At 32.3% G+C, this 144,179-nt stretch overlaps 3 protein-coding genes across 4 annotated transcripts; all 3 read left to right on the forward strand.

Moving 5' to 3' along the window:
• Nucleotides 1–44,348: 44,348 nt before the first annotated feature.
• Nucleotides 44,349–46,664, forward strand: LOC119613903 (ubiquitin-40S ribosomal protein S27a). Its single transcript, XM_037969979.1, has 3 exons — nt 44,349–44,470; nt 45,689–46,026; nt 46,476–46,664. Exons 2-3 carry the CDS (start codon nt 45,706–45,708, stop codon nt 46,623–46,625), a joined length of 471 nt encoding a protein of 156 aa, XP_037825907.1. The 5' UTR covers nt 44,349–44,470; nt 45,689–45,705; the 3' UTR covers nt 46,626–46,664.
• On the forward strand, nt 44,382–45,600 carry LOC119613889 (ribosome biogenesis protein NSA2 homolog). 2 transcript variants are annotated; one of them, XM_037969961.1, is made up of 3 exons: nt 44,382–44,470; nt 44,551–44,577; nt 44,717–45,600. In XM_037969961.1, exon 3 carries the CDS (start codon nt 44,744–44,746, stop codon nt 45,521–45,523), a length of 780 nt encoding a protein of 259 aa, XP_037825889.1. In that variant the 5' UTR covers nt 44,382–44,470; nt 44,551–44,577; nt 44,717–44,743; the 3' UTR covers nt 45,524–45,600. The 2 variants fall into 2 exon arrangements, with proteins under 2 accessions (XP_037825889.1, XP_037825897.1); XM_037969969.1 differs by lacking the exon at nt 44,551–44,577 and having other exon boundaries at nt 44,418–44,470.
• Nucleotides 46,665–62,717: 16,053 nt separating the features above from the next.
• LOC119613878 (acylglycerol kinase, mitochondrial) lies at nt 62,718–112,231 on the forward strand. The gene is made up of 3 exons (XM_037969951.1): nt 62,718–62,945; nt 62,999–63,116; nt 111,124–112,231. The coding sequence occupies exons 1-3, from the start codon at nt 62,845–62,847 to the stop codon at nt 112,105–112,107; spliced, it is 1,203 nt and encodes a 400-aa protein (XP_037825879.1). The 5' UTR covers nt 62,718–62,844; the 3' UTR covers nt 112,108–112,231.
• The last annotated feature ends 31,948 nt before the right edge of the window (nt 112,232–144,179 follow it).

Below are 144,179 nucleotides of genomic sequence, written 5' to 3' on the forward strand. Positions count from 1 at the left end.
TAGTCGATATCAAATTATAGTGACCTGTTTTATATGACCCAATAAGTTCTTAATCATTTTGTAACGGGTTTCGATAACCCCGCCCCTGGTATGGATATAATAGGCAAAAAACCAAAAAATCCCAGTTTTGGGATTTTTTAAAACTTTTTTGGGAATTCCGGGATTTCTAATAAGAAAATTCGAAATTTTTATTTAATTTTGGATTTTGAGTAAAAAAATCTACCTAACTGTAAAATTTCATCAAAAAATATTCATAAATAAAATTTTTATTGCAATTTGAAAAATTTGTATCTTCGCAAAAACTGAATAAAAAACATTTTTTAATTTTTTTTAAAAAAAGTATTCCGCGAATTTTTTAATTTTCAAAAATTATATACAGTTTTGAAAAATAGACAAAATTACCTTTCCATTGATATATAACATGCCTACCTAATGTTTTTTAAGTGACAAATTAATTAGGGAAAACTCAACATCTTTTAGAAAATTTACCTAGCACTATTATTTTCATCCATAAGGTTAACTCTTAAATTTGTTACATATATGGATGAAAATAATAGTGCTAGGTAAATTTTCTAAAAGATGTTGAGTTTTCCCTAATTAATTTGTCACTTAAAAAACATTAGGTAGGCATGTTATATATCAATGGAAAGGTAATTTTGTCTATTTTTCAAAACTGTATATAATTTTTGAAAATTAAAAAATTCGCGGAATACTTTTTTTAAAAAAAATTAAAAAATGTTTTTTATTCAGTTTTTGCGAAGATACAAATTTTTCAAATTGCAATAAAAATTTTATTTATGAATATTTTTTGATGAAATTTTACAGTTAGGTAGATTTTTTTACTCAAAATCCAAAATTAAATAAAAATTTCGAATTTTCTTATTAGAAATCCCGAAATTCCCAAAAAAGTTTTAAAAAATCCCAAAAATGGGATTTTTTGGTTTTTTGCCTATTATATCCATACCAGGGGCGGGGTTATCGAAACCCGTTACAAAATGATTAAGAACTTATTGGGTCATATAAAACAGGTCACTATAATTTGATATCGACTATGCGATTTGAGAATTTTTGCTCAAAATTTAATTTTCCATAAAAAATAGGGTTTTTTTTGGATGGACCTGGTCCCCTCGGTATCAAAAATTTTTAGGTTTTGTTTCATTTATCGTATTTTATGTAAAGTCAGCTTTCCAAAAAGTATAAATTCTATATACATCTTCTTAGAAACTTTTTAGATAACTTAAAAAGAAAAAGATACTTTTTTCCCAAAAAAATGACAAAAAATCGCCTTTTTTTAATTTTTTAAATTTAAATGCCTATAACTTTGGACTCAGTCATGATTTTTACATAATTCTTTCACTGCTTGGTATATAAACTTGTTGTTAAGCAAATAAAAAAAAATGGCGAAAATCGGAAATATTTGGACCTGCTATTATCAAAAAAACTAAAGTAAGGACGGTAAAAATTTTAAAATTTTAATATTCAAATGCGAATATCTCCTAAACTATAAGAGATAATTTACTGCTACGACGACATTTTTTATAGTGCTCGATGAGGAGATTCTATATACGAAATTGTTTTTAAATCGGAACTCAAATGAAGAAATAGGATCGTTTTAAAAATTTAACATAGCCGAGGTGTCCTAATTTGAGGACCCCCCGCCGGGCCCCTGGTTGGCCTATAAGGTCCAAATTCAAAATCTAAACTCGACAACACCTCCTCTTTGTGCATACCAAATTTCATTAAAATCGGATTAACCGTTTAGAAGTTACCGAATTATTTCCCTCTTTTTTTTTTCCTATACCACTGTGTGTCGTTTACTACATTGAACAATACCTCCCCTTATACTTTGCTATAAAATTGTACATATTAATGTCTGTTAATAATTCTAGTTCTACTTCTGTTATTTTCAACATTGCATCCCATGAAAGACCAGGAGTAGTATAGTATTGACAGGGATCTAGGTTATAAATACTTTTGCAAACTTTACGAAAGTTTTCAAGAATATCACATAACAAAAGAACATCTACTTTCAGATATAAAAATAAATAGTCCAATATAGTTTTACAATTAAATGTATTCCATATTTTTTGAGCATGACCATAATCATCCAAACTACATGATTGATTTGTTAGTTTGTTAAAAAACAATGAAGGAGACGGTAATTGCGTTTCTTTTAGGCGATTAACTGAGTTTATATAATCGTACGGAAAAACACCTTTGCGTTTCATTAAATTGAATTCGATATCATTTTCATAAATGGATTTTACAATTATTAAATCACACTCAGACAGGTATACACCTAGTTTCTCTAAACTTGATGGCATAAATCTAAATGAATCTAAGAATCTTAGTTCGATAGTATCTTTATCATTTACCAGAATTCTCTTAGATATTGATGTATATAATTCTTTATTTAGTGGAATTATATTTATATCACCTGGAACAGATGAAAGTTCTCTCACAAACAAATGAGAATCATATGCTGATAGATTATGGAAAAATATTGGAATGAATTGTGGAATTTGATATTACAAATTACATTTATTATGTGCAGGACCTCTATATTCACCAGTTAAATGACAATGATCGGCCACTCTATCTTCAACGGATAATAATATACTACAAATATGACAAGATCAAATTTGTCATATTTGTAGTAAATTATTATCCGTTGAAGATAGAGTGGCCGATCATTGTCATTTAACTGGTGAATATAGAGGTCCTGCACATAATAAATGTAATTTGGAATATCAAATTCCACAATTTGCCTTTTTTGTTGATTTGGTGTTAAGGAATTCATTGGTTTAACTTTACTTAAATAATTAGTAAATATACATAAAGTATCTTCAACTAAACTTTGAAAAAAATGTTTTGCCGAATCTTCACCACTATAAATCCTAAATATATTTAAACCAGAATCATATGAACATTTAATATAATAACTATAAGCATATGGAATGTGTTTTTGTACTGATTGCACTTTAGTTGAATTCTGAATATTTACTGATTCTAGAATACATTCAAAATCAGCGTAAACGACAAAAGGCACATCCATTTGCTTTTTAAAATGTTTAAACCTAAGTATATTGTTATCCAAATCAGGCATCTTAGTTGTTATTTTATTACATTCATCTTTATGGTTTACTAAAGATACTTCTTTGTGGAAATGGATTAGACATGTATTGCATACATATATCTGTCTTCTATGTTTTGTTAATTGACTTTTTATTAATCTAAAGTAAATAGAAAGAACAATCATAATTTTAATTAGTATACAATTTTTAATTATAAATCTATATAAATTTGCTCACCTTGATATGTTTTTAATCCAAACATAATGAAATTTTCCATGGTCCCCCAATAATAATAAATTGATGTGGTTAACCTTTTCTTCTTGAGTGAAGTAGTAGGGACCTACAATATTACTATCTTCTGATCCAAACACGTTTATATTTATCAGTGGATTATTCAGTTCGAACTCTTTTATTTTATTTACCGATAATGGAAAGTTTAAGTTCTTAAAATTTGGAATAATATTATTTTTCAAAATTATTATTTCATCTTTAATATTATTAATTTTATATGAGGAACACAAATTTGAATTGTTTTTGACTGGGTATAATGCTGATATAATTGCCCATTTAAAGCAGTACACATCATAATTTTGTATATTAATACATGCTTGTTTTTCTAATATTTTTGGTGGTAACGAAATGTATTGTGAACCCTTAATACATTTATACTGGTTAATATTTAATTCTAGGTGTAATATTTCTGTTAACGTCCACCCACTATCGCGTTCTTGAAATTCGCTAATTTTACTACACTGAAAATAATCCATGCCTAATATACACGAAAAATGTTGTACATTGTACGAAATGCTTCGTGGTTTCGCACCACGAAATTCTTTCGTAATATATACGAAATTGTACGAAATATTTTAGTAAAATGCAAAATAATTTTATATAATTTTAGAAGAAAAATTTGTTCATTTTACGATTTTTTTTAAAGACATAAATATTTTAGTTCTTTTAAAATAATTATTGTAAATTTAGAAAAAGATTGCGAATTAAAAAAAAACTAATTTTTTAAAAATTTTACAGGAAATTAGGCAGCTAATTTCCTATAAATTAAAAATTACGTTTAATTTAACTCCCTTAAAATTACGAAAATAACAAAAAAAAAAAAAATAATTTTTTTGTGAAATCAAAAATAATTCTTGTATATTACTAAATAATCTTGTTACGAAAAAAATTCGTTACTTTCGTTACTTGTTACGAAAAAAATTCGTTACTTTCGTTAAATATTACATGCCTTAACGAAATTATTTTTGTAAAAGAAAACAAAGTTTCTTAATATATACGAAAAAAGATATTACGACAGGTTTTCGTACTTTCGTAAAATTAGAAAAGGGGTTGATTAAACAATATTTCGTATTATACACGAAATTTTCGTATATATTACGAAAAAAGAAGTTACGAATTTTTTTTTCGTAAAGTTAAGCATGGATTATTTTCAGTGTAGTTATAATATCACAGTGATATAAATAAAGTTGATAAAGGTCTTCTACTGTTGCAGTTGAATTTACGATATTCATTTTTGTTTGATGCGATTTTATGTCTCTAGTATCATTTTCTTCTTTTATTAACATGTAATTGCAAAACAGTTCGCAATTGAATTTAATATTTGTATGTTTCTGTAACATATCTTTTAGCAAGTTAATAACTTTATTCCTTATTGTACTTAGGAAGTTTTCGGGAATTAAATTTTTTTTTATTTTCATTTTTAAACAAATATGTAGAAAATCGATTTTTAAAAGAAGAATTAATGCACGTTACATCATCATCGAATTGTTGAATGCAGTTGGATTTGTGAGCATTCGTACGTAAATGAATTGTCCACATTTTTTTCTGGATATGTAATTTACAATAATTACAATAAAGACTTTCTTCTTCTATATTTTTAATATGATATATTAAATGTATATGTTTTAAGAAATCTTTGTGAGATGAGAATTTAATATTACATGTTAAACACATAATTATAGAATGATGTAACTTTACATGTCTTTTTAAAGAGGAATTAAGATTGTACACTTGGATTGTGATTTTTCAAATATTTTTGATATATTTATGTATTGATGTTATTTTTAATGTGTTGTTGATGAATCCAGAATTAGAATGAATTATATTTTACAGTGAGGAAACTATTTATACTATAGAAATTTAATGTGTGGTATTCGAAAGTGCTTGGTTAAACTTTATTATTTTGTATATACTGTACTTAGGAAAATTAATAATGTAAGAAAATATATTATTAATATATTCAATAGTCAACTACGACCGAAACACTTTTCTATTTCACTTACTTTCTTTACATATAGTCATTGAAATATCTCATTTTTCATGAGTAGACTGTGCATAGAGAAACAAAACAAACAAAAAAACAAAGAATAAAAACTATTAAACTATTTTAGTAATACATAATTTAGATATCGTTCATAGTAATATCTCTCAACTGATTAATTTACTGGTTACCATTGTCTTTAACATTTTATTACAGAAATATTGTATCACTTTATTCATGAGAAGTCATTGACTGTAATTAAAGAAACAAGAAATCCAAAATAATAGTAATTATATTTAAAAGACAATACCTTCACTATTGATATGTACACATTTTTTAGTTTTGTTTGTTGTTCTCTCTCTCTCTCTCTCTCTCTCTCTCTCTCTCTCTTCATATTTAACTATTTTTGTTTCTCTATATGTAGTTATATTTTTCCTATTTATATAGAAACTAGGCGGATCAAATCTAATTTTTATGTTTGTAAATAGAAGAAAAATTAAATTAAACAAATTATTATTTAATACATTCAGAACTACAATCGAAACATTTTCACTCACTTTATTAGAAATTGAATAGGTAAATATAATCTTATTTAGAGTGCGTTGACTGTACTCGTAAAAACTAAACAAAAACTAAGAATAACGAAACAAACTAATGAATATAAATTAAATTCTTAAATAATATATAACTTTAGACAACTGATTACTTTATTGGTTACCATTATATATCATCTAACATTTTATTAATGAAATAATAATGTAAAACTTGAGACAATGTTCATGAGAAGTCATTGACTGTTTAAATTAATTAATTTAAATTAAATAAACAAGAAATCAAAAATAATAAATAAAAGCAATAATAATTACCCATTTTATAATTTTTTATGTAGCTGTCTCTCCTTTTTTTCATATTTAACTATTTTTGTTTCTCTATAGTTATTTTTTCCTATTTATAAACAACTCCGATCGAAACATCTATTTCACTCACTTTATTTGAAATTGGATAGGAAAGTATAATATAATTTTGCGTGCGTAGACTGTACTTGTAAAAACTAAATAACAAGAATAACATAATGGAAACAAACTAATGAATATAAATTAAATTCTATATTAATATATAATTTTAGACATTCTTTAGATTATCTTACAACTGCTTACCTTATCGATTACCATATCACATAACATTTTATTAAGCCATTTACTGTAATTGTGGAAACAATGAATAAAAAATAATACATAAAGTGAATAGCAATTATATTCAGAAGACAATACGTTCAGTATTGAAATTTTCTAATTTCTCTCTCTCTTTCTATATTTTTCAGTTTTATATAGGAATTGGGCGCAGCATATCTGATTACGTTACTATATTCTTATATATCTATATACATTTTTTATTTTTTAATAATATTAAAAAAAGAGGTTGACTGTACTTAAATAAATCAGAAAAGAATTCAATAAACAAATAAATAAACGAAGCAAGGGGAGGAGCGAAAACATCAATGTGTATTCTAGCTCCTCCCCTTTTCTCTCTCTCTCTCACTAACTGGTTACTAGACTGGTTACCAGAGGCTGAGCCGGTGGGTTAGGATTTCCATGGGAAAAAATATTCCCGAAGGTACACAAACATACTACTCTACCGAATCACATTATTCGCCGGTCTCTGGTAACACTTTAGGTCAGTGGTGGCCAGCGAAAGAGTGCTTAAAACGCAAATGTTTTAATTGAAAAAATAAAAGAGTACACAAATGTTACATTGTTCGCCGAACTCTGGGAAAACTTTAGGTTGATAATCATGCTGCACTTAAAGCATTAATATGTCGAAGGTGTATTCTTGCATAGTCGTGTTAATATGAGACCGTTTACAATAAGGCTATTACCAAAGAATAATAAGAAGTTGGACTATGACATTGTTTTACAACAATAACATTTCCTTCTCTTCAACACACTTGTGAGAACTCTATTCTCTCACAAAACTTCAAAACTTTTTCGCGAAAATACCGGGATAATAGGACTTGAACGACGTTTTTTCACAAACACATAACTATTTTTTAATTTTTTACACAATTTTATCGCATTTAACAATCCGAAATATTTTTATTTTTCACAAACTAAAAAAATATTTTTTTAATTTTTTTGACAATTAATTTTTGTGTGTTGAAATTAAAATTGTCAAAACAAAGTTGTATATTTTGGTATTGAAAATGAAAAAATTATTTAAAATAAACTTATTTTTTTGCAAAAAAAGAGATTTTAAGTCCGAAAAATATATTTATTAAATGCTTACTGATTAGATGTGGGCAAAATAAATTAAAAAATCTGCGAATGTAGAAATTTAAATATTATTTATTTTTCCTAAAATTTTATGTACGATTTTATGCAAGTATGTATGTTTGGAAAGTGTGGTGAAAGTGGTTGGAGCTCCAATACTAATACAAAAATTCTACCAATACATACTTAGAGTTAGGTACCGAATGACAACTCCTTTACGTACCAACTGACAAGCCCCAATTTCTTATTATTCTTTGGCTATTACCCAGGATCGTGCAATGTACACAAATGAGACATCTGGTGAATTCTCAAGATAAGGCTCGTATCTTGACCCCATAAAAGTAACAAGGAGTTATAGGTTGAGCTCCTATGGATTCCGTGGCCCTATCATTCTTGGAATAGTAAACAACAACGAATAGTAAAATGAATTGTACGTTATATATGGCATTTTTGACATGGCCTAATGTGAAAGCAACCGAGATAGATGATGTACTCCTAGAACACTCACGCAGACTATAAAAATTTTATGTATTCAAATATATGTATATTTCTTTGCACAAAATGAATTTATCTAGTAATTTGTTTTTGTTTCATTTGTTTACGTTTTTATAGAAACTCACCACAACAATCAAAAACAGCTATTAAAGTTGTTCATAAATATTTGAGCAATAATTCACACACATTGATTGTTTCCTTTTTTGAGTTTTATTTCTAATCAAAAAAATAATAATATTTCTAATCAAAAAAATAAATACTCAAATTGATTAGAATGATTTGAGCAATGATTTTATTCATAAAACAAAATGTACAAATTTGATTTATTTAAAAACAAATATATTGAGCAATCCCCCATTAGCATCCTTATGGGCGTTTTCATGAGGTCTACTAAGACTAAACAAATATAAACCCTTCTAACTTTTGTATTTTTTAAGATAATATGTCTGTTCATTAACAAAAAATTTTTACAAATTATCACAAATTGTTTTTGTATTTCAATACAAATTTCAAATATTTTTATGAAAATTAGTAACAACTTTTAGTTATTGAACAGACATAATTTAACAAAATTTTATACATGGTCTTCTATTATACAAAAGACGAAGTGTGTTGAAAATATTTTAAATCGGTTCATAATTTAACTTAGGTCCCATACAACCGGACCCCTAAATAAAGCTTTAGGGCTCATTATTTCGTTTTCGATTTTAGTATTTCTACAAAATCGGCAGATCTATAATTTATACTTATGACCGTCAAGCGTACTGCCGATTTTTTAATCGGTGGGCCTCGTTCGACCCTAGTCCCCATGTAAGGAATTTTTCAGCAAATTATTTAAAACTCCTTAAATCACTTATAAACACTAGTGTTGTGTTCAAATTGGGCATAAGTAAGTTATATGAAAACGTTAATCGAACCAAATTTCATAAGGATCGTTCCATATTTAATCCCAGTTCCCATATAACACACCTTTCTTAATTGTATCAATAAAGTGATAATCGGTAGACCATGCCAGACGGGATTTCTTACATCTTTAGTATAAGCGATTGTATATATGAGCAATGGTTCCAGGTACCTGTTTTATTTAAATAAAATAAGTATTCTCCAACTTGACTTTTTAACGCGATGAGGATCAACATACCGCATGACTGAAAGTTTGAGGCTAGCAAGATCTTTTATCGAAAATTTTCTGTTTTTTAATTCGACTTTTTAAATTTTTTAGTTTTATTTTTTAAATAAAATGTTTGACTTAAAAATATGAAATTGAAAATGAAATTTGACTGTTGACTAAAAGCGATTTGAATTAGTTTATAAATGTAAAATATTTTAAGTAAAACTAAACAAAATTTATCTAGAAAAGCAATTTGTATGAACGTACTGTTCGAATGAATGTTTGTAAGACATTAAGAGTTTATTTAAAATCAATGATCTTAATAGCTAAATACAAAAATCTTAAAACTAACTAGAACTATGATAAGACATCTTGTGCACATGTGTACTTTCAGTCTTATCAGTGTAATGTTTCTATCTTAGCATGGGATAATAACTGCATCAGTGATATAAATATATTTTATGCCTCATTATTAACTCTAACATATGGTTTATGCGTCACATAAACAACAGAATTAATGTGCATCTTAGAACTAAAGTTCTTATCACTGCTACGGCTTGTCCTAAAAACAAAGCGATAATACATATTTATTTGTAGTACAAACAAACGTATATAATATTTTTTATGACCTAACCCATGCACTTGAACTTATGATCTTTCTTATTTTACTTAAACAAAATTAAACATAAATAAATGCGTGTTCAATTCTGAACATTCTGCCGGGCCCGCAATGGCAATGGTGTAGAAAAATCTATCTTAACTACTTCTTTTTGTTTACAACATTTGTTCTTCAGAACTAGACCAATAAATATAAATATAATTATAATAATTAAAATTAGAGATGTGTGTCCAGATAACATGTGAAAATGAAGCCGTTTTAGATCGATTTTGGTATCCTTTATATTAAGCACTTCCTTCATTAGATGGTTGATATCTTTGGCGTTATTTATAATTGTAACATCAAACGGTTTTACCAACTTAGCTTCTATTTTGTCTGGATCTACACCCCATGTTGATACCTGAATATCTGAATTTACTTTAGATTCGAAGTGTCGAGAAGCTGACAGAGTTATTCCTTCATAAGTTGCTGTACATCCTTCTGCTAGTTTTAGTACACCTTTTGTTGGTAAATTAACCCAGCTTCGATTATTTGGACCACAATCTACTGTTAATACTAGACTGTCGAATACTGTAAATATCCACTGATTTTCTGTAGAAAGCTGCTTCCACACACTTTTCCTTGGGACAGCTTCAAATTTACATTCAGCATGCCGGGATTGTTTTAGCGCTGATACTTCACAAGACCGCTCTATGGCTGGCTTCCAGGGTATATTTCCAATACAGTTGTACTGACCTTGAAGACTCTTCTCACACATATTTAATTTTGATTGTGACATTAGGAAGTACATATTAGTTGCGAAGTTATACACTATGAACTCATCCTTTACTCTTGGCATAACGGCGCTATTGTTAACGTCCACAGGAAGTGTAATTATTTCGTATACCTCAGAATTATGTTTCTGTATTAAAGGTATTTCTATCTGAACCACTAGTCGATCATCAATTATAGTACCCTTCGCCTTCATTCCATGATATACTTCTTTTAGTTCAGTACTAGTTGCCTTTCCAGGAAGAACTAAATTATTTGGCAACACGTTTTCTATGTGTAATAGTTCTTTTTGTAGTTGGGATGGTGTAAGAAGGTCAGTATTTATATGACCGTGATTGATATCAATCAGCATATTTATTACAGAAGATTGTATCTTCTGACACTCATCAATCATTAAATTTAATTGGGTGGTCAATACGGAAAACAGCAATGTTAAACGCTCTTCACTCGTTTCATTTTTCGTTTGATCGTAGAATAACTTTAATTGGCCGTACATTTGTTTAAAGTTGTTATTGACATCTTCTGTTGTCTTTTTCAGCACATTTACTGTCGAATCAATAACGGAAGTTTGTTGTTTTATTAATTTATTTAAGTCATCTTGGTTACTGAAAATGTTTTTCATGTTTTCCTCCATCTGCTTTCGATCGTCTGCGTCCATCATTCCAAAGAGAATATGATAAATAGATCCTACGAACTCAAAGGGTGCTCTTTTCTTGCGGCTTTTATTTATTAGAAGTTCGTTATTTTGATCAAGTAACTTATATCTCCTTTCCATCACTGACATCACCATTTCACAGGAGTCCTTAAATAAATTTAATTTCGGACATTCTTCTCTTACTTTCCCCATCAGTTTACCAATCCTCTCCAGTTCTTGGTAATACAAGGATAAATCATAGTAAACTACTAGATTCCACTTCGAATTTATGGCGTTTAGTTGTCCAACCTTATCCAGATACAGTGCTGTATTTGCTGAAAGGTTGCTTATCGAGACTACGTTGTTCATGTTAATTGGTAGTGCTTTGACTGGGTTCATTATCATCAACATCATCAATATAAATTGTAACCAACATAGTTTTTTCTTTTCTGGCTTCGTCGTTGTTACACAGCTCATTGCTGGTGCTGAATTCTGTTCTTCTGTATCCGTAGATACTAATGGACACAATTTGCTAATAGGTCTTTTCAGCGAGCTATTTGCTAGTTTCAATGTTGCAACTCTTACTTTGCCATCTTTGCCGCTATGTACTTCTGTAATTCTCGCTAGCGGCCAACTTGCTGGATGAGTATTTTCATCCTTGATTAGTACTACTGTACCTTCTTTTAAATTCTCTGACGGAAAGTTCCATTTGTTCCTTTGCTGTAGCGTAGTCAAATACTCCTGTTTCCATCTGACCCAAAAGTCTTTTCTTAGTTTCTGAATTAGTTTCCATCTATTTAGCGAATTAATATTTGCTTCTTCAACTAGTTCGGCACAGGCATTCAGGGGACGTCCTATTAAAAAGTGTCCCGGAGTTGAAGCATCAAATTGACCTGGCTCATCATTGTTTAGAGCTACTAGAGGTCTGGAATTCAATACTTCTTCAATTTGAATTAAGAGAGTACTCATTTCCTCATATGTAAGTTTGGCTTCACCGATTGTCCTTTTTAAATGATATTTAACTGACTTGACGCCAGCTTCCCAAATACCTCCAAAGTGAGGAGCTGCCGGGGGAATAAAATGCCACTGAATTTTCTGCATCGCCAATATAGGAATAATAGACTCATTATTCCGAACAGCAGCTTTAAAATCTTTATCTAATTTTTTATTTGCGCCAACAAAGTTCGTTCCATTATCTGAATAAATATCCGAACTAACACCTCTCCTTCCAAAAAATCTCTTTAATGCTGCTAAGAATGCTTCTGACGTCAGATCGCTAACTGCTTCTAGATGGATCGCTTTTGTCGTCATGCACACAAACACAGCTATATATCCTTTATAGGATTTTTGCCCTCTGCCTTTCGAAAATTTCATTTGAATAGGGCCAGCATAGTCTATACCAACATGTTGAAATGGAGCTGATATCGTTACGCGTGATTTTGGAAGATTTCCCATTAGTTGCTTCGCCTGATCTTGGCTATACCGAATACATCTAGGACATCTTCGCAAACATTTCTTTATTGAATTTTTCATATCTAAGATCCAAAACCTACGCCTTAGTGCTGCTTCAACTATTCGGTTACCACCATGTAATGTTGAAATATGCGCCTTTTCTATCAACAACGATGTCAAATGGGACTTTCGCAATATTATAGGATGTTGTTGATTATATGGTAAATTTGAATTCTGCAATCTACCACCGACACGAATTATTCCATTCTTGTCTACAAAGGGATCAGCACCTTCCAAATTAACTCCCATCGCTTTTAATGCTTGCATGCTTTCGTTTGTAATACTCAGCAAGTTTCTTAAGCTGCTGCCCGACATTATGTTGGTACTGGGCTGATCTAATATTTTATCCACTAATTTCGTGAACAAAATCCTTTTATTACCAAATCTTTGGTTTAAAATCTCCCAGGCAGCTTCATAATTGTTTTCCGTTATCGGAAGGTTTTGTATAATTTTCAGAGCTTCTCCTCTGACGTGAGTTTTTAACCTCACTAGCTTCTCCACAGCTGGAAGTTTACTCATATGCACAAACCTGTTGAACATATTTTGGAACGAGCACCACTCTTCCATATCTCCACTAAATATTGGTATTTTTATTGTTTCCAATACCACCGCTTTTTTCTCTTCTTGCATTGTGGAAATTTTTATTAGTATTTCCTTTAATGCTTCTCCATATAGCTTGTCAATCAACTCCAGCTCTTCATCAATATCATCTTTTACGGAGTGATTGACCACTAATTCACGGTGGATTTGTTTTATATCCACCATGATTTTTTCCCAAGAGCTTTTTTTGTGCTCGAGTATTAGAATGTTTTCTGCTTCAATGTCAGATAAACATTCTTCTAATTTTTGAATTTCTCTACGAAATTGAATGAGCAAGTTGGACGTCACTTCCTCTTCTTTTCTTATGCCGGCTTCATCATGGGTTTTTACCTTCTCTTCTTTGGAAGTATTTTCTTCCTCTCCTGGAGCATTCTCTGGCTCTCTTGGAATATTCTCTGGCTCTCTTGGAGCATTCTCTGGCTCTCTTGGAGCATTCTCTAGCTCTCTTGGAGCTCTTTCTAACTCTTTTTTAGAGTTTTCCGCAAGGTTGGGTTTTAACTGATGCAACAATTCTTGCATCATAAATCTCACCTGCTCCATCACCTCATCTTTTATAGAAATCCTAATTGATTCTAATGATTTCTGATGGCTGGATTCCATTTGGCTTTCTTCTAAGTTTTCTGCTTTTTTGGGCGCCAATATAGCTTCTGCAGAAGTTTGGCCATACTTCTGCATCGCAGTTCTGCACAGTTTAATAAGATCAATCCCATTTTGGAAGAACTTATTATTAAAATAGTCCTCTGATGTCTCTCCAAGCTTATTGAGAACAGTGTCGTTCTCATAAAATTGTCTTTCTAAGCTATCGATGCGGTTTTGATATTGTGCAATTGATGCACTACGTATCTCTGTGCGTTCAATCTTCGCCAAAATTGCAGTCAACTGATCTGTGATCTGCTTTTGAGATTCGTATAAATTTTGTCTCTGAGCCATTTTTAATGTTTTTTTTTATTATTTTTTTTTTATTTAAGTCGACTTTTTCTTTTTAAATTTTTATTTATATTTTTTATTGTATATATATTTTTTTTAATCTTTTTGCGCTGGTTTTTTTTTATATCGAAGGACCATGTATGAACGTACTGTTCGAATGAATGTTTGTAAGACATTAAGAGTTTATTTAAAATCAATGATCTTAATAGCTAAATACAAAAATCTTAAAACTAACTAGAACTATGATAAGACATCTTGTGCACATGTGTACTTTCAGTCTTATCAGTGTAATGTTTCTATCTTAGCATGGGGTAATAACTGCATCAGTGATATAAATATATTTTATGCCTCATTATTAACTCTAACATATGGTTTATGCGTCACATAAACAACAGAATTAATGTGCATCTTAGAACTAAAGTTCTTATCACTGCTACGGCTTGTCCTAAAAACAAAGCGATAATACATATTTATTTGTAGTACAAACAAACGTATATAATATTTTTTATGACCTAACCCATGCACTTGAACTTATAATTTATGATCTTTCTTATTTTACTTAAACAAAATTAAACATAAATAAATGCGTGTTCAATTCTGAACACAATTCATATAAGTGATATAGAAAATTGTTTTAAAAATTTTAGTTTGTATAATGTTAAATATAAAATTTTGAAAATATTTTAATAGTTTTCTATTAAAAATATGTTTTATTCAAGTTTTTTTTAAAACTATTTTAGTAGTTCTTTTAATCTCTGGTTGAAACAATTTTGAACATTTGAATAAAAATACACAAAAATACAATCATTTTTAAGTGTGAATATTTTTCAAATACCCATTGCAGTTCTCTGGTATGTATGTGGACCAAAATTTTATCTAAATCATTGACGGTTACAACCGTTACTGCTGCCCAATCTGCTCTCAGGTCATTGGCTTTTCATACTTACATTCGCGCCCGGTTGTAGAAATCAGAGATACAAGCCGAGACGGCTCAAATCGGCGGCGGCTGGCCGCCGGTAATATTTTGAAAGCCGCGCCGCCGCCGACTTCTTTCGGCTCAAAAGCCAAGCCGGCTTAAACGTAGCCGCTGATAAAGATTAGATTCGCACATGTATTTCAGAACATAATTTCACCAATTTGAACGGAGTTGCCACTATTTTAAATTCTTATGGCAAATTGAAAAGAGTTGCCACACAATATTGTGCTAATATTAAAATAGTTAAAACTACTATAAATGTCCATTTTATGCAGAAAAAAACTTATATAGAGACAGGTTTCTATGTAACAGACTATTATACAAAGATTTTTCAATATAATAAACCTTATAAGGACAATTTCTAAAGAAAAAGTTAAATTGAGCCGACAATTTAGCCGCCGCCGATATTTTCTGTAATAAGCCGCCGCCGCCGACCCAAAATGGTTGCGCCGCCGCCGCCGATCAATTCGCATCGGCTTGTATCTCTGGTAGAAATGCCCTTAGGGAAGTTATGGTACTGTTTACCATTAGACTGTGTTGGGTGCCGGGGCACTGCAATGTGGTAATTGGTAGCGAACGAACTAGCTAAATTAGGTTCGATAAGTAGATGACAGGGGAAGGATTGTAAAACCATCCATTTGTAACTATTATATGATGGCACTCAAAAGAATCCGTGACATCATAAACCAGTCCTTAAATAGTACATTGAATTACAAAATTTTAATGGCCTTACGACCAACACTTGATATGATACTTATTGGACTGGATAGACACTGTCTAAGGATTCAGATAAGGATGCTAATAGGGGATTGCTCAATTAGGGCCTTTGTCAGCAAATGGGACAGTAATATACGAGGATGAGGAGAAATAGTCTACTAGGTTTTATCAAGGAAATTAGTCATTTGTTCGACTAGGTTTTATAAGGAGACTAATTTTCTCTTACTTTACTTCTTTAGGGAAATGACTGGTAAATCTTCTGGGTGGAAACCCCTTGAGAATCGGCCTGTTTTCATTCATCTCTCCTCTCTACTTATTTCCTTTCTTGTTTTTATTCTAGTTTTTTTCTTTATCTTAAGATCTTCACTCTCCATGAACGGAATCACAATGGACCTTATGGTTTCCCAGCGGGGATGCAGCTTTTTCTGGTGAATAACCCTTCTTAACCTAATTATTTACTTTATAAATTCTTTGTCAATTTTCTATCCTTTAAAAATGTAAATTTTTTTGGTAAAAATTCTTGTTCGGAAAATGAAAGGTCTGCTATACTAAAAAAGTTTTGAACAGGATGTCATGTGTATAACGCAAATCTCTCGGGGGAGTTTTCCCGTTTTTCCTACCGAGCGCGTCCCCGGGTGGCGGATAGGGGGTGGTGATGGACCATCTGTCCTCCCCCAGTTTTAGTTTGAATCAAGCTGAGGGAGGGCAGATTGTCCACCACCTGGGAATATTATATTCCCCGCAGACCAAAAACTGGAAAAAAACAACATGGAAAATAAAAATAAAAAGATGAAAGTTACGGTGCAGGGCCTAAATAACCCAGTACCGGCGGCAAATGTTGATCCGCTCGCGAGTCACGTGTCGTCGTCATCCTGCAATCGTGAGCAAAATACTACTACGGAGGTGGGTACCTTGGCCTCCGTGGCGGACAATGCGTCAAGTGTACAGCATGCCATTAGCAAAAAACATAGGGGTGAAAGAGAAGGATGTACTCGGAGAGCTCTAAGCTTCCTCAACCTTTAAATATAGGTGAGGGTTCCGACTCTGAATCCCCAGAAGATAATAACAACACCATTATAGCAAATCCCAAAATGGATGAAGTAGGGCAAATGGTGAAACAGGTGAGTGATAGCATAGCTAAACTACCTATCTGGAGCACAGAGGAGGAAGCTGAAAAAGATGCTTCAGGAAATCATAGTTAGTCAATCCAACGACACTCCAAAGGAAAAATCGGACTTTTTCACAAGATCTGAGGCAAAGAGGATCAGGTCTCCTGAAGAGTTGACAACTGAGAATAAACCTAAGAAGAAAAAGAGCTCCCCGTCTTCTAATACACAGTCGAAGCCAAGCTATACTTCACTCAAAGGAACCTCAAGTCAGAATCCTGAGAGTAAGGGTGACAACGGCAAGATAGATATCCCGAAGACGACCACGTCGGCGAAATAAACCTCGAAGGTAAGGGTATCACAAAAGAAACCCCGAAAAGCCAGGAAAGATAGGCTTGACAGTGGAAAAGGAAAAGAGCCGCCATCTTACGCCAATGTTGCCAAAAGAAGACACCTGGACGATCTCTGTTATGCAGTTTACGATGCCGGTAATCCGACAGGCAAAATTTCAATAGACCAACAGAGTAAGGTAGAAGATCTGGTGAACAATAAGATAGTGGACCACGCAATCGCTTCAAAGGGCAAACAACCAATAGAGAGCGTGAGCTGCGAGTTCAGAATGGGCGTGATGTTGATGAGGTTGGCATCTCACCAATGTGTGAGCACCCTAAAGAACTTGGTGGAAAGTATCCCTCCTCCCTGGGACGGCGCTAAGCTGGGACTGGCAAAGAGCGAGCTTCCGGTGCTCTTAAAGTCCACTGTCTACATAAAAGGATGGGGCAGTAAACTGGCTAATGAACGTATACTGGAAATTCTTGGTGGTCAAAATGCTGAGCTGGCCGTGGAAAAATGGGATGTCTTTTACAGGAAAGAAGAACCTGGGAACTTTATTTGTAATAGGTATCGACCAGAAACCTATGGCTAGTCTTGCCAAGAATAAAGGTAGGGCTTACTTCGCCTCTAAAGCTGTCATATTCAAAATTAAGAAGGTAAGATAAGGACACTAAAACACCTAAGACGGTACCCAAAGCATCATTAGCAAGTACTGGTAATTTTGAGGAGTCAAATCCTAAAAGCGAGGAGGAAATCACTCAATCGCCAGAAGACAGAACAGCAGTGCTGTCCAAAATTGGGAATGTGTCGATTAAAAAGACTGCTCTTCCTATGCCTGACGAAGACACCGCAGTGCCATCAATGGTACCCACTGCATCAATAGCCACTTCAGGTTACCCGGAGGAGTCAAATCCAACGAGCGGGGATGTGATCACTAGCTCGCTGGAAGACAGTTTAAATTGATGGCAATGATTGAGGTTATCCAAATAAACCTCCATCGGAGCGAGACAGCTACCAACGCTCTGATGGCTAAAATTAACACAGGTAAGATACATATAGTTTTAATCCAGGAACCTTGGACGATGCGCAACAAGGTTTCTGTATTAAATCACGTAAATTTCCAACTTTTCTACGCTGATACAGGGTCTCGACCGAGAACATGTATCTTATGTCACAAGAATTTATGTTTTCTCCTCTCAACAGGATTATCCACATCGGATACAACGGTACTGAAGCAAGGTCGTGGCAACATATACCTTGCATCTGTTTACCTGCCTTTCGATTCCCCGACACTACCACCAACGTCGGAGCTGATGAAACTGGTCGAAGAGGCACACAGGCAAAATAAGAAAATTGTAATAGGTTGTGATGCCAACTCCCACCATGTAGCTTGGGGTAGTACAAACACCAATCGCAGGGGACAAGCCCTCATGGATTTCCTTAATTCTAAAGACTTGATCACATCGAACTTAGGTAATAAAGCTACCTTCGTCAATAGAATCAGAGAAGAAGTATTAGATATAACTATATGTTCAGAAGAGCTTATAAACGAAATTCAGGATTGGAGAGTTTCGGACGAGCACTCCTTTTCTGATCATCGGTACATAAGATTCAAAATACTACGGCCGCCACCAAAGCCGATAAAGTTTCGGAATAAGTCTAAAACTAATTGGACAATGTTTGGTTCCTTACTAAAGAACCGTTTATGTCAGAACACTTTTCAATGTCGAAATAAAGAGGACATAGACGCCAAAGTAGAAATGCTCACAAGTGCCTTGGTTGAATCGTTCGAGGACAGCTGCCCTCTGCGAGAGCGGAGATCTGCCCAGGAGAAACCCTGGGTAACCGGGGAGATCCGGAACCTTGGTAAGACTCTTCCCAAACTATTTAACCGGGCACGGCGTAAAAAGACCGCAGTATACTGGGATGAGTATCGTAGTAAACTTGGTGAATATAAGAAAATAGTTCGTAAAGACAAACGAGACTCCTGGAAGCTATTCTGTGAACAGGTAGACAGCGTAAATGACGTATCGAAGATAAAAAATTCCTATCCAAAACTGATGTCCAACCAGAATCTATGGTCGATAATACGGGCAGGAGGCTGGAGGATATGGAGGAGACAATGAAACTCCTAATAGACTTTCATTTTCCACCCGGTATATCGAATAACATAGATGAACCGATATTGGAGGAAGGGGAGGCTAACACGGAAATTGTAATTACATCTGATATGGTAAAAGGGGCAATCAAGAGCTTCGCTCCCTATAAAGCTACAGGGCCGGATGGCATTTTCCCGGCACTCTTACAGATGGAGGCGGGACTGGTTTCCGTACATCTGTTTCAGATATTCACTGCATGCTTGAAATTCACATATACCCCCATTAAATGGCAGGATGCAAGGATCCTATAGGGTGACCCTGATGAGAGCAAGACGAAAAATCTCCTCAAAATGAGCAAGTCTGAAGTTAGTATGATGGTACGTATTCTGAGTGGACACACAGGACTACGAGCACATCTATGCAAAATTGGACGTACGGATTCAGACGAATGTAGAGCATGTGGAGAGGACATTGAAACTCTGGAGCACTTTCTTTGCCACTGCCAGGCATTCGTCGAAGTTAGATCCAAGTATCTTGGAAGTGATGTTATTCCGGAAATAACATTCCTGACTAACAGTGATTGGAAGATTCTTAGGAATTACGTTCAGGAAACTGAGTTTCTGAACACTGAAAAATAATTCTTCCAATTTTTTTTTATGATAAGGAGCGCACAACAGGCCCGATAATGGCCTAGGTGTATTTCTTCGGATTTGATGTAGTATACATCCTCCTATCGACCTACCTACCTACCTACCATAACGCAAATCTCAAAAGATTTAAAATAAATTTATTTAATAAATATTTTTTTTTCATTTTCATTTGTTCCAGAAGTTATAAAAAATTATCTTATTTTGTAAGTTTATAGAAAAATCGCCAAATTAGCCACACACAAACTTAATGTTTTTAATAAAACTCACCACACAACAAACAAAAACTGCTGTTACGGTTTGCTGTTTTTTAATAGGTTGTTTTCTTAACGGGTATGTTTTATTAACGGGTATTATATTTCGACTTTTTACGATTTATGAAAAGTCGATTTTTCGACTTTTTCGTTTTATGAAAGGTCGACTTTAAGAACTTTTCCAACTATTCGACTTTTTCTGAAAAGAAAAAAAACTGCTGTTTATTAGCAGTTTCAACCCAATTTATATTTTTCATAACTAGATATATTTATTGTGCTTCTCTCCTACCAAAATCATAAAATTTCGTTCCGGCACTCGTTTTAAATTAATTATGGCTATATTCTGTCCATAGAATAACAATTCTGTCTTACCATTAAATTTGCACAAAAAGCTAGTTTAAATTTATATTTAAATTGCCAATAGCATGATTTCACTTTGCACAATTATTGACGAAAATTCTCAATTTTATTTTTATTTTCCGTACACACAATTTTTTGACAATTGGAATATTTTACCAAAATAAAATGCATGTTGCTTTTGGTTTGTTGTAATTGTTGTAGGGACGAGGCAACCTTGTTAAATGATCTTTGGAAAAAAATATTTCAATGTAATTTCACAATCAAAACGTATATCATAACACATAAAGTCAAAAACGAATATAAAACAAGTGAGAGTGTTATATTCGGCTGTGCCGAATCTCATATACCCACCATCAAACCGTATGCCTTAAAAGGAATGCTCTCCTATAAACATCAGGGTGATATTACTCATCAAATTAACTGAAGAGGACCTTATATGAGAGATAGGGTTAATTGAATTTGTGTCGAATTCCATCGCTTTTCAGTATTCTGTATTTTTATGCCAGTAATGATCGTTTAAGTAATTTTTTGAAGGGCACCTTATATGGGGAGTAGGATCAATTATGGACCAATCCACATAAAGTTTGATAGAGAGATTTTTCCTTCATTGAAACTTTTGTGTATCGAATTTCATCACTATTCTCGTATTTTTAAGCCAGTAATGAGCGTTAAAGTCATTTTCTGAAGGGGACTTAAATGTGGGGTAGGGTCAATTATGGACCGATCAACATAAAATTTGGTAGGGAGATTTTGGATCATATGAATCTTATGTGTTTTATCACTATACTCGTATTTTTAAGCCAGTAATGAGCGTTAAGGTCATTTTTTAAAGGGGACCTTTAATGGACCGATTAACATAAATTTTGGTAGAGAGGTTTAGGATCATAAGAGACTTACTGATGTCAAATTTCATTGTTATACTAGTATTTTTAAGACAGTAATGAGCGTTAAACAAGTTTTCTGTGGTAGGGTCAATTATGGACCTATCCTCATAAAATTTGTTAGGGAGATTTTGGATCATATGAAACTTATTTATGTCGAATTTCATCGCTATACTCGTACTTTTGAAACAGATATGCCCATTAAGCTGTTTTTCGGGGGTCCACTTGTATGGGGGCTATCCGAAAACGTGGACCGATATTGCCTATTTTCAATACCAAACAAACCTTACCTAAAGAGAATATTTGTCGAAAAATTCAATCCTCTATCTCATTCCGTTCGGTCTCTATCGTGTTTTCAACAGACAGACGGACTGACAGACATGGCTAGATCGTCCTAGAATTTAATAAGGACCCAGAATATATATACTTTTGCGTTCCAATATTTCGATGTATTACAAACGGAATGACAAAATCAATATATCCCCCATCTTTTTGATGGTGGGTATAAAAATTGTATTTTCAATACCAAACAAACCTTACCTATAGAGAATATTTGTGGAAAATTCAATCCTCTATCTCATTCCGTTCGGTCTCTATCGTGTTTTCAACAGACAGACGGACTGACAGACATGGCTAGATCGTCCTAGAATTTAATAAGGACCCAGAATATATATACTTTTGCGTTCCAATATTTCGATATATTACAAACGGAATGACAAAATCAATATATCCCCCATCTTTTTTGATGGTGGGTATAAAAATTGTATAAGAAGAAAATTTCAATTCAAATGAAAATAAGTTACCATTGCATGTACATATTAAAAACACAATAAAAAAAATTTAACACAAGGGACAAGGGATTGACGCAAGGGACAATACCCTTAGTAAAATAATGAACGTTTAGATGGAGACTCAAAAGGCATGCAACATTATTAAATTAGTATTGCCATATTTATGATTCTTAAATGTTGTTACTATTATTTTGTTTAAAACTAAATATGTTTATTTTTATTTTTATTTTCAATACCAAACAAACCTTACCTATAGAGAATATTTGTGGAAAGTTTCAATCCTCTATCTCGTTCCGTTCTGTCTCTATCGTGCGTTCAACAGACAGACGGACGGACAGACATGGCTAGATCGTCTTAGAATTTAATAAGGACCCAGAATATATATACTTTTGTGGGCCAATATTTCGATGTGTTACAAACGGAATGACAAAATCAATATATCCCCCATATTTTTTGATGGTGATGGTTAAAAACACAATATAAACAAGTAAGAAAGTATAGTCGGGCGTGGCCGACCATATGATACCCTACACCAGTTATGAATATTAAATGTGATTTATTTTTCATAATAAAGCATTTATCTTCAATATTCCCTTGTTCCGATACATTTAAGCAATTTATGGATGAAAAACTAATTTTCTGGGGGCTAGGGGCAAATATGGACCAAGCCCTATAAAATTTTGTGAATATATTTATATTTACATAATATTTTATTGTACTGAATTTCATCGCGATATTTGTGTTTATAAGTTAATTTGGGACATTCAAGTAATTTTCTGATGGGGACTTTGTATGGGAGCTAGGGTCAGATGGGGCCCGATCTTTATGAAATTTGGCAGGGTCATCAAGACTTCTATAAAACTTAGTTGTGCCGTATTTTATCGATATATCTGTATATTTAACATAATTATGAGCTCAGAAGCCCTTTTCGGGGGGACCTGTTCTATGGGGGCTAGGTGAAATAATGGGCCGATTTAACGATTTTCAATAGGCTTCGTACTTGGGTCAAATAAAACGTGCGTGCCAAATTTCATCCAATTATCTTGAAAATTGCGACCTGTACCTTGCGCACAAGGTTTACATGGACAGCCAGCCAGACGGACGGACGGACATAGCTTAATCGACTCAGAAAACGATTCTAAGCCGATTGGTATACTTTAAGGTGGGTCTAGGACGAATTTTTTTTGTATGTTACAAACATCAGCACAAATCCAATATACCCTCCCACAGTGGGGCAGAATGGAAATTTTTTGGAAATAAATCTGGCATTTCTAAACGGCTGATCCGATCGGGATAAAATTTGTGGCGTGAGCGTAGCCAAGGAGTATTCGAGTTTAAGTTTTGAAGATGAACCCTGCAGATGCCCCAGGGACGGCGCTGTGGCGGCTCAAAGTAGGGTACCTACGACATGTAAAATTTTAAACTCGTGCCATTTTTTTGTTTTTCACCCAAATACAAAGATTTTTATATTTTGTGAAAGCGCTCGACGAGATCTTGAAAAAACATGCTTGGACATACTACTTATCTCTTATAATATCCGAGTTATAGGCATTTAAAAATTTAGTGATACAAAATTTACCATACCTTGGTCCGCCTTTTTTTGAATACCGGGCGTAATTTTGGACCAAATGAACTCAATTTTTTCTTGTTAGTTAGACAACAAAATTTCTAATAATATACAAAAAATTTCAGATCAATATTGTTTACAGATCCAAAAATATACGTTTTTTAATTTAAAAATTCAAAAAATTTTAGATTTTTGGCGTTTTTTTGCCAAAAATGTGTCTTAACTCTTTTATTAATAAAATAAAATTTTTATTAAGAACATATAACAATTTTATAGTTTTCTAAAAGGTATCTTTATGCAGAACGCTTTGGCGTAAAAAACTTGTCCTATTTTTTGAAAATGTTGCCACTGCGTCCTTCCGAATATGACCTATTTTTTATCAAAACTTCAACTTTGGGCGACATGTTCTAAAATCCCAAAGCTGGGATCAGAATATGTTTCAATATGTTTTCTATTTACTCCAAAAGTATTTTCCCAGCCCTGAAAGAAATGTGGACCCTATGGGCAAAAAAGTAAAAAATCCCATTTTTGGGATTTTCATTCCTATTTTTGGGAATTGCGGGATGCCCTTTGACCTTTTCAATTTTTTTTTTTGCATATTCTTATTTGAAATGACAAATTTAACAAGCGTTGAAAATTTCATTGAGTTTTGTTCATAAATAAAGATTTTGTCATATATTACATATTTGTTTAATTTCTAAAACTATGATTTATATCAAAATTTTAATAGGATCGCAGATAGCTACAACAATTTAGTCCATATTTATCCCTTAATATCATTTTTTAGTTAGATATGGAAATTCTCGACCCTTTACAAAAAATTTCAAGCCAATATCTCAATTACATTCAAAAATATGTTCATTTAAACCTGTGTCCTTTAATTTCATCTTTTTCATATTTTAGTATTATGTATGACAGAACATACATTTGGTGTTGAATAAAATATTTGGACAATTTTTAAAAATTATTTAGTTAATTATTTTATTATAATATTGTATATAAAATAAAAAAAATTATAATTTTATTATGAGCCACGCACAACAACACCTAAATCACCCCACACAAATTACCTTTCCCGCCCACCGAAATATAAAACACAATTTAATACAATATCATCAGTTAGTATAATAGCTTTTTTTATTTGAACTGTTTATCTTAAACATAATACAATTAATTCTTACAACCTACTTATATAGTTAATTCCTAACACTACTTATTTTCTATAAAATAATCTGTCATATCGGTATACATATCTAGAAGGTAATATAAGTCCTTTAAATCTTCCTTGTTTTGAGATGATCCATCTTTTTCGCATAGTTGAAAGAACAGGATCAGAAGATAGAAGTAAACTATTAAAAATATCTTCATTCTGTGATTGCCTGGAGCATTTTCTTGAGCTGAATAGTTGAACATGCTTAAAATCTCGATTCCTCGATTCCTGGGCTTCTTCTGTTAACTCTCCAAGTGGAAGAATATTCGATTCAATTATTATTTGACCATGACACAATACTTTGTGTACTGTTGGTGTTAGTTCCCTCCATGGATACAGAGATACAAGTAATTTAGAAATTTCAGATGTGTATTCCCCAAATCGATTTTCATTAATTTTATGTTTACTATTCAGTGCCATTAAAATAGTTTTAACTCTTCGAAGCAACTCCTTGTCGATTCCAGTTATTTTTGAAGTAATTTCAAAATCACGAAAAAACCTTCTCGACGTATTACCGTCATTTGTACTACCGCAACTTGAAAGTGGTTTGTCGATGTTTAATCCCATCTGAACTTTAAATTCTTCTTGGATTCTGCTTTTTTCCGCAGCTCTCAGTTCTTTCAATTCTTCATTATTTTTTGTTGATTTAGTAGGATAGTTTGTTTTTTTTTTCCTGGATCGCCTTGTATGATGGTAATATATTGTGTCCATTTTCATGCAGAGCTTTCCTTAATATTTGGTACTTATTTCGACTGAGACCCAGTTCCAACATAAGCGCTATTGCTTCCTCTTCAGTAAAATTTGATTATGATGTTGGAGTTGGTATACTTTCCACAATTCGCTTAAGTCGTTTTGGTGATGCATTAGGAAGAATAGTTGCAATATGTACGACATCCATATGTTGGTTTTCCTTTTTCAGCATTTCGTTAAATGTATCAGCAATTTCCTCATTTGAGATTGAAAAAAGTTTTTGTGTGACCCTCTTTTTTTTTTACCTTGAACATAAGTCTTCGTATGACTTGCAAGGCGCTCCTGTTGATGTGTTGTAAGTTGAGATTTCCGTAGTAGTTTCCATCCAACTACAAAATTTTAATCGAAATTTCTTTTGATTTCCATCCACAGACTTACTTTTTACATCAAAAAGTTTTAAAAAGTTTTCAATTTTTGATATGCCTGTTTTGTCTACTTTTCTACTATATGTAGTTTTTATATAATTTGAAATGCCTTCAATTCTTTCTGGCCCTTTTGAAGATACACTCCATAAAACGGAACACAACTCTTCGTACTTTAATGTAATCTTCATTGTAGATTTATTAAATATGGTACTTAAAATCTGAGAAGTTTACTTATATACCAATTTTTGTCATTTCCGATACAGGTATTTCAAAGTAAAAAATTACGAATTGTCTACCTATTAACATTTAGGACTATATTACTATAACCTGTAATTCAGTCATTGATATTTCTTATTAGTGAATGAATCGAAATTATCATTACCTGTATATTTTTACCTACATGATCATAAACGAAACAGAATGAAATGATCTGTCGAAAAAATTTAGGTAAAAAATAGTTATAAATTTTTGAAAATTTAAGCATAATAGGACCTTTCAATTATAAGGATAAGCAAACAAATAGAAAATAGGTAAATATAAGATTTAAATATGTGCTGTCATACTTAATACTAAAATATGAAAAAGATGAAATTAAAGGACACAGGTTTAAATGAACATATTTTTGAATGTAATTGAGATATTGGCTTGAAATTTTTTGTAAAGGGTCGAGAATTTCCATATCTAACTAAAAAATGATATTAAGGGATAAATATGGACTAAATTGTTGTAGCTATCTGCGATCCTATTAAAATTTTGATATAAATCATAGTTTTAGAAATTAAACAAATATGTAATATATGACAAAATCTTTATTTATGAACAAAACTCAATGAAATTTTCAACGCTTGTTAAATTTGTCATTTCAAATAAGAATATGCAAAAAAAATTGAAAAGGTCAAAGGGCATCCCGCAATTCCCAAAAATAGGAATGAAAATCCCAAAAATGGGATTTTTTACTTTTTTGCCCATAGGGTCCACATTTCTTTCAGGGCTGGGAAAATACTTTTGGAGTAAATAGAAAACATATTGAGGTTTCCAAAACTGCTTTCAGTTTTGTGATCCCAGCTTTGGGATTTTAGAACATGTCACCCAAAGTTGAAGTTTTGATAAAAAATAGGTCATATTCGGAAGGACGCAGTGGCAACATTTTCAAAAAATAGGACAAGTTTTTTACGCCAAAGCGTTCTGCGTAAAGATACCTTTTAGAAAACTATAAAATTGTTATATGTTCTTAATAAAAATTTTATTTTATTAATAAAAGAGTTAAGACACATTTTTGGCAAAAAAACGCCAAAAATCTAAAATTTTTTGAATTTTTAAATTAAAAAACGTATATTTTTGGATCTGTAAACGATATTGATCTGAAATTTTTTGTATATTATTGGAAATTTTGTTGTCTAACTAACAAGAAAAAATTGAGTCCATTTGGTCCAAAATTACGCCCGGTATTCAAAAAAAGGCGGACCAAGGTATGGTAAATTTTGTATCACTAAATTTTTAAATGCCTATAACTCGGATATTATAAGAGATAAGTAGTATGTCCAAGCATGTTTTTTTCAAGATCTCGTCGAGCGCTTTCACAAAATATAAAAATCTTTGTATTTGGGTGAAAAACAAAAAAATGGCACGAGTTTAAAAATTTTACATGTCGTAGGTACCCTACTTTGAGCCGCCACAGCGCCGTCCCTGGGGCATCTGCAGGGTTCATCTTCAAAACTTAAACTCGAATACTCCTTGGCTACGCTCACGCCAAATTTTATCCCGATCGGATCAGCGTTTAGAAATGCCAGATTTATTTCCAAAAAATTTCCATTCTGCCCCACTGTGCCTCCCCACTAAAGTGGTGTAGGGTATAAAAATTTAACACAAGGGACAAGGGATTGACGCAAGGGACAATACCCTTAGTAAAATAATGAACGTTTAGATGAAGACTCAAAAGGCATGCGACATTATTAAGTTAGTATTGCCATATTTATGATTCTTAAATGTTGTTTCTATTATTTTGTTTAGAATATCACTTGTCGTCAACTTAGTTTTTATAATTATTGAATGATCAAGTTAACATTTTTGTTTTAATATTATAAATGTCTAGTTTTTTCATTCAGAAATTAATATTCAATAAATAAAGATTTGTTGTTAAATTATTTTCACATAAAAACTATCAGAAGTGGGATTTAAAGAAAACTGCAAAGGAGAAATTTAACACGCCAAGAGCTTAAAACAGCATTAAGCCAATGCGGAATTGAGTTTCCGGAAAGTGCAACAATTGCTCAACTTCGCACATTGCTAAAAAAATCTAATTGCGATGGGGCGGCTAACAACTTCGATGAAGATTCTTTTAGCACAAGCCAATCTAATGATGATTTTAATCAAACATCAAATGTCGCTTCTCATCTTCAATTATCTCTACTTCAGCCTGCCACTACTTCAGTCCAAAACGTGGTTTCTAATCAATCTTCCGCAACTGTTCAATCTATAATTCATTCTGTTCAACCTGTGTTATATGAACAGTTTTCTGCTGCTACTAAAACCGCTGATGTACAATATGATGTTTCCGTCCAATCAACTGCCTCTATACAACCTACTATACCTGTTCAATCGTCTGTTTTGTACCAACCTTCTGTTTCGGTCCAACCTTCAGCATTTGTTCATTCAAATACTAATGTTCAACCCCCAATTTTTACCAGTGGTAGTGCATCCAGAAACTACTCAACATTCGCTGATCCACCAAGAAACTACTCAACATTCGCTGATCCACCAACTACCTCTAGTAACTTTAACAATTCGCTAGATAGCGCTATTAATCGGTTACAAAAACAGCGCGAATTGATGTTACTCCAGCGTGAGGTAGATATACTTAATAACGAAGTTAAATTGTCTTCCTCCGATTTTGCAACTATCGATTCTATGGTTATGAAGTTTTCTGGAGATGACTCTTATGATGTAAAGTGTTGGGTAAGTGATTTGGAAGATGCTTTTGTTTTACTCAATTGCACAGAACGCATGAAATTAATTTGTGCACGAAGATTGCTGTGCGGAACGGCGGCATTGTTTGCCAGATCATTGCTTTCGTTAAATTATGATGCTTTGAAAAACGCTCTAATAGATGAATTTAGGCAAACAAAGTCTATGCTTCAAATATACGAAGAATTGAAGGGAAGGAAGCTTGGTGCAAATGAGAGTATCCAACGCTATATGATTGAAATGAGAATGATAGCTGAAAAAGCGAATATTCCAGAAACAGATCTAGTTGATACAATCATTGCAGGCTTAAATGACAACAGCCCACTTATAAATATTTTGTATCAAGCTACTAATATGCAACAATTAAAAATCCAACTTGATCGCTATCAAAAGTTACGGAATAAACAGACCAGAAGCAACTTGGGAACTGAAAAGCTATCTAACAAAAATAATTCATCAAATAAGTTGAAGGACGCCAAAGCGGAAGTTCGTTGTTTCAACTGTTCCCAATTTGGCCATTTCAAAAACCAATGCTCAAAGCCTTTACGTGTAAAAGGTTCTTGTTTTAAATGTGGTGAATTGGGCCATTTGCATAATAATTGTCCAAAGAAAAATGCTGTTGTTGCTGTAGTAGGTGATTCTGAGGAAGAAAATCATGAAACTGGAACAGCTAACTTGACGACAGTAAATGCTTTACAAATGGTGAGTGTCGCTTTTGTAGATAAATTAGACAAACGCACTGATGTTAGTTCTAAAATTTGTTCTCTTCTTGATTCTGGTAGCCCGAGGAGTTTTATTAAGTGTTCAACTGTACCCTTTCCGATAAAAAAGATACCCAAACTTTCAAAGTATCGGGGAATAGGTAATAGTCAACTCAAAATTTTGGATGAAATAGTTTGTGAAATAAGTATTGACAATGAAAAAATTTGTCATAAATTTTATGTATTGCCTGATACTGATATATGTGTTCCATTATTAATTGGGAGAGATCTTTTATGTCGATTAAATATATTCCTTTGTAAACTGAAACGAACTTATACAAAATATGAGCTACTTGAAATAAATGATAAAAATAGTTTAGTTAATAATATTGAACATATTCGAAACAGTGCGTTTGTTAAATTTGATATTTGGAAAAATAGAACTAATGATGAAAAGGAGGGAATAAATAATGAAAGTTCAGATCACACTGTTACTGTTTTGTGTGATGAGTTATCTGTATCAAATCCTGTGGTAAATTTTGATAGTTATTTGATCGAAATTAAATCAATTGAATTAGTTGATAAGAATAGAAAAGAGTATCAAAATGTCATAATGGCATCTAATGAAATGACATATGCAGCATTTAGATCTGAGGATAATGTAGATATAGATCCACAATTGGGCGAAAAAAAATATAAAGGAACTTAGATCCGTAATTGAAAATTCATATTGTAATCCTCCTTCCACGTTGGAAATAATACCTTATAATTCTAAAATGAAAATAAATTTAACTGATGACACACCTTTTCATTTTCCACCTCGTAGGCTTTCATATGTTGAGAAAAATGAAATAGATAGTATAATTAATGACTTATTGGAAAAGAATATTATTCGACATAGTAATTCACCATATGCCTCTGCAACGGTATTGGTGAGGAAAAAGAATGGTGAAGGCAGATTATGTGTGGACTACAGATTTTTAAATAAAACAAGTAAGAGTGTTATATTCGGCTATGCCGAATCTTATATACCCACCATCAAACCTCGTTTGACTCGAATGAAACTTACTTATGTCTAATTTCATCTATATATTCGTATTTTTAGGCCAGTTATAAGCGTTAAAGTAATTTTCTGAAGGGGACATTATATGGGGGGGTAGGGTCAATTATGGGTCGATCCTCATAAAATTTGGTAGACAGAATTTGGTTCGTATAAAATTTATTTGTGTCGAATTTCATCGCTACACTCGTATTTTTAAGTCATTAATGAGCGTTGCAGTCATTTTCTGAAGGGGACCTTATATGGGGGGTAGGGTCAATCATGGACCGATCAACATAAAATTTTTTAGATAGATTTTGACTCGTATGAAAATTACTTATGTCGAATTTCATCTATATACTAGAATTTTTAAGCCAGTAATGAGCGTTAAAGTCATTTTCTGAAGGGGACCTTATATGGGGGGTAGGGTCAATTATGGACCGATCCTCATAAAATTTTGCACAGTGATTTTGGATCACAAGAAACTTACTTATGTCGAATTTCATCGCTATATTCGTATTTTTAAACATGTTATGGCTGTTAAAGCTGCTTTTCTAGGGGCCACTTGTATGGGGGCTATCCGAAAACGTGGACCGATATTGCCCATTTTCAATACCAAACAAACCTTACCTATAAGAAATACTTATGTGAAATTTCAAGCCTCTAGCTCTTTCCGTTCGGACTCTATCGTGCTTTCAACAGACAGACAGACAGACAGACAGACGGACGGACGGACAGACGGACAGACATGGCTAGATCGTCTTAGAATTTAATGAGGACCCAGAATATATATACTTTTGTGGGTCTCTGACCAATATTTCGATGTGTTACAAACGGAATGACAAAATCAATATACCCGCCATCTTTTTTGATGGTGGGTATAAAAACAGTTAGGGACAACTTTCCATTACCAATAATAGAAGATTGTTTTGATCATCTTGAAGGAAAAAAGTATTTTACAGCCTTAGATTTGAAAAATGGGTTTCATCAGGTAGAAATGCACGAAGATTCGATAAAATACTCTTCATTTGTGACACCTAGAGGACAATTTGAATATAAAAAAATGCCATTTGGCTTAAAAAATGCACCAGCATTTTTTCAACGTTTTATTAATGATATTTTGAAGGATTTTATAGCATCCGGAAAAATAGTTGTATATATGGATGACATAACAATAGCAACTTCTGATTTTGAAAGTCATTTGAAAATTTTAGAAGAGGTTCTAAAGCGTTTGTATTCAAAAGGTCTTGAGTTAAAGTTGAGTAAGTGTAAGTTTGGATACTCTGAAATACAATTTTTAGGATATATTGTAAATTCTAAGGGAATTCGTCCAAATAGTGATCACCTAGAAGCAATAAAAACATTTCCACAACCTCAGAATATTAAACAACTACAGCAATGTCTTGGGTTGTTTTCTTATTTTAGAAAATTTGTACCGAATTTTTCAACAATAGCTAAACCCTTGACATTATTATTAAGGAAAGGTGCTGAATATAATTTTGATAAAAGTTGTATTTGTGCATTTTCAACATTGAAGGAATTATTAATGGTTCCTCCAATTTTGTCAATTTACAACCCTAAAAGGGAGACAGAATTGCATACAGATGCTAGTAAGCTGGGATTTGGTGCTGTTCTTTTGCAAAAGCAAGATGATGGAAAATTCCATCCAATTGCATACTTTTCAAAAACATCATCTGAAACTGAATCGAAACTACACAGCTTTGAGTTGGAGACATTAGCCATTGTATATGCTCTGGAAAGGTTTAGAACACAACTTGGAGGTATACATTTTGTAATTGTTACTGATTGTAATGCTTTAACTCAGGCTATACAGAAAAAACAAGTTAATATGAGAATAGCAAAATGGGTGTTTTTATTTGAAAACTATAATTTTAGTGTAAGACATCGATCTGAAATTTCTATGGGTCATGTAGATGCATTAAGTCGTTGTTGTGTGATTGATTCAGAGGAGATTTATGAAACTGATTTGAATATTCAAATTACACAGAACAGAGATATGAAAATTAAGGAATTGAGAATTAAATTGGAAAATGGAACTGATGATCATTTTGATTTAGTTGATGGAATAGTTTTTAGAAAAGAGGCGGGGAATGATAGAAGACAAATGTATGTCCCAGTAGAAATGGAAAATAATATTATTCGAATTATTCATGAGAAAATAGGTCATTTAGGTGTAGACAAGACTGTTGAGAAACTTCGGCAAAATTATTGGTTTCCAAAACTAAGAAAGAAAGTGGTTAGCTATATTAAGAACTGTGCAAAATGTATAATCTATTCACCATCTAGTTGTTCTAATGAACACAATTTGTATTGTATCCCCAAAGAACCTATTCCTTTTCATACGATTCATGTTGATCATTTCGGCCCTCTGCCTTCCATTCGATCTGTTCGTAAACATGTTTTAGTTGTTATAGATGGATTCACTAAACATGTTAAATTGTACCCGGTCAAATCGGTAAGTTCAAAGGAAGTATGTATGTCGTTACAAAAGTATTTTGATAACTTTAGCAGACCAGTGCGTATAATTACAGATAGGGGTACTTGCTTTACATCTGTAGAATTTTCAGAATTCCTTTCCCAGAATAATATAAACCATGTGAAAATATCACTGGCTTCTCCACAAGCAAATGGTCAGGTTGAAAGGGTTAATAGAATTTTAAAGTCAATGCTAGCCAAATTGACGGAGCCGGTAACACACGCTGATTGGGTATCCAAACTAGTTAATGTTGAATACGCTCTTAATAACACCATTCATGCAACAACACGTAAATATCCGTCTGTATTGTTATTTGGAGTTAAACAAAGAGGAAGGATTGTAGACGAACTAACAGAATTTCTGGAGGAAAAGACAAATACTGAGGTTATTGACTTGGAAAAAACCCGTTTAGAAGCTTTAGCGAACATAGAAAAGTCTCAAAAGTACTGCCAAACCCATTTTTTTAAACATAGCATTCCTGCAAGAGAATTTCAAGTAGGAGATTTTGTAATTATGGAGAATTTTAGTTCAAACGCAGGTCAAAATAAAAAACTATTGGAAAAATATAAAGGTCCCTACATTATAAAGAAAAAGTTACCACATGATCTATATGTTATAACTGATATTGAACCTCATCAGATAACTCAAAAACCTTATAATAGTGTGGTTGAATCAAGACGATTACGGTTGTGGATAATGCCAAATAATGAAATTAGTTCTGTTATTCCTCATATAGAAAGCGACATTTAAGGTTACCTTATGATCGGGTCGATCAAATGTCAGGATGACCGAGTTGTTAGAATATCACTTGTCGTCAACTTAGTTTTTATAATTATTGAATGATCAAGTTAACATTTTTGTTTTAATATTATAAATGTCTATGTTTTTCATTCAGAAATTAATATTCAATAAATAAAGATTTGTTGTTAAATTATTTTCACATAAAATATGTTTATTTTTAAAATATTTCTTAATTAAATATTATGTTAAATACGTTTAACAAATATACTTTAATAATTTATATAAATGTTCACTGTTGTTCATTTTAAATTGGCCACACTCTGTAGTCATTTGCGTTCCTTTTACTCTTTGCTCTATTATTTACTTTTTCTTAAATTAAATGTAAATTCTTGCCAATCATAATTGTAAAGCCGCTACCTAAAATCATTGTAGCTTTGACCTTTGAAGAATAAACAAATGCAGTGGATAACTACAAAACAACGGTGACCCAAACAACAACAAACATTGTGAACAAAAATTGGTAACAAAACATAAAAACAAATAGGACCGTCTGTCCTCCTGTTTGACCATCTGTCATAGTTTGACTCAAGCTAAGAGAGGGCAGATTGTCTACCACCTGAGAATATTATATTCCCCGCGGACCAAAAAACTGAAAAAAAACAACATGGAAAATAACAAGTAAGAGTGTTATATTCGGCTATGCCGAATCTTATATACCCACCATCAAACCTCGTTTGACTCGAATGAAACTTACTTATGTCGAATTTCATCTATATACTCGTATATTTAGGCCAGTTATAAGCGTTAAAGTAATTTTCTGAAGGGGACCATATATAGGGGGGTAGGGTCAATCATGGACCGATCCTCATAAAATTTTTTAGATAGATTTTGACTCGTATGAAACTTACTTATGTCGAATTTCATCTATATACTAGTATTTTTAAGCCAGTAATGAGCGTTAAAGTCATTTTCCGAAGGGGAACTTATATGGGGGGTAGGGTCAGTTATGGACCGATCCTCATAAAATTTCGCATATTGATTTTGGATCATAAGAAACTTATTTATGTCGAATTTCATCACTATATTCGTATTTTTAAACAAGTTATGGCTGTTAAAGCTGCTTTTCGAGGGGCCACTTGTATGGGGGCTATCCGAAAACGTGGATATTGCCCATTTTCAATACCAAACAAACCTTACCTATAAGAAATATTTATGTGAAATTTCAACCCTCTAGCTCTTTCCATTCGGACTCTATCGTGCTTTCAACAGACAGACAGACAGACGGACGGACAGACGGACAGACATGGCTAGATTGTCTTAGAATTTAATGAGGACCCAGAATATATATACTTTTGTGAGTCTATGACCAATATTTCTATGTGTTACAAACGGAATGACAAAATCAATATACCCCCCATCTTTTTTGATGGTGGGTATAAAAATAAAAAGTTGAAAGTTACGGTGTAGGGCCTAAATAACCCAGTACCGGCGACAAGTGTTGATCCACTCGCGAGTCACGTGTCGTCGTCATTCTGCAATCGTGAGCAAAATACTACTACGGTGGTGGGTACCTTGGCAACGCCAAGATAGATATTCCGAAGACGATCACGTCGGCGAAATCAAACTCGAAGTTACGGGTATCTCAAAATAAGCCCCGAAAAGCGAGGAAAGAGAGGCTAGTGGAAAAGGAAAAGAGCCGCCATCTTATGCCAAAATTGCCAGAAGAACACCGGGACGATCTCTGCTATGCAGTTTACGATGCCGGTAATCCGACAGGCAAAATTCCAATAGTAGAAGATCTGGTGAACAATAAGATAGTGGACCATGTAATCGCATGTTCAGCATGGGCGTGATGTTGATGAGGTTGGCATCTCACCAATGTGTTAGCACCCTAAAGAACTTAGTGGAAAGTATCCCTCCTCCCTGGGACGGCGCTAAGCTGGGACTGACAAAGAAGAGCGAGCTTCCGGTTCTCTTAAAGTCCACTGTCTACATAAAAGGATGGGGCAGTAAACTGTCTAATGAACGTATACTGGAAATTCTTGGTGGTCAAAATGCTGAGCTGGCCGTGGAAAAATGGGATGTCTTTTACAGGAAAGAAGAACCTGAGGGAACTTTATTTGTAATAGGTATCGACCAGAAATCTATGGCTTACTTCGCCTCTAAAGCTGTCATATTCAAAATTAAGAAGGTGCCGATTGGAAGGGCTGTTACAACAAGCCTCGAAAAGGACACTAAAAGAAGACATAGACGCCAAAGTAGAAATGCTCACAAGTGCCTTGGTTGAATCGTTCGAGGACAGCTGCCCTCTGCGGAAGCGAAGATCTGCCCAGGAGAAACCCCGGGTAACCGGGGAGATCCGGAACCTTGGTAAGACTCTTCGCAAACTATTTAACCGGGCACGGCGTAAAAAGACCGCAGTATACAGGGATGAGTATCGTAGTAAACTTGGTGAATATAAGAAAATTTTTCGTAAAGCCAAACGAGACTCCTGGAAACTTTTCTGTGAACAGGTAGATAGCGTAAATGACGTATCGAAGATAAAAAAAATTCCTATCCGAAACTCATGTCCAACCGGAATCTATGGTTGATGATACGGGCAGGAGGCTGGAGGATATGGAGGAGACAATGAAACTCCTAATGGACTCTCATTTCCCACCTGGTATATCGAATAACATAGATGAACCGATATCGGAGGAAGGGGAGGCTAACACGGAAATTGTAATTACATCTGATATGGTTAAAGGGGCAATCAAGAGCTTCGCTTCCTATAAAGCTGCAGGGCCGGATGGCATTTTCCCGGCACTCTTACAGATGGAGGCGGGACTGGTTTCTGTACATCTGTCTCAGATATTTACTGCATGCTTGAAATTCACATATACCCCCATTAAATGGCAGGATGCAAGGGTAATATTTATACCTAAACCAGGGAAACCTAGCTATTTGACATCTAAGTCTTATCGACCGATAAGTCTTACTTCATTTCTACTTAAAACCTTGGAACGGATAGTCTATAATATGATTAAAAGCAGTATACCCGACCAAAAAAAATTAAAGTAGCATGCAGGGACGAACGGTGGAAACCGCTTTAAACGAAGTTGTCCACTACATAGGTGCATCCTTTGATAGCAAACTATATACACTGGCGGTATGTATTGACATCGAAGGCGCCATCAATAACGTGCACACTGATACTCTTATCCAATCCCTAAACCAGTTTTATGTTGACCGGGTGCTCCGTAACTGGATGAACCACATGCTAAGGAACGGATAGATAAGCTGCGAGATGTACGATATAACTATCAGGAAAAAGGTATTTCGCGGTATATCACAGGGTGGCATTTTGTCACCTTTACTCTGGGTTACCACGATTAGTAGCCTCCTAAGGACCCTAACCGAGAAAGAACTTAGACCTGTCTGCTATGCAGACGATGTCTTTTAAAGAGAAAGGATCCAAATTACTTGTGTAGAAGAGCTGAGGAGGCTCTGAATACGGCCTTGAGCTGGGCTCAACCGAGAGGCCTCAATGTTAACTCGGCAAAAACGGAAATCTGTCTTTTCACAAGAAAGACAAAAATTTCTACGTATACTGAACCTTGCTTCCTGGGCAAGAAGATACCAGTGACAGACAAAGTTAAGTACTTAGGTGTAATCCTCCACAGGAAATTAAAATGGAGACACCACATAGAGGATAGGATCAACAAGGCACATTGGTGCTGGGCGATATGTAGGAGAACTATAGGCATGAAATGGGGTATTAGTCCTACTATGACAAATTGGCTTTATAAAAGTGTAATTAGACCAATTCTAGCTTATGCTTCAATAATCTGGTGGATTGCTTTAGACAAAAAGTACAATATCAAACTACTACGGGGAAATTCAGCGTACATGCTGCTTGAGTATAAGTGGTGCCATGTGTACCACTTCAACCAAGGCTCTGAAAACATTGCTAGATATTGGCTGGGCGATATGTAGGAGAACTATAGGCATGAAATGGGGTATTAGTCCTACTATGACAAATTGGCTTTATAAAAGTGTAATTAGACCAATTCTAGCTTATGCTTCAATAATCTGGTGGATTGCTTTAGACAAAAAGTACAATATCAAACTACTACAGGGAAATTCAGCATACATGCTGCTTGAGTATAAGTGGTGCCATGTGTACTACTTCAACCAAGGCTCTGGAAACATTGCTAGATATTCCACCCGTTGAAACATATTTAAGATATGAGGCGGCGTTTACAGCCGAACGGCTTTTTACTTTAGGCGAACTGGCCAAAAGTGGTTATAGGACACGTCATCAATGTATACTGGACACATTGGAAGGTTATACACAATCATCGGACGTGCCTGATCGTATACCAGACACAGAATATGTCGGAAACTTTGAAACGCTGATCGCAGATAGAATGTCTTGGTCAAGCGGAACATTAGAGCAAATATGGGGCTGGGTTTCTATATTGAAGACCCAGAAACAGAAATATACCACCGTTTACCAAATCATAACACAAGCTTCCAGGCAGAAGTACGAACAATAACGGAATGCGTAAATTGGATTAGAATAAATATGGCGCCCACAGCGCTTAATATATTTACCGACAGCCAGAAGGCAATTAGGGCGATATCAGACGATAGAACTAAATCTAAGACCGTATTGGATTGTAAGAAAGCTTTAACTGAATACTCTCCCAGAGGTAAGGTTCACATTATATGGGTACAAGCCCACTCGGGAGTAGTCGGTAACGAAAGGGCAAATGTAATTGCTTTAAAAGGTAGGGAGCTCGAGGCAGTTAACCTGACAAACGCAAAACCATTCGACGCAACAAAAGCTGAACTAAAAATATGGGTGAGAGAATCCCATAAGGCCTCTTGGAATAATGAAACAGTGGGTAGAACCACGAAGATCCTATGGGGTGACCCTGATGAGAGCAAGACGAAAAATCTCCTCAAAATGAGCAAGTCTGAAGTTAGTATGATGGTACGTATTCTGAGTGGACACACAGGACTACGAGCACATCAATGCAAAATTGGACGTACGGATTCAGACGAATGTAGAGCATGTGGAGAGGACAGTGAAACTGTGGAGCACTTTCTTTGCCACTGCCAGGCATTCGTCGAAGTTAGATCCAAGTATCTTGGAAGTGATGTTATTCCGGAAATAACATTCCTGACTAACACTGATTGGAAGATTCTTAGGAATTACGTTCAGGAAACTGAGTTTCTGAACACTGAAAAATAATTCTTCCAATTTTTTTTTATGATAAGAAGCGCACAACAGGCCCGATAGTGGCCTAGGTGTATTTCTTCGGATTTGATGTAGTATACATCCTCCTATCGACCTACCTACCTACTATAACGCAAATCTCAAAAGATTTAAAATAAATTTATTTAATAAATATTTTTTTTCATTTTCATTTGTTCCAGAAGTTATAAAAAATTATCTTATTTTGTAAGTTTATAGAAAAATCGCCAAATTAGCCACACACAAACTTAATGTTTTTAATAAAACTCACCACACAACAAACAAAAACTGCTGTTACAGTTTGCTGTTTTTTTAATAGGTTGTTTTCTTAACGGGTATCGACTATTTATAAAATAAATTCAGAAAATCTCTACGACATGTCCCATCAGCTAAAAATGCTTTTAGCTGATTTTTTTTCTGTGAGGTGATGCCAAGTCAGGTAATGTTCTTTTTGTTGCTAACTTAGTGCGTTAAATGTGGAAGTACACAACACGCGTTGAGCCGGCAACGAGTTTTACGCCTTTTAAACTTTTCGCGCTTTACAAGCTGCAAGTTACACATCACGCGTCACTTTCATCTTTATTTTAATGTTTTTAAGACTTACTGTTTTAAAAATCAAAATTTTAAGTTTTTGTTAATTTTTTAATATTTTTCTTTCATTGTTGGTGAAATTTATTCATTTAACTTTATTCTTATTCTACACAAAACAAAATATAACCCTGATCAGCTGCCGACGCGTCAAACGTTGAAAGTTGCTGAAATATTCGCGGCAGACGCGTTAAAAACTACAGTGTGTAACTTGTTAAATGAAAATACACTATTTTACGCGTTGCCGCGTCCACCTTAAGGTCCAAACACATACAATACTTTACCACGAATCATTGCTTTGATAAAGTGTGAAAAAATAGTTAATATGTTTTAATAACATAAAATAATATTTAATATAAACAATTGTTTAATAGAATGTCCCGTGGACAACTTTTTTGGAGGAATACCTTTCAAACGATGCGTATCAATGTACAAAATACGAGAAAAATAAAAAAATATTTTTTTTGAAAAGGCCCTCAATTCCCTACCAGCGATTGAAAATCTTGATCTCAGTACAATAAGCTCAAAAAATATTTTCTGCAATCTTTTCGAAATGGGTATCAAAAATTCCATAATGTTGAGCTTTTCGGGGGAAAAATAATTAAAATTTTTGTTAAACTATTCCTGGTCGCAAAACTACTTTTAGTGTATTATAAGGGGTATATAAATTTCAAAATAATCTAAAAAATTCTAAAATGGACCAAACCAAATGCCAAACTATTTTTTTTAAATAATTTTCTGTATAAACCTAAAATTACGACAATTTTAACACCTATTTCGATAAAAAGCGAAAATAATATTCCTCTCCAACCAACTTAAAATCATTTTGTGGACCAAAAATACTCTACAAAAATATTGAAATTATTTTTCCCTTAATCAACTCAAAATTACTGAATTTTTGAGACCCGTTTCAAAATAATCGAAAACACTTTATTTTTCAAAAATTATATTGAGGTTAGGATTTTCAATCGCTGGTAGGGAACTGAGGTTCATTCGAAAAAAAATATTTTTTATTTTTCTGGTGTTCAGTACATTAAAGGCCCAAATAGACTACACAAGCGGCTTATCAAACATACTTTTTTCATTCGCACACACATTACACAAACATTGCTCGTACAAACACCGTTTTTTCACGTTTTTGTAGACTTTCAAAGAAACAGATGTCAATTTTTCTTAGAAATGTAAATTTTTTGAAAAATTTGTTATTATTGAATATAAACCATACAAATGGTTTGACAAAAATATAATATGTTTGTGTAAAAATCAAAATTTTTTAATTTTTGTTCAAACAAACAGCAAGCATTTGTACAAACACGAAACACCCTCATACACCACACAACAGGCTTGCACAAACGTAAAATATTGGTATGTTTGTCAAGTCGCTTGTTTAGTCTATTTGAGCCTTAATACGCATCGATTGAGAGGTATTCCTACATGAAATTCTTAAAAAGGCTATTCCTCGGGACACTCTTATGTTTAATTTAATAATGGTGTTTTTTACACCCACATAAATCACAATTAAACACAACAAAAAAGACACACAATAATTTCGACAGTTTTGTTTTTGTTCTCATTTTCTCTTTTTGTTTTTCGTACGCCAAACTTGAATATTTTTCAACTTTTGTATTTCGTGCACAAGTTAATGTGTAACAAGTTACACATTGTAGTTTGTAACGAGTCTTCCGCGAAAAGTTCAGCAACATTCAACTTTTGAGGCGTCGGCAGCTGATCAGGGTTGTATTTTGTTTTGTGTAGAAACTGAAATGAATTCTCCAACAATGAATGAAAAATATTAAAAAATATACAAAAACTTAAAATTTTGATTTAAAAAACATTAAAAGAACGATCAAAATACCGCGTGGTGTGTAACTTGGCGCTTATAAAGCGCGAAAAGTTTTAAAAGCGTGAAACGCGTTGCCGCCTCAACGCGTGTTTAGACGTATTGATTGTGACCCAGGGATGGAAAATGAGATTTTGTTTCAGTATCAAAAAATATTTCTGATTGTACTTTTTTGGATCTCAGAGTACTAAAATAATTTTTTTGCTGAAAGTTGGTAATTTCTTAATTACATTTACATATATTTAGACATTTTTAAACAATCAACAACGGAAGTTGTTTAAATATTTTTTATTAATGAAATCAGGCCACATTTAACCCTACACAAGGATGAATTTAAAAATTCAACTTAACACTAATAATTGAGCTACAAGTATTAGTAACGATAGTTTATTGTCAATAAATCTTTTATATATGTGTTAATAAATTAAAATCCGGTGTACATAGGTGTTCATTTGTTAAAAACACATTGCGCTCCATGACATGAGACCTTACATAGTATATTTCCTAGTACATCAGATTCTGAATATGACAACAAACAATAATTTGCTTTAAAGTCCAAATATTTCTTATATTATCTATGGTTGAATGCTTAATTTCAATCATATCGTTTTATATTAGATAGAAATTGAAACCTTTGAGCAAAGAATAATAAGAAATTGGGGCCGTGTCTATATTAGACAAATATTTATCACAGCACTTGTCAAAACATCGGCAGAAAAAATGTCGGTTTTTTGTTTATGTTAATACATAGGAGTAACAAAATGCAAATTTTATCACGACAACTCACAGATAATTTTACTGAAATAAGCTATATTTTACAGAAACAATTGAAATTTTGTAAATAAACACTAATTTCACTAAAACTTATGTTATAAATCAATTTTAATTGCACAAAAACAAAATTCTATACAAATTTTACAATACCATGACGTTTGTTATCAAGACAACGTTGTCTAAACATTTGTTCAGACATCACTGTCATAACGTCTTTATAACGCCAATAAATGCTGTCTATACCTGCCAATTTTTTATCACGATAACAATTTGACGTTTAGCATAATAAATATTTGTCTAATATAGACACGGCTTAAACACGAGCTGTCAGCTACTGTTCGACGTAAAGTATTGTGTTTGGACCTTTAATACTAAATGATAGCAACTATACACAACTAACCTTGAAAGATAAAACATGTGTAACGTCCGGGTTAGTAAAACTGTATGGTCACAAGTCTAAATTTTGATCAAAATTTGTTTTTGCGTTAGTAATGTATACTAGTAATCATTGAAGCAGAAGAAGAATAAACAAAACGAACATAAATTTTGATCAAAATTTTGGCGTGTGGATATACAGCGATCACAGACGATCACATTTTACGTATGTAAAGTCTAATGAAGAAGTATAATGATATTCCATCCGTATGTCAAAAAAGAGAATAAATGTCGTATGATTTATATTTTATGTGTTTACAGGACAATAATAACAAAGTAAGATTGAAACAGCTGTTTCATATTTTGTATGTGTTTACATAAAAATACATCCCCGATCTAATGCGACATTCGTGATTTTTGAATAATTTCAAAAAATGCAGCACTAAGGTTAGTACTATTGGATAGTAGGTCAGACACAAATTTTCAGCACAATAAGTGACCACAAAGCTCTTAAAGGAAATAGTTTATGCTTTCTTTTGAGTAAAAAAATACAACAAAAATGTCAATTTGGAAAAAATAGAGGAAAATTAAGTGCCAAATATTGAAAAATTTTTATTCTTCCGTTAAAAGATAATTTTTTTGATAGATATCCCATTCGCATCCTATTATAGGGCTATAAAGCCCTTCAAGAAAATTGTATAAGCTTTGTTTTAAGCAAAAAAAAAAGGCCCATTTTGAAAAAAAAAATAAATTTTTTTTTGAAAGAATGAAGAAATAGCTATCTTAACTCTTTTGGACAATTTACTAGGACCAATAGGTGAAAAGTTCCACTCATTTGAATAAAACCCTGTATGACCAAAATGTCCAACTTTGATCCCCTCTGACTCCGACAGTTCTTGACCGATAAAGCTGAAAATTTGAAAGACATCGATTTTTAAAGTTGGATTACTTGACACGAAATTCCCCATGTATTTCAATTTGATTAACCATCTGAGAAGATTTGAAATTTGTGTATAAAATAAAAAAGCTACCATATTCATTCATATACTCACATATTTATTAATAGTTCAAAGAAAAAATATTTTATTTGAAACAAAAAATAAACAAATTTTAAAAACATGAAGCTTATTTAAAGAAAGAAACAATAAATAAAGAAGAAACCTATTTTACGAAGTATATCCGTACTATACTACATAAAATTTCGACAAATAATATTACTTGTGTGCTCGTGTAAAGGGGGCTTTAGACGTTTCTTTTCTGGGTTTAAATATTTAAATATAAACTTGGCTGCACTAATTGTGCCTTTTTAGTAAAGTATCTGCAGCTAACTTAACTATCTTCCTTTTTACATCGTGTAGCGTGACAGTGAAGGTGGGTCTCGGATATTTTACTGATTTAATTTTTTTCTGTTTTTATAAGTGTGTTTATTTATGGTTATAAAATATTTTTAGTGTATTCATTTTACAAAAAATATTTGGGTGAGTAAATAATTGCGGAATATGAGTTTTGCTGCGGACGATCACGTATATGGATTCCCATTTACAATGATTTTTTTTGATATAGCAAACAATATTCTGCTTTAAAGAGGGTAATGTAAATATGTATTTTTTATTTTAGGTGTGTTGAAAACAATTATTCTAAAAAATGCCACAAAATGAGTACATGGAACGCCATCGCAAGCTTTATGGGAGACGTCTTGATTTTGAGGAGAGAAAACGTAAGAGGGAAGCACGTCTACCTAAATTACGTGCAAAGAAAGCACAAAAGCTTCGTGGAATAAAAGCTAAACTCTTTAACAAAGAACGGAGAAATGAGAAAATACAAATAAAAAAGAATATTCAGGCTCATGAAGAAAAGAAAGTTAAGAAACAGGTGGAAAAAATTGAAGATGGAGCCTTACCGCATTACTTGTTGGATAGAGGCATCCAATCAAGTGCAAAAGTTTTGTCAAATATGATTAAACAGAAGCGAAAAGAAAAAGCAGGAAAATGGGATGTACCAATTCCGAAAGTTCGTGCACAATCAGACGCCGAAGTATTTAAAGTTCTTAAAACTGGCAAAACAAAACGTAAAGCGTGGAAAAGAATGGTGACTAAAGTAACTTTTGTGGGCGAAAACTTTACACGAAAACCACCTAAATTCGAACGATTTATTAGACCAATGGCATTGCGTATGAAAAAAGCCCACGTTACGCATCCTGAATTAAAGGCCACTTTTCATTTGCCTATAATCGGTGTTAAAAAGAACCCAAGCTCTCCCATGTTTACATCTCTTGGCGTTATTACTAAAGGTACAGTGATTGAAGTGAATATATCTGAATTGGGTTTAGTAACTCAAACTGGCAAAGTTGTTTGGGGTAAATATGCTCAGGTGACCAACAATCCAGAAAACGATGGAGTTATTAATGCTGTGTTATTGGTTTAAAGATAAATATTGTAGTGTTAAGGGTTTATTATAATAACAAGTACAATTTTTAATAAAGAGATTTACAAACCGTACAATACATTTTATTTACTTTTTTAATTATAGAAGAAACTTATTTCTTATTTTAATTTAATATAATATATGTATTTTTATTTATTGTTGCAGGGCAAAGCTAGAACGCAATGCAGATTTTTGTCAAAACCCTAACGGGTAAGACCATCACTCTTGAGGTCGAGCCGTCGGATACTATTGAAAATGTCAAAGCCAAGATTCAGGACAAAGAAGGAATTCCACCAGATCAACAACGTTTGATTTTCGCTGGAAAACAATTGGAAGATGGTCGTACCCTCTCGGATTACAATATTCAAAAGGAATCCACTCTGCACTTGGTATTGCGTCTTCGTGGTGGTGCAAAAAAGCGCAAGAAGAAGAATTACTCTACTCCCAAAAAAATGAAACACAAGAGGAAGAAGGTCAAGCTTGCTGTTCTAAAATATTATAAGGTACTTTTTAAACTGTCTACTACCAATAATGCCAATTGATCGGCTTCAGGTGGAATTCTTGAGTCTTGTTGATCTTGAGCTGTAAAAATTATTCGTGTTCACAAGAACATACTTTATTAAAAAATATCTACATATAAGCTGCTATACGCGTCACTGCGATTTCTTTTTTTTACAAACTAAGAAATTTGTCGATCTTTTGTCAACTTTAAATAATTAAAAAGTGGCCTAACTCTAACGCGAAATGTCAAAATCTAGGTATACACCAAAACAAGCAGGCGAAATAACAATATAAATATAGGACAATTTAAAGATAAAAAAATATGTTTTGTGTATATCTGATTTAAATTTAAATCAAAAAGTTATGAACATGACAGATGTAGAGTTGGGTTACTTATGAATTTCTTTACAATTACCGAAAATACATCTTAAATATTTTTTTTCTAACATAGGTTGATGAAAATGGAAAAATTCACCGTCTACGTCGTGAGTGTCCCGGGGAAAATTGTGGAGCAGGTGTTTTTATGGCAGCTCACGAAGATCGCCATTATTGCGGCAAGTGTAATCTGACATTTGTATTTAGCAAACCTGAAGAAAAATAAATACGCAAATAAAGATTGCTTCAGATATCAAACAATACATTTTTTAAGCTTTAATTTAACTTGCTTTGTTGGTTTGCAATGGTACAAATTTTTTAACAGAGTTTTCGACCAGTTTCCGTAGCACGATTTGGTTAAAACTTGGTACATATATATAACTACAATGTTATGTTCGAAAAATCGAAATTACCCACCAAAAAAAAAGTGAAAAAATAGTAGAATTTTCACCACAAATAACACACTTGAACCCAGCAAATAAAGTGGAAAAATATATAGAATTTTCATCACAACTAGCAACCCGAAGTGCTTCAAATTCAGGTGGGAAAACCTATGAATTTTACATTAACGTGTCATTGGAGGGATGTTCATTTTTCACAACTTTGAACTACATCTAGTCTTTAGAAGCTGTAAAAATCCGATATTTGTATGTCAAAAATAAATCGTATTCTTTCAATGACACGCTTATGTAAATTTCACTCGTTTTTAATCAAAATTTGAAGTGCTTCAGATATGTTGTTTGTAGCGACTTTTCTACATCTCTTTCCTCACTTGTAACTGTAATCTGATTTGTAAGGATATGTTTGGATTATAAAAGCGAAAAATATGCAATTGCATTTTTAGATGTGATTAAGATGTCGTTTGTAAAGTATGACATCAATTATTTTTACTTCCAATTTTGATATATTGACGATAAGCGTGTCATTGGAGGGATGTTGTTCAATTTTGACAACATCCAACTACACCTAATCTTTTTTCTAGAAACAGTAAAAATCAGGGCCCGAACATTTATAAGTTATATCAAAAAAGTTAATTTATAACAATTATTTTATGACTTTAAAAATCCACCCGAAAAAGTTATTTTTCAACCTAAAAATAAAAATTCAAATGAAACTTTTAAAAAAAGAGTTATATTCATGATAAAAATATCATATTTTTATCATGGTTATATTTTTGCGTCATAAAATAAAAATTATAAAAGGAGTTTAATTTTTTCCGACAGAAAATTAAACTCATTTTCAATAATAATGCCTTCCGAAGAAATTAAAAAAGCTTGTGTTCATTCACAACAGGAAAAATTACCATTTGCCATTTTTGATTCAGATATTTTCAACGTCAATACAAATCAACTATTTAATGGACTTGGTCAGATATACTCAATAAAATAAGAGACTGAAAAAATATTGTTTAATTTTTTGACTGGGGAAACAAAACTCCCCAAATGAGTTATTTTCTGATGGAAAAAATAAAACTCCTCAAATAATTGTTATTTTATGACGGAAAAATAAAACTCATTTTTTTACTGTTTCAATCAGACTTTTATTTTTCCGTTAAAAAATTACTGTTATTTGTAGAGCTAAGGGCGTTTTTTTAAATCACCATATATTCTGTAAAAGCACGGATTTGAAAAATTACTAATTGCAGCCGCAATTTACTAAGTATTTTACTAAATTTAGTTTTAGGCTAAAAATAGTTAGTTAGTTTGAAAGGTGGATGTATATACATCAAATACGAAGAAATACACCTAGGCCTCTATCGGGCCTGTTGTGCGCTCCTTAACCAGTGCCTCAGGTGGGAATCGAACCCACCACCTCCGGTCTACCAGACTAGAACACTAACCACTAACCTACCGGAGGCCACTAGGCTAAGAATAAGTAACTTGTTAAAATTTTTAATCACAAACTAATTGAATACAGTAAACTGTGCGCACACCACAGATAACCAGATAAGAAACCATTGACAGCTGTCAAAAAACTAAATTCGAACCGTATGGTTTTGTTTACATTTTTTTACGATTTTTTTGAATTCCGCCATTAGGTAAAATTTTAGAGCAAAAGAAAAAATAAAATGTATTAAAAAATCGATGAGTGCCAGGTATATTAATTTTATAAGTTAGTGTCGTCAGCGAATTCAGAATACCGAGCGAATTGGTTATATTTTTTTTATATGTAGTTTGACATTGCGCCTGCACTTGAATTGGCTGTCAGGGAAAAATTTCAAAAACAGCTGACAAATAAATCAAAACGAATTTTTGTCAAACAAAAAATGTTTAAAAATTTGAATCTGTTTGTAATTTAATTTGATGTTTTTAAAAATAAAACTAATTTCGCAAAATGTTTCAGCAAAAATTCTACAAATGAACTGCCACAAATTATTGTCATTTATATAAAATTATAACCCGCGTGAAGAAAATATACCGGTAACAAACCTAACTGTCAAAAAACTACATACACAGTTGCACAAGAAAGTAACCCCAAAAATAGTACTAAAAAACGCATTTTTGCAACTATACAATATAACTTTTGACAGTTTGTTTAACATACTTTTGCTGTCACTATTTAGGTGTTATTTAATAATATCATTGTAAATTTAATGATTTTCATTAAAAAATCATTCAAATTCGGGAGAGATTTGTTTAAGGAACCGATTTATAGTGTTTTCACAGTCTTAAAAATTAGCCAATTATATGGTATTCACTATTAAAGTGTTATTTTTCAATATTAACAAGTATATAGTATGTTGATTACAAAATCGGTCAGATATTGTGGTGCCAAAAAAAGATATAAAAATTTCGAGAGATAATTGTCCTAGGAACTAGCAACTATACAATATAACTTTTGACAGTTTGTTTAACATACTTTTGCTGTCACTATTTAGGTGTTATTTAATATATCATTGTAAATTTAATGATTTTCATTAAAAAATCATTCAAATTCGGGAGAGATTTGTTTAAGGAACCGATTTATAGTGTTTTCACAGTCTTAAAAATTAGCCAATTATATGGTATTCAATATTAAAGTGTTATTTTTCAATATTAACAAGTATATAGTATGTTGATTACAAAATCGGTCAGATATTGTGGTGCCAAAAAAAGATATAAAAATTTCGAGAGATAATTGTCCTAGGAACCGATTTATGTGGTTGTCACTTTCGAAAAATTAGCCAATTATATGGTATTCACTATTAAAGTTTTATTTTTCAATATTAACAAATATATAGTTTGTTGGTCATCAAATCGGTCAGATATTGTTGTGCCAAAAAAAGTCCCACAAATTTCGAGAGATAATTGTCCTAGGAACCGATTTATGGGGTTGTTACTTCCGAAATATTAGCCAATTATATGGTATTCACTATTAAAGTGTTATTTTTCAATATTAACAAATATATAGTTTGTTGGTCATCAAATCGGTCAGATATTGTTGAGCAAATAAAGTATCACAAATTTCGAGAGATAATTGTCCTAGGAACCGATTTATGGGGTTGTCACTTTCGAGAAATTAGCCAATTAGTATTCACTATTATACAATCAACAAACTATATACTTGTTAATATTGAAAAATAACACTTCAATAGTGAATAGCATATAATTGGCTAATTTCTCGAAAGTGACAACCCCATAAATCGGTTCCTAGGACAATTATCTCTCGAAATTTATGGAACTTTTTTCGGCTCAACAATATCTGACCGATTTGATGACCAACAAACTATATATTTGTTAATATTGAAAAATAACACTTTAATAGTGAATACCATATAATTGGCTAATTTTTCGAAAGTAACAACCCCATAAATCGGTTCCTAGGACAATTATCTCTCGAAATTTGTGGAACTTTTTTTGGCACAACAATATCTGACCGATTTGATGACCAACAAACTATATATTTGTTAATATTGAAAAATAACACTTTAATAGTGAATACCATATAATTGGCTAATTTTTTGAAAGTGACAACCCATAAATCGGTTCCTAGGACAATTATCTTTAGAAAATATTATAATTTTTTTGGCACAACAATATCTAACCGATTTTGTTAATAGCAAAATATAGAAAGAAAATGTATCTAAAATTTTTCACATTTTTTTATGAAATAATTTCACAAAAATTAGCTATAAGTGAGTTTTTTAAATTTTCTATAAAAGAATTTTTTAAATTTTCTATAAGAGAAATTTTTAAATTTTCTATAAGACAATTTTTTTAATTTTCTGTAAAAGAAAGTTTTAAAATTTTCTATAAGACAATTTTTTAAATTTTCTATAAGAGAATTTTTAAAATTTTCTATAAGTGCATCAATTTTCTGTAAGAGAATGTTTTAAATTTTCTATAAGATAATTTTTTAAATTTTCTATATTTTTTGTTTAATTTCTATAAGTGAATTTTTTAAAATATTTTATAAGAAAATTTCTATAAAAGTTTTTTAAATTTTCTAGTAGAGAATTTTTCGAATTTCCTATAAAAGAATATTTTAAATTTTCTAGAAGAGAAGTTTTTAAATTTTCTATAAGAGAAGTTTTTAAATTTTCTATGAGAGAATTTTTCGAATTTCCTATAAGAGAATTTTTTAAATTTTCTATAAGAGAAGTTTTTAAAATTTTCTATAAGAGAATTTTTTAAAATATTCTATAAGAGAATTTTTTAAATTTTCTATGAAAGAGTTTTTTAAATTTTCGATAAGAGAATTTTTGAATTTCCTGTAGGAGAATTTTTAAAATTTTCTATAAGAGAATTTTTCGAATATTCTATAATAGAATTTTTAAATTTTCTGTAAGAGCATTCTTTAAAAATTTGTGTAAGAGAATTTTTTAAATTTTATATTTCTGGTATAATTCTCTATCGAAAATCGTTTACATATATTAATATTAAAATTTAACACTTTAGTATGGTGTACCCTGTACCTATACTGCACTTTTATTAAAAAAGTACTAAATAAATAAAATTAAAGGTATGTACGTTTTTACACAACTCTGAGAAAAAGTTTGTTAAAAAAGTATGTTTTGTTCACATCGATAAAATTATAAATATTAAATGGATATATGACATTAACAAAATGAAAACAAAGTTTGACATTTACAAAATGTAAACAAAGTTTGACATTTATTCTACACTACGGCGAAAAATTAACATAGTAGCAAAAAACGATCAGCTGTTCTGATAACACTAGATGAGTGTGTGAGATGAACTGTATGATTGTTTTCACCGCTCGTTTGAAAAAAACAGCAAAAAATGTAAACATTGAAGAAATTGTATGTGAAGAAGAATTTAAAAAAAAAATAATATTAAAAGGAAAACAACCTTATTTTATTAAATATTTGCATAGATTCAATATATATTAACTATAAGGAAGTGTTATCAGAGCAGCTGATCGTTTTTTGCTACTATGTTCATTTTTCGCCGTGGGGTAGAATAAATGTCGAACTTTGTTTACATTTTGTAAATGTCAAACTTTGTTTTCATTTTGTTAATGTCAAATATCCATTTAATATTTATAATTTTATATAAATGACAATAATTGGTGGCAGTTCATTTGTAGAATTTTTGCTGAAACATTTTGCTTTGTTTGTTTGCTTTCAAGGCTTTCTAAAAAACGTTATTTAAAGGCACAGTTTTGCTGTCAAATTCGTTTATGTTTGAAAACAAAAAATTATACTACACGAAATTAATATTCCAATTTATAAACATTTTTTGTTTAACAAAAATTCGCTTTGATTTATTTGTCAGCTGTTTTTGAAATTTTTCCCTGACAGCCAATTCGCCTTCAAGTGCAGGCACAATGTCAATCTACATATAAAAAAATATAAACAATTCGTTCGGTATTCTGAATTCGCCGATGACACTACCTTATAAAATTAATATATGTACCTTGGCATAGGTTCTAATTAAAAGTGTATTGGATTTGTTTTTTAATTATTCCTTAATGTTTTTTCATTATAAACACTTTTCAATACACTATCAACACCACAAACAACTTTTTTGACTTTGAATGTACAGTAAAACCCATTTATAAGTTTTCAACACATATTTTTTGAAGTTGTTACTGTTACTTTCGGTTGATGAGGATTCTGCATAGCTCAAATATTTCCCAGGAGGTTCCAACCCTTACTCATCAACAGCATACCTTAACACGAAAATAAAATAAAAGAAACCCAAATGAACTGAAACTAAACTAACATAACATTTCTCAGAGACTGGTGTTACTCTCTTTTACTTCCCTCCCAACCAAGTCACGATTTCATCCACATAATTTCTTGACGACCCAAACTCCACTCCACTTACCTCTCCATCAATTTACCAACCCTTTAGATAACTAAGCCATCATCAACATTTCAAAATTCATAACATTATTTTTATTTTAATCTTAATAAACTAACTATTACTATTGTATTTTCCACACAATTCAAAACACAATATTACTTAAGACTATTCATTTTTTTTATACTAATATATATACTTCTTTTTTATTCCTGAACTAAACAAAATAAAAATATTAATAGAAATATATCTCGATTCTTATGTTTTATTTTATGTTTCACTATGCAAACATTCTCTTTAATTTAGCATCTTCACCTAGGTCTCAAGCTATTTTATTTTTGAAAAATCACTAACTTTTTGATTATAAGATGTTTATTCCTAGCCTAAAGGAGCTCCTTTAGGCTAGGAGGTAGTATTTTTCCCGCCACTACACAGGACATGGTTTAATTTTTTCTTTTTACTAAACTTCAGCTCTATGTGAGAAACCTAATTAGTTTGTTATTTCATCTCTGAGATATACCTATTTTTTTATTGTGTTTGGTTAACTTCTAATTTTTTTCTTATAGGGAAACACGAACTTACAAATTAATGCATATAACAACACACTCTCGATAGACTTACAAATTTCAGACACATTCACATTACCTTAAATCTAACTTAATCATACATATAATTATACTAATATCAATATTTTCTCTCTCTCCTTTCCAGCAAATAGTTTTAATTTATTTTTCAATATGGTTTAATTTGCAAATCCATAAGTACTGATTATATCTTTTTATAATATCTTGTTTTGTTAAGTTTAAATCAGTATTCGTTTTTTAAAACTTTATCATTGTTGGTGGTATTTATATCACAATTTAACTCGTTTTTCTTTATGGCAATTATTAAAGATATATTCTTTTTTGTACTTTGGGATGCTTAATCTATATAGATTAAGCATATATAGATTTTATTTTCAATTTCCTTATTTCTTTGCACAACCACTATCGTTTAATATTACTTTAGCTTATGAGATAAACCCATAACCTCTTTAGCTTAAATACTGGCTTTCATATACTTTATTTGTGGATTTTCGCCATATATTGGAAATAAGTCTGTTGCCAATTTTCTTACCGCCAAATTATTAAAATATATATATATATATATATATATATATATATATAAATAAAGCTTCCCCTGTATCTTATTTATTATTTATCTACATTTTCGCGCTTGATACTAGGTATTATCATTGTTGGCATAACTTATGGATTCTTATTGCCCCTTAAACTTAATTTTTTCATTATCCTATCCTTTACTCCCATTGTATCTATAAGATACATCCTGCCCTATATTTTAACAGGAGTTCATCAAATTTAGCTAGTATTTATTTTCATTCATAATTTTACTACGATTTTAATTTAATTTTCCGTTACCAAATTTTTCTCTCTTTTTTCGAGTTTTTCCGACTATTTTAGAGATTTTGACTTTTTTCCACTTTTTTAAAATTTTCGACTATTTTTGACTTTTTTCTACAATTTCCGATTTTATTCGACTTTTTTCGACTTTCTTCGACTTTTTTCGACTTTTTCGACTTTTTTACGCACATAAAGAAAACAACCCGACGAAAAATAAAACAAACCGTAACAGCTGTTTTATCAAAATAAACATTTTTTTGGTGTGGTGAGTTAGTTATGTTTACAAATATGTGTTTCTGCACGTGGAAAAGACGCAAAAACTCGTTTTCATTATTTACATTTTCAATATGTGTTTATGCACGTGGAAAAGGTTCAAAAAAATTGATTTTCATGATTTACTTTAGAAAAATTATTTTTGATCAATTAAAATATGTATATAATTGTGGAAAGGAACAAATCTGATAAAATATAAATATATTTGGAATTATATCGTTACAGAATGCCTTTTAATAAAAAACATTTAAAAAATGTTACTATGGTCATATATAGAAAATGATAAATAAATGCTATCGGACGATCTTGTGCACGATAAAAACCTATATAGAACTTTAAGTTGGAAGGGTAGAAATCGGATGGCATACATTTTTTTCGGATTTCATCGTTCTAGGGTACGTAAAAGTTCGAACTGATCACACTGATCACTCGTAGGTTTCGAGATGTTTTTGCTATCATAAAAATGTTTTTGCCTAACTATATCAAACACTACACAACTCTCAACGAGCGAGACGAGTAATATTCCGTTTCTATATTAAGCAAGTTGTGTGTGATTATAACTCATTTGTTCGAACCTACACATCCTGCACATGCTTGTTTAATATTTTCACAATAGTGTACGTGTATTTTGATACTATGCAGTACTGTGAATTTAAGAACAAGTATACCCATGCAGATGTTTAGTGTGTACTACAACAACAAACTTTTTTTTACAAAAAATGTTACTATGGAAGCATATATAAATTTATATATAACTGCTATCGGACGATCTTGTGAACGATAAAAATCTATATAGAACTTTAAGTTGGAAGTGTAGAAATCGGATGGCATATATTTTTTTCCGGATTTCATCGTTCTAGGGTGTGTACTACAACAACGGTGTGTACTACAACAACAAACTTTTTTTTTACAAAAAATGTTACTATGGAAGTATATATAAAATTATATATAACTGTTATCGGACGATCTTGTGCACGATAAAAACCTATATAGAACTTTAAGTTGGAAGTGTAGAAATCAGATGGCATACATTTTTTTCCGGATTTCATCGTTCTACGGTGTGTACGAGTTATCAAGATTCCGACGGATGTTATCTAAGGACCCAAGGGTCATAGGGTATATCCAAAGGAGCGATAACTCATGGACGGAGTCTAGCTCTGAGACCCTAGCTCTGCTAATGGAAACACATTTTCCGGGTTGTCTTGCAACTGAAGATGTGGTTGACGACCAACGGGAGTTCGAGTCTGTGGCGCCAAGTAACACCTACAGTTGCATAGAGGAGATAGTCACCAGGGAAAAGCTAGTATGGGCGGTTAATTCATTCGACCCCTTCAAGTCACCAGGGCAGGATGGTATATTTCCAGCTCTACTAAAGAACTTGCCTCAGGACGCTATATCTCTTCTGCTGAAGATTTTTAAGAGATGCCTTGGTAGTAGGTATTTACCAAAGAGGTGGAGGGAGGTTAGGGTTATTTTCATACCCAAGGCCGGTAAAGTAAGCCACTCAAAGCCAAAGGATTTTAGACCTATCAGCCTGTCTTCTTTTCTTTTGAAGACACTTGAGAGACTGTTAGATCTACATCTAAGGAACAATATTGATACTCGCCTCATTAGTGGCGCTCAACATGCCTACCTTAAGGGTAAATCTGTTGAGAGTGCACTGCATGAGTAAGTTGTGTTGAGCACGGCTTGAAGAATAGGTATTATACTCTGGCTGCATTTTTGGACATTGAGGGAGCCTTCAATAATATAAGGATTGAGGCTATTAGAGATTCGCTTATAGGGCTCGGAGTTCAGGACTTCCTGGTGAGTTGGATAGTCTGTATGCTTAGCAGTAGAATCATTAACTCTACCCTAGGGGATCATTGCATTAGGAGAAGGGTTACCAGGGGGACACCACAGGGAGGTGTTTTATCTCCTCTTCTGTGGCTACTAGCAGTTAACGGTATCCTAAGGCTATTTGAATCTAAGGGTAGGAAGATAGTTGCCTATGCGGACGACGTGGTGATACTGGTCAAAGGAAAATTTCTATCCACGATCAGTGACATCATGGAGACTGCATTAGGTGAACTCTCGTTATGGGCGAAGGATAAGGGACTGGGAGTTAATCCTTGTAAAACGGAACTGGTACTAATTACCAGAAGGTATAAGGTAGACAATTTCAGATTGCCAAAGTTAGATGGCGTCGAATTAGGTTTATCTAGAGGAGCTAAGTATTTAGGGATCTTCCTTGATAGCAAGCTGTCATGGAAGGAAAATACTCAGGAAAGAATGAAAAAGGGTCTCAATTCCTACTACACATGCAAGAATTCCATAGGGAAGAATTGGGGTCTGCAACCAGATATGGTAAATTGGATTTACACATCGGTTGTCAGGCCTATTCTAACTTATGGTTGCATTGTCTGGTGGGAGACATTGAGAAAGGACAGTTACAGGAAGTTGCTCAATAAAGCTCAAAGGTGTGCCTCCATTGGCATTACTGGTGCCATTAGAAGTACTCCGCAAGCGGCCTTGGACATCATTCTGAACCTGTCACCTATAGAACATTTTGTAGCGGGTGTGGCGGCTAGGAATCTACTAAGACTCTACGAGTCTTCGTTAGTGAAACCTTCGCGCGACAATCATACAAAAATTTTGTACGAAGTAGGTCTGCTTGATCAGGGTAATTCCCTTCACGGAATTACGGATTATGATATCGCGACTCTAGACTTCGGGGAAACACCTTTGATAGAATTTCCAACTAGGGATGATTGGCTTGTATCCGATAGACTGTTTGGTGGGTGTGCAGTCTTCACTGACGGGTCCAAGATGGATACCGGCACGGGTGCCGGTGTCTATATCGCTGATATCAACATAAAACGGTCATTCAGACTCCCTGACGAATGTAGTGTCTTCCAAGCAGAGATCCTAGCGATCTGGAAAGCGACGGAGCTGATTCGGAATCATATCGATCAGGGGTCGGTTGTGACAATTTATGTTGATAGTCAAGCTGCTCTTAGAGCATTGGATTGTCACACGGTACACTCGCACCTAGTTGTAGATTGTATAAATGCCCTTAGGGACATTATGAGACTGTTTGTCATTAGATTGTGTTGGGTGCCAGGGCACTGTAATGTGCATGGTAATGAGGTTGCGGACGAACTAGCTAGATTAGGTTCGAACCTTGATATAGATGACAGGGAAAGGATGGTAAAACCACCCATTTGTCACTATAATAGGTTAATATTCCAAAGAATACGTGATATCATTAACCAGTCCTGGAATAGTAGATTGGATTGCAAAATATCAAAGGCCCTGTGGCCAAAACTTGATATGGGTGCTACCAAAATACTTATAGGACTGGACAGACGCAGTCTAAGGGTTCTGATAGGGATTCTAACTGGACACTGCTCAGTTAGAACCTTTGTTAGTAAGTGGGACAGTAGTGTACCGGACTATTGCAGGTTATGCGAAGATGAGGAGGAAGTAGAGACGATCGAGCATATTATTTGCCAGTGTCCTAGGATACAGAACCTCAGGTTGAAATGGCTAGGGAATAGGTTCCATGGCGAACTGGGGGAAATTGCGGGACTTAACCCTCGCAGTCTACTAGTTTTTGTCAAGGGAATTAGTCACTTCTTTAACTGGGCTTTATAGGGGGACATGTTTTTTTTTCTTTATTATATATATATAATTACTTACTTATCTGGATTTAACTATCTATTAATATGACCTCTCTACCATTTTCTTTCACTCTTGTGTTGTCGTAGATTTAGATTTGGCTTCTCTGTTTTTGAATCTCCAATCTTTACCTATTTTCTTTTCTATTTTTCTTTCATTCTTGTGTTGTGGTGGTGTTTTGGCTTCTCTGTTTTGAATCTTCACTTCTTGAAGGGAATCACAATGGACCTTATGGTCTCCGAGTGGATATACACCGTTTTTGCGGTGTATAACCCTTCTTAACCTAACCTAACGGTGTGTACTACAACAAACTTTTTTTTACAAAAAATTCTACTATGGAAGTATATATAAAATGATATATAACTGCTATCAGACGATCTTATGCACGCTAAAAACCTATATAGAACTTTAAGTTGGAAGTGTAGAAATCGGCTGGCATATATTTTTTTCCTGATTTCATCGTTATAGGGTGTGTTCTACAACAACAAACTTAAAAAAAAAAGGTTATTGTGGAAGTATATATAAATTGATATATAACGGCTATCGGACGATCTTGTGCACGATAAAAATCTATATAGAACTTTAAGTTGGAAGTGTAGAAATCGGCTGGCATATATTTTTTTCCTGATTTCATCGTTTTAGTGTGTGTACTACAACAATAAACTTTTTTTTACAAAAAATGTTACTATGGAAGTATATATAAAATGATATATAACTGCTATCGGACGATCTTGTTCACGATTAAAACCTTATCCATATCAAAACGGACAGAAAACAGCAATTTTCGGATTTACCATCTCCGATTTTAATGAAATTTCCCACATATATTATGGTTTGAAAGTGTTCCCTAAATCAATGACTTTTTGATCGGAATCCCGTTCCAGACCAAAAATATCGCGCTTTGAAAATTTAAAAATATGTTAAAATTGTCTAAAAGTATATACATATAATTGCCCATAACTTTGAAATTCCTTTAAGTACAGGATAATTTTTGATTTCGTTATAAAGCCAAAGATATTGTCTTTAAAATCGTGTAAATAAAATATTTTACTTCCAAAAGGTTAAGGGTCAATTTTTATAGTGTATTTTTCAATTCCAAATATATCAGACAGCCCCGTATTAAAAATTATAAAAGGACATGGTATAAGGATACCTATACTCTCTTCTATATTTTAGTGAAATTTTTTCGATGGAGACTCGTGTAGTTCAGGAGTTATTAACCAAAACGTCATTTAAAGCAAGTTTTTTTTATACAAAATCGTATGAAAAATTAATCAAACAGAAAAAAATACAAAGTGGAATCAATTCAATTTATATGGAAAATGCTATGTATCTCTTAAACTGCAGGACCAATTTAAATAATATATACAAGAAAATTATTAAGAACGATTTATTTAACCTTACTGAAAATACTTCGATTATAAAAAAATATTAAAGCTTCACAAATCTGCAAATAAGGACCGATTTGGCTGAAGTTAAATTTTTCTTATAGTAGACATTACGGGTATTATAAAACTTAATGGTAGTACTAAGTTATAAGTAAAATTGAAAAATTATTTTAGTTTTGTTGTTTAACTTTTGTTTACTACTTTATTTAAATTATATCTCTTAAACCCTTAAATTTAATTAGTATTGCAATATGGATCTAGCTTTACTGTGTTGTATAGATTACGAAAAGTTTATGATCAGTTAAATTTGATCTCATTTATAGATGATAGAAGCTTTAAAATAATTTTTGAAGTCGAAGAGTTAACTTCTTAAACGCTGTTTTCCACCTTTTATTTTAATATTGTGATGACAAAGGATACCTCCAGTAAGGCCTGATCGTCCTTCATAATTTTCTTGCACATTTCATTTAAATCGGACCAGTGGTTTATGAGATACAATGTAATTTACCATATAAATTGAAATTGATTCTAATCTGTATTTTTTCTGTTTGTTTAATTTTTCATACGATCTTGTATAAAAAACTGGTTTTAAATTACGTTTTGGTTAATAACTCCTGAACTACACGAGTCTCCATCGAAAACTTTTCACTTAAATATAGAAGAGAGTTTAGGTATTCTCATACCATGTATTTTTATAATGTTTAACACGGGGCTGTCTGACCTATTTGACATTGAATTATACACTATGAAAATTGACCTTTAACCTTTTGGAAGTGAAATATTCTGTTTACACGATTTTAAAGACAATATCTTTGGCTTTAATATGAAATCAAAAATTATGTTGGACTTTAAGTAGTTTCAGAGTTACGGGCAATTATGTGTATGTACTTTTAGGAAATTTTAACATATTTTTCAATTTTCAAATCGCGATATTTTTACATTGGAATGAGATTCCACTCAAAAAGTCAATGATATGTGGAACATATTATATATATTATATGTGTGGTAAGTTTCATTAAAATCGGAGATGGTAAATCCGACTGCTGTCCGCTTTCACATGGATTCTCCCCTATATAGAACTTTATGTTAAGTTACTATGGAAGTATATATAAAATGATATATAACTGCTATCGGACGATCTTGTGCACGATAAAAACCTATATAGAACTTTAAGTTGGAAGTGTAGAAATCGGATGGCATACATTTTTTTCCGTATTTCATCGTTCTAGGGTGTGTACTACAACAAGAAACTTTTTTTTACATAAATTTTTATTATGGAAATATATAGAAAATTATATATAACTGCTATCGGACGATCTTGTGTACGATAAAAACCTATATAGAACTTTAAGTTGGAAGTGTAGATATCGGATGGCATATATTTTTTTCCTGATTTCATCGTAGTAGGGTGTGTACTACAACAACAAACTTTTTTTTTACAAAAAATTTTATTATGGAAGTATATAGAAAATTATATATAACTGCTATCGGACGATCTTGTGCACTATAAAAGCCTATATAGAACTTTAAGTTGGAAATATACAAATCGGATGGCATAATTTGTTTTGTGGATTTCATCGTTCTAGGGTGTGTACTACAACAAGAAACTTTTTTTTACATAAATTTTTATTATGGAAATATGTAGAAAAATATATATAACTGCTATCGGACGATCTTGTGTACGATAAAAACCTATATAGATCTTTAAGTTGGAAATGTACAAATCGGATGGCATATATTTTTTTCCTGATTTCATCGTGCTAGGGTGTGTACTACTGCAACAAAGTTTTTTTTACAAAAAATGTGACTATATCCGTATATAGAAAATTATATATAAATGCTATCGGACGATCTTGTGCACGATAAAAACATATATAGAACTTTAAGTTGGAAGTGTAGCAACCGGATGACATAATCTGTTTGAGATTTTAGGTAGGGTCAACTGTGGACCGACCCTTACAAAATTCAACAGATACATTTTTTTTTTGTCGAATTTTATAGCTATACATTTTTTAAGCCAGTTATGAGCAGTAGTAATTTCCCGAAGCGGACCTTATATAGGGATAGGTTAAATTATGTACCGATCCCCTTAAATTTGACAAAACGATTTTGACTCCTTGTTTATGTGGAATTTCTTTGCTATATTGGTATTTTTATTACAATTATTGGAGTTAATATCTTTTTCTGAAGGGGAACTTATATGGGGGTAGGGTCAATTTTGGACCAACCCAGAAAGGTTTTGGATCATATAAATCTTGTAAAATAATTTCCTGATCCTCATAAAATTTGGCAAAAAGATTTTAGTTCCTATAAAACTTGTTTTTGTCGTTTTTTTTTCGATATACTGGAATATTGAAGCTCAATAATAAACTCCATCAACTAAAAATATTTTGGCAAATATTGGCTAAGATCCCAGTCTATACTTTTATGGATTTTAGACCAATATTTCCGTGTAAAAGTTCCTTGACTCCCTGATGAGTTTATCGTATACCGATATTGTCCATTTTCAATAACAAACTCAATCAACTAAAATTATTTTGGCAAATATTGGCTAGATGGTCTTAGACTGTAATAAGATCCCAGCATATACTTTTATGGATATTAGACCAATATTTCGATGTGTTCCTTGACTCCCTGATGGGTTGTGTCTTCCAAGTGGTGATTTAGCGATCTTGAAAGTGACGGAACTAATAGGGAATCACATTGTTCGCCGGTCTCTAGTAAGATTTTAGGTTGATATTAATGCTGCACTTAAAGCATTAATATGTCATAGCTGTATTCTTGCATAGTCGTAGAATGAAGAAAAGATCTAAGTGTTATTATGAGACCGTTTACAATAAAGCTGTGTTGGGTACCAGGACCCTGCAATATACACAAATGAGGTATCTGACACGATGAGGCTCGAATCTTGCCCCATATGAACGGAACAAGAAGTTAAAGCCACCCCTTTTTCATTTTTTAGGTTGATCTCCGATGGATTCCGCGACTCTATCAACCAGTCATGGAATATAGAATGAATTGCACATTATATATGGCGTTTTTAAAAAGGCTTGATTCTAGAGAAACTGGAATTATAATTGGGGTAAATGGTGTACACCAAGAACACTTGCACTGGCTATAAAACATTATAAAAATACATAAGTTTTTCTTAGCACAAAATAAATGTGTTTTTGTTTCATTTGTTTACGTTTTTACAGAAACTCACCACACAACAATCAAAAACAGCTGTTAGGGTTTGCTGTTTTATCAAAAGGTTGTTTTATTAACGGGTATCGAAAAATGCAAAGAGTCGAAAAGTCGACTTTTAACTAAATGAAAAAAGTCGAAAAGTCGACTTTTCGTTTCAACTATAGAACCATAGAACCCTAGTTAATATACCTTTCTTTGGAGAATTCTTATTTCATAAATATTATTTTTTTTTGATATCTTGACATTCGCTTTCGTAGAGTAATTCTCAACCTGTGTAGAAATCGGTTATGGAGAAGTTTGCACAATTCACCAGGAGTCATTGGAAAAAACTAACCATTGTGTCAATTCCAGTCTTATATGGGGTTAATTACATTAGAAATGAATACCAGTAAGATAGTGAAGCAATTTATTTTTATATAGATTAATAATTTCTTGTTTCAGAATTTCTAGGCACATGAGATATGTTTGTAATGAGGTTAATCAATATTCGATTCCAAAGGCTAATAATGTTTTAGTAGTTTTGAACCCTGTTGCTAATAAAAAGCGATGTGAAAAAATGGTATTTATAATTTTAGACTAGACAATTTGCTTTTCACAAAGAAAATTTAAGAATATGTAATTCAAGATCACCATTATATGTATGTATGTGTATTTTAGAGCAAACCTTCATCCCTGAAAGTGTTTTGGTTGTAATTGTTCCACTGTTGACAATCTGTTTCAGTTTGGGTATAGGAGGACAGCCATTTTTTTTATTGTTTATAATCAAATTTCCTGTAAAACCGGCCATTGTAAGGCGATTGAAAACTATTTTGCGATGTATAACAAACACCAGATTTTCTAAAACTAGTTTTAGGTTAAGAATTGTTATGTAGCATTATAAGGGGCACCTCCACAAATTACACGTGTTGTGGTTCCAAATTAAAATCTAGGTGGACAAAATAAAAATATCTGTTTGGAGAAACGTAGCTTTTTCAGTAGCTAGCATATTGCTCTCCTCCAATGCAAAAATTTTTCAAATGGACGTTTGGTTTTTATGATATGAGCTCGAATATTTCAACATATCGTTAGCTTAGTACGGAAACGTAACAACTCCTCTTTTGTAATTATTATAGGTGAAGCAAAAAACTTCATAACTTTTCCTTTATTTCATATTTTTAAAATCTGTAAATGCAGTTTTATTCTTAGATTTCTCCTTTTTTAATATCAGTTGTGAAACAATTTAAAAATAATACTATTGAATACATATGGCGTTTATTTAGGATTTAGCACGTTTTCTTTTTCTGAATTTTTATTTTTTGCTGGACTTAGCAAATTTTCTTATAACTTTTTCCTTACGTACAGGTCATATTTTGAAGATAATTTGATATAATTTGACGCAGATGTGTCCGCGTGTAGATCCGCGATTTCTCATGGTCCCCATACAAGTGGCTCCTCAGAAAAGAGATTAAACAAATAAATATGATGAGTAGCTAGTAATCGTGATCAAATTTGGACCCAGTTATTTTTTGTATTCAAAAATTATATAGTAAAGAATTTCGGACATCGGGCTTTATTTGATCCTAGCCTCCTAATAAGATCCCCTTCAGCAAATTATTTTAACGCTTATAAACATATCAGTAAAGCTTCGAAATTCTATATAGACAAAACTTTAATGAACGTAAATCGCTACACTAATTTTTGCGAGTATCGGTCCATATTTGAGCATAGCTCGCATATATATAACTGTTTTTAAAATAGTAGAATAGTGATGAAATCCGACATAAAAAGATTTATGAGACCCAAAAATTATTTACGACATTTTATGAGGATAGGGCAACGTTTAAACCTACGCACATCGATTTTAAACCGCACAACTGGCTTAAAATAGCAGTATAGCGATGCAATTCAACTTTAACAAGTTTTAAAGGAACCAAAATTTCTTTACTAACTACTATTCTCTATATCGTCCCATTTAAATAAGATCAGTTTTTTGTAAATATTTACTTGTATTATTTTATTTTAAAAAAGTATTACTCAATCGGAGATTTTACAAACTACAACCATTTCCTAGACGTTGATGTACAAAATGTTTAATATTTCTTTTTACATGACTAATTAATGGGTTTATAATAGCAAATTGAAGGGACTTAGCACTTTTTCTTTGTATTTTATTGTTTTGAGGACTTAGCACGTTTGCATACCACAGCAAAATTACATGTTTAAAGTAAAAATAAGGTAATTTTTTATTGTAACATGTGTATTTCAAGCTATACTACAAAAACGTTAAAATTACAAAAACGTTAAAATTTATACTCTGTTATTCGAATTTGTGTTTTAAATATATTATTATTTAAATTATTTTGTATTTATTATTTAAAACATACCAATTAATACTTTCTTCCAAGAAATAATAATACTTAATTTTCAAAAAATAGGCCACAATGCGACGAAAAATAAAAATCGTTCCACAACGAGGCTTGATAAAGCTATCGAATAGGTACATGGCTTAGCATTACAGACCATTTTAACATTAAAACATGTCCTTCACATTTGTAGTCTTTTTTATGTCGAAAATTCATTAAAAAACTTTCGTTACAGTGATTTCTAAATCAAATTTTAATAACTTTAAAGCATTTTTAATAAACTCGTTATTTTATACATGACAAAGGCACCCCAAACACTTATAGTACAATTTGCCTATATGAGCTTACTAAATTCACTTTCAAATTATCTATGAAGTCCTTAAGCGATTCTATGGAATATTTGTTGTTGTAACAGTTTGACTGTAGCCGATAGTTCTTTTCTGGGGAAAAAACTTTCGGTTGATACAGCTGTCGCTGGGTTGACAATCTTTGGCCGTACATCTTTAGAGGTAATACACTTCAAAGTACAATTACTAAAAAAAGTACGCGTACTGCTGAAAACAGTACGTCTGGCAAGCCTATGTTGGATCATATTTTCGTTAAAAAATGTTTAATATATTAGTGCATAACAAAATATGTCCCCAATAAGCAAAAACCTTTGAAATGATGTTAATTTGATTTAATGACATTATTTATTTTTTTTTATTTATTTAATACAATTTTATAACCAAGCCCATAGGGCCAAATATGGCTTAAAAACTACTAACATACATATATTCAAATACAAAATTATGAGCTATTAAACATAAAAATTTAACAAATTTAATAATATAAAAAGCTTAAACCTAAATGTTCATTCAAATTGGAAACTTGTTAATAGTTAAGTAATTTCACAGCTATTATAATATTCTACAAGTTTGTTTTTAAATATATTAATTGGGAAATTAAAACTCCTTAAGCTCCTGGGTAGAGAATTCCAAATCCTTGTAGTTCGAACACGAAAAGATCTTTCATAGATAGAACTGTTAATACGAGGATATATTATTTGTGGATTTCTAACAGATCTCGTAAATTCAAATAATTGTACCAAGTACTCCGGAAAACCTTCTACAATAATTTTATAATATTGCAACTTTACCCTAATATCAATAAAACTTCTAAATTTACACCCTAAAAAGTCAATCACATAAGCAGTGACTAATCTAATTCTAAGATTATAAACATATCGTACAATTCTATTGAAGAGAAGATTATATCTACGCATTAAGCGACCACAAAATCCAGTAAAAACCTCAGCACAATACAACATGTTAGACATTAATAAAGCATAAGCAATGTTCTTCTTAACATATGTAGGCAAATAAAGATTCAAAGAAAACAATCTACGAAGTGTATAATTTATTCTGTTACATAGCCAATCAATATGATGTTCAAAACTAAGGTGACAATCAATATAAACTCCAAGACATTTAACATACTCTACAAACTCAATACTAACATTGTCAATCATAATAGACAGATTAACATCAGTTCTAGGTGACTTAAAAATCATAGCCTTGGTCTTCTCACGATTAATACATAGTCCACAACTTGACATCCAACTAGAAACAGAAGACAACACCGTATTAACTAAACACTCCAAGGCATCAACAAACTGAGATTCTCCTGCAAATAGTAACTGAATATCATCTGCAAAAATAAACAATTGACAAGAAAATCCCTCAACAGTTACCGTTAGATCATTCATATACAATAAAAATAATAAGGGACCAATAACAGAACCTTGCGGAACACCACTTGTGACCAAAGAACATACAGAACAACATTGACCACACTGAACAAACTGATATCTATTAGAAAGATAGGAAAATAACAATTTACACGCAGTTGAAGAGAATTTAAAGAAATTACATAGTTTTTGTATTAACATTGAATGACTTACACAATCAAACGCCTTAGACAAATCAAGCGCAACTAAAACAGCCAAATCATTCCTATCCATAATTTTACGTATAGAATCTGTCAGACCTAATAAAAGTGAAGTGGTATTATAACCACGACGAAAACCAGTTTGATAGGGATTAATCAAATTGCTGCTATCTAAATATTCTAGCATTTGTGTTTTAATAACATGTTCTACAATCTTAGATAATATGGGAACTATAGATATCGGTCTAAAACTACATTCATTTCCATTTTTACTAATAGGAACCACCTTAGCGACCTTCCAATTCATAGGAAATACAGAATAAGTTAAAATGTTATTCACAAGATACAAAAAATGTGTTTGAATTAAAGGAAAAATAATCTTAAAAAACTTTAGAGGCAAACCATCGGGACCAGATGCATTCGATTTTATGCTACAAAATGCTAACACTAATTCATTGATATCAATTGCATGAAAAGAAAACCTACTATCAACAAAATTAAGCTTTGAATCAAAAGAATCAACTGTATCTACAATTCTACAACTCAAAAATTCCCTATTCAATTCCTCAGCATCTAAATCCTCAACAGATGTCTCATTATCTAATCCTCCATTGGATTTTATTAGATTCCACATACCTTTAGCATCAAGATCTCTAAATTTCGTAAAATGCGCTTTCCTTTTTGCATTCCGAACAACAGATTTAGCCATATTCCTAGTTCTACAATATATCTCCCAATTTTCTCTTGAGGGTGTAAGCAAATAAGCTTTAAATGCCAAGTCTCTAAGTGAAAGGTGGTATTTGATGTCAGACGAATCAAACCAGTCCTCTCGAGGAATAAAAACCTTACGTCTTTTTATAGGAACAAGTGAGTGTAAATATTCTACACATTGCATGAAATTACAGAGTTGAATATTAACATCCGTATTTGTATACAATTCAGAAAAATCAAATTGAAGAACCTGCTGATGCAACATTTCTATATCAATAGCATTATAGTTCTTAAACTCAATATATTGAGGATCAGGAGTATTTAAAACAGATACACTAAGAAAAATAAATGAATGGTGAGAAATAACAGGACATTGCATTTGATTACTTAGTAGTATTGAAGTAGGACGACTAACAAAAAAGAAGTCTAATAAAGATGTAGAACTCCTCGAAACATCAAAATGAGTAGGTATATTATTATGAACACAGAAAAGATCCAATCTTCTACATAAAGAATGAACTGAATAGGAATTAGATGGATTAAATAGGTTCATATTAAAATCCCCCATTATAACAACATTAGAGTACTTAACAACTAAATCACCTAACCTTTCCTCCATAACCCTCAAGTTATCATTCCTACTATCAGGAAGATAAACAACACCAATCAAAATTATGTTACCCCCTAATATAATCTCAACAAAAATAGACTCAAAAACACCAAAATCTGTTGATTTATAAACTACCTTCACCTTAAACTTTTTAGAAATAAAATTTTTAAATCTATGCATTATTGCATAGATTTAAAAAAAAGAGACATTTTTGCTAGATAGAGTGATCTCCACAAAATTCACTTTGTTGCATTGCAAAATGTTTATCATTTTTGTTGTTAAACAAAGGATATTCAAAAAAGTACTCAATTTTCCTGAACAAAATTATTAGCACTCTTACCAACTATCTTAAAAATAAATGGTACTAAAATTTTTTGGGGGAAATAGCGATTTTTTCTACTTCCTCGAAAGATCAGTTATCACGTGTCAAAGTGAGATGGTCTAAAATTTTCATAGAATTAGCTTATTTTTTTTAATAGGTCTGAATACAAAAAAAATCCGCAGAATCCCAGTGTAAAATGATTCTTTATTTGCATAACCAAGGCATAGGTATTTATGAAATGCTACGTTGCACTAGATATGATAAATAGATTTCATTCGGAGAGTCATACTGCGTTTCAACGAAGCAGTTCTATTTGAAAATGCAAAACATTTTTTTGGTCATAGATATTTAAACAGCCAAATAGTTAAAAAAAAGTTAATGATTCCGAAAACGTCTATAATGCAGATTACGGCAGAGATTAAAGAATAGATTGTAATCCATATTTCTGTAATTACGGTTCGGAGGTCACTGCAATAGGCTAAGTACAATTGTCGTGTTCTTATTGGTATTTATATTATATTTTTTTATTACATATATTTGTTCTGAAATGAGGTAACTGAACCATAAGAAGCGCTTTGAAGATGCCAAATGACTTTTGGGAACAAGTTCAGTTCTCGGATGAACAAATGTTTAATATCTGTAGCTATGAATGCTGCCAAACGATATAGAAAAAGACCAACACTGAGTTCGAAAAACTTAAACTTTTTAAAAGAAGTAAAACATTGTCCATTTATGTCCGCTTCAGCGGATTATTTCCGCTTTAGGAATGACAAAATTATGGGAATAAGGTGGAATGTAAATATTGTAAAAGAAAATCTCACACCAAGTCGCGAATAGTTTCATTGTGAGTATAAGACTTCCATACATTATTTCTTATGTTGTAATACATCCGGTACAATTGCATATATCAGCCCGATAGAACATTTGTGGCAATAGTTTGATAGCCAAGCAAAAAGTGGCCAAAAACTAAAAAAAATTGGCTGAAGTAGCCTCATGTAGAAAAAAAGCAAAATATTGGAAAGGGGATAACCAAAAATTGGTGAATTTTATACCTGAAATAAGTTATAAAACAAGACGAATTCACAATTAAATACAAAAATTTTCGCAAATAACCAATATCAAATAGTTTTTAATTAAGTGTGCCAATAATTTTGTTCCTAATTAGTACATTTTTCCTTATTTTTTAAATAAATAGTAATATAATGTGCATTCCAAATGCAACAAAGTGAATTTTGTGGAAAACTAGTCTCTCTATCCAGTAAAAATATTTCTTTTTTTAAAATTCTCTTCAATGTGACCAAAAAAAGGATAATAAGCAGGGTACAGATAGCGACTGAATTCAATTCGCTCGCGAGCGAGTTTAATTCGAGCGATTTAAATAATTCATTTTCCTGCGAATAAATCTATTCGACTCGCGAGTTTAATTTTTAAACTCGCGAAAAATTTAAAGAGCGTAAAATAGAACTCGCTCGCGATTCGAGTCAAAACGAGTTAATCGCGAGTTTTATAATTTTGTAAATGAAAAAAATTTAAATTTATAAAACATAATCAATTTATACATAAATATGACATAACCAAATAAGTTTCCCATTAAATGTATGTACGCACATACATATGTACGTACATTATTTGCTGCAAAGTAGTAGACACTTTGTACATACAGTGAATCAATTAAGTAATTTGCCTATGTAAAATTTTATAAATTTTAAGAAAAAACTTTATCTGAACAATTATTTTTAGCAAAATAAAGCAATTTGTTTGTTGTATTTTTTAAAGAATATCTTATATTTTAATAAAATACCATAAAAAGTAAAATCGTGATATTAATTAACGAGATTTTTGATCAAATGTGAACGTATTGTTAATTTTTAAGGTCAATAAAGTATTTTGCTTTTTTAGGTTTTTTGTTCATTTTTTTAATATTGCTGCATTATTTTATAAAATTTAATATTTTTATTTCTCCTATGTATTAGAATAACATTTTTTAGATATTTTAGTAGTGGAACGACTAAGTTTGGACATTTCTTAACCGATTTACTATCCTATATACCTATAATAATTTCTCAATATTTGACTTAACATGAAATCTATCGTTTCTTTGATTTAATTTCGAAAATAATAAGTAATTTTGAATTGGATACATGATATATTAGGAAATCAATGGATTTGGACCTAGAAAAAAATTTTAGTGGGGTATAAATCTATAGATTATAACAAAAATAATCTGGGTTTTTGGTCATATTGTATTGATAAACAAAAACTACATTACGGAAACCCCATCTATTTGGGGAGTACTGTGTGAATTTCATTTAGAATTGTGTAATATTGATTCTTATTCAATAAAGCTAACACTAAGTACCATCCTAGCCACTCTAAGTATAGGGATATCACCGTATACCACTATAGAACTATTACATGCTAGAATCTTGATATTCTACCTCATATTTTGAATGCATTATTTTATGAATAAAATACAGTAGGCGTAGTTGGATTTGGATTGTTATTCTTGATTTGGGTTCTAACTATATATAAGTGTATGTATTAGTTGAAAAATATTGCTTTTGTGGATCTTAGGTGATGAGAACCGAATCTATTTGTAAATATCTAAATTAAGTATTTTTCCCGTACCACACGATAGTTCACTTTATATTGTTTCGAAGCAACCTAAGGTCTGTTTAGAGGTCTAAATTTAAACATAGTGTTCTTTTAAGTTCGTATATGGACTTTGGAGAAGATAAATGAGGACTTCAATGGTTTTTGCTTGAATACAAGTCGCTCCCCTTTGTCAGTTAAAGATTTTGAATGACAACTCAGTGCGTTTTTTTTTTAATAATTCTTTGTGTTATTTCATCAATTTCTATATTTTATATTTTTTAATGATTGATTAACCTTCTCATAATTGAATTTCATTGATTTATAATTGTCCTAAAAATCTAAACTAGTTTTTTATATTGGAATTGCCTCATTATTTCCTTTTAAACATTTTTAACGCAAATAACTACACAGTTTCACACAATGAGGATATGATTTTTGAAAATTACAATTGAAAAATACTTAACACGTGTCCTTTTAACAATAAAACAATAAATTCCAAAAAGCAATTAAAAAATAATTTGAAAAGCCCAACGAAATTAACCGGAAATTTCAATATGCAAAATACTTTATTGACGTGCAAATTATGATGAAAAATAATAAAATGCAACAACAAATGCAGCAAAATTATTATTTTAATATTTTTTTCTTGGTTTTCCCATTCTACACAATCTCTATTTTCAATTGGAAACTATAAATTTACTTTTTACCTGTTTTTTGGAATTTTATTTATGAACAAAAAACAAAATTCTGTTAAAAAAAGGTAGGCAAAAAACTTAGTTGATTCACTGTACATACATTCGTACATACATACGTACATACATACATTCGTACATACATACGTACATACATACATTCGTACATACATACGTACATACATACATTCGTACATACATACGTACATACATACATTCGTACATACATACGTACATACATACGTACATACATACATTCGTACATACATACGTACATACATACATAAATACATACGTACATAAATACATACATACATACATACATACATACATACATACATACATACATACATACATACATACATACATACATACATACATACATACATACATACATACATACATACATACATACATACATACATACATACATACATACATACATACATACATACATATATACATACATACATACATACATACATACATACATACATACATACATACATACATACATACATACATACATACATACATACATACATACATACATACATACATACATACATACATACATACATACATACATACATACATACATACATACATACATACATACATACATACAAAAACTATATGTATGTTTATATCATATTTAATCATTCAACACGTGTTTTATTATCTTCATAATAAAATTTTCCAAACCATTCAATAATCTAATAAATCAAAAATTCTTTAAAGATCACTTGCATATCCATCAATATACATATGTATGTACATACATAACTACAGATAAAAAACATACAAATTTAAATAAAAAAGTAGACAATATATTTCTTATACTTTCCCACTTTTGCTTTGTCTGACCGTCATAAAACCTACCGCTACACAATCACACATACATAATTATATATAAAAACAAAAACATGTAAATATCGCTTACGAAGCGAATACAAAACACATAAAATTCTAATTAAAATTGTGCTCGCGTGTTAAAAAATAAAACTCGCAATTTTGAGTTTTAAAACGAGCGATATAAATAAAATAGCGATCGCGAGCGTTATTTTTACCTGCCCCGATAATATGTTTAAAAACATAGAAAAATAATTAGAACTGTTACAGCGAGTAAAAAATATTACTCTCTCACACGTACAGGTTCTGTGTTTGTTTACATAAAATAACAAAAATATGAAAGTACAAAATGTATCGGAATACATCATACCCTACCACATTGCGAGAAAGTTGCAATAAGTTATATAGTAGTTTTTAATGTAGAAGTTATATTCAAGAGATTGATGTTTGCTTAATTGATGAATGTTCTGCTCAATATAACAATATATAGTAAAATTTTCGTATACATATATAAAATTTGTTGAGTCGAATTTTATAAAGAGCTTATTCTTGTATAGCATGTACATGACGAAAGTGTTACTAACTTTAAGACATAAACAAAGTGCCGTTCCCATTAGAGTGGTGTAGGGTGTATTTAGACTGTATTTGGGTTGCTTTGAAATTAACAATAATCGTTTATATCATACGTTAATTTAAGCATTAGCACAATTCCTTTGGCAAAATAGCCCCTGCTGCTCAAATAAATATTGCTAAAAGTGTCGTAAAATTATTGAAAACATTTTCAGAAAAAAAAATTTTTTTTCAATTGTTTTTATTTTTTTAATATTATTTTCAAGTGTCAATGGCTCAACCCAGCAAACACAAACGCTTGTATTTATAAAAAAATCCTATTTTGCTTTTAATGCACTCAATAGTTAAAGCACACTTTAGCCTTAAAACCCATTAATAAAATTGTGATATTCATAAACAAATAATAAACGTATATTAACTATTGTGCTGATTTATGTTTAAGTTGGCAGCACTGTACAATATGGCTGTCATTTTATGTGTTAGTGTTGCGTACAATTAGGATAAAATATTCGTTGATTCGGTTTTCTTAATTTCATATTTTTGTTTATAATAGATTTTTGACAATAAAAACAAACTTTTAAGAAAAATAAATATATATATGGCTTTAATAAATGTCTATTTAGTTCAGATGTATAAATATAACATATAATTTCTAATTATTATTAAAAGTATCCGAATAACGGATATTTTGCGACAAAATATACATCACTATGACATATTTTCTTATTTTTACTTATTTTCCTTGTAATTTTTGATAAATTTTTGCAAATTTCTTTGATATTTGACTAATTTTAATGCCGGCGAATATATTTTGCATTAGTATAACACTAATCAATATAATTTACATGGTTAATTACTTTATGGCATTATATTTAACCAACAAACTTTGAAAAAGCCAAATCAAATGATTTTGTCCATCATTTGGTTGACAGACGGGCATTTCCAAATTGCCTAAAAATAGTGCTGGACAATTGGAATATTGTCAAATATTCATGCATTAATCCAATAATGCCTAGATTTGAGTTTTTTCCTCAAAATATAATCGTTTAAAAATTTTCTGGGATTTTATTTACAAATTTGTAAACGTTAAAATTAGAATTTTTAGATTTTATTTTAAAAGAAACCATAATTAGTTTTCGCAATCAACCTAAAATTACCGGAAAAATCTTTATCTGAGAAAAAAAATTGTTAAAAATCAACTTATTGTTGGCTTAAAGAAGGGTCGAGCCTACAATAAAATTCCTTTAATTGTCAATGGTTTATTGAAGGTGTTTTAAGCTATTTCACGTTTATAAATACGATTTTCCTGAATTTTGCCTAAAATTGTTTAATAAACCTAAAATAAGTTTTTATAAATACAGCCGAAAGAGTTTATTTAAAATTAAGAATAATTGTTAATGAAGATCTTTCTTACATTGGTCAACTGATATTGAATAAAAATGGCTAATCCAAACCATAACAATTTTTAAGCGATAGAGTTTGTGTTTGTTGGATTATATATTTTTCAACTAATACATTTTTACGTCTTAGGTTTTTGACAGCAGACTTAGATTTTGTCATACTCAGTTTCAGTTCTATGTTTAAAATAATTTAATAATTTAGTTTGTCAGGGTATATTTGAAAACATTTAAATTTCATACATAGCCTTTGAGAACAAATTTAAAATTTTTTGTTTTCAAATGGAAAATTAGTGCCATCTAAAACAAAAAGACAGTTAGAAATCAAATAATAGTATTTCAAATTTAAAAAAAGTCTTAAGGTAAGCTTAAAACTGAAAATTTTTTCAAAATATACTAATAAAGAATACTTGAAATACAAGTATTCTTTATTAGTATTTTCATGCATATTTCAAGCCCTAATTATAATGCTAACTATTGCAAAATTCATATATTTTTTTACATCACCTGAATGTCTATACATTTCATCATATTTTGCAATTATATCTCCGATTATTAGCGTTTTTTTTCGCTCCCTTGCTGTAAAAAATTTTTTTATTTTTTTATTTTTCTAAAATAATTTATTTTTTTGAAAGAAAATTGTCTAAGTTCAATTGAAACAGAACTTTGAAAATTTTATAAATATCACACATTATATTTTATTTAACGTTTTTTTAAATTATCATGTTTATTTCAATGGCTATACTTTTTAATTTGAAAAATACATTATTTAGTAAAGAAAATTTTCACAGGCAAAGAATATAAAAAAATTGGTGCTTTTCAGTTGGTACCTGAAGGAGTTGTCATTCGGTACCTAACTCTAAGAATGCATTGGTGAAATTTGTTGCTCCAACCACTTTCACCACTGATTCCAAACCTACATAGTTGCATAAAAACGTAATTAAAAATTTTAGGAAAAATATAAAACATTTAAATTTATACATTCACAGATTTTTTAATATTTTTATTGCACATTTGATCTGTAAACATTTATTGCAAAATATTATGTTTATTTTTAATTTATTTCCCATTTTCAATACTCAAATTTGCAACATCGATTTTTATAGTTTTATTTATTATTTATTAAATTCCTCTAAAATTAATTGTAAAAAAATTAAAAAAAATATATATTCTCGTTTACAAAAAAAAAACTATTTCGGGCTATTTAACGGTGTAAAAATGCGCAAAAGAATGTGTTGTGTTTGTAAGAAAATTTGTAAGAAGCAGTGTTCGAAAACAAAGAATGTACGGTATCTTAGTGTACGGTACCGTACATCTTTGAACAAATACTTTATACACATACGCTAAAAATGTACGGAGTACACTAACATTCTGTTAGTGTACATTAGGGGTATAACTAATTTGGCGAAATTTTTGGCATACCACTACGAGATGGCCAATGTTGTATAATTATTGAAAATAATTTTTTTATGTCATTTAAATCAAAAACATCACGCACCAACCCCAATTTCTAATATAAACCAAATTTTTTTAAATTTTTTATTTTTTTAATTTTAAGATTAAAATATTTATATATGGGCATTTCTACCTAGAAGTATATTTTTGTCACATCGCGACTCATCATTGCCAATATCTCCGAACTTTTTGATTTTTTGCAAATATACTATTTTACATCCCTAAATCAAAAAGTCCATAAAAAGTTATTTTGTTGATAATATTTGTTTTGACCATATCTCAGATTCTTATGGACCGATTTTACTGGCTTTAAACAACTAAATACTCAAAAGCATATTTAAATTAATTATCTAAGATTTGGATTCCGGACAGTCATTTGGTGCGTGAACTTTTTAACCAACCGCGAAAAAATAATAATGTAGTTTCTCATAGTTTTTAACACTCTATTCGACTATGATATGCCAACTTGCATATCGTGACCCTATATGCAAAAAGTGCGAATTCAATTTTGGGCAAAGTGAGTTTTTGATGCAAAAGGATTCCTCAATGCATGATCCACGTCTGGTATAAATTTGAAACCAAAAAAGTAATTTTTGCACTTTTAACAACAATTTTTGTTAATATGCTATCTCAAAGTTAAATTTTTATTGAAGAAAATAAGTGCTAACTTCCATACAAATTTTACAAAATTTTTTAAAACTTCAAATTTATTTAAAATTTATTTTGTATATTAACAAGATGAACATGCTGAACACAAAATAGGTGAAGATTAAAAAATTGAATGTATAGTTTTTAAGATATGATCATTTATATATTTGTATATAAAGCCAGTTTTAGACTTTAAATAATGTTTTTCCGAAAAATGTAAAGTTATTTCAGAAATCGTTTATAACACTAAGATCTATAATATTCTATGGTTCCAATTTAAAATTTTGATTATAAAAAAGTCTTTAAATGTCCAAATTATGGAGTATTATTCAAAAAATATTGGTACTTTTTATATTCAAAAACTTTTCATAATTTAAAATATTTGTACTGAGAATAAGGAATAGTAAACAAGCAGATATGCCATGAGTTTTTCTACTTAAATGGTGTAAATGCATCTTATTGGACTTACTGGTTTGACTTATATCCTTAAAAAAAATGTAGGAAACAAATAAAACACTTCACACATTTCCCACATATTAACGCACATGATCTCTATAAATGTCCTCTACGTATACGGTAAAAGAGTGTACACTACTTGAACGGTAAAAGAGTGTATACTTCGGTATGGCAAAAGAGTGTACACTACGTGTACGGTAAAAGAGCACTAAAAAGTACGCTAAAAATCCTCGAAAACCCACGCTAAAAATACCCAAAACATAGCGCTCACTATGCAAACGAATCGAGCCAGAGTTAGTGTACGAAGTGCCGAACCTTATTCGTTTTGTTTGTGTACGCAACACGAAACCGATAGGGAGTGTATATTGTTTATGTACAAGACCACGTACTCTAAAAAAACGAAGGGTGAAGGTGTGATCATTAAAGTTACCGTACGAATAAGGTACTGTTTCTTTTCGAACACTGGTAAGAAGTGAAATTATCTTCATATTTTCGCGAAAAATTTTTGAAGTATTGTGAGAGAGTCGGACTTGCGCCAGTGTGTTGAATTCACACGAAACTCGTCTGTGTAGAGAGGGATATGTTATTGTTGTAAAACAATGTCATATTCCAACTTCTTATTATTCTTTGTTCACAGGTTTGAATCAGTGTTTATTGGGTCTCAATTATATTACCACATAGAAATCAATACTTCAAAACGTAAATACACAAAAAAAGTTTTAAAATTAATCAAAAACAACCTTATTTTAAATAGAAAATAGTGATGATTTTGAGCCAAGCTGGTTTTTTCTTATTTTGAAAATTTTAATTTTTACTTTTAAAATTTCACAATATTGACTTCCCATTTTAAAATTAAAAATTATTATTCTTATTTTAAAGTTGAGCATGCTCAGTTTAAAATGATAAGCATTTTGGGATAAAGTTGAATAATTTTTAAATAAAAAAAATTTTAATCAAAAATGTTTCATTTTATATTAATAATGTTGTATTTTTGGTGGTGCAGAAACTCATATTTTAACTAAAAATATGTATTTCGGGCCACAAGTATGAGTTTCTACATAACCTCTTCCATTTATATACATCTTGGTGCAATAAAAATATAATAATACAAGATATTTAATTATAATTATTTTTAATAAATAACTAGCTATTACCCAGTGTGCTTTGCTACGCTAAAAGCAATATAAATAAAAATCCCACTAAACGATTTTGAAGATTCTTACTACAACAGTTTTCCACATATACAATTTGTTACATATGAGAGATCCCACGCAAATTATTGCAAGTTCGCCAATTTTCCCGAACGTTAATTAAGATTTTAATGTAATCTATGAAAAATACCCTCTATCACCACTGATGTTGGTCGTTCCGTGTGTAACACAAAGAAATATTCATCTAAGAGCCAACAAAGTATATATATTCTGGATCCTTATAAGTCGATTTATCCATGTCCGTCTGTCCGTCTGTCTGTGTAAAACACGCTCACGTTAAAACTAAGCAAAAGAAATCAACCAAATTCACCCAAAATATTTAATATTATGAGTAAAAATTTCAGACTACCTCGAAAAAAATTACGTTTTTTCATAATTCTTTTGAAGTTTTCTCAGAAACTAAAAAAAGTATTTCGATGAATTTTGTCACACATTATTTTTTCAGGGTAGTGATCAATTATCCCCACAGAAAATTTTCAGAGTATTCGGAATTGTAACCAATGTTGTGTGCCTTACTTTGTGTTACTTATAATTTGATTTACTTGTATATAAAATCTGGATATGAAGTTTAAATTTTTAATAAAATTTTTTTGCATTACATCTTAATATACTTGTGATTAACATTGTATATGAAAATTAAAATATAAAAAAATCAAGTGTGCTGTAATTTAATCAACAAAAAAATTTTTCATTTATTGAAAAATATTTTTTGGATCAACATTTTTTCAATGTTAAGATGAATTTTAAGCAATAATTGGAATGGCCTTATACTTATGAATGAATTTTTAGATACATGTATTTGGGTAGCATTTTTTAAAAAATATACAAATTTAGATACTTCTTAATACACATGTATTTAACCTAGAAAGTTGTAGTAGATACTTTTTGATACACTTGTGTTCCAGCTAGAAAGGTGCTGTAGAAACAATTTTACTTAAGGTATATCGGTAAGAATGTAGGAATAGCTACTTTTCCACACACAAGTATATTATAAAAAAGTATAATCTACACACAATATCGCAAACCAAGTATATCAGTTTGTGTGTCTTTTTCAAGCGGCCATAAAGCCAGAGTGTGTGTAAGTTTGTAAGCACTTTCGAATACAAAATAAGCAACACAATATCAATTTAGTAAGCTATAAATTTTCTGTGGGGATGTTCAAAATCTTTACAATCGATCCAATATTTCCCATAGCCCCCATACAAAGGTATATATTCCCGGAAATTAGTTTATCGTTAATAACTCCCTCAAATATATCGGTATCAATACAAAATTTTGTACATGCAAATATAATATGAACAGAAATCATACTATAAACGTAGATCTCAGTCGGTCCACAAGTGGTCATAGCTCCCATATAAGGTCCACTTCCGAAAATCACCTAAACGCACATATTTCATTAATTAATAAATCTATTGTAGTAAAATTCGACTTGAATACGCTAAAAATCCTCGCTAAAAATACCCAAAACATAGCGCTCACTACGCAAACGAATCGAGCCAGAGTTAGTGTACGAAGTGCCGAACCTTATTCGTTTTGTTTGTGTACGCAACACGAAACCGATAGGGAGTGTATATTGTTTATGTACACGACCACGTACTCTAAAAAAACGAAGGGTGAAGGTGTGATCATTAAAGTTACCGTACGAATAAGGTACTGTTTCTTTTCGAACACTGGTAAGAAGTGAAATTATCTTCATATTTTCGCGAAAAATTTTTGAAGTATTGTGAGAGAGTCGGACTTGCGCCAGTGTGTTGAATTCACACGAAACTCGTCTGTGTAGAGAGGGATATGTTATTGTTGTAAAACAATGTCATATTCCAACTTCTTATTATTCTTTGTTCACAGGTTTGAATCAGTGTTTATTGGGTCTCAATTATATTACCACATAGAAATCAATACTTCAAAACGTAAATACACAAAAAAAGTTTTAATATAATATGAACAGAAATCATACTATCAACGTAGATCTCAGTCGGTCCACAAGTGGTCATAGCTCCCATATAAGGTCCACTTCCGAAAATCACCTAAACGCACATATTTCATTAATTAATAAATCTATTGTAGTAAAATTCGACTTGAATTTTTTTTGGCATATAAATCATTATACGAAATTTTTTCCTTATCGGTCGATAATTGGTCACAACTCCCATATAAGTACCATTTCCAAAAATTACTCAAATGCACATTGACAATCAAAGTTATCGGGATAAAATTCGAAATAAATGTGTATTTTGTATATATAAATCATTCTACGGAATTTTTTTCCGCATCGGTCCATAAGTTGTCTTAGCACCCATATAAGGTATACTTCTGAAAATCACTTAATACCAATTGTTCAGCTCCAACAAGATTCCCAAGAATTTGTATAAAAATAAAACAAATGTATATTTCAAATTTATTAGAGATGAAGATCTCTTTTTATTTAAACCCAAGTAGATGGTTATTTAAACCAAAGTAGATGGTTTTGTAAATGTAATTGCACTTAGTGCTTGTGTCGTAGACAAATCAAAAGTGATTTATAATGTAAAACGAAACAAGCATAAATTTGGTGGCAAACAATATTTAAGCACCGTTAGCGGTTACTCGTTAGAATCTTCCAACAAAGTTGCAAAAAAGGGAAGCTTTATAGGATTCTAACGTTGTTATAAATAGTATTTCAAAAAGGTAGTTAAATCAATTTTAACTTAAACATTGCCGGCCACCTTGCAATACCTTGCAAACGATTTTAAAACGATGTAGATTTTTAAGAAGTCTCTCGACTTTCCCCACAGAACCTAAGTCCCGAAGGTGGATTTTTAAGAAGTCTCTCGACTTTCCCCACAGAACCGAAGTCCCGCAGGTGGATTTTTAAGAAGTCTCTCGACTTTCCCCACAGAACCGAAGTCCCGCAGGTGGATTTTTGGAAAGTCTCTCGACTTTTCCCACAGCACCGAAGTTCTGCAGGTGGATTATTATTTAATATAAGTAATAAAATATATATAAAGAAAATAAATAATAAGGTAAAAACATAAATAAGGTAGTAGGAACATAAATATATTTCTGTGAGCGTTTTAAAGTGATAATAAATTAAATGTTAAAAAGAGTTAGACCACGTAGAATACGGTAAATTGTCGATATATGTTTCGAAGTCCCTAGGATTAGCCGGACCTGTCAGTATCCAACCAAATATAGTTTTCTGTGCCAATAATGACCCTAATACGTTTTGTTGTATTTCCGGTAGAATAATGCGCGGATATAAATCTGCTCCGATAAGAATATCTACAGGCCTACTGGTAAAAAGATTCGAATCAGCCAAATAAAGATTTGGCAATAATTTTCCAATATCGACATTTACAGAAGTCGAAGGCAAATTTCCTGTTATTTCTGGTAGAACAAATGCGTTAGTTGATAGTTTTATTGAAGAATCTAAATCTGAACTAATTTCCAAAGGACAAAACTTTGAAACTCCAAAAACCACATTATTAACGCCAGAAACGTTAGAATTCGAAGAATGAGTGGGAAGTTTTAATCTTTTTCGTAAACGTTCAGAAATGAAAGAACATTCTGAACCCGAATCAATTAAAGCACGGACCTGATACTTATGGCTGTTATGAATTATGTTTACCATTGCAGTCCCTAACAAAACGGACTGATTCTGTCTAGTATGAAATACTTGTGGATTAGAAGTAACATTATTGGACGTATGCGATTGTCAACTGTGAGAGTTAGTGGGTTGTAGAACCTCACTGGAATTCTGTTCAGTAGAAACAGTAGGTCTTTCAACTATAGAATTATCTGTATGCTGCAGATGAAGCATAGAATGATGTCGATTATTGCAAATAAAACAGTTATTGTTGATTGTACAACTTCTGACTTTATGTGTCCTCGAAAGGCAATTAGTACAGCAGTTATAATCATTCACAGTAGAAATTCTGTCAGATACTGAAAGATTTTTAAATCGACGACAATTTCGCAAATTGTGTGACTGGTTAGGGCATAAGATACATGAGTTCGTACCTTTAAGATCTTGAAGAAATTGCAATGTCTGAATTCTTTCTGTCAGAAAGTTATCGAAATCTTTCCATGTAGACAAAACAGTTTTGTTTTTAAAACCCTGTTCCCACAAAATAACTGTAGATCTAGGCAGACGTTGAATACACATAAAAATTATAATTGGATCCCAATTATCCGTAGGCTCTTTATAAATAGAAAGAGCCGAAAGGCAACTATTAATTCCGCGTTGAAGTGTTTTGAGTGCTGTTATCGATTCCTTGTCAAGGAAAGGAATGCCAAAAATAAGTTTTAGTTGGTTATGTACCAACATACGAGGATTCTCATATGCTTCCTTTAAATCGCGCCAGGCTACTTCAAAACTTGCGTTAACAAGTGGATATTTAGAAACGATTTCTTTTGCTTCACCCTCGGGTTTTCTTATTAAATGGCAAAGCCGTTCTATATTGCTAAGCCACGAGCTATTAATAAAAATTGCGGTAAATAAATACCTAAAAGCGGGCCAAGAAACATAATCACCTCTGAACGAATCAATATCACAAGGAGGTAGTGCTAGATTATGATCTGTATTACCGGAGTTCGAATTTACCGTTGGAGATTCATTGCTTTTCAAAGCAGATTTGAATTCATCTATTTTTTCATGGATAGATCATCCGCATTGGATATACGCTGTGTAGGTAGCTTTATATTTAGCCGCTGTCACTTCAAATTCTTCGGACTCTAAAGAGTTAAGACATTCATTATACGTCGTCTTAACTTTACCCAAAAGTGTTTTTAACTCTTGACTCTGAATCTCCAAAGTATAAACCGTATGAATTTCTTCGTCAAAATTACTAAACATAGCCCCGAATGCAATATGAGCATCCGATGCTCTAATAAACGAGTTTAGTGACGAAACCGACATTTTTTAATATTTGAAAAGTCGTTTAAAATAAATAAATTAATAATACTACTTGAATACAAAATGTATATAAACAAATGTGATAATAGTCAAACTGGCCGAGCGTAAGGTGACTAATATAAAGGTAGAAGAAGAATCAACCGTTTATGTATTTTATTGTTTTATTTTACAAATCTAAATCTGTAAACAAATAACGCACAAAAGAAAATGTAAAAACCACTGATTTTTGTAATAAAATTTTAATAAAATTTACTTTAATTTAATATATTGTCCGTAGGATCAAAAATAAATTAAAAAATTTTAAATATAAATTAGAGTTCGAATTACAACAAATTAAAAAAAAAAAAAAAAAATAAAACAAAAATTCACAAAAGAAATGTGTGTGTATGTTCGCGAAACAAAACAAACGAATTTTATCACTTGCTCACAATTGAAATATATTTACGTACCTTATTTCGTAGAAATAAATAAATGATAAATATATCTCCGGTGGACTGTATTATAGGAATGGAGTTGAAGGTGCCAAAGAAGATCCGGTACTGATATAAAGATCCAAAAAATCAGATAAATGATCTAAGAAATCCGGTTCGCTAGGACCAAATGTTCAGCTCCAACCAGATTCCGAAGAATTTATATAAAAATAAAACAAATGTATATTTCAAATTTATTAGAGATGAAGATCTCTTTTTATTTAAACCAAAATATTACCTCGTAGAAGTAGATGGTTTTGTAAATGTAATTGTACGTAGTGCTTGTGTCGTAGACAAATCAAAAGTGATTTATAATGTCAAACGAAACAAGCATAAATTTGGCGGCGAACAATATGTAAGCACCGTTAGCGGTTACTCGTTAGAACCTTCCAACAAAGTTGCAAAAAAAGGGAAGCTTTATAGGATTCTAACGTTGTTATAAATAGTATTTCAAAAAGGTAGTTAAATCAATTTTAACTTAAACACCAATTAATTCGTAATTAAATGATTATATCCGGATAAAATTCAAAATGAGTATGTTCTGTGTACAGAAAAATCATTATATTAAAATGTTTTCAAACTGGCCTATTAATAAAAATTTTTCTCGACCTAACTAAAATTAGTTTGACATATGCATAAATGTTAGTACCCTCAATACGGAAACAAAAATTTTGCCAAGTTATCTGAAAATTAGATAGTTAAATGAGTTGTAATAAAAAGTAGCTTGCTGGTGGAGCGTATTTAAGATTCGGCCGAATATAGCACTCTAACTTGTTATATATATATATATATATATATATATATATATATATATATATATATATATATATATATATATATATATATATATATATATATATATATATATATATATATATATATATATAGATTAAATATATGATGGATAGATAGATAGATAGGAAGATAGATAGATAGATAGATAGATAGATAGGTATATAGATAGATAGATAGATAGATAGATAGATAGATAGATAGATAGATAGATAGGTAGATAGATAGGTAGATGGATGGGTGGATAGGCATGTACATCAATAGATACTTACATCAACACATACATTAGTACATAGATAGATAGATAGATCGATAGATAGATAGATACGACACATTACAACTTCAAAACCTATAATATATAATCCTATATATATATATATATAAAACAGACTGTTTGTTTGTTACGCTTTCACGGCAAAACTACCCAACCGATTTCCATGAAATTTGGGCCACTAATAGGTCTAACCCCAAGAGGAACAATCGGCTATATAAGATCTTGATCAGATGCCACGCCCCTTTTTATGACCACTTTTTGTAAAACTATTATTACACCAATTTTGCAATCACAATATGCAAAAACTACTAAACCGATTAATCTGAAATATTGCATACGGATAGGTATAAGCTTGGAAAGAACTATAGGCTATATATAAGAACTGGATCCGATGACACGCCCCTTTCTACGCCCACTTTTTATAAAATTATCCTTATCCTATCCTTATTCAAGAGAAAGTCTGTTTGTTACGCTTTCACGGACAAACTACTGAACCGGTTTACATGAAATTTAGAACACTAATAGTTCTATTCTAAAGTAGAACAATAGGCTAAATAAAATAATGATTTGACGTCACGATTCTTCTTATGCTCACTCTTTTCTATATATTTGTTATAGCAAATTTTCATTCGAGACTTACAGAAAACTACTGAACCGATTTACATGAAATTTGGTATATCGATCTCAGGATCTGGATCGGACGCCACGCCCCTTTTTACACCAACTTTTTGTAAAATTATTATTAAACCAAATTTACGTTCAGGCATACAAAAAACTACTGAGCCGATTTTCATGAAATCTGTTATAATGAATGTTGTGGAATGAACGACACATTACATCTTCAAAACCTATAATATATAATAATAAATATATATGAGACTTTTTTTACTCTTTCACTACATAACTAATAAACTTATTTTCATAAAATTTTGCATTTAATAGGTCTAACCTCAGAAGTTAAAAAAACTCTATATGATATTGATTTAATGCTACGCACATTTTTATGTTCGCTTTTTGAATAACAATAAACAGCTGTAACACCAAATTTCTAGGCTAAATATAAAAAAACATGAACCGATTTTCAAGAAATTTGGCAACAGACAGTATATTTTTAGAATCAACTTTTTGATCTGGATTTTATGCTTCATGAAATTTTGCATGAGCAAGAGAATGTTTAATACATTAAATCCGAATAAATACACCTATACCACTAATTTCGGGCCTGTTATGAGCTTAGTGAAATGCAATGACCTTTTTCCTTCCATTTTTTGTTACATTTATAATGCTCATGATATATACTTCTTATAGTATATGAGAATTATTATTTAGATAGTTAAAATTTATTAAAAAAAATTATTTTTATTTGAAAACTCTAAAATGTTTGTAGGTCCTTAACTTACTTTACGATTAGGTAAAATAAAAATCTGTAATCAATTTAATTTATTATCAAAAAAATTTTTCATCTAAAGCGTAAAATCGGTTGTGGATTCGTATACCCCATCACTTATATTTTCCACGCGAAAACTATTCTTATTTCAAAACCTGTAAGCCGCTGCATATCCTCAAAAAAAAAAAAAACTATTTTAAAACAGAATCGGAAATTTTTTATCAAAGTTATATTGTTAGGGAGTCAACGAAATTAGGGAGGGTAACCATTCTCTCATCGCTAGGGAATGGTAATTCTAAGGGTATCACAATGGGCCATAAGGCCTCCGAGTGAACTCGCTTGCTAGCGAGCAACCCACGTAACCTAACCTAACCTATATTGTTGTAGATCTGTATATATTACTCCCATCACTTATATTTTCCACCGGTAAACTATTTTTATTTCAAAACCTTTAATTTGCTGTATATCCTCAGAAAATACAAATTTTAAAAGAGAATCGGATGTACTGAACAAAAAAAACTATAACTATATTAGATCTTGAATGAATGTCTACGATATCACTAATAAAATAGGGTAAATAATATATTCATATTACATTTTTCACAAAAATTCGAATTTTAAATTTAAATCTACAAATCCATCTAGAAAATCATTTATATCTCCCCTTAAAATTTCTATTTATATAACTGTTTACAAATTTACTTTAAATAACTCTCAATTCGAGAAAAAATAATGGTCCGTAATCACTCATATTTTTCATCCAAAAATATAAAATTTAAATTTATTGTTAAATCGAGATAACAATAAAAATCTGCAATAAGTTAAAAAAAATTATCTTGATATAAAAAAAAAATTATCTTGATATAAATTCGGTTGCCATTTTTTAAATGCAGCTCAAATCTAAAAAAAAACATGATATGTATTTGACTACTCATTAGAGTGTCCTGAAAGACAGAACTTTTGCAAATCTTATATAGGTATACCTCTGAAACGATGCATATAAAGCATTGTTCATATAAAATATAGATGAATTCATCTTTCAATATTTTTTTATACTTTTAGAAAATTATCCACCAAAAATTCTGCACGTATGTAGCACCGTATTTATTCCATGCTTTTCAAATTAAATAATGATTTTGAATAATTCCAGCACACATTTTCCATTTACCATTAACAAATTCCGAAATTTTTTAATTAGAGGAAGATGTGAATATTTTAATAAATAAAATTATTTGTGTAACTTTTTTGTATATCTAACGATATTTGATCTTTAAACCTTTATTTCTTCGGATTTAATAAGTGGTGTCTAAATCCATCCAAAACTTTAGTGTGGATGCATAAAAGCTAATGAATAAAAATAATATTTTTAAACATACTTTTTTATAAATGGATGTATTTTTGAGAAACGAAGACGAAAAAACGGTGGTTTTACTATTTAATGAACAACTCAAAATTTTTTGTCAAATTAAAAGTAGTTTTGTTTTCTCTGTCAATATTCTTTTTAAAGGAATTTGAAATCAAAGAGCCCAAATTTTTCATGATTTTGTGCAGAATTTCTCATAATCGTTTCAGAGTTTTTTTTTTCAATTGCATGTACTTTTTCAAACAGCAAAATATCGCTTGAAATTTTATATTATATAAAAACCGAAGACTTTTGCCTCTTTACACCAGGGGCACTACAATTCAAAGTACGGTGTGACGTAATTTAAATTGAACTGTTCTTTAAATCTACTGCAAAAATAAAACAAATCATTTGAAAGTGTCCTTAGTTCCCTACAAGTGATGCTGATTTCAGTATAATTTCTCAAAAAAAGTTGTTTAACTTTTTCTACAAATTAGTCAAAATTTCCTAATTTAAGCTCATTTTCAACTTCTAAACTTTTAAGGGACTTTTTGGTCCAGAAACTGACTTTAAGAATTAAAAAAGGCAGAAAAATAAAATAACTATTTTATCGTTACAAGATAAATTTTGATATCTATTTCAAAAAAAGTCATTACAGATAGAAAAATATTCTCTTTAGTATTTGAAGAAACTCGGGCAACGCCGGGTCACGCAGCTAGTAATACATAAATACATACTACCTTCCGATATTCATTTATAATACAAATATGTAATACTAGCTATACCCAGTGTGCTTGCTAACCTAAAAGCAATATAAATAAAAATCCAACTTAACGATTTTGAAGATTCTTACTACAACAGTTTTCCACATATACAATTTGTTACATATGAGAGATGCCACGCAAATTATTGCAAGTTCGCCAATTTTCCCGAAAAATTTGTATAAACTATTATTTACCAGATGTACAAAATATTGTATTTAATTCATATGGGAGGTGCCAAGTCCCCAATTGAAAGTCCGCCCGTTATTCTCTAAATGTTCACATGAATGTCAAAGTTCTTCATGTAAAATTTGAAGATTCTAGTTCTTATAGTTTTCAGATATACAAATTTTTCTATTTAATTCATATGGGGGCTTCAAGAACCAAAATGAAAGTCCGCTTTTTTTCCAAAATGTTCAGATGAATATTAAAGTTCTTTGTGCAATATTTGAAGAATCTAGTTCTATGAGTTTCCCAGATAAACCAAATTTTGTATTTAATTCATATGGGAGGTGGCAAGCACCCCATTGAAAGTCCGCCTGTTATTAAATGTTCAGATGAATGTCAAAGTTCTTCATGTAAAATTTGAAGATTCTAGCCCTAATAGTTTCTCAGATATACGATTTTTTGTATTTAATTCATATGGGGGCTCCAAGCCCCTCCAGATGAAAGTCCGCCCTTTTTTCTCCATAATGTTCTGATGAATATTAAAGTTCTTCGTGAAAAAATTGAAGAATCTAGTCCTATTAGTTTCCCAGATAAACAAAATTTTGTATTTAATTCATATGGGAGGTGCCAAGCCCCCATTGAATGTCTGCCCATTATTCTCGAAATGTTCACATGAACATCAAAGTTCTTCGTGTAAAATTTGAGGATTCTAGCTCTAATAGTTTCTCAGATATACGAATTTTTCTATTTAATTTATATGGGGGCTTTAAGCCCCCCAGATGAAAATCCTCCCTGTTTTTTTTTACAAAATGTTCAGATGAATATTAAAGTTCTTCGTGCAAAATTTGAAGAATTTAGTTCTATTTGCTTGCATTATAAACGAATTTTGTAATTAATTTGTATGGGAGGTACCGCTCCCCTCATTGGTAGTCCGCCAATTTATAACCCAAAATGTTTACATGGTTGTTAAAGTTCTTCGTGCAAAATTTTAAGATTATAGTTGTAATAGTTTCCAAGATAAACGAATTTGTGTATATAATTTATATGGGAGGTGCCACGCCCTCTGCTGCTAGTCCGCCTACTTTTTATCCTAAATAATCATATTGACTCTAAAGTGGCTCCGACACAATTTGAGGACTCTAACTGTTATATTATCTCAGATATACTGATTTAATATTTTCTTAATATGGGCGTGGCTCCTCGCCCACTTGAAATTTCAAAATAAGCCTATAACCTCTTCCGAATATACAGGAATACACTGTGCAAATTTTAAGAACATCGGTTCAGCCGTTTAGTAGTCTATAAACTTCAAATATACAAACATATAACCATACAAACACACATTCATTTTATATATATAGATAAGTTCTAAAATTCTTAGAATTCATGTATTAAATAAAATTAAAGCTACGTTTACACCTATCAAATATTTGACGTTTTTTATCAAATAGTTGTTGGCTGTAATGTGAACACAAAATATTTTTGAAGAGCAAACAAAATATCAGCTGTTTTTCGTAAAACATTTTTATTTGTCAACCTACAAATATTTTCCCAATGTGAACACATTTTATTTCATAATGTGCTTATAATGAGCATTTCTGTTTGAAGAAACAAAGCCAAAAACAATTCAATACAAATAGTAAAAATTTGTTTGCCCGGTGCACACATTAATAATTTTGTAAAACAATTGACGGATAAAACCGTAAAACAACAAGATTTTATTTGCAGACAAAGAGGAACATAACAAGAAGAACAGTTAATGCGCAACCAAACAAAAAGCCAAAAATATATGTGTTTGTATTTACTAAAAAGATATATCATTGAATAATAACATCTATTTATTCTAAAATATTATTTAAAATTGTTTTTCAACAAATTTTTTCTACAACAATTGGAGATACTGATCTTGAAATTGTCAATGTATATATTCCGCCCGTTAATAGCATCGGTGCCAGTTATCACCCAAGCATATCCCATCTCTTGCAAGGTGATAACAAAATAATACTTGGCGATTTCAATGCCCATCATGAGAGCTGGTATTCCCAATTACCGAATTATTCCCGCGGTATTAGTATTGCTGTCCAGATAGATGACTCAGACTTCGCTGCAATAAATGAGGACTTCTCTACAAGAATTACTGCAAGATGCTCAAGCTCCCCAGACATCTCCATTGTCTGCTCGTCGCTACTTGCCCAAACCACCTGATAAACCCAGACAGTATTCAACACAGACCACATTCCCATCTTGGTCACTGTAGAGAAGTCTAGCGACTTTGTGGAGCATGATAAACGCACGTTTGATAACTACAACAGAGCCAACTGGCATGGCTTTACAAACTTTATTGACACATGTGCCAGAAAGGGTGAGAAAGTTTTGATAGGAACCATTCTCAAGGCGGCAAAGCCTTTTTTTCCCCGCAGGAAGAATACCTAATATAAGACCCAATTTTCCATCTCAAGCAGCACGTTTAGCAGAACAACGCGATCACCTGCGTGCTAGCAACCCAGCTAATGAACGGATTGTACAGTTGACGGCAGAGATAATTAATCTCGTAAATGAACATCGCCGCAATAAGTTAGCCCATCTCGACCAATGTACATCAAGTTCTAAAAAGCTCTGGTCTACTATTAGAAATCTATATGGATCAACAAATAATAAAAATCTCGCTGCTGTCGCCTTTAACAACATGCAATATACAGATGCCAGGAAATGTGCAACTCAGTTCTGCCGACGGTTTGTCGAACACCCTACATCGCAGAACCGGGACGTGAGTTTCTGGCACTTAAAACGAATTTTTCGTGTTCCAAATTCTTCAAGGAACTCAGTATTAGATTCTGGTAATACAAAAAATTTCTTTTAAAGAGCTCAAAATTAAAACTTATTCCAATTTCATTGCACAGAATCCTCCAATATGGATACCAAAACGCCTACTGTCGTACTGTTTCCTCTGCTAGGATTCGTGGTAATCTATTACCTGGAAGTTCGAAAGCTTTCCTAATATAGCTAAAATGTAAATTCAAAGTTTCAATATAAAGTGACGATATACCCGTTTCCAAGTGAAGCATATAATTTGGAGTGTTACGCGGAAGAAATAAAAATATCTCAACAATTTTTCAGCCTCATCAAAGCTAAGAAAACCCCATACTTGGGCTCCATAAAATAGTATGGATTTTGCAGCTGAATGGAAAATCTTAAGTTTGTTTGAAATATTTATTTTAGGGTGATGAATGTAGCTTAACCATGTAGAATTAATAGCAATTTTGGAGGAAGTTAGTTTGGCTGCAATATGATTCCTAAAAGAAAGGTTATAGGTTAACATAATTCCTAGATATTTATATTCATTTACTATCTCTATTTGATTGCTACCTTCAAACACCATAGATCACAGTATTTATACAATGCGTCTATCATGTTTTGTAACATAATTGGGCAGTCTGATAATAAGACAATGTCGTCTGCATATAATAGGACTTTCACAACAGTACCACTAACAATAATGTCACCCGGTAAATATTCATGTAGATCATTTAAATAAAGAGCAAGTAGTACTGGACTAAGTAGACATCCCTGTTTAACACCTTGCGTGACAGTAAAGGGATTTGATAAAATACTGCCATCCCAAACTTGACTAGTTGTATTATCGTATAGCTTCTGTAATATCCGTATCATTTTCTGTGAAAGTCCTAAACAACATAACTTATAAAACAGTGAATTCCTCGGTATTATGTCAAAAGCTGAAGAAAAATCAACAAAGAAGGCAAAAGTTTTCTTTTTTAGCTTAAAATTAAGATTAACAATACTGGTTAAGTTGAATAAATTATCAACCGTAGAGTAATCTTTACGAAAACCTGCTTGGAATTCATTTAAAGTATTGTGGTAGCAAATCCAACTATTAATACGGTTTAGAATGAGGCCAGTAAATATTTTATATATAGTGTCGAGGAGCGACAGTCCTCTGTAATTCGTTACCACATTAATGTTACCCTTTTTAAATAAAGGTATTATTATAGAGTGCCTGAAGGAATCAGGTATATCTTCCAGCAGATAGATTCTGTTAAACAATGTCATCATCTCATTTAAAAAACTTATTGGTGCATTCTTATAGAATTCGTAACTTATTCTGTCCTGACCTGGTGCCTTATTTAGTTTGGCGGTTTTTAAAACTAGGAAAAGCTCTCTCATCTCAAAAGGTGAATCAAGAAATGGGTCAATAACATTGGTGGCCGACCACAAGATTACACGATCACAATTTTCGTTATCTAGAAGAGATTTAAAATGTTCAGAAAAATTTAAATTGTTTAGGTTAGTTCCCAATTTAAGTTGGCAGTTCCTCATTGATCTTGACAACTTCCACCATTCACTACTATTCTTGACGACATTTAACTTATCGATATTCTTTAGCTTGTATTTTAGTATTTTCTCTTTGCATAGTTTTGAATATTTTGACCTACTATCCAAATAAGATTTTCTATTTGATTCAGAATTGGATTTTCGGTATCGATTAAGTTCCCTAAGCATAAGTTTTCGAGCATTTTCACATTGGTAGTCGTACCACTTATTTCTAGGTACAAAACGTCTTGTATGAGAGTTACTTCCAGCGGCGGCATGGATTTTGTGAGTGCATATATTGACCATTTGTTGTGTACATATATTTGATGTTATATATTCAAAGTCAGAGAGACTATCAAGCATTGTTGTATATCTATTAATATTGTATGGTAACTACGAGAGTTTTGGAGGGAATATAAGATCTTTCGTATGTGAGTTGTGTTTAGCGTTCAACGATAATTCCAAGGGCATGTGATCGGAAAAAGGTTTACTGGGAATTTGGAATTTTGAGAGCAGTTTTAGAATGCCAATAGAACAAATACAGTAATCTATCAATGAGCTACCCATTACACCACAAAACGTATATTCTCCTTCAGAATCATCTGTCATTCGTCCGTTGACTATAATGCCACAAACATTTTACAAAAGAGCTAATAACATTTTACCTTTACCATCCAGAATTCTATCTTTCGACGCACGATGTTGAGAGATCAAAGGGGCATATATCATTAAGTTTTTATTAAAGATTTGACCATCAGATACACGGGCATTCAAATCACCAACAATACAAAACTGAGCTGCGTTTAAACTAAACATTAATTTCTCTAATCTCTCAAAATCATGTGCCCAATTTGAACAATTTAAATAGTATGGAATGAAATGGAAACTGATATCATTAAACTTGGCTAACAGTGTTACACCAATTTTAGACAATATTTATTTTGAATGTTTTTCCTGAAACCATATAGTCCCCCATCAATTGCGCGGCCACTTGTATGATTTTTTTTACGGCATCTATTCAGTAAAGGACATAATCTTTAAAAAAGCAAGATGAATGTGTGCGTTTATTAACTAGGACGTGGGGTTCAAAAAGGAAGAATATATCAAAGTTATTAATGTATGTAAAAAAGTTTCCAAATTTTAATTTATTTTTAGGGTTAGCTCCATTATAAGACACCAATCGACACACTTCTGATTGCTAGTTTATACTTGTATTTGTAAGTGGTGGTACAGGTACAGCTCTAGTTGGTTGGGATTTCACTTCTATGATATATTCACAGCTCAATGTAGCTAGTAAGGTGCGTAGAAATTCTGCATCACGATTATTAGCAGCAATAACTTTCCCTTCCGTCCAGTAAAAGGGTTTGTCGTTTATAAAGATGCATTGGTCACCACAACGAGTTTGTCAGCACTTTTTGCATTTTTGCCTAGCTGACGTAAAAATACCTTCTTGAGCGCTCATCAACAGTGAAATCTTTGTCAATATGTATGTTAGAACCAGCTAGAAGACGTCTCCGAGATATAATACTTCTTACTTCCATAGATGAGTTAAGCAAAAGTAGAAGAGATTTTCCATGTGAAATTTTGCGGGCTTCAATGATATTAACGGAAACTTTAAGAGTTGAATCACATAGTTCTTTAAATCCTTTTAAAGCATCTGATGTATGTTTTAGTCCACTTATTACTATATTGTTGCGTCTGCTTGCTTTATCAACAACTTCCATCCTGTACTAGCTGCTGAATACGTTGATATACCATTATGGCTAATCACTTTAACGCTATGGCAAGGTGGAACAGATACAACCTCTGCTGGATCCTGAATCATTTCATCGTTAATGTAATGTTTTTTTGGTGTGTTATAAGTAAAAATATCGGGTGATGTTTGTTCAAAATTTATTTTTTGTGTATCCATAAAATTTAAGGTTATGTGTTACAGGTAATTGAAAGTTTATAAGTGTAAGATTTACAAACTCCAGAAATCACAAAAATCACTATAAGTTGGTTTATTTATTATTGTTTTCTTTTATTAACGTTGTTCTTTGTATTTTTCTTTTTTATTTGTTTAATTTTAATAAAAATCAGAATAAACGAAGGGGCAAAAAAATATGCTGTTTGACGTATCAACACACAGTTGCCAATTTTAAAACCATAAAAATTTTTTCGAACTTTATTTTGAATTTTCGAACTTAACTTCGAATATTCGAACATTATATTATATGTTCCTCTGGTGTACTCATAACTTCCAAATTTGAGCTACTGGAACCAGCGTTGCCACTCACAATTTATTTTTCTTACCAAAGTTCCGACAAAAAAACTACCAAAACGTTCTAAAAACTACCAAATTTTTCCTTAGGGACAATTGCTTCTGTTTAGAGTTTCATTATTTTAAAAACTACACAAGCGGCTTGACAAACATACCAATATTTTACGTTTGTGCAAGCCTGTTGTGTAGTGTATGAGAGTGTTTCGTGTTTGTACAAATGCTTGCTGTTTGTTTGTATAAAAATTAAAAAAAAAATTGATTTTTACACAAACATTTTGAATTTTTTTCAAACCGTTTGTATTGTTTATATCCATTAATAACAAATTTTTCACAAAATTTACATTTCTAAGAAAAATTGTCATCTGTATCTTTGCTAGTCCACAAAAACGTGAAAAAATCGGTGTTTGTACGAGTAATGTTTGTATAGTGTGTGTGCGAATGAAAAAAGTATGTTTGTTAAGCCGCTTGCGTAGTCTATCTGGGCGGCTAGAAAAAATATATACTTACAAACGGAATCACAAAATTAATATACCCCTAATATTTTTATACCCATAAAAAAAGATTGGGGTATATTAATTTTGTGATTCCGTTTGTAAGGTAGTAGACCCACCAAATTATATATTCATGAAACTTGCTTCTTAGAAAAAAAAAAAAAAAAAAAATGAATTAGTGTGGCCTCCAGTAGGTTAGTGGTTTATGTTATAGTCAGACCTGACGGCGTGCGTTCGATTCCCACCTGCATTGGTTAGGAAGTTCACAACGGTACCGATGTAGGATTTTATGTAACATCCTCATTTCAAACTAACTTAACATTCATGAATCAGGAATGTTGAAATACATAGAAATATTTTCTTAGAACAAACAATATAAACTTAACAAGGATAAACTTAAGATTGACGTATTTATTAAAATTCTTATTTCTTTGCCATAACAAGGTCAGAAATGTTTGTAAATTCATATGCATGAGATCAAAATTATCTCATCCTACCAAATTTGGATCAAAATTTAAACCTACCAACCAAACTACCAAAAGTCATTTCAGAGATTTGAAACTACCAATTTTGGTCCAATTGGACCAAAGTGGCAACGCTGACTGGAACTGATGTCAATAGCTTTGAATGTTTTTGCCACCAATGAAATACACATCGACACTTTCTGTCGAATTTTCAATTAAAATACGACATTTTTAGTAATAGATTTTTTACTTAGTTATATTTCTGAAGAAAATCGACATATGTAATACCATTTTGAAAATTCGAGAGAAAATCGACGTGACTTCGACATACATTAGGTAGTGATTAAATCAGTTAAGAAAATTTTGAGATATATTTTTTTAGTCTGTCAAGTTAAAAAAAAGGCCAATTTTTAGGGTATATTGTATTAACTTTTAGTAAAATAATTCATATCATTTCCATACAAATTTCAAAATTTAAATTTTTTGTTCATAAACAATTTAAAATTTGTTTAAAATTTTTAAATTTATTTTTGTGTTCATCAACAAATAAAACTATAAATTTTGAAATTTTTATGGAAATGATGTGGATTATTTTACTAAAAGTTGGTTTACTTGAGATCTCCTCATTGTCCCATTCCAAATTTTGTATATATTGTTGAGTACACTATCAATCTTATGTGAAGGAATAAAGAAAATGGAAGGTACCTTTTTTGAGATATCCTTGACTAAAGGACGTTGTTTGATATCATCATCCTTACGTTAAAACTGTAATATTTTAAATAAAATTTTGTCGAACTGCAAGACATATGATATGATAATGAATGATAATATTCGGAATATTTTTTATATAGAGGATCCCATACTATGGATCCATACTCGAGTATCGGCCTTACCAAGAGATGTGCAGAGCGATTGAGTAACATAAGGATCGTTAAATTTTTTTGCCTACAGTTTAATAAAACCAAGTACGCTTCTAGCTTTATTAACTGTCATAGTTATGTGGGGAATAAAGTTTAGTTTATAATCAAGTAGAACTCCTAGATCCAGGAAGTTATCTACAAGTTCAAGCTCATATCCATCAGAAACATAGTTGGCAGGAATTGGATTATTTCTTACAAATCTCATGTATTTAGATTTATATTGCACCTAAAATTAAACGAATTTAGGACATTTTGAAGAAGTTCCTGATCGGATATTTGGCGATAACTTAGGAAAATTTTTACGTCATCAGCGTACATTAGGATATTGGAATAGTGAACAGGTAAGTCGTTAATTAACAAAGTAAACAGAAGTGGTCCAAGATGGCTACCCTGAGGTACACCAGAAAGGACATCGATACTTCTGGAGCAGCTGTTTTAAAAAAGTACGATTTGTTTTCTGTTAGATAAATATGAGTAAATCCATTTTAAACCAAGATCAGAAAATCCCATTAAATATAGTTTCTTCTTCAAAAGTACATGATTGACTTTCTCAAAAGCCTTGCTGAAGTCCGTGTAAATAACGTCTGTTTGTTGCTGATGAAAATATCCACGATAAACAACTGTTGAAAGATAAAGCATATTTGTTGTAGTGGAACACTTCTGAAACTGTGTTGATAAGGAGATATCAAGTTAGATACTTGATAACATAAATCATCCGTAATAATTTTCTCAAATAATTTGGGAATTATGCTTAGTTTTGCAATACCACGATAATTTGTAACGTCCGATTTATTTCCTGATTTGAACAAAGGAAAAATGAATGAATCCTTCCAAACGTTAGGAAAATAACCACGTTTAATCGATTTATTAAATAAGTATGATAGTGGAACAGATATGGCGTCGGCACAATTAATTAACATGCTACTAGGAATGTGGTCAGGTCCAAAGTTATAGGTGAACTTTAGTTTTCTTAATTCCATAGAAATCGTAGGAATGTTAATTAAAGGTATTGACACTATGGAATTTGTATTTATATTAAAGGGATAATCGATGGAGTCATTATAAGTCACATACGAATAAGTAGTTGAAAAGAAGTTGCTTATAATGTTGTCATCGCTGTCATTGAAAAACGATTTCGGATTTCGGAATTATCATAACATGATTTATTAAGTATTGTGTATTCTACACGGTTAACAGAATATCGTATATAATCAATATAACAACCAGATTGTTTAAATTTTTTATAGTATTTATTCTTCTTATTTTTTACACGAGCCAGTTGTGTATGAGCCAAAATCTCTCTACCAAGTTTTACGATGATCGGACCAAAATTGACCCTACCTCCCATATATGTTCACCATCAGAAAAATACTTTAACTTTTATTAATGGCTTAAAAATACGAGTACAGCGATGAAATTCAAAACAAAAAAAGTTTTGTATGAGCCAAAATTTTATCTACCAAATTTTACAAGTATCGGGCCAAAATTGACCCCAACCTCCAAATAAGGTCCCCTTCAGAAAATTACTTTTATTCTCAAAACTAGCTGAAAAATACGAGTACAGCGGTGAAATTCGACATTAACATTATCTGTATTAAGCAAAATCGTTCTACAAAAATTTACGAGGATCAATCCTTACCCCCCATATAGGTTCCCTTCAGAGGATCGTTTCATATATAACCCATATAAGGTCCCCTTCAGAAAATGACTTTAACTCTCATTACTTGCATGATATATACATATGAACCGAAATAGTTCTACAAAATATTACGGGCTGATCCTGATTACTGATCCTACCCCACATATATGATCATAACTGACCCTTCCCTTAGAGGCCCTCTTCCAAATTTTACCCCGATAGATTACACTGTACAACAAGAAAATCTTTCCCGAATCAGAAAATTGAAAGAATGAGGAATTGAAAGTAGACCATCTGTAGACTAAAATCCCCAAAGGGTTTGAAAAAGTTAGCTTGAGTTTTTAATTTATAGGCATTTGAAGTTTTGCAATGAAATAAGTTAATATATAAATTACTCAATTACTTAAGGTCTTAGATATTTAAATATATTATTGTTTATACTTTGTGGGCTTTAATTTATTTTCTATTTTAATAATTAAAATCAGATAAATATGTTAGAATATATACAATATCAAATTTAACTCTTTTTAGAAAAACTGTTAGAAATATGAACTTTGAACCTCGATAAAATCATAATCGTAACGAATTTGGAAATTTTGGAGAACTTAAAATTTTTGTATGTATGAAAAGAATTTTTTTGATATTACATATGAGAAAATTTTACTGAAAAAAGCAAAGTTTTAAATGCCTATAAATTAACAATACGAGATAACTTTTTAAAACCTTTTGGGGAATTGGGTCTATTAATTGTCTACTTTCATCTCCCGTTGGTCTTGTTCGGGAAAGATTCGAAGACCCAACATTTGTTGCATAGTGTTATTTATAAGTATGCTTTACTTATATGGCAATGATTTGATGGTGGGTATATAAGATTCGGCATAGCCGAATACACTCAAACCTCGTTTTATGCGATTAATTCGTTTTGCAAAAAATCGCATAATTCAACGATACACTTTCTCCATACAAAAACCACTAATTGGTTTCTCATTAAAAAACGCATAAATTCAAATTGAAGAAATAAAACTCATACAAAATCGCATAAAAAAATCAACAAAAATTTTATTTATTCACTAAAGCAATAAAAAATAAAGAAAAACGGAGAAAAACAGTGAATGAAATAATAGGAATTTGAAATAATGAATAAAATATACATATTAATTTTAAAAAATTAAATTTATATTAATTTCTAATAAAAAAAAAATTATATCAAAAAATCATTTGAATTGAACTCTATAAATCACAATCAGAATTGCTAAAAAATTCCAAAACGCTTGCATCACTAGATGTAAAATATGGAATACCATCATCTCCATCACTAGAAATATTTTCAATAGGATCAACCGGCGAAGAATTTTCAGGAGCGGTATTTTTTTCTTTCCTTTGGAAATTTTTTGTCACTAATGTTTGTGATTTCTTTTGTATTAGTTGTTTATACAACTCCTGGTATCCAGAAAAGAGATCTTCAAGTCCGCGTTGGATCTTTAATGCTCTCTCCGTATCGGGGTCCATATTTAAAATTTGTTTTTCTAGAATAGCCCCTTTGTTAAGAACTTGAAAAATTTTTTGGGATGTGAGATGTTCCACACTTTCCTCTAAATTATTTTCAGAAGGATTTTCTTCAACATTAGCTGTTGGTAAATAATAATGTCTTCGTCGGACAATGGTTCTTCGACAAGCAGTTCTTCTAAATCCTGATTATTAAGAGAATCAAATCCTTCACCTCCAATTTTATGAGCTAGGTTATCATTATCAAGACTGTTCTCAACGCAATGAGCTAGGTTTAAAATTTCATCTGTTAACGAAGATATTTCATTATCAAGACTGTTCTCAACGCAATCGGGCCATACAGCTTTCCAACATGCATTTAGTGTTTTCGGTTTTATTTTTGATATGGCGGATGCAACCTGAAGTACACAGTCAAAAATAGGAAATTTCTTCCAAGCTTCGTTTAAAGTTAATTCCTCCTTTTCAATTTTATTCAAAATAAGTCTTTATGTGTTTTTTATGTAATATTTTTTAAAAGTAGAAATAATTCCCTGGTCCTGAGGCTGAAGAATACTGGTAGTATTGGGGGGCAAAAATTCAATTCGAATGTTCGGATGTTCCAAATGAGGATGTCCAGGAGCGTTGTCCATAAGGAGCAAAATTGTAAATTCAATGCCTTTATTTACATAAGTTTCAACTTCATGTACAAAACATTTGTAGAACCATTCGGAAAATATTGCTGAAGTTACCCAGGCCTTAGGTTTTGCCATCCAGTGAACAGGCAAGCATTTTATATCTTTGCCACTAAGAGCTCGTGGTTTTAAAAATTTATTTATAACTAGAGGCTTTAACATTTTGTCACCCGAAGCGTTGCTACATAGTAAAAGAGTTAATCTTTCTTTACTTGCTTTAAAGCCTCCTGCTTGCCAAAAAAGACCTGTCTCGTCACCGTTAAAAACTTGTTCTGGACTGTACTCTCCACTTTCTATAATGTTTATACCCTACACCACTTTAGTGGGGAGGGTATATTGGATTTGTGCTGATGTTTGTAACATACAAAAATATTCGTCCTAGACCCACCTTAAAGTATACCAATCGGCTTAGAATCGTTTTCTGAGTCGATTAAGCTATGTCCGTCTGGCTGGCTGGCTGTCCATGTAAACCTTGTGCGCAAGGTACAGGTCGCAATTTTCAAGATAATTGGATGAAATTTGGCACGCACGTTTTATTTGACCCAAGGACGGAGCCTATTGAAAATGGTTAAAATCGGTCCATTATTTCACCTAGCCCCCATAGAACAGAACCCCCCGAAAAGGGCTTCTGAGCTCATAATTATGTTAAATATACAGATATATCGATAAAATACGGCACAACTAAGTTTTATAGAAGTCTTGATGACCCTGCCAAATTTCATAAAGATCGGGCCACATTTGACCCTAGCTCCCATACAAAATCCCCTTCAGAAAATTACTGGAATGTCCCAAATTAACTTATAAACACAAATATCGTGATGAAATTCAGCACAATAAAATATTATTTACTTTACTTGCTTTAAAACCTCCGGCTTGCCAAAAAAGACCTGTCTCGTCACCGTTAAAAACTTGTTCTGGACTGTACTCTCCACTTTCTATAATGTTAATACCCTACACCACTTTAGTGGGGAGGGTATATTGGATTTGTGCTGATGTTTGTAACATACAAAAATATTCGTCCTAGACCCACCTTAAAGTATACCAATCGGCTTAGAATCGTTTTCTGAGTCGATTAAGCTATGTCCGTCTGGCTGGCTGGCTGGCTGTCCATGTAAACCTTGTGCGCAAGGTACAGGTCGCAATTTTCAAGATAATTGGATGAAATTTGGCACGCACGTTTTATTTGACCCAAGGACGGAGCCTATTGAAAATGGTTAAAATCGGTCCATTATTTCACCTAGCCCCCATAGAACAGAACCCCCCGAAAAGGGCTTCTGAGCTCATAATTATGTTAAATATACAGATATATCGATAAAATACGGCACAACTAAGTTTTATAGAAGTCTTGATGACCCTGCCAAATTTCATAAAGATCGGGCCACATTTGACCCTAGCTCCCATACAAAGTCCCCTTCAGAAAATTACTGGAATGTCCCAAATTAACTAATAAACACAAATATCGTGATGAAATTCAGCTCAATAAAATATAATGTAAATATAAATATATTCACAAAATTTTATCGGGCTTGGTCCATATTTGCCCCTAGCGCCATATAAAGCCTCTTTCAGAAAATAAGTTTTTCATCCATAAATTGCTTAAATGTATCGGAATAAGGGAATATTGAAGATAAATGCTTTATTATGAAAAATAAATCACATTTAATATCCATAACTGGTGTAGGGTATCATATGGTCGGCCACGGCCGACTATACATTCTTACTTGTTTTAAAATGTTCAGGGTAATTTGCGCATGCCTTCTCATCGGCTGATCACCTCTTATTTGCACATTGTGCAGATTTGATCTTTTTAGGAATCGTGTCAACCATCCATTGCTTGCAATAAATTCTTTAGGTGTGGAAGTTGACGCCTCTGTACGTCTTATTTTTTCATAAAATACTAACGCCTTTTCTTTTATCATGTAGCCACAATTCTTTTCCTTGTTAAATCCTCAATCCAATGGATGATACAAGATTCCATTTTTTCAATTATAGTATCCCTTGTATAAAAAGTATTTTTTGAGGATAACTTTGTTCCACAAATGACCGACTTCCTTATGCTCTCTTCATTTTTTTTTAAATAGATCTTATAGTTGACTCCCCCAATTTGTACTCCTTCCCCAGCGCAGTGCAGTTCGCTCCGTTTGATAAACGATCTAAAATTTCGATTCTTTTCTCTAATGAGATCCTTTGCCTCTTTTTCTTATTTTTATTCATAACTAATAAATATATACAGTCTTATGCAAAAAAAACCTTATTATGACCTTAAAGTGTACATTAGTTAACAAAGACTTTTAGCTTAATAATCCATTATTAAAAAAGTATATGCAAAAACAGTATTTTAACTAAAATACATTTTAATGTTTTTTTAGATTTGATGCTGATGCATTATTTTATTCAGTCAATATTTTCATAATGTTGTATATGAACGATTATTAGTTCATTTGGTATTCGTGTCTAATATTATTTTTTTTTTGCTTTTATATAAAATAATTGTTTTTAATAACATAAAAATGGGGTTGTATTTGTTTATTTAATAAAAACAACGTATAAATCAAATAAAACAACTAATATAATTGCAATATTATATTTTGATTAAAGAAAGTAATCGAGTAACGTTTTCTTTAAATTTGCATTGATATTTTACACATCACTTAACTATTTTATAAACAAAATTTATATTTTTGGCAAAAGAAAAGAAAAATATGGAGACAAAGCCTGAAAATAAAAGGAAAAGTGTATCCATATTGTTTTTTATTTATTTATTTTTTTATAATTTATTTAAAAAATTAACACAACAATATTTTTCACAAAACGTCAACAGTTATAAATTGTAATAAAATAATGACATTTGACTTTAATATAGGTTTAAAGTACGGTTGAACCATTATTAACTTTCGTATATTTAACAATGGTTTACTACAGGTATTTTAAGCTAATTATCGTTTTTGGATATACTTTTATCGAATTTAGCTTAACAACGGTTAGTAAGCATGTTGTAAGTTTTTTTTTGATAAGACTGTTAAAAATGTTGAAATTTTTATTTTAAAGGCATACTTTTTTTATAAACTTACCTTCCTCAAACTTAAAGAATAAATAAAAGCCAATTCGTTTTATTAATTTTCACTGTTATATAAAAACATTCACTTTTATACCAACAAAAACAAAAGTGTTTGATCTCATAGTGGATAGACGTGTTTTAAATCGCTCTCACGAGAAAATAACCTTTTGAACATAAATTCTTAATTAAAATATAAAAAGAAGATAAGTAACAGCGAATGGACGCTAATTAAATACATACTGATATATATTTTTAATATTAAAAATACATTAAAATCAAATAAATTGTCGTTTTTGTTAATGCAATTATTAACAATAACAAATTGTAGCAAAACAAAAAGTATAAAAAACAAAAAAAAAAAAAAAATAATAATAACAACAAAACCTTAAATAAAGTGTAGTGTTTGTGTTATTGTGCATGAGTTTCTCTAACTCTCCAATAAGTGAAAGGAGGCTCAGTAGCAATGGAAAAAATGCATACTTTGTTATGAGCTCTCCATACAACAACAACAATAATTATGATTCAAAAAATCATAAAAATTATTTAAGTGTAAGAACAACAACAAATGAGAGATCTTCTCTTTCAAGTGCGCCAAAACAAAACAATTGTGTAGATAATAGCGCAAAAGAAAAAATAAATAAACAAACAACGGATTCAAAAACAACAACAAACGAGAGATCTCCTCTCTCAAGTGCGCCAAAACAAGAAAATTGTGTGGAAGACAACGCAAAAGAAAAAATAGAAAAACAAACAACTGATACAATGGTTGATGAAAATAGTAATGCTAATGTGAACAATATCACAAATAGTATCAATAACAGTATTAACACTATAACACATTAATGATAAGGAAGATCTCTCAAGCCCAATGTCAAAGAATACTGGTGCCATACCAAAAAAACAAGCCAAATACATTGAGCTCGCATAAAACGGAAAAGATCCAAACGGGAATGGACCGTTATGTCACTTATACAAAACGTAAGTCCAGCCCTAGGACTTCAAAATTGGAACCAAATCCAAAACAGGCGAAAACAAATTCGGTAAGTCAAAATCGTTTTGCACTCCTTGACAACCAAGAAAGTGAAAAAGTACCATCCATGCCTCTAAAAGACCACAAGCCACCTCCCCTCTACTTGCGCGAACCTACCACAAATCTATTGGTTAATAAGTTGTCCCAACTTGTAGGCAAAGAAAATTTCCACGTAGTCTCCCTACGCAAAGGAAACATTTAGGAAACAAAAATACAGACTTATTCAGAAAAGTCTTTTAGAACAATAGTTGATAGTTTTGATTCTGAGAAAAGAAATTATTACACATATCAACTAAAAAGTGCAAAGGGTTTGGCAGTAGTTATCAAAGGTGTAGACAGTTCTGTACCAAATGATGACATTAAAAATGCGCTAGAGACTGAAGGTTATGTAGTGAAGTCCATTCACAATATATTTAACAAGGACAAAATTCCTCAACCAATGTTTAGAGTTGAAATTAATTTTAATTCTTCACAATTGAAGAAAAAGGGTGATACTCATCCCATATATAGTTTAAGATATCTTAAGATGATACAGATTCTTCTATTAGTGCTAACATTATAAATAATGTGGTTCCACGCCCAATAAAATTCCGGTTCTCTACCTTCAAGACGACAATCAAAGGTATAAATGCAGGGAAATCACCTGGTATAGATAAAATTACTACCACGATGATAAGTAACCTGCCCAATTCACCACTGAGAATTATTTTGTTCATCTTTAACTCGATGCTACGTATTGGATATTTCCCTACCTCATGGAAAGTATCCGAAATTGTTATGATACCAAAACCGGGAAAAGATGTCACTCAAGTGACATCATACCGTCCCATTAGCCTGTTGTCTATATTCTCAAAACTTTTTGAAACGTTATTGCTTGAAAGCCTTATAGTACACCTTAACGATAATTGCATTATTCCTGACCATCAGTTTGGTTTCAGAAGAAAGCACAGCACTATCGAACAGGTACATCGAATAACTAATCTTATTCGGAAGGCCTTCGAGTGCAAGCAATATTGCTCAGCATTATTCATAGATATTTCTCAAACTTTCTCAAAGTCTGGCACGATGGACTAATACACAAAATTATCACATTACTACCTGTGAATGTTCACAAACTGCTTAAAAATTATATACATGAAAGATCTTTTCAAATCAGATCTAAAGATGTGATCTCTTCACGTCGAAAAATATCTGCTGGAGTACCCCAGGGGAGTATTCTAGGTACGTTCCTATATATTTTATATACTGCAGATATGCCAACGAGCGCACTGACTCACACATCTACATTTGCGGATGATACCGCTTTTGTAAGCATACATGATAACCCTTCAATAGCTTCTGAACAACTCCAGCTTCATATCGGCGAATTGGAAAAGTGGCTGGACAAATGGAAAATAAAGGTCAATGCAACAAAATGTACTCACGTTACATTTACTTTAAGACGAGAAAATTGTCCTTCCGTACAGTTAAACAATATAAAAATTCCTGAACAAAGCCATGTGAGATATCTTGGTATTCACCTTGATCGCCGCTTAACATGGACTCACCACATTGAAGCCAAGGTTACACAAATAAAATTAAAGTCAGCTCAAATGTACTGGCTAATTGGACCACGGTCAGCTCTAGACTTGGAATACAAAGTGATTTTGTACAAAACAGTTATAAAACCGATATGGCTATACGGCATTCAATTGTGGGGAACAGCCTCCTCATCTAATGTTGAAAAATTACAAAGAAAGCAGTCAGCACTGTTAAGGTCAATAACAGTTGCCCCGTGGTACATTCGCAATAGTAATATTCATAGGGATCTCAATGTCCCCATTATACGCGAGGAGATCAAATTCTCTTGTTTAACCTACTTGTCGAAACAAATGGATCACCCAAATCCCCTTGCCAGGGAGTTGCTGTCATTTGAGGGTCATAGACGACTGAGAAGAACGGAAACATTGGATTTTGCCAGATAATCAAATTATTGAGAACTTTGGTTGAAATTGCATTCGCAATAACAACGTTAGTAATAATTTAGGTTAAGATTTTAATACTTATTGTAAATTTCTACATAAGAAAGATTCAATAAAGAATAAATTAAATGAAAAAAAAAAAAAACTTTGTATACCCTACACCACTATAGTGGGAAGAATGCTGGTTGAAAATGGTTAAGATCTGTCCATTATTTCACCTAGCCCCCATACAACTGAACCCCCCGAAAAGGGCTTTTGAGCTCATAATTATGTATAATATAAATGTATCTCGATGAAAGTTAGCACAACTAAATTTTATACAAGCCTTGATGACCTTGCCGAATTTCGAAATGATCGGACTCCATTTGACCCTAGCCCCCACACAAAGCCCCCTTCAGATAGTGACTTGAATATCCGCAATTCATTTATTAGCACTGTTATTGTAATGAAATTTAGCACAGACAAATATTATATATATTATATAAATACAAATCTATCCAGCCCATTTTATTGGGATCGGTCCACATTTGCTCCTATCCCCCATATAAAGCCTCTTTTAGAAAATAAGTTTTTCGCCAATAAATTGCTTTTTTTGGTCAATTATGGACCGATCCTCGTTAAATTTTCTAGAACGATTTTAGTTTAGGCAGTAATGAGCATCAAAGCCATTTTCTGAATGGGACCTTATATGGGGGGTAGGATCAATTATGAACCGATCCCTATAAAATTTTACAAAGCGATTTAGGTTCCTGTAAAATATGTTCATGTCGAATTACATCGCTATAGATGCTTCTTTTGGACAGTTATAAGCGTTAAAGTCATTTTCTGAAGGGGACCTTATATGGGGGATAGGGTCAATTATGGACCGATCCTTATACAATTTTACAATGATATTAAGTTTCCTATAAAATATGTTTGTGTCGAATTTCATCGCTATAAATGCTTCTTTAAAGCAATTATTAGCGTTAATGTTATTTTCTGAAGGGGACCTTATATGGGGGCTAGGGTCAATTATAGGCCGATCCTTATCAAATTTTACAATGATATTAATGTTCCTATAAAATATGTTCATGTCGAATTTCATCGCTATAGATGCTTCTTTAAAGCAGTTATTAGCGTTCAAGTCATTTTCTGAAGGGGACCTTATATGGGGGGTAGGGTCAATTATGGGCCGATCCTTATAAAATTCTACAAAGGTATTAAGGATGTTATAAAATATGTTAATGTCGAATTTCATCGCTATAGCTGCTTCTTTTAGTCAGTTATGAGCGTTAAGTTCATTTTCTGAAGTGGACACTATATGGGGGCTAGGCGAATTCAAACAAACTGCATCAATATAAAATGTCTGTGCAAAATTTCAGCCCGCTAGCTACTTCCATTTGGACTCTATCGTGTTTTCAACAGACAGACGGACGGACATAGCTAGATCGTCTTAGAATTTAATAAGGATCCAGAATATATATACTTTTATGGGTCTTAGATGAATATTTCGATGTGTTACAAACGGAATGATAAAAACAATATATCCCCATCTTTTTTGATGGTCGGCATAAAAATAAATCAGATTAAATATTCATAACTGGTGTAGGGTATCATATAGTCGGCCAAGCCCGACTATACTTTCTTACTTGACGTCGGCGCTAGTATTGTTCTGACAACGAAGATTTTCGGCAAATTACATGTAGACAATACGATCGCAGACGAACTTCTAAACAAGAGCATCAAAAATACAAATATTTTATTTAGTTGCTTGACAGCATTCAACATAGGCTTGTCAGACGTACTGTTTTCAGCAGTACGCGTATTTGTTTTTAGTAATTGTACTTTTAACTGCATAACCCCTAAAGTACGCAAATGTACTTTTTAGTATTTGTACTTTTTTTTTTTGAATTTAACCATAATTTTATAGATGTAATCTGACCATATATTCTATAGAATCGCTATTTAAGGACTTCAGAGATACATAGTTTGAAAGTGGATTTACTAAGCTCAAAAAGGCAAATTCAACTATAAGAGGTTTTCGATGCATTTGTCATGCATAAAATAGAGCGTTTATTCAAAATACTTTAATGTTGTTAAATTTTGATTAAGATATCACTGTAATGAAAGTTTTTAATGAATTTTCGGCATAAAAAAAGACTGCAAATGTGAAGGACATGTTTGAATGTTAAAATGTAATGCATAATGCTCCGTCGTGTAGGTACCTATTCGATAGCTTTATTCAGTTCCGCTGTGGAACGATTTTTAAAAAACTATACTGCCATTCATATTTTTCGTAGCAGGGTGGCTAATTTTTCGAAAATTAGGTATCTGAGGATGTTTGAAGAATGACAAATTTAAATAACAGAGTAAAAGTTGTAACGTTTTTGTAACAGTTAGAGATAGATAATTTTTATATTTTACTGGACATTTTTTCTCCATAAAAAGATATCAAACATATGTTCACAACAAATGGTTAATATTTGAAAATGTAAACAAACCAAACGAAACTAAAATTTAGGGAAATTTACAGAAAAATTTTTTTAAAGAAAATATATAAATTAATAGCACACTAATATTAAAAAGATGATTTGTTATTGGATTAATTTTATTGTCATAAATTAGTTTTATATAAGTTTTTTTGTGAAAAATCATAGCAACCAATGTCATTATAGAGTTTTTAGAACAATTTAATTTTTTTGAAAATAAACAATTGTACTTTTTTTTATTCAATTGTACTACTTTTTTAACTACGATGTACGTTTTTCGTTGATTTCAAATCTGGCAAGCCTAATTCAACAAAGCAGGTTGATGTCGCTTTGTTAAAGAAATTGCAAACACAACTTGAAAGAACAAAAACAACTTGCAAAAACAAGAGCATAATTTACAAAAACAACGTACACCCTAAATAATTTTCTAGAATGCATAACAATGAAAGTAAATAACTTCATCTTGTTTCATATTTTTTGTTTGTACATTTTAATTTGAAATGTTGTTTCTACGTGAAGAAATTATCATTCTTATGTACATTGATTGCATTTAGTTTACAAATATTCGCATTTTATTGTAATGCAATTTAAATTTAATCTTCAAAATTAAAAATAACCAAATATTTTTTCAGTGCAATTTCATTGAAAAAATGCCAATAGTGTGTGTGTAGTGGTGATTTTTTTATCTGCCTCTCTATACGCCGGTATATGATATAAAAACATAGAGTTCTAAGCTCAAAATTGTTTTTCTAGCGGCGTCGCGTAAGATTTTCAGTGTTACCATTTTACATAAAAATTTTACTGACTAAAATAAATGGTTTAAAAACCGCATTATTTCAAATTCGCATAAAAAAATCGCATAAATCGAGGTTTGAGTGTATAACACTTTTATATTTTTATATTAAATTCTTTTAGAAACTAGTACAATATCAAATTAAATATTTATAAATATTTGTATTTTTCTTGAAGAAATAAAAATATTTCAAGAAAGCTGATTTGAATATTAACTATTCAAAAAATTTTTGTTGAATAAAAAGAATTTTATTCATAACTTACTGAATAAAATATAATAAAAATACATTTGTACAATAAAAATACAATTTAAAAATATTTATAGGTTTTTATATCTATTTTTGATAATTTAAATAAAAAAAGTCTATTTTTGATAATTGAAATTAAATAAGTGCCGGTCCACACTAGGAAACTTTTGTTGAGAAACTTTTTCTTAATTCTCTTTTGAAGTTTCCTTAATGTCCACACATAGAAACTTTTGTTTCAGAAACTACGTATTAATTGCATTGATTTGTTGTTGTACGAATGAGAAGAATAACAAAACAAAACAAGTTTCCGAGTACGAGAAACTCCGTACCGCGAGAGAGATGAATGATATTCTTTCTCTTTCTCTCTCACGCAAAATCAAAAGTTTCCTAGTGTGGACCGGCAGTAACTCATATTTTATTTCAAATATATGTATGTATGTATATAAAAAAATATTTTGAAAACTGTCAAATACAATTTGTTTATATTTTACTTCTATTAATTTAAATAAAAATATAAAAATTATTAATTTTTTAAAATATTTTGAATAGATTTATTCAGACTTTACTTACATTAATCTTTGCGATCTTCAGTTTGCCAACCAAATCTGCGAAAATACATATATGTATATCCTTCTCACAAAGGTGAAGGGTATATACAAATAAAATGATTTGAAATTTTATGAATTTAAATTTTTAAAAATTAAGAAAGAAATAAAAACTGTTTTTTTAAACATACTTGGTGAAGGTATATAAGAATCGGCACAGCCGAATATAGAACTCTAACTTGTTTTATATTAAAAATATTACTGTGCTTTATAATAATTTTATATTTTTATTTATTTTTTCAGTTTAAAAAATATTGTGAGCCTATTTTGCATATGGCTGGGTATTCAGTAGAAGTTATTAAAACAAAACATATAGGCCATGCTAAATTATTAATGGAAACGCTTCATCAGTTGCCCGATGTCGTAGTTGTTGCTGGAGGTGATGGTACATCATCAGAAGTTGTAACTGGACTATTAAGAAGAAATGAAGAAGTGTGTCCCATATTATTTTTGCCTTTGGGAGAAAAAAATGGTACTGCTTCTAGCTTGATACAGAATGAATCGCAAGGAAAGTTTGGCTCTGTTAAATATTTAACACAATGTGTGCTTTCTTTAATTCGATATCGTATACAACACCACCCTGTGATTAAATATGAACTTATTGAGAATGATAACTCTCACGAATTCCGTAAACCAATTTTTGGTTTACTTGCTTTCTCATGGGGTTTATTAAAGGATATAGAAATTAATAACGAAAAATACTGGTATTTTGGTGCATTAAAGCATCATGCCTCCGTTTTAATGACATCTTTAAGCGATAAATTTAATCATAATATTTCAGCAAATCTTGTAACCACGCCACCCTGTCCTGGATGCAATAAATGTGAAATACAGTTAAAAAATAAATCATGGTTTAAAACTTCTAAAATATTGAATCCTACATTACCCACTCAACAACTAAATCAAATGGCGAAAAACAAATTCTGCTCAAAAGAAGAATATTACAAAATTGACGCCAAACAAATTGATATTACATGCCATAAAAACTCTGAGTCATTTTTTGAATTAAATACAAATGTAATTGAAAATTTTTCCTCTCGGTCTGACTTTTTAATGAATATGGTAAAAGAAATGGAAATACAACCTTCAATCTCACTTGAAAGTCGTTCAATTGAGTTAATACCTATTGAGTCCGAGCATCAAACCTATTATATAGATGGTGAAGGCTATGACGCCCGACACATTAAAATAACATTTTTACCAAATGCATTAAAACTTTTCTATTAATTTTAAATAAATATTTTATAATTTGATGTAAATACGTATTATATAACACAACATTACTGTTCAGCTCCAACGCAACTTTTCAAGATTTTATGAAAATAAAGCAAAATATATTTTAAATTTTTAATCTTTGTACTTATTTTTTATCTCGTAGGAAGACTTGGCACGTACTGCTTATGTTGACTATCAGAAAAAATAAGACCAATTTCGTTTAACAATACTTAAGTGCCGTTAACGATTCGCTCGTTGGAATTTTTCAACAAAGGTGTAAATAAAGCGTAGCTTAATGAGATTGTAACATTGCAATATAGTATAGTAAATATAATCACCCTTATTATGTATGTCGAAGTCACGTAGATTTTCTCTCGAATTTTCAAAATGGTATTACATACATATGTCGATTTTCTTCAGAAATATAACTAAGTAAAAAATATATTACTAAGGGCCATTATTACAACTTGCCATTAATGTTCGTAATAATAAAAGGTAACTTTAATTAAAGTGAGGAATAAAGTGAACTTTAAATATTTTCATTATTACAACATAATTTTTTAACATACAAAAACCGTAGCATACTTTTAGCCGTTAATAATATTTTTCATATGAAAAATGACATAGAATTTATTTTTTATTAATATTTTTAAAAAAATTATTAAAGTTTACGTTAAAAGTTAAAGGTAACGTGATCTTCCCGTTAGCCTATCGGACACTTTTAGCTAAAGTTGACTTATAATAACGAAAAACACATTATCTGTACGATAACTTCCTAACTTTAGTTAAAACACCTAAGACAGTACCCAAAGCATCATTAGCAAGTACTGGCAATGTTGAGGAGTCAAATCTAAAAGCGAGGAGGAAATCACTCACCCGCCAGAAGACAGAACAGCAGTGCTCTCCAGAATTGGGAATGTGTCTATTAAAAATACTGCTATTCCTATGCCTGATAAGGACACCGCAGAGCCATCAACAGTACCCACTGCATTAATAGCCACTTCAGGCTACCCGGAGGAGTCAAATCCAAAGAGCGAGGAGGTGACCACCAACTCGCTGGAAGACAGTTTAATGGATGACCATGATTGAGGTTATCCAAATAAACCTCCATCGGAGCGAGACAGCTACCAACGCTCTGATGGCTAAAATTAACACAGGTAAAATACATATAGCTTTAATCCGGGAACCTTGGACGATTCGCAACAAGGTTTCAGGATTAAATCACGTAAATTTCCAACTTTTATACGCTGATACAGGGTCTCGTCCGAGAACATGTATCTTATGTCACAAGAACTTATGTTTTCTCCTCTCAACAGGATTATCAACATCGGATGCAACGGTGCTGAAGCAAGGTCGTGGTAACATAATCGTTGCATCTGTTTACCTGCCGTTCGATTCTCCGACACTACCACCAACGTCGGATCTGATGAAACTGGTTGAAGAGGCACAAAGGAAAAATAAGAGAATTGTAATAGGTTGTGATGCCAACTCCCACCATGTAGCTTGGGGTAGTACAAACACCAATCGCAGGGGACAAGCCCTCATGGATTTCCTTAATACTAAAGACTTGATAACATTGAACTTAGGTAATAAAGCTACCTTCGTCAATAGAATCAGAGAAGAAGTATTAGATATAACTATATGTTCAGAAGAGCTTATAAACGAAATTCAGGATTGGAGAGTTTCGGACGAGCACTCCTTTTCTGATCATCGGTACATAAGTTTCAAAATACTAAGGCCACCACCAAAGCCGATAAAGTTTCGGAATAAGTCTAAAACTAATTGGACAATGTTCGGGACCTTACTAAAGAACCGTTTAGGTCAGGACACTTTTCAATGTCGAAATAAAGAGGATATAGATGCCAAAGTGGAAATGTTCACCAGTGCCCTGGTTGAATCGTTCGAGGACAGCTGCCCTCTGCGAGAGCGGAGATCTGCCCAGGAAAAACCCTGGGTAACTGGGGAGATCCGGAACCTTGGGAAGACTCTTCGCAAACTATTTAACCGGGCACGGCGTAAAAAGACCGCAGTATACTGGGATGAGTATCGTAATAAACTTGGTGAATACAAGAAAATCGTTCGAAAATGAGACTCCTGGAAACTTTCTGTGAACAGGTAGATAGCGTAAATGACGTATCGAAGATAAAAAAATTCCTATCCAAAACTCATGTCCAACCGGAATCCATGATCGATGACACGGGCAGGAGGGTTGAGGATATGGAGGAGACAGTGAAACTCCTAATGGACTCTCATTTTCCACCCGGTATATCGAATAACATAGATGAACCGATATTGGAGGAAGGGGAGGGTAACACGGAAATAGTTATTACATCTGACATGGTTAAAGGGGCAATCAAGAGCTTTGCTCCCTATAAAGCTGCAGAGCCGGATGGCATTTTCCCGGCACTTTTGCAGATGGAGGCGGGACTGGTTTCCGTACATCTGTCACATATATTCACTGCATGCTTAAAATTGGCATATACCCCAGATAAATGGCAAGATGCAAGGTAATATTTATACCTAAACCAGGGAAACCTAGCTATGCGACACCTAAGTCCTACTTAAAACCTTGGAACGGATAGTCGATAGCATGGTTAAAAGCTGTATACCCGACAAAGACCTAAAAGCAGCATGCTTATGTAAAGGGACGATCGGTGGAAACCGCTTTAAACGAAGTCATCCACTACATAGCTGAATCTTTCGATAGCAAACTGTATACACTGGCGGTATGCATTGACATCGAATGCGCTTTCAATAACGTGCACACTGATACCCTTATCCAATCCCTAGACCAGTTTTATGTTGACCGGGTGCTCCGTAACTGGATCAACTACATGCTAAGGAACAGATGGATAAGCTGCGAGATGTACGATATAACTATCAGGAAAAGGGTATTTCGCGGTATACCACAGGGTGGCATTTTGTCACATTTACTCTGGGTTACCACGATTAATAGCCTCCTAAGGACCCTAACCGATAAAGGACTTAGACCTGTCTGCTATGCAGACGATGTCGTAATACTTTTAAAGGGAAAGGATCCAAAATACTTGTGTAGAAGGGCTGAGGAGGCTCTGAATACGGCCTTGAGCTGGGCTCAACCGAGAGGCATCAATGTTAACCCGGCGAAGATGGAAATCTGTCTTTTCACAAGAAAGACAAAAATTTCTACATATACTGAACCTTGCTTCCTGGGCAAGAAGATACCGGTGACAGACAAAGTTAAGTACTTAGGTGTACTTAGGTACTTGACCGGAAATTAAAATGGAGACACCACATAGAGGATAGGATCAACAAGGCACATCAGTGCTGGGCGATATGTAAGAGAACCATAGGCATGAAATGGGGTCTTAGTCCTACTATGACAAATTGGCTTTATAAAAGTGCAATTCTAGCTTATGCTTCAATAATCTGGTGGAGTGCTTTGGACAAAAAGTGTAATATCAAACTACTACAGGGAGTTCAGCGTACATGCTGCTGGGGTATAAGTGGTGCCATGTGTACTACTTCAACCAAGGCTCTAGAAACGTTGCTAGATATTTCACCCATTGAAACATATATAAGATATGAGGCGGCGCGTACAGCCGAACGGCTCTTTACTTCAGGCGAACTGGCCAAAAACGGTTATAGGACACGTCATCAATGTATACTGGACACATTGGAAGGTTATACACATTCATCGAACGTGCCTGATCGCATACCAGACACAGAATATGTCGGAAACTTTGAAACGCTAATCCCAGATAGAATGTATTGGTCAAGCGGAACATTAGAGCAAATACCATTAGGAATCCATTAGGAACCTTGCTTCCTGGGCAAGAAGATACCAGTGACAGACAAAGTTAAGTACTTAGGTGTAATACTCCACAGGAAATTAATATGGAGACACCACATGGAGGATAGGATCAACAAGGCACATCGGTGCTGGGCGATATGTAGGAGAACTATAGGCATGAAATGGGGTATTAGTCCTACTATGACAAATTGGCTTTATAAAAGTGTAATTAGACCAATTCTAGCTTATGCTTCAATAATCTGGTGGATTGCTTTAGACAAAAAGTACAATATCAAACTACTACAGGGAATTCAGCGTACATGCTGCTTGAGTATAAGTGGTACCATGTGTACTACTTCAACCAAGGCTCTGGAAACATTGCTAGATATTCCACCCGTTGAAACATATTTAAGATATGAGGCGGCGCTTACAGCCGAACGGCTCTTTACTTTAGGCTAACTGGCCAAAAGTGGTTATAGGACACGTCATCAATGTATACTGGACACATTGGAAGGTTATACACAATCATCGGACGTGCCTGATCGTATACCAGACACAGAATATGTCGGAAACTTTGAAACGCTGATCCCAGATAGAATGTCTTGGTCAAGCGGAACATTAGAGCAAATACCATTAGGAATCCGTTGTTACACGGATGGCTCTAAATTGGGGGACAAAATGGGGCTGGGTTTCTATATTGAAGACCCAGAAACAGAAATATACCACCGTTTACCAAATCATAACACAAGCTTCCAGACAGAAGTACGAGCAATAACGGAATGCGTAAATTGGATTAGAATAAATATGGCGCCCACAGCGCTTAATATATTTACCGACAGCCAGAAGGCAATTAGGGCGATATCAGACGATAGAACTAAATCTAAGACCGTATTGGATTGTAAGAAAGCTTTAACTGAATACTCTCCCAGAAGTAAGGTTCACATCATATGGGTACCATGCCACTCGGGAGTAGTCGGTAACGAAAGGGCGAAAGTAATAGCTTTAAAAGGTAGGGAGCTCGAGGCAGTTAACCTGACAAACGCAAAACCATTCGACGCAACAAAAGCTGAACTAAAAATATGGGTGAGAGAATCCCATAAGGCCTCTTGGAATAATGAAACAGTGGGTAGAACCACGAAGATCCTATGGGGTGACCCTGATGAGAGCAAGACGAAAAATCTCCTCAAAATGAGCAAGTCTGAGGTTAGTATGATGGTACGTATTCTGAGTATACACACAGGATTACGTGCACATCTATACAAAATTGGACGTGCGGATTCAGACGAATGTAGAGCATGTGGAGAGGACAGTGAAACTCTGGAGCACTTTCTTTGCCACTGTCAGGCATTCGTCGAAGTTAGATCCAAGTATCTTGGAAGTGATGTTATTCCGGAAATAACATTCTTAACCAACACTGATTGGAAGATTCTTAAGAATTACGTCCAGGAAACTGAGTTTCTGAACATGGAAAAATAATACATTCAGTGAACAATTTTTTTTCATGAATTGTAGCGCACAACAGGCCCGATAGTGGCCTAGGTGTATTTCTTCGGATTTGATGTAGTATACATCCTTATGTATGTCGTATTTTGATGGAAAATTCAAGAGATAGAGTCGATGTGTATTTTACTGGTGACAAAAACTTTCAAAGCTTTGAAAGGAAATGGTGAGAGTAACTCAAATAAATCTCCACCACTCCAAAGCAGCCTCGGCTGCACTGCTCCTCAGAATTTGCGTAAGTGATGAGGAGCTCGCTCTAGTCCAGGAACCCTGGATTCACCAAGAAAGGGTGAGTGGGCTAGGCATGAAAAGCTATAAGCTACTGTACGCAAAGGGATCTGGTAAGATTCGATCCTGTCTTCATTCTTTCTGATTTCAGTGATGAAGACACCGTAGCAGCCATATGGGAGACCAGTGTAGGTGCTATATTGGTTATCTCGGCGTACATGGCTCACGACCACAGCGACCAACCACCAAACAACTTGTTCTGCAGGTCCATAGAGATGGCAAATCCGAATCATCATGGGGGCTGATGCTAACACCCACCACACTGTCTGGGGTAGCTGGGACATAAACGCTAGAGGTGAGTCAATTTTTAACTTCATGAATCATGATACGATGAGGGGATGGAGAGTCTCAAGTGACTGCACTTTCTCTGACCATCAATACATCGATTTTGAAATCGTAGTTGACAAAGTGGCCGCAAAGGCCTTTATAAACAGGAGACGAACAGATTGGGAAATGCAAATGGGGCTAATCTCACGTTCACTCCAGGACGTGAAATCATAAATCAAGCTTTCAAACACGCGACTTCACTGTATTGCAAACAGAACATGCATAAAGACAGATGCAGTCCGCCCATGGCGGTCTGCTGACATTGCGAAATCTCGGAAAAAGACGCGCAGACGAGGCAAAGAAAACAGGAAACTGGATTTCTTACAAGACCTCGGTAAATCATTTCAAAAATCTGGTAAGAAAAGTGTAAATCCTGGAGAACCTTCTGTAGCGCTGTGGAAGTTTCTTCTGAGACCAGACGTCTTCGCAGAATCTTATCATCTACTCCTCCTGTCCCAAGTTTCATTCAGAAACCATGTGGCAGTTGGACGACCAGTAGCCGAGAAACCTAAGAAGTTTTAATGGCCACTCACTTTCCAGGCTGTCAATCCCCGGAAAACGGGACTGACATGCAGTTTACAAATCTCCCAGCTGATACAGGAATATCTATAAATGAAGATAGGATCAACTGGGCGATAAACATGTTCAACCCCTACAAATTACCGGGTCCTGACGGTATAATACCCGCGGATTTGCAGTACAATGCTGTCCATCACACGCCTTGGCTAAGGCGGATATATGATACCTGTCTAAAATGGTCTTATATACCCGAACCTTGGACCAAGTGTACAGTGATCTTCATTCCTAAAGGAAGAAAGACCTCTCACACGAAGCCAAAGGATTTTAGACCAATTAGTCTATCTTCCTTTCTTCTCAAAACTTTGGAAAGGATAATTGATTTGCATCTCAGAATGCATATCAAACCTAACCTTCTATCAGCGTCTCAGCATTCCTACATGAAGGGAAAATCTGTTGAGACTGCATAACACTCGCTAGTATGTCATATTGAAAAGACACTAGCGCAAGGGAAATATACACTTGCTGCCTTCTTGGACATCGAGAGGGCTTTCAACAATGTTCACCCTGACTGGTCGGCCTTAACTGGTCTGGGTATAAACCAACCAATAACAGCTATCATAAAGAGATTATTGACCCAGCGGATCATTATCTCAGAAATTGGAGCAGCAAATGTCACAAAAGTGGCAAATCACTGTACCCTACAAGGTGGAGTTCTATCTACATTTCTGTGGAACCTAGCGTTGAACCCACTTCTTATGGATCTTAGGTCTATGGGATTTAAGGTCATAGCGTATGGACGATGTGTCTGTAGTAGTATCTGGCAAATATCTGGATACTATATAGCAAAGGATGGAGATTGCACTCAAGTCACACTGCACGTGTAGCAATGTATGCGGCCTTGGTATAAATTCATAGAAAACGGAACTTGTTTTCTTTACTAAGAAGTACAAGATACCCATATTCACTCTTCCACGATTAAATGAGGTAGAATTGAAGTTATCTGATAGTGCTAAATATCTGGGAGTAATCCTGGACTCAAAACTATCATGCGGCCTCATTCTCGTGTAAGAGAGCAATTGATAATTCATGGTGCATAAACCCCAAGAATACCAAATGGGTCTTTGACATGCTAGTCAGGCCCATACTATTGTATGGTGCACTAGTGTAGTGGAAGTCTGTACAAAAGAACTCACACCGTAAAAGTTTTGAGGGAATCCTTCGTACATCAGCTCTGTTGATAACGGGGGCCCTTCACACCACCCCATTAAAGGCTCTCTTTGTCATGATTTGATGCCTACCTATTGATCTAATGGCTCAAGATGTTGCCCCCAACGCGGCTATTAGACTCAATACAACTGGTATGTGGCATATGATTCAGCCAAACCGTCTTTTGATAGAAGCTATTCAACACGATCCAAATGTGATGGAAACAATCCTCCACGACGGATCGTATAAGGTCTTCACCGATGGCTCAAAATGAAACCATGGTTAGACGGTGGCTTTTACATAGCACATTCGGGAACGGAAATCTCCTTCAAGCTTCCTGACCAATGTAGCGTTCTTCTGGCTGAACTGTCAGCCACAAAACGGACTGCAAACTGGCTCAGGTTTTATCGAATATACGGTGTTAATATTCGAATACCTATAGCTAGGTAGCTCTTAAGGTTCTAAGTGGTGTCTACACAACATCAAATTTGGTCCTAGAACGCCGGGCATCCTTTAATGAGATGGCAAAACATTCCACAATAGGACTGTACTGGATTCCAGGACTTCTACAAATTCCAAGTTAGGTTCCTCACTTGCAAGAGAGCATACCGACCCTTTCGTCGGCATACCGCTTTCAAGCTGCAAACACTCGATACGTGAAAAACTATATGAGCTTGCGCAATGCAGATGGTCGACTGAACCCAGCTGTATGCAGGCAAGGATCATGTGGCCATCTTATAACCCACAGAGATCCCATGCCCTTTTCTATATTCCGAGTGTTAATCTACGGAACTTAACGGCGGTGGTAACTGACCACTGGCTTTTCGGGCTCCATGCAAGAAGGCTGAACTTACCCAGTAATGACTTCTGTAGGAGCTGCCAGGATGAAGAGGAAGAAGAGTGTATAACTCACTTTCTCTGTCATTTTCCCGCCCTAGCAGATCATAGAGTGGGTCTGCTAGGTAGCTATTTTTTGCATGACTTAGCGGATCTATCGGAGGTCAATATCCGAAAGATAGATTCCTATATTCGTGCGCCAAACTGGTTCGGTTTAGGAAACCAGAGAAATTAGGTGGAAGTGTACTAATACGCTGACCGTTTTCTCTCGTTTCAGGTATCACAAAGGGATCAATATACTTGACCCAAGTGTGTCCCTAGTGATGGCATCGTGAGGACTACCTGCCTACCTAATCTTTGAATAATAAAAAATATAAAAAACTTCGAACTTATGTTCGAAAAATATTTAAGTCTATTAAAACTAGTTCCTGTAAGCTAAATGGACTGACGAAGGCATTACAATATTATGTTCGAATATCCGAAATTAAGTTCAAAAGATTTTAAAATAATCTATGGATTAAAACCATTATTTAATTTCGAAAATTCGAACTCTTGCTCGAAATATAAAAAAATAATGTTGGAAAATAATTTAAGCTATTAAAATAACCTCTGGTCATAAAAAATAACTATGAAAATAACATATATAAAATTATTAATTCAACGTGCTAATATATAAAGGTCCTAATGAATCAAAAAATTTAAATTCGACTACGACTACGACGATTGTCGATTTTCGATTTTCGACTACGACATACATAATAAGGGTGAATGTCATCAAAAAAAGTTTAAACCATAAATCGAACTTGAAAATTGACGGCCACCTTGCAACAACAGATAGACAGACGGATTTTATGAAAATAAAGCAAAATATATTTTCAATTTTTAATCTTTGTATTTATTTTTTTTATCACGTAGAAAGATTAAGCACGTAGTGCTTATGTTTGTTATCAGTTGATGACGTAATTGTGATGTGTTTGTTCATACTTACATAAATCATTCATCGTTACCGCTCTTGCATTTTTATACCCTTCACCTTTGTGAGAAGGGTATATATAAGTTTGTCATTCCGTTTGTAATTTCTATAATATAATTTTCAGAACCCATAAAGTATATATATTCTGGATCCTTATAGGTAGCGGAGTTGATTAAGCTATGTCTGTCTGGCTGTCCGTCTGTGTGTTTGTTGAAATCAGTTTTTAGAGGACCCCAGATATCGGCGAGATCCGAATCTTCAATCAGCAAAATGGCCCCATAAATACCGGAGATATGAGCAAAAATCCGAGACAACCTCTGAAAATTTCATAAAAAAGACAAGTTTTTTCATGCTTTGATATAAGCAACTACAACAACACCGCTTATTGCTTGAGTATTTCGTTTCATATGTTTGAATGGCTGTGTGTTTCATTGCCTTGTGTACATTGTTTTTGTTTCTTGGTGCATTCAGTTTAGTATGTTTGGATGTCTGTTGGTTTCATTGCGTTGTCTATTTTGTTTTTGCTTTTTTTTTGAGTATTTCGTTTCGTATGTTTCATTGCCTTGGGTATGTTGTTTTTGTTTTTTGGTGTATTCAGTTTCGTATGTTTGGATGTCTGTTGGTTTCATTTCGTTGTGTATTTTGTTTTTGTTTCTTTGTGTATTTCGTTTCGTATGCTTGGATGTCTGTTGGTTTTACCGCCTTGTGTATTTTGTTTTTTTGTGTGTTTATTTCGTTTAGCGTTGTTGTTGTTCGTTTTGCTATTGCTATAATAATGATATAAATCGGAAAATGAAATAAATTAAAATTTTATAGAATTGATATTTTTTAAATACACTGTGGTGAAGGGTATTTAAGATTCGGCACAGCCGAATACAGCACTCTTACTTGTTTAATCTCTATGAGTGCATTTAAGATTAACGGAATTGCTTATTCTCATACTTATATATACCCTTCTCACCGTCGTGAGAAGGGTATATATAAGTTTGTCATTTGTAATTTCCAAAATATAATTTTCCGACCCCATAAAGTATATATATTCTGAATCCTTATAGATAGCGGAGTCGATTAAGCCATGTCCGTCTGTCTGTCTGTCCGTCTGTCTGTCTGTTGAAATCAGTTTTCTGAAGACCCCAGATATCTTCGGGATCCAAATTTTCAATAATTCTATCAGACATGCTTTCGAGAAGTTTCCTATTTAAAATCAGCAAAATCCGTCCATAAACAACGGAGATATAAGCAAAAATCCGAGACAACCTCTGAAAATTTCATAAAAAATAAACAACAACACTGCTTATTCATTGCGTTGCGTTGTGTATTTGTTTTTGTTTTTCTGATTATTTCGTTTCGTATGTTTGAATGGCTGTGTGTTTCATTGGCTTGTGTATATTGTTTTTGTTTCTTGGTGTATTCAGTTTCGTATGTTTGGATGTCTGTTAGTTCCATTGCGGTGTGTATTTTGTTTTTTTGTGTATTTCGTTTCGTATGTTTGGATGTCTGTTGGTTTTTCAGCCTTGTGTATTTTGTTTTTTGTGTGTTTATTTCACTTAGCGTTGTTGTTGTTTATTTTGTTTTGCTATTGCTATAATAATGATATAGTCGGGAAAATGAAATAAATTTAAATTTTATAAAATTGATATTTTTTAAATACACTATGGTGAAGGGTATATAAGATTCGGCACAGCCGAGTATAGCAGTCTTACTTGTTTTTCTTTACTTTTTGTCTTATTCAATGTCACTCAATTAAACTTAATAAGTACTAATTAGGTACACACTAAATTTGAAGCTATTTTTCGATCTTTTCGTTATATTCAAGCAGTAAAGTTTAAAATCACAAGTATGATCAAAGTGATTAAATAAAGTTAATATTTATTTAACTAAGAAAAACTTACATAGCATAATTATTGTTTGAATTAAAAAATAGAAATTTAAATATTAGGTTAGGTTCTGTAGACTGTATACTACCACGAGTATAGCTTTACTTGGGTCCCTTTGTAACGTCTGGAAAGAAACAAGATTTGGAAGGAGAAAAATAGCGATAGAGACAGTAAAGATAATATTGAAAGAGTAAATAATAAAGTGAATAAAATAAAGATGGTAACGAGCCTATAGAGAAGTGAAGAACATAGTGTGTGATTAATTACACACCCATTTCTACAATTTTGGAATGGGAGAATACGTTCAAGTTGAACAGTTGACAGATCTGATAGATCAGAAAAGTATGCCTACCCTATTGCCTAATAACGAATCGTTTTAAGGGCCGGGCAATTACACAGAAGATGAGTGATTGTTTCCTCCTCTTCCTCATTTTGACAGCTCCTACAAAAGTCATTGTAGACCAATGCGTCTTGCATGGTTTCCGAACTTGGAATGACCAGTAAGAACTGACAACAGAGTGCTCAGATGTATTCTGCTTAGCCCTAATATATAGGATGTTTTATGAGGATCCATATAAGGCCATAGCATCTTAGCAATCGAAATATTGTGTATTTGTTTCTTAATGGCCGCCAGGGGGACGCCGCAGAACTGGTCTATATTCAGTATGGCCATCCTCGTACCAGTTTTCGCGGAACAAGTCGGTTTTAGTGACATTTCTCAACAAAAAAAAAAAAACAATATAGAGCGTTTTGAGACGATAAAAGATATAAATTTTTTTGTCGGCCACGCCTACTTTCGAGTGGGCGGGGCTCCAAAGTTTAATACATTTTTGTGTATATCTCGAAAACTGTTTTGTTTAAAATGTATACATCAAATTAAAGGTATTGAAAATCCAATGATATATAACATGATACTAAAATATGGACCGACTTTGGATTTTTTTTTCCGGAAAATATATATTTTGACCCGACTTTTTTTCATCTAAAAGAAATCGGAAAAAATGTCTATATAATTCTATTATAAATTTCTATATGTTAATAGCCAATGAATTAAGCTTTTATTTAAGGTATAAACCATTTCTGTATCTAATCAAATGAAAGAGATATTTGATTTCAAAAACCATTTATTTTATAATTTAATTTACATATCATCAGAGTTGTCAGATTCCCCTGATGAAGAAAATAGTTCCTCGTGAGAGGCCAACATTTGTATGTTTGCGTCATGCGGACCTTCCGAAAGAGGATTATATAACCGGCCAGCATACATTGAAAATTGCTCAAATGCTATTAGCTTTACACCATCTGAGAAATATAAATTTTTGAATGTAGCCGTTGGAAAATGTTTTTCGCAGATTATAAGCTGCAAGGACTCTTTTAAATGACGCCAAAAACCTTCAATTGTATTTGAATATTCTCCCGTTGTAGGGTCTTTGAAATGCAGGGAGTGGTTAACTTTTCTATGGGTGTAACCCTCTCCCTTTAAACAATCATATGTCTGAAAATTTATAAAAAAATATGTATATTGAATAAAATAAATGTAACCAACCTTCCAAAAATCGGAAACTATTATTGTTCCGGGGAGAATATACTTTTTGATTATTGGAATGAATGTGTTGGAGTTTCTATTCTCCACCGGAACAATGAAACACCTCCCAGACAACCGTTCAACACCACCAAACACCCACTGTCCTTTTACTACGTGTCCTCTATGGTATTTTCGTTTCCCAATTTTGGATTCATCAATTTCTACAATAACGTCTGGTGCGCCAATTTTAAAATTATTCTGAAAAGAGGAAAATATAACCACCTCCCGACAGAAGGAGTTCCAATCCACTGCTGTTTGGTGGTTAATATTTACCTCTTTTTCGGCGAATTGTAGATTTACATTATTGCAGAATAAATAAGCGAACGCCAAAATTTTGTATATTGACAAGTGCGATTTTTCGAAAAAAGTCCCTTTTCTAAAACTGAAGGGTTAACCTTTCTTTTTATTTTTTGAAACAGTTTGCCAACACCTGTAAATTTTTATTTTTTTAATATGTAAGTATATATACATATGTAATTACTTACTTCCAAATCCAACCATCTTTACTATTATTTTGGCATAATTTTAATGTGTGGTACTTATAATCCCCTTCCTTAGGTATTAAGCCCCATTCCATTAAATGTTTAACCATTTCAGATGGAACCGTACCATCTTCCTGGCAGTTAAACATTTTAAATAAAGTTATTAATTGGTTGAATATTATTTTTAATTTTACAAACTTGTTTATTGTTTTGTATTTATTTGTTATTGTAAAAAGTAACGGTAAACCATACTTTTTATATAAATGTCAAACTAAATATATATTTAGTAAGCTTAAGACAGGGTTGGACATTTAAAATATATTTTTTGTTTACACGGCTTTCTTTGCTTAGTAAAGACTTTCTAAATAGCCGGCCTATGGCCGGGCGCAAGGATTTTCTCCTCTATGGTATGTCCAACACCGGCTTCGCTTAATAAAGATTTCCTGAATATCCGGCCTACGGCCGGGCGCAATGATTTTCTCCTCTATGGTATGTCCAACACCTTCTTCGCTTAATAAAGATTTCCTAAATAGCCGGCCTACGGCCGTGCGCAAGGATTTTCTCCTCTATGGTATGTCCAACACCTTCTTCGCTTAATAAAGATTAGTATACATACGTTTTTTTTTATTAGCAAAATCATAATTAAATTATTAATACCTCAGGAACTATAATACTTACAAAAACATATTATATCTTAATAAAAAGCATAATATCTTGGCTTTTAAACAATCTAATTTATATACTTACCTATAAAGGCATTTTTTCCCGATTTTTTAGATAAACCTCAAAAATATCGGGTCAAAAATTATGTTTCCCAAAATTGACCTATAATGGGTCCTTTTTTGTATATCATGTTACATATCATTGGAAATGTCTTTACCTTTATTTTGATATATATATATCGGTCCAAACAAATGTATATTTTTCGAGATATAGCCATAAATATTTTGAACTTTAGAGGCCCGCCCACCCTAAAGTAGGCGTGGCCGACAAAAAATTTTTACGTCATTTCACTCACAAACGAACTCTCTATTAGTGGTGAAATTTTCGACGTGATTTGAAAAATGTCACTAAAACCGTATTGCCAATTATATCCCCGTGTCCTTTAACCCAAACGAGGGTAATACTTGAATATCTCGTTGAGAGACGCCCGGCATTTTTGGACAAGTTTTGATGCAGAATATACACCTATCAGGGATATGATAGCGGCTTGGCTGTCAGTATAGATTCTAATATCCCTGTTGAATATCCGATAGTACCTAAGCCAATTAGATGCACTTTTTATTGCTGAAATTTCCGCTTGTATGATAGTGCATTCATCGTTGAGTCGGAAAGAGATTTTCGTTCCGAATTCTTCGATGAAGATTCCACCACCGACACCTTTAGTTGTTTTAGAACCATCTGTATACACATTTAGGCCATCAACACTTACAGGTGAAGGTTCATTATAATCAGGGATTATACAATGCCGGAAGTATCTCGTAATGCACGGTTCCGGAATACAGTAGTTAGAGACATGTTGTATATTTGGGAGAAGATCTACAATCTTTGCATGATCTCTGGATCCAAAGATCCATCTGGTTGTGATACTTAATCTGGCTGCAGTACTCATTGCCAGTTGTTTAGCAAGAAGATCCACAGGAAGCCAGTTCAGCATTGCAAACAACGCTTTACTGGGCGTCGTCTAAGTTATGAGCCGATTGCCTCATAACTTTCGTGAGAGTGTTTCTGTTGGATGATTTGTCAAGTGCATGCCACTAGACAATTACAATATACATCATTATCGGCTTAATCACGCCTCATATAGCCAATGCACATTTCCTGGGTTAATACCCCAATGCAGGCCAATAGCCTTTCTACAAACGTATAACGCCGTAATAGCTTTTGAAGATCTAGATATAATATTCAAACCCCAAGACAACTTTCTATCGAGAATAACACCTAAGTATTTTGCATTATCCGACAGCGTGAGAACCTCGCCGTTTAGACGCGGAAGTGAGAATTGACGAATTTTGTATCTGCCCGAAAATAATACAAGTTATATTTTTCCTGGGTTAACGCTGAGGCCATAGTTTACGTTCCATAAGCTTATTATCTTCAGCGCTTCTTCTAATCTCTGAGACATAGTCTCAAGATGCGTACCAGTTGCCTCTACTGGAACATCGTAAGCGTATGCAGCCGTTTTAAAACCTAGTGAATCAAGTCTAACTAAGAGTCCTCTTATTGCCATATTCCATAAGAGTGGGGATAACATCCCTCACTGAGGAGTGCCCCGTATGTCTCTTTTGCAGATTGTTGTATCATCCAGTGAGGATACAATAATCCGTTGTGATAGCAAGTTCTTCACAAAACTCACAATGAGTTGGTTCACACCCATCTGAGAGAGGGACCTTCCATGCCATGAAAGGCAACCAGAGTGAAATTTCCATAAGCTGAGATTTGTCAATCGATAATCTAACATTGATATCTATTATTCTCTCCAGAGTTTTAAGCAAGAATGGGGCTTAACTTATGGGTCTGAAGTCCGTTGCCTTTTTGTGTGATGTCTTACTCCCTTTTGGGATACACTTGGTCCACTGTAAAAGTATGTAGGACCAGTAGATACAGGTATTGTAAATAGTACTAGGCCAAGGAATGATGAGATCTATGTTACTTTGTAGATCCGTCGGAATAATGCCATCAAAGCCAGGTGATTTATAGGTGTCGAAACTCCTAATTGCCCAGCGGATGATGTCGTCGTCTATCTTAACATTCACAGCAGTGTTTACTAGGTCAACACCATGCTGATCATGCGTATCCGGGAAAATGAGTATTCAGGAGAAGCTCAAGTGTCTCCTGACTACCTGCAGTCCAATTTCCGTCCACTTTTTGTATATAGCTTGGGACAGAAGGGGATTTGGACAGGATTTTACGAAGACGACATGTATCTGAAGAGCTTTCTATAGAACTACAGAATTTTCTCCAGGAGTTACGTTTCGCACTACGTACCTGATTTTTATTTTCATTAACTTTTAACTTCTTTATAAGTCCATGTACCAGATCTCTTTGCTTCGTTATTATGATTACCTTTCGATGATTTACAAGTCCTATTTGTGGCAACACTAATGGGGCTTGAAATCCAATTTACGGCTACTTCGATGTCCCTTCTGCTTTCGATGGTCGGTGCAGATAGAAGAATATTAGTCAAGGTCGACTTATGGACCTCCCAGTTTGTCATTCTCCTGCTGAGAAATGGTTTCACAATCTTTGCCTGAACTACTATTTCAAATTCTACATAGCAATGATCAGAGAAGGAACACTCCTTTGAGACCTTCCAACCCTGAACTAGATCAATATGGTTTGCACACACAACCGTAATATCCAGTACCTCCTTTCTATTCGGAACGATGAAAGTTGATTCTGAATCCCTGTTTTATACTACTAGGTTATTATCTAATAGAGACTCACCTCTTATATTGACATCTGAGCTGCCCCAGACCGTGTGCTGTGTTTTGGCGTCTGCTCCCATAATCAGCGGTATATGCCGTCTTTCTGCTTCGCGCACAATATTTCTGACCAGGCCGTAAGGAGGCTGGACGTCATGGTCATGCGCCATATAGCAGCTTAGAAGCCAAATTTTGGAGTTGCCTGATTCCCAAGCAGCGCAACAGTATCCTCGTCGCTGTAATCAGACAGGATAAAGATATTTATATGGTTCTTAGCCAAAATACAGGCTCTTATATTACCTGAGCAGTTAGCATATAGAAGTTTGTAGCCTCTAATAGACAGTCCACGAATATTACCATGGTGGGTCCACGGTTCCTGGACAAGGATTAGCCACACTTTTAATGTATTTAAAACCCCGATAATAATTTATATTTTACAAACGAAAAAAAAAAATTTATTCTTTGACATTTCATTTTAATTAAAACTGAAAAAAGAAAAGTTGTAAATTTTCGTATTGAAAATGAAAAAAGTATTCTACATACTTTTTTTTCTTTTTCCATCAGTGCAGAAAAAGATAATAAAAAGACGTGTTTATAATATGTTTTAAGATGAAATATCTTCTGAAAAAATTAATTAACTAATATTTTCATTCACTAGTATATGAAATCCCAGTAATAACATACAAAAGATAACGTATCAAAAATACATGTATTATTTAGTACATTTTGAACAATCGTGTTTATTTTTGTGCTTCTACTAATACATTCCCAGCAGTTAGGTTTTTGACAGGGGACGTAGGTCTTTGACAATCCCTTTCGTCTATACGCTACTATATGGTATATACTTTGCGCTATTTGAAAAATAAAAAAATAAATCCAGTTTTGTATATATATAGAAAAAATTACTTTAAATTCAAAATTTTAGTTTAGATCGCTTTCGACAATTTTACAACATTTCTGAAAAACTTAATAAAATAAATTTAATTTTTTTTGATAAATAATCTTACTACACAACAGAACCATTTTATAAAAAAAAAATTAAAAATATTTGTTTTTGACTTATTTGACACTTTTATTGAATATGAGCATGACTTATCAATTTGCTTTAATTTGGAAATAAGTAGCTATAATTAACAAATTTTTTAAATATGTTATTAAAAATGTGTTATTAAAATTATTTATTATTATTTTAAAAAAATGTTATAAGCTCATAACTATTCTTCATCTGATATATTTTCGCCTTCTGATGTCACAGTCTACTGGAAGGAGTTTTTCTTTTCATATAAATTGCTTTTACCAGACATATCTGGATCCGAGGTTATTAGGAACCTATAAAGTTCCTAACCCTAAGTTCCCTATTATTTAGGAACTTGAACACTAATTTACAAATAGTGCTGATTAGCTCTCAATGCTTTGTCTAAACTAGAGTTGGAATCGTTAGTACCTTTTACCCACGACCATGTAAGTATAGTAGAGTATAAAGAAAAATCAAACATGGTCATTAATCGGTATACGAAATTCCCACGTCAATATATTTATGACTCACCTTGATTACGACCACGGAAATGAATACAAAAAAAGTAAAACATCACGATAATTTGAGATAACGCGTGATTCACGATAATCACTTGAGAGGTTTTGCTCGTCTCTGTTGTAAACATAAATCAAAACTGAATTAAAATTCAGTACAACAATAACAATCATAATAACGAAAACGATGATAAACAAATTAGACAAGAAAATTTGGTTTTTAATGAGTGACATTTTTTACAATTTATTTAATAAAAGCATTCGCGCAAAAACGCCCAAAACTTTTTTTGTGATTATTAAAGCCAATATATTGTAGTTTAATACAAAATTTAAATTTTTACCCAATGTTACCCAATACCCATTTAAAACTCTACATATATTTCAAAAATAGCGCAAAAATGGACATACATATTTAAGAAAAAACTATAAAAATATTTCAACATGTTTTTTTATACCCTTCACCTTCGTGAGAATGGTATATATAAGTTTGTCATTCCGTTTATAATTTCCACAATATAATTTTCCGATGGATCCTTATAGATATCCTTATAGATATGAAATTTTATAAAATTAAATTAAATTCAAAAAATAAATAAAAACTGTTTTTTAAAACATACTTGGTGAAAGGTATATAAGATTTGGCACAGCCGAATATAGAAATCTGACTTGTATAATCCATTCTTTTTTTCGATTACACCTAATTGTCTGAAGTTCATGATTCCATAATAAAAATATCACTTAAATACAAATATTCCGAATTAAAATTATTTCAACTTATTACAAAAACAAGAAAAATTTCTGAACTTTAAAGCTATGTAGCAGAAAAATTTAACAACATATGACATTGAAATTTTTACTAGTGATGTAGAATTTTGTACTCTTTAATCGAGTAATCAAAAAAAACTAATTTTACTTTTTCAATTGTCTCCATTTTTCCCAAATTCAACCCTTTGTGCGGCGTTGCGTTTATCGTCACTGCGGTAGATATGGAGAGTGATACTATCAAAACCATAGTATACTTTGCTTCCGCACTCACGCAGTGGCCACACGAACTCCTTGTTCAGAATCACAATCGCCTTTCAGATCGCTCCTATCGGTTCGGACACCTTCACCACCTTCCAATCATGGGTAGGTAAGTGGGGGTTTCCGCTCCGAAGGAGCGCCAGAATTTCCGCCGGGCCGTGTGGCGCAGTTGGGATGGAGGCAATGTATCTCGATCTGCGAGTGATTTCACATACCGGGACCACGTCCAACAAAGCACCTGGCCACACTTTCTCAAGGGAATCAATCGCCAGGAGAGCGCTCATTCGAACAAGCCAGCGGTTTTACGTGACCCTGGAACCATCCAGCGTCATCATTTTGAGGGGCGGGTCCCGGATTTTCAGTACACCCCAAGAATATGTTGACAGATAATCCCCCTTTTGTCCTGGGAGATGGCACCGTCACTGTTGCTCCTGTCGATAGTAGCCCTTACCAGTGGGTTTTTGGCAACCTCACTGAAAGGCCTATTAACGATGACAGTTTGCGCCTTCTTGGGACGCTTAGTCGTCGGCGAATATTCAGATCTCTGTCGTTTAGGCGCCTCAGCAGCAGACTTAGTCACTTCTGCGTTGGCTGGAGGATCTGAGTACTTTTGTCTTGCCAGGATATTTTTGGCCCAATCAAGATACGATTTCTCGTCCTTGGACAATGCATTGCTGGGCTTGGCGCAATGATGCTCAATAATGCGCTCGGCGGCGCGCCGGTGTGCAAAAGCCCTACGAGAAGGAGTTTTGTGCCGTTGGGAATCTGCTGATGGTACACTGGAATTGCCCGACATCGAGTTCGACGACTTTTCCAGCGTAGGGGGAGGTGCGGATGAGGAACCCGACATCAGGGTTCCTCATCCCCCCCTCTTTTGCACAAGGGGGCACACCTTTTGACATGGAAATTTAAGTGTTGGAATCCACTAGGGATTCAGACGGACTGCTCTATCGATTGCCCTATCTCAATGATAGGAGAAGCAATCGATAGAGCGAGTACTGACAGACAACCCAATATGGGAAATAGACGTCTGTCGGGTGGGAAAGGTAGTTCTTAGCATTGTGCTCGTCCTATGACCCGTCTTACAAGGGCGACCTCTTGGAGCCAGCCAGCTTGAGCAGAGCTGACTCCGTCAGCATAGCCCATAGGATTCATTGCACATTGCATTCAAGCCTTTACATCACGACAAGATGTCTACCCTTCGTGAAGGGTAACTAACTAAGAAAAAATTACTTAACATAATTATTTGGTGTCGAAACCCGGGAATCTAGAAGTCTTTCCAATTTTATTAAAACTTTGACTTTTGATTTTCTTGAATACGTAATTTTTATTAGTGCAGTTAATAAAACCATAGGTTCTTTTTGAACAAAGAAATGTCAATGAGAGGAGAAATGGTTATGTAAATTCTTTGGTACAAATGGTTAGATGATAATTTCCATAAGTTTGAAGCACAACATGAAAGAATAGTTCATCACATTCATGAAGAGTCCATAAACGTAAATGATGTTCCTTACATAAACGAGAATATTAATTTTGATTTCTCAGGTAAATTTAAATTTAAAGGAAAGTTGATAGACATTCTTTCAGAGCATTCTGCTTCAAACAGCATAATGGCTAGTATGTACATTCGCCGTGCCTAATAGTCGGTCAGATAGTACTATTAATTCTGACACTAGGCTTCCGAAAATATTACTTCCGGATTATTTGGCTTAATCAAAAACATGACTGTTGAATTTTTTTCATCTGGAAGTATACGTTTTAGTGACTTCTGATTGATAGTTAGGTGAGAACACACATTTTACAATAACAAAATACATTGCATCTTCTTGGTTTGTATGGTTATGTCACTCTTGGAAGATTGTTTGAAGAGTGTACACATTCATGTTGCATTTTAATCATCTGGAAGTGTACATTGTAGTCACTTCTGGACGATTGTCAGGCGAGAGCACACATTTTACAAAAACAACATATGTACATTGATTTCAAATATTCATCTTTTGGAAGTATACGTTTTAATTTACTTCCGGATGATAGTTAAAAGTGTACATCCATTTTTCTTTAACAAAACACCATGACTATTGCATTTTTTGTCATCTGGCAGTATATGTTTTAGTGGCTTCTGAACGATATTTTGAAGAGAGCACACATTTTATATAAATACTCCATTTTTATAGCGTAAACGAGAACAAAATAAAAATAAATAATGCAAAAAGTTCAGTACGATTTTGTGTTTTGTCCTGTCATGTTCAGTTTTAATTATTCATTGTAAAACTTAAATTAGTTATTGAATTTAATGTTAAAAAAAAATAGTACAATATATGTATTATGAATCTTAAGTAGTAAAAAACAATATGACAATGTTGTGTAAAAAATCAACTGTTAATAAACATTTAAGAAGGTTTTGTTAATTGGTGAAATTTATTAAATAAATGCCGAAAAGTAATTATCTTCAAGGATTTTATAAATAAAATCAAATAGTAAGATGTAAAATCAACCTTCTTTTTATACTCACCATCAAAAACGAGGGGGTATATTAATCAAAGTATATACATATATATTCAGGGTCCTTATTAAATTCTAACCCCCATTATCTCAAAATCTGGTTATATTTTATCGTAAGGTTAAAGTTTTCATACAAATAATATTTTAACCGACAGAATAGCTATAGGTTGAACGATAACCGGCGGTGGAGTTAACGACTATAGCGATGAAATGCGGCACACATAAGTTTTATGCGAGCCAAAATCTCTCTACCAATTTTTTTTGAGGATCGGCCCATAAATGACCCTACACCACAGATAAAGTCACCTTCAGACAATGACTTAAATGACTCATTACTGGATAAAAACGAGTATAGCGATGACATTTGGCATAAGTAAGTTTCTTACTATGTAGCCATCACCTCTCTATTGCATTTTATGAGAATCGGCTTATAATTAGTAAGTTTCATAAGACCCAAAACCAAACTGACCTTCATGAGAATCTGTATATAATTGACCCTACCCCCCATATAAGGTCCCCTTAAGAAAATGACTTTAACTCTCATTACTGGCTAAAAATAAGAGTAAAGCAATGAAATTCGGCACACATAAGTTTCAAACGATCCAAAATCAAACCAAATTTAGTGAGAATTGGTCCATAAATTGACCCTACCCCCAATATAAGGTCCCCTTCAGAAAATCACTAAAACATTCTAAAATACGAGTTATGAAATTCGACATAAGAAACTTTTATACGAATGTTAATCTTGCTAACGAATTTCATGCGAAATGTGTCGGTAACTCACCCTAAGCCCCCTTCAGAAAATTACTTTAACGCTAATTGCTGGCATAAAAATGTGAGTACAGCGATGATATTCAGTGTAAACAAGTTTTATATGAACCAAAACCGATCTACAAAATGTTATAAGGACTGGTCAATAATTGAACCTACCCATTATATAAGGTCCTCAGAGAAGTTGATTCAGAAAATTACGAGTATACCAATGAAAATCGACATAAAAAAATTATACTTAGTAACATAATTCTTCATTACGAATTTAATGAGGATTGATCTATAACTGACCCTAGCCCATATATAAGGTTCCTTTCAGGAATTTCTCATAAACAAGTTTTATACAAAACAAAATCTATATACCAAATTTTATGAGTATCGGTTCATAATTGACGCATTTGAGGCCCCCTTCAGAAAATTACTCACGGTTTAAAAATTTAACAAAAAAATTAAAAATTAATATTTTGTTAGTTCAAAAGAGTTCGGTCCATAATTGACTTAAGCCATATTCCAAATATCACCCTGATGTTTATAGGGGATCATTCTCACTTGTTACTTTTCATTTAAGTTTTATTAATGAATGAATTAAAGAAATAAAACTCGAATTAGAGTAGAAATACAAACCTGCAGATGCGGTTGCGTTTTCTGTTTCCCAGAGAAAATGTAAATTAAATGGAGTGGGGCTACGGTTGCATGATTTTTGTTCATGGAAAGTATGAATGGCATGGCTCTAAATGTAAATGGGAGAAAATTCGTAAACAAATTAAAATAAATTTTAATTTGGTGCGGATTTCTTCAACGATTTAAGTTGTCAAAACTCAATATAAAAAAATATCCGTCTCCGCAGCCGCAATATTGTATTTTTACCCTTACACTGTTTTTAATTTAAATTTTAAAAAAGTATGTAAAACAATAATACTAATGATTTTTTTTTGTATTTAAAAGTTTGCTGTTGCACTACATTTATGAACATATTTTTAATTATTTAAATCATACTGAAATTACCGCTAAAATATATATTTTGTACACTACCGATAACGGTTAAATATCAATACCGAAATAAGTCAAAATACCGATAACGCTAAAATACCAATACCGAAATAAGTCAAAACACCGATACCGCTACCTTATCACCGATAGCGCTACCTTATCACCGTAGTTAAAAGCATAATTTGTAATATTTTCTAAAATATTTGTCCTATTTACAAAAAAATTGTTTTTTATCATAGGTGATAATGTCCTAATAAATTTTCTAATTGCAAAAATGTTAAATTTGTAAAACTCTTTGTTTTTGTAAATTATGACTTAAATGCAATACCTCTATAATTAAACTCAAAAAAGTCTCCGTACATCATAATGCTTAAAACTTAAACGTGTCCTAAATTAGGTAAGCATCGTCTTAATAGCGAGTTCGAAGAAATTCGTCTTGTGGTAAGATCTCAATAACTATTTTTCACATATTGTGACAGATTTACTATCGTTTACATTGGTTTGTGATAAATTGTATATTGACAAATTTTTCTCCAAAATTCTCCATATGTGTTCCATGGGATTATGATCTGGACTTGAGAAGGGTAGGAAGAACTTCGTTTACATTGCACATTGGTGTCTCCTTTAAGTAAATTTGGCATAAAGTAAATATTTAGAAATGATTTTTTTGATAAAAATTTAATATGCATGGAAAGATAAGAGTTTTTTCTAAATAACGCCATCATTAGTTTTCCCATTTTTATTCTATAGGGCTTTAGATGATGCACAGTGGTATAGGAAAAAAAAAAGAGGGAAATAATTCGGTAACTTCTAAACGGTTAATCCGATTTTAATGAAATTTGGTGTGCACAAAGAGGAGGTGTTGTCGAGTTTAGGTTTTGAATTTGGACCTTATAGGCCAACCAGGGGCCCGGCGGGGGGTCATCAAATTAGGACACCTCGGCTATGTTAAATTTTTAAAACGATCCTATTTCTTCATTTGAGTTCCGATTTAAAAAAAATTTCGTATATAGAATCTCCTCATCGAGCATTATAAAAAATGTTGTCATAGCAGTAAATTATCTCTTATAGTTTAGGAGATATTCGCATTTGAAAATTAAAATTTTAAAATTTTTACCGTCCTTACTTTAGTTTTTTTTGATAATAGCAGGTCCAAATATTCCCGATTTTCGCCATTTTGTTTTATTCGCTTAACAACAAGTTTATATATCAAGCAGTGAAAGAATTATGTAAAAATCATGACTGAGTCCAAAGTTATAGGCATTTTAATTTAAAAAATTAAAAAAAGGCGATTTTTTGTCATTTTTTTGGGAAAAAAGTATCTTTTTCTTTTTAAGTTATCTAAAAAGTTTCTAAGAAGATGTATATAGAATTTATACTTTTTGGAAAGCTGACTTTACATAAAGTACGATAAATGAAACAAAACCTAAAAATTTTTGATACCGAGGGGACCAGGTCCATCCAAAAAAACCCTATTTTTTATGGAAAATTAAATTTTGAGCAAAAATTCTCAAATCGCATAGTCGATATCAAATTATAGTGACCTGTTTTATATGACCCAATATGTTCTTAATCATTTTGTAACGGGTTTCGATAACCCCGCCCCTGGTATGGATATAATAGGCAAAAAACTAAAAAATCCCATTTTTGGGATTTTTTAAAACTTTTTTGGGAATTCCGGGATTTCTAATAAGAAAATTCGAAATTTTGATTTAATTTTGGATTTTAAGTAAAAAAATCTACCTAACTGTAAAATTTCATCAAAAAATATTCATAAATAAAATTTTTATTGCAATTAGAAAAATTTGTATCTTCGCAAAAACTGAATAAAAAACATTTTTTAATTTTTTTTAAAAAAAGTATTCCGCGAATTTTTTAATTTTCAAAAATTATATACAGTTTTGAAAAATAGACAAAATTACCTTTCCATTGATATATAACATGCCTACCTAATGTTTTTTAAGTGACAAATTAATTAGGGAAAACTCAACATCTTTTAGAAAATTTGCCTAGCACTATTATTTTCATCCATAAGGTTAACTCTTAAATTTGTTACATATATGGATGAAAATAATAGTGCTAGGTAAATTTTCTAAAAGATGTTGAGTTTTCCCTAATTAATTTGTCACTTAAAAAACATTAGGTAGGCATGTTATATATCAATGGAAAGGTAATTTTGTCTATTTTTCAAAACTGTATATAATTTTTGAAAATTAAAAAATTCGCGGAACACTTTTTTTAAAAAAAATTAAAAAATGTTTTTTATTCAGTTTTTGCGAAGATACAAATTTTTCAAATTGCAATAAAAATTTTATTTATGAATATTTTTTGATGAAATTTTACAGTTAGGTAGATTTTTTTACTCAAAATCCAAAATTAAATAAAAATTTTGAATTTTCTTATTAGAAATCCCGGAATTCCCAAAAAAGTTTTAAAAAATCCCAAAAATGGGATTTTTTGGTTTTTTGCCTATTATATCCATACCAGGGGCGGGGTTATCGAAACCCGTTACAAAATGATTAAGAACTTATTGGGTCATATAAAACAGGTCACTATAATTTGATATCGACTATGCGATTTGAGAATTTTTGCTCAAAATTTAATTTTCCATAAAAAATAGGGTTTTTTTGGATGGACCTGGTCCCCTCGGTATCAAAAATTTTTAGGTTTTGTTTCATTTATCGTATTTTATGTAAAGTCAGCTTTCCAAAAAGTATAAATTCTATATACATCTTCTTAGAAACTTTTTAGATAACTTAAAAAGAAAAAGATACTTTTTTCCCAAAAAAATGACAAAAAATCGCCTTTTTTTAATTTTTTAAATTTAAATGCCTATAACTTTGGACTCAGTCATGATTTTTACATAATTCTTTCACTGCTTGGTATATAAACTTGTTGTTAAGCAAATAAAAAAAATGGCGAAAATCGGAAATATTTGGACCTGCTATTATCAAAAAAACTAAAGTAAGGACGGTAAAAATTTTAAAATTTTAATATTCAAATGCGAATATCTCCTAAACTATAAGAGATAATTTACTGCTACGACGACATTTTTTATAGTGCTCGATGAGGAGATTCTATATACGAAATTTTTTTTAAATCGGAACTCAAATGAAGAAATAGGATCGTTTTAAAAATTTAACATAGCCGAGGTGTCCTAATTTGAGGACCCCCCGCCGGGCCCCTGGTTGGCCTATAAGGTCCAAATTCAAAACCTAAACTCGACAATACCTCCTCTTTGTGCATACCAAATTTCATTAAAATCGGATTAACCGTTTAGAAGTTACCGAATTATTTCCCTCTTTTTTTTTCCTATACCACTGTGTGACGGAGCATTACAGACCATTTTAACATTCAAACATGTCCTTCAGATTTAAATTTTTTTTTTTATTTCGAAAATTCATTAAAAACTTTCATTACATTGCTGTCTAAATCAAATGTTTAATAAATGTATTATTTAATACATGACAAAGGCATCCAAACCTCATATCAAATGGATGAGCATTATCTATTAACTCCTTAAATAGCGATTCTATAAGTAGAATAATTGTCTATGGTCATATTTATACCTATAAAATTATGGTAAAATACAAAAAAAGTACAAAAAGAAGTACAAATACTAAAAAGAAGTACAATTGCGTACTTCTTTAGGGGTTATGCAGTTAAAAGTACAATTACTAAAAAAAAGTACGCGTACTGCTGAAAACAGTACGTCTGGGAAGCCTATTTGGACCGCTAATAGGTCTAACCCCAAAAGGAACAATAGGCTATATAAGATAATGATCGGATGCCACGCCCTTTTTTATGCCCACTTTTTATAAAACTATCCTTACCTATATCCTATCCTATAATTATATGAAAGAGACCATTTGTATGTTGCGCTTTCACGGCCAAACTACAGAACCGATCTACATGAAATTTAGAACACTAATAGATCTATTCTAAGTGGAACAATACTCATTATTCTTCTTATACTCATTATTTTCTATATAATTGTTATACAAAATTTTCATTCGAGACTTACAGAAAACTACTGAACCGATTTACATGAAATTTGTTATACCGATAGGTCTGACCTCAGGAGGAATTATAACCTATATAAGATCTGGAACTTTAAACTATATAAGATCTGGATCGGACGCCACGCCCCTTTTTACGACAATTTTTTGTAAAACAATTATTATAACAAATTTACGTTCAAGCATACAAAAAAGTACTAATCCGATTTTCATGAAATCTGTTATAATTAATGTTGTGGAATTACACATTACATCTTCAAAATGTATAATATATAATAATATATATATAAGAGAATCTTTTATTACTCTTTCACTACATAATTACTAAACCGATTTACATAGAATTCGGCATATTATAAGGTCTAACCTCAGAAGTTAAAATCTTTATGTTTACTTTTAGAATAACAGCTATAACACCAAATTTCTAGGCTAAATATAAAAAAATATGAATCTATTTTCAAGAAATTATCAACAGACAGTGTATTTTTGGAATCAACTTTTTGATCTGTATTTTATGCTTCATGAAATTTTGCATGACAATAGTTCTATTAGTTTGAGGAAGATAATGTTTAATACATCAAATCCGAATAAATACACCTATACCACTAATTTTGGGCCTATTATGATCTTAGTGAAATGCAATGACCTTTTTGTTACATAATGCTCATGATATATACTTCTTATAGTATATGAAAATTATTATATAGGTAGTTAAAATTTTAATCAAAAATGTATTTTTATTTGAAAACTCTACAATGTTTGTAGGTCCTTAACTTACTTTACGATTAGGTAAAATAAAAATCTGTAATCAATTTAATTTATTATCAAAAATCGATTTTCATAAAGCGTTAAATCGGTTGTAGATTCGTATATCACATCACTTATATTTTCCACCGGAAAACTGTTCTTATTTCAAAACCTGTAATCCGCTGTATATCCTCAGAAAATAACATTTTTAAAAGAGAATCGGATGTAGTTTCCTACGATCGAGAAGTCTATAAACTATATTAGATCTTGAATGAATGTCTACGATGCCATTTTTGTATGCAAAATAAAAACTACTTAACAAAAACCGCTCCTAAAATAGGGTAAATAATATATTCATATTACATTTATCAAAAAAATTCGAATTTCAAACTTAAATCTACAAATCCACAACTTTGACGTCCATAAGAATATTTTTGGAGAAAATGGGCGGAATAGCGATAGTGGGCGTGGCACCTTCCGTATGAAGAAAATCTTAAATCAGTATATCTGCGAAAATATAACAGATAGAGTCCTCAAATTTTGTAAGACCCACAAAAATTCGTTTATCTGGGATACTAATAGAGCTAGCTTCTTAAAATTTTGCAAGAAGAACTTTAATATTCATCTGAACATTTTGGGAAAAAAGGGCGGACTTTTATCAGGGGGACTTGGAACCCTCATATGAAGTAAATAGAAAAATTCGTATATTTGAAAAACTATTAAAGCTAAAATCCTCAAATTTTGCAAGAACAACTTTAACATCCATGTAAATAAATTGGCGTTGTCGTTTGTCTGAGAAACTAATAGACCTAAAATCTTAAAATTTTGCACGATGAAATTTAACATTTTTTTGAACATTTTGGGGAAAATTGGCAGACTATCATTAGGGGGGTTGGAACCTCCCATATGAAATAAGTAGAACTTTTAGAGCAAAATCCTTTGAAGTCAATGTGAACATATGGGTAATATATTGGCGGACTTGCAAATTGGAACCTCCCATATAAATTAAATAAAAAATTCATATATCTGAAAAAATATGAGAACTAGAAAATTTTACAAGAAAAACTTCGACATTTATGTGAACATTTAGAGAAAAATGGGCGGATTATCAATGGGATCTTGGCATCTCCCATATGAATTAAATACAAAATTTGGTACATGTGGGAAACTATTATATTATTTAATTGTTTCATAGGTTACATTAATATCTAAATTAACGTTTGGAAAAATTGGCGAACTTGCAATAATTTGCGTGACATCCCAAAAATGTAAAAAATATATATCTGGAAAACTATTACATTTAGAATCTTCAAAATCGTAAAGTGTCTTTTTATATACACTGATTTTAGGGTAGCAAAGCACACTGGGTATAGCTAGTATCTATATATATAACAAGTAAGAAAGTAAATTCGGCGTGGCCGACCATATGATACCCTACACCAGTTATGGATATTAAATGTGATTTATTTTTCATAATAAAGCATTTATGCTCAATATTCCCTTGTCCCGATACATTTAAGCAATTTATGGATGAAAAACTAATTTTCTGAAAGAGGCTTTATATGGGTGCTGAATTTCATCAATATTTGTGTTTATAAGTTAATTTTGGACATTCAAGTATTTTCTGAAGGGGACTTTGTATGGGAGCTAGGGTCAAATGGAGCACGATCTTTATGAAATTTGGCAGGGTCATCAAGACTTAAATATATATACGGCTGGACGGAATTTTCTGAAATTTTCACAGTGTCTTCCTGTATGCCTGGAAGGAACTATAGGCTACTTTTTACTTTAAAATTTCAAGTGGGCGACGTGAAAAATGAATGAAAAAAATCTTTTTTTTTTGGCGAACTTGCAATAATTTGCGTGACATCCCCAAAATGCAAAAAATGTATATCTGGAAAACTATTACATTTAGAATCTTCAAAATATTGAAATCAATAAAAAATATATAAAACTCTTAATATATATTAATTTTTACAAAAAGAAATTTTTTGGTGAAAATGTAAGTATTTTGTCGCCCAATTTGTCGTCGATGATCATGTTGTTTCCACTACACTGTCACCGACGATACTATGGAAAGATACTATTGCTAATCAGTCGTCAATGACAAGGTAGAAAAAACCACATTGTTACTTATCTGATCGTCAACGACAATATGCATTGTAATGTCGGACACGACAAAAGTGCCCTTTGTTCGAAAAAGTCGTCAGTGATTTGCTCCAACACTGTCCTGTACGCATCATCGATGATGTCTTGAAGACTTGGCCAACATGTCTAAATTTCTTTAAATATTTCATACATGGAAGTTATTAAGTATCTCTAAAGCATATTTTAAGGCGCTATAAATTATTATAGAAAATCGTGTTTATAATGCTGCGAAAAAACTTGCATTTGTAACAGATTTCAAATATTTAAATCTTTCCTTGTTTTATTAGAAAAGATGAGAAACCCTATTTCCACAAATATTTAATTACCTAAAAGGTTATATTAGAATAAACAAGAAGTGAAACGTCATTTTTTTACAACAATAACATTACGCTCTTCTCACAGACGAGTGCTGCGTAAATCCAACACATATGCACAAATTTTATTCTCTCTCCAAACTTCAAAACTTTTTCGCGAAAATTTGAGGATAATAGCACTTTGAAATATTTTTTATCGCTTAACATTATATTTTATAATTTTTTTGCACAATTTAAACACATTTAATAGCCCGAAAATAATATATTTTCTCCAAACGAAAAAAAAATATTTTTTATTTTTTGACATTGAATTTTTGTTGGTTGAAATTAGAACTAAAAAAAACAATGTTGTAAATTTTCGTATGGTAAACGAAAAATATATTTCAAATAAATAATTTATTTTTTCAATATTATAGATTAAAAAACAAATAGACGTGTTTATAAAATGTTTGTAGATAAAATATGTGGAAAATATCTTAAGAAACCTTTCAAAGTATAAATTGAAATGTAATATTTTTTTTCAATATTTTTCAATACGATTTTTTGCAACTATGTTGACTTGAGAATTCTACTAATACATTCTTAGAGTTAGGTACCGGATGACAGTAGACTTAGGTACTTTTGACAGCAGTTTTATTTCTTATTTATTCTTTGGTTATTAATATAAAAGTAGCTTCTTATCTCTTTTACCTTGCAAATATTTGTCCCCCCTAATGGTGATTTCTTTTCTGGCATAAATGGCGCATTTATTCTGCTTTTTGCCCTTCTTTGTATTCTTTGTAAATGTATAACGTGTTCTTTTCAAATAATGTATCCCTAAAAACCTGAAAATATGCTACATGTTTCACCCTGAATTTAATCAAAGGGTTGGAAGTGCAGCACTATTGAAACAGCTGTTCTTGTTATTGTAGCTATATCGAAAAAATCTAAAAAAATACTAAAGCCCATGTTAAAGTTAGCTTTCCGAAAATAATAAATAATTTTATTGGAAATTATTTGGATAATTAAAAAAATATTTTTTCATTTTGTATATAATCATTAGTTTTAAAATCGTTAATTACTTAAAAAAACGCTTAATGGATAAAAAAACAACCTAAACAATGATTTTTGTTCTTTTATGATCGTTTAAAATGCAACACATTATGAGGGTTTGTGTAACCTCTAATAAGTGCTACAAAACATGTTGATAACATTTTTTATCAGAAAAGAAATCATACCCGTTAATAAAACAACCTTTTGATAAAACAGC

The sequence above is a fragment of the Lucilia sericata genome, unplaced genomic scaffold (assembly GCF_015586225.1).
Source record: "Lucilia sericata isolate MDLA Ls3-8-SP2 unplaced genomic scaffold, ASM1558622v1 Contig000041F_arrow, whole genome shotgun sequence".
NCBI lineage: Eukaryota > Metazoa > Arthropoda > Insecta > Diptera > Calliphoridae > Lucilia > Lucilia sericata.

Coding starts and splice junctions, on each gene's coding strand:
- LOC119613889 (XM_037969961.1), top strand. CDS start 44,744: ATGCCACAAAATGAGTACATGGAACGCCATCGCAAGCTTTATGGGAGA.
- LOC119613903 (XM_037969979.1), top strand. CDS start 45,706: ATGCAGATTTTTGTCAAAACCCTAACGGGTAAGACCATCACTCTTGAG. Junction 46,027..46,475: donor CTGTTCTAAAATATTATAAG/GTACTTTTTAAA, acceptor TTTCTAACATAG/GTTGATGAAAATGGAAAAAT.
- LOC119613878 (XM_037969951.1), top strand. CDS start 62,845: ATGGAGAAGTTTGCACAATTCACCAGGAGTCATTGGAAAAAACTAACC. Junction 62,946..62,998: donor TACATTAGAAATGAATACCA/GTAAGATAGTGA, acceptor TTCTTGTTTCAG/AATTTCTAGGCACATGAGAT. Junction 63,117..111,123: donor AAAAGCGATGTGAAAAAATG/GTATTTATAATT, acceptor TTATTTTTTCAG/TTTAAAAAATATTGTGAGCC.